This window comes from Mytilus edulis, chromosome 13 (genome assembly GCF_963676685.1).
Source record: "Mytilus edulis chromosome 13, xbMytEdul2.2, whole genome shotgun sequence".
NCBI lineage: Eukaryota > Metazoa > Mollusca > Bivalvia > Mytilida > Mytilidae > Mytilus > Mytilus edulis.
The window spans coordinates 41,113,307-41,226,053 of record NC_092356.1 but is presented as its reverse complement, the minus strand read 5'-3'; the positions used below and the strand labels follow the sequence as shown (position 1 = coordinate 41,226,053).

Here is a 112,747-nt window from a genome sequence, read left to right as displayed (position 1 = left end):
CCCCCCTTTGCCAATGGTGATACACACTGCCTCTTTTCAGCCTCCCTGCCAACGCTTGATATTGTATGACTTATATAACGTCCCAATTCAAGTTTGGATACACCCGAAGGATTCAGCGGCCGAATAGAACATAAGGCAGTGTTGGTTATATATTTAAACAAAGACAGGTTTGGGAAAACCGTGACTAACCACAGTTTATTAAGTATGCATGTAATTATTTCAATTATACAATAATACAAATACAAATACAAATATTTTATTGGCACAAACACAATTACAATTAAAAACCAATTGTTCAGAGAACAATTGAAGGTCTTTCCATTGAAAACAATGTATTTTAATATGAAAGTTGTAAAATTAAGTTTAAAATGTCATTTCAATCGTCAACTGATAGGTTATTGTACGCTGATTCCAGAAATATATGGATTCTATACAATATTTTTTTAAATAAGGGAGATAATTTGTTACTTCCGGTTTGAAAAATGTTACTTCCGATAATATTTGAATATTTAATTGACACTGATTCCAAAATGATCTGGTTCTATATACTTTTTTATTAATAAAGTACAACAAAAAATAGTTACTTCCGGTTTACACAAGGTCACTTCCGGTTGTTTTTTTCAAGGTTAAATGGTTTGATACCTTTTGCCAAAAGTCTCATGGCTATATGAGCTGAAAGCAAAGGTGAAAAACTAGAACGTCAAATTAATCTATGACCTTGAGATCAATTTCAAGGTCATAAACCAAGGACCTCAAATCAAAAGACCATAGGTCTTAATAATATTTGGTTAATCAGTTATATCACCAAACGCGTATTTTTAAATACAAGAGGGGAGAAAACTCACTTTTACGTTTAACGTACTCTTGCAATCAAAATGTATGTGTTACGACATGTCGCAACTAACAATTTAGAAAAAATAATATGTCGATATCTTATACGGTTTCTGGAAATTAGTGGAAATAAGCCAAATTCAAAAATTAGAATATGACCTTGACCTTTGACCTTGACCTAATTTTTATTTTTTTGGACCAAGGACCTCAAATCAAAAGATCCTTGGTCTCTAGCACTTATGGTTTACAAGATAGAAATGCATATCACTTATATCAAATGCATAAGGGGAAATAACTCTCATATGGAGCGTTCATATCACTTCGGTCAAAATAGGACAAATCATGCGAAGGATATAACGAGCAATTTTGTAAAATAAATTTGTCATAATATTTTACGGTTGCGAAGGAGATGCGCTAACAAGGAAAACAGTGTTTGGGGAGATAACTCCTACAAAGAAAAGTATTTGTTTACGCAGGGTAAATTTCAAAAGCGCATAAACTGTTCGATATCATATACCAAATATCTAAGCGACATATTGCAAAACAAATGTTTATCGCAAGAAGAAAATTAGGCGGAAGAAAAAAAAAAAAAAAAAAAAATAATCAGAAGAAAAACAATAGGTCTTTCCACAGAAAAGTGGAAAGACCTAATAATTGGCAATGGCCCATACAACTGGTATACAAATAGTAATAATGCATAGAATAGCAATAGGCATATTTAGAACAATATCATCGAACGATATCAATTGAACATAATGCTAAATGAATTAAGGCAAATACAAAATGTAAGTAATGCATGAATACAAAAGATAAATGATGTGCAATAAAAACTGTGGTTCTCAAACATCAAGACTAAACTACACATGAAAATACAATGAATACAATATACATGGTAAACAATATAAAAAAAATAATAAAATAAACCAAACATGACAATACGAACTTAAAAGACAGTTCATGAACTGATTTTCATGACATATATATACATGAATGAGGGTCGGGAGGGTGGGAATAAAAATCTTTAGCCTTAGTTTAAACAAGGTGTTCGCTGCTGCAAGTTATTATTTTGAATGCTGAAACTGCCGATGATGCCAGACGATGATAATTTACTTAAATTTGATTGGCTAATTAATGAGGCGGGAAATATGAATACTAGCTCTTGATTGGTTGATATGAAATGCCAGACATATCAAGGGTACCTATGCTGCATCCTGATTGGTCAATATGAATAACGTTATGATATAGAGGCACAGGAGATATAAACAATGTACCTAGTTACCAGATAAGATTGCAATGCAATCTCTGCCCTGCGATTTCAACCATGATTAATAATATATTTAAATAAAATATTCACATTAATCTTATGTTATGAAAATAGAGACACACCCTTTCCCCCTTTGCCAATGGTGATAAACACTGCCTCTTTTCAGCCTCCCTGCCAACGCTTGATATGGTATGACTTATATAACGTCCCAAATCAAGTTTGGATACACCCGAAGGATTCAGCGGCCGAATAGAACATAAGGCAGTGTTGGTTATATATTTAAACAAAGACAGGTTTGGGAAAACTAACCACAGTTTATTAAGTATGCATGTAATTATTTCAATTATACAATAATTGAACATAATGCTAAATGAATTAAGGCAAATACAAAATGTAAGTAATGCATGAATACAAAAGATAAATGATGTGCAATAAAAACTGTGGTTCTCCAAAAAAAATCCAAACCTGTATTTAGAGGTAGGGGAATAGTGTATAAATATTTGTACTCAGAAAAATAAAACTAAGATTACAATGATATTGAAAATTTTATGATTAGAAAACCATTTTATACCATTTTTGGAAGTGCTTGTAAGATTTCCATCGTACTGTATAGAACGTTCACTTTCGATTGTTAAACTTATAATTAATAAGTATGAGAATAAAAATCTTTAGCCTTAGTTTAAACAAGGTGTTCGCTGCTGCAAGTTATTATTTTGAATGCTGAAACTGCCGATGATGCCAGACGACGATAATTTACTTAAATTTGATTGGCTAATTAATGAGGCGGGAAATATGAATACTAGCTCTTGATTGGTTGATATGAAATGCCAGACATATCAAGGGTACCTATGCTGCATCCTGATTGGTCAATATGAATAACGTTATGATATAGAGGCACAGGAGATATAAACAATGTACCTAGTTACCAGATAAGATTGCAATGCAATCTCTGCCCTGCGATTTCAACCATGATTAATAATATATTTAAATAAATTATTCACAATAATGACTGCGCGATACATTCTCCGAAATTTTGCAACCCTTGGTCATAAACCACACCCTTTCGTAGTAAGACAAAAAAATTCTATATATAAAGGTGTCGTCCTAAAGTTTAACAACAAACTGACTAGTGTAACTTAAGAAAATAAAGTTAAAACTTTATAAAGTTTAGACTTAAAGGTCTCCACACTAAAATTGTGATGGACACAAAGACCTTTAAACACAGGCCCTCTATTACTGATGCTGTACCCTTCCTACCTTTCTTTTAAATCTTCTAACACTTCTTAGTCATATACTTGTTTGAATCAAGTACAAACTGATATTATAATTTATGTTTCTCAATAAATCAATCAATACTACAAGGCATTGATGAACACATTTTATTAGATGTAGCTGCTTCATGTCCAGCGACAAATATATCAGTCACATTTCAAAAAGATAGTAACATATATGTGTTGCAAAACATTACTTTAGTTAATTAAAAACTCCAGTTAATAGATCATACAAAGCATTCAAGAAGAACTTTTAATCATCGATGAATCTGCTTCATGTCCAGCGACAAATATATCAGTCATAATACAAGAAGATAGTATATGTATGTGTTGCAAAATATTGTTTTGGTCAATTTAAAAACCCTTCAACGGATTCTTGTTTACCAAACCAAATACGGTGTACGAAAGGTCTTAATAAACCCTGATTTATTTTATTGCTTTTTTGGTGTTTAATGCCACTTTCATCACTACTGGCTTTGTCATTGCAGACAGTTTTTTTTATCAGCAAAAAGAAAACAGCTTAAAAAAAACCCAAACAAATGGTAGCATCAGCAAAGTGATTATGTCATTCATATATATGTGTAGTCGTTGTTGGGATGCTGTCTCATTGGGGGAATCTCGCATCACCTTTTCTCCGTTCAGCGTGCACATGTCGTTTGCATAATTTTGTCGCTAGGTTGCTGTCTCATTGACGTTTACCCCATAATCTGTTTGTTGCACACTATATATTTGCAAACATGCAGTTAAAGATGTTATTTCATATAACTAGAAAACACTTTCCCCCTACTTTCAAGAAACTTTGTTGAAATGTTTATATCTATTGACATTAGCTCCACATCGATTTTATAAATTTTAGAATTTTCATTCCCATGTTATGAAGAGAGATTTATCCTTAAAAAAGAGAGAATTTTCCAATTTTGAACAAAAATGCATCCATCACCTTTAATTAAACTTTGGTGAATTGTTTACACTATTGACCTAAGGTCCCTTTTGAATTAAATAAATTTCAGATTATACATTTCTGTGTTATGAATTTTTATATATGCTAAAAAAAAGAAGGGATTTTATAGTTTTGGACACCTATAAGTGCGGGAGTTTCTGGCTACATTGAAAACCCATTGGAGGCCTTCAGCTGTTGTCTACTCTATGGTTGGGTTGTTGTCACTTTGACACTTTCCTTATTTCCCATCTCAATTATTCACATAAACACTTCCACATCATTTTATAAAACTTGGGTGAATTGTCTATGTCTGTTGACTTCAGCTACATTCCAAAATTTAAAACAAGATTAACAACTACAGGTGCCAAAATAGCCTTCAACAATGACAAAAGCTCATACAGCACAGTCAGCTATAAAAGACCTTAAAATGACAAATATAAAACAAATGAAATGAGAAAACAAATAGACTAATAATTGTACAAAACAAAATAGTTCAACCTTTAAGCAAGCTTAAAAGGAATCAAGACATATCATGCGCTTACAGTGCAGCTATTTATTAACAAACTCCATATTCAAACACTCAAACAACTAATTCATAGAGAGGGGTGGAAGTTGAAGCCCCCTTTTTTTATCAGTCAATGCATTTGAATGAAGACATGTACACATCAACTCAATTTGTTAATACACATTTCCAGTCTAGCTTTAAATACATTTGTAACGACCTTTAACCCCACTGACAATTTGCGTCTGTGTCCATACTTGTTTCATATATAATAAAGTGAGAAAATGCAGAAGAGAAGACCAAAGGACTTAATAGAAGAAAAAAAAAGGATATTTTTCTTTCTTCAAAAACGACCTGTTTGGTCACTCGTATATTGGTTGTCTATAAATATAGTTCCTGACAGTTTTATGAATGTAAACTATAAGTACTGTGTCTTTTAGGGGAACATGTAAAGTTAATTAACATTATAAGTTATGTTATTTGTTTGATAGTGATATACATGTATCATTATTTCTTGAAATTTGAACTTTTTCGGATTGCATTGTGGGATGAAGTGTCAAAAATGTATGAAAGGCAACTCTGTCTACTTAATCAGCGTAAAAATCGTTGTTTTAAAAGTGCGACTTTTCCCATGTGTCTAATGACTTTATATTTCATGTCATTAAACAGTTCATAATAAGTAAGCACACGAGTTTGTGTTAAGATGTACTACAGATTTCAACTTTTGTTTTATTGAGTAACCGTAAATCTTAAAAAAATGTGTGTTTGCCAAAAAAAAAAAAAAAAAATATGTCTTCACTGGGAACTCCAGAGCTGAAACGTACAGACTTCAGTTTAGCAGGGACGTAACTCTATTGCCATTTTGCGCATAGAATCTTTACAGACACAGTCAGTGTAGCACAATTGTGCTTCCCAACGACATGTCTACTTAGTTACCGAATGATGCATCCAAATAATGACTGCGCGATACATTCTCCGAAATTTTGCAATCCTTGGTCATAAACCACACCCTTTCGTAGTAAGACAAAAAATTCTATATATAAAGGTGTCGTCTTAAAGTTTAACAACAAACTGACTAGTTTAACGTAAGAAAATAAAGTTAAAACTTTATAAAGTTTAGACTTAAAGGTCTCCACACTAAAATTGTGATGGACACAAAGACCTTTAAACACAGGCCCTCTATTACTGATGCTGTACCCTTCCTACCTTTCTTTTAAATCTTCTGACACTTCTTAGTCATATACTTGTTTGTATCAAGTACAAACTGATATTATAATTTATGTTTCTCAATAAATCAATCAATACTACAAGGCATTGATGAACACATTTTATTAGATGTAGCTGCTTCATGTCCAGCGACAAATATATCAGTCACATTTCAAAAAGATAGTAACATATATGTGTTGCAAAACATTACTTTAGTTAATTAAAAACTCCAGTTAATAGATCATACAAAGCATTCAAGAAGAACTTTTAATCATCGATGAATCTGCTTCATGTCCAGCGACAAATATATCAGTCATAATACAAGAAGATAGTATATGTATGTGTTGCAAAATATTGTTTTAGTCAATTTAAAAACCCTTCAACGGATTCTTGTTTACCAAACCAAATACGGTGTACGAAAGGTCATAATAAACCCTGATTTATTTTATTGCTTTTTTAGTGTTTAATGCCACTTTCATCACCACTGGCTTCGTCATTGCGGACAGTTTTTTTTATCAGCAAAAAAAAAAGAAAACAGCTTGAAAAAAAACCCAAACAAATGGTAGCATCAGCAAAGTGAATATGTCATTCATATATATCTGTAGTCGTTGGGATGCTGTCTCATTGAGGGAAACTCGCATCTACTTTTCTTCGTTTGACAGCGTGCACATGTCGTTTGCATATTTTTGTCGCTAGGTTGCTGTCTCATTGACGTTTACCCCACAATCTGTTTGTTGCACACTATATATTTGCAATTATGCAGTTAAAAATGTTATTGCATATGAATAATAAAGTGAGAAAATGCAGAAGAGAAGACCAAAGGACTTAATAGAAAAAAAGCAAGGATATTTTTCTTTCTTCAAAAACGACCTGTTTGGTCACTCGTATATTGGTTGTCTATAAATAAAGTTCCTGACAGTTTTATGAATGTAAACTATAAGTACTGTGTCTTTTATGTGAAAATGTATAGCTTAACATTATAAGTTATTTGTTTGATAGTGTTATGTATCATCATTTCTTGAAATTTGAACTTTTTCAGATGGCATTGTGAAATTTAGTGTCAGAGTTTAAAAAAATCAAGATGTGCTACACATTTTCAACTTTTGTTATATCAAGGATTTGTATGGATTGTCTTATTATACAAATCCTTGGTTTTATAAGAGACATATATACACATGATTTAAGGGTGGGAATTGCAATAACTGTTTATTTATGTAAATCTGTTGTTATTAAACGGAATAAAGCAAAGTAGTCTAAAGGTTTTCTGACTTCTTCCCCATTCACGGGTAGAACACCAGTCTCATAGTATATAGTTACTAGTTTATATCAAAATCAAGAAAATGTGTACACGGTCACCAGGCCACACAAATCTGTGTCCACACTTGTTATATTGTAACAATTTTTAAAATATTTAATCATTTTAATTTAAAGTATTTAATCATTTTTATTTGAAGTTTTTAATCATTTTTATCTTAAATATAATTTCTAAATGGCTACTAGTACTCTCTTCTCCCTTTTCACAGCTAACACAAATCCTGTCTGATTCACTATTTACATGCAAGAGCGGACTTGGCTCATCGGGTTTTAGCATACTCTATGATCAAATCACGTATTAAACGTGACGTGAAACGAGATTGTTGTTGCTACAGATGGCGGATAGTTTGTAAACAGTTTTAGAAAAAGGTTAAAAATGCCCTTAATTACTCGTAGTGATCTTTAGAAACGTCTCCTTGAATCTACCCTAGCTAATCCACCAATAAACCAAAACGTTTGTTACTAAATTTGACGCACTTGTGCAAATATTCTCACTGTAGTCCGTAGAAATCATCTTATTATTTATATTTTTTTCATACAGTGATAGTGATACACCGGCATTATAATTTATATGCATTTTATTGGTTAACTGCATTGTTTGTATGTGTTCATTTTGATATAACTGAACTAGGCTTGTATCCTTGTCATTGCCCTGTGATAGAATAAATATCGTAAAGTGGTTTTACTAAAACTGCATGTAATATAACAAAGACGTCTAAACTGTATGAATTTGTATTGATGACTAAAGTACAAGATAACGTCATAAGTACACAACGTTGGATATACAATAATGCCGTGTTACGTTAACGTTCTCTTCTGTGCGTGATTTCCAACAATAAACAAGACACAAAAATGCATTGACCCATACATCTTATACATGCCTTATCGCTATTTGTCCGCCATTAGTCATTACTGGAGAGGACATCACAAAAGTTCCCATAAAATTTTGACATCAAAATGTCTTTTGCCAGTATATTCAGAAAGTTGAATGTGGGCGGAATATGGAAGAAGGGTCTTTGGCTGCAATGGAAAAGTGATAGTTCAATGTTGTATGACGTCAACAGTTCAAGCGGGATAGATTCTCAGGTCAAGCGGGACAGATTTCCAAATAGCATTAAGATGTATTGTATCTTCTGATTATGTCAGTATATGGTCAGTCTCACTAATTGGCGAGAAGAAATAAAAATTAGCATCATGAAGACAAATTTTAGCAGCAAGAAAGCTTAGACATACTAGTAAAACAATGAATGAATAGAAAAAGTCAACTAACCCTTTCAACGTTATACACGGCATATGCCACAATGACATACACTGTCTGCCACTGCTGTTTGCAGCATATGCCGTGATGACAATAGATTTTTCATCCAGACTCTTAAACTATTCGGTTTTCCTTTGGGTCCTCCCTAACTTTTCCTCTAGGAATCAAGAATATATATACAAGGTCTCATTTGTGCTTGAAATCCCAGGAATTTTTATGGTAAAATCATGCAGTTAAAGGAAAATAGAAGAAAAATGAAAACAAACATTTTGACAAATGCAAATGGCGGAAATTAAAAACGACGCTGTAAATATGGAAATATTTAAGCATTTTTATTGCAAAACTGACAATGAGGATAAGTGAAAAGGTTTCCTGTTTATATCTCAATGCGTTTATTACATTCAATTCATGTAAGAAATATGATTTGATCGATCTTTACGAGACATACATTGTAGAAAAAGGGGGAAAATGGAGGTTGACTGAAAATTTTAAAGACTGAGCCACTTATTTGAGCCACGATTACATTATACATTGCGTATGGGGCAATACACTATGGAATCAAGCAACTGGTGTTTTCTTTACTATATGACAGATAAAACAACAAAATGAATAAAGATTGAAAGTTATTTTTATTAAAAATTCAACACAAATACTATAATTTACACCTTTTACCTGTTAATTACATTTTTTTGTACCTTAAACTGCAGGTAGTCTAATTTTTTGTGTAGCGTTGAAAGGGTTAAGTATATGTTGTTCAAAAATTTAAAGGTTCAAATTTTGTAGCACTACATTAATGTAATGCATTTTTAAGCATATGGCAATTTCTTTAAACATACTGAGGAGCCAATCCTTCAGTCATCTTATACTAGATGTAAAAAAAATGACTAAACAAATTATTGGAATAAAAAAAATACCCCCCCCCCCCCCCCCAAAATAAAAAATGAAAAATTTGTCTTGTATATCATTAACAAAATATGTTCATGAAACGACTCTATGTTTTTCGCTATTTGTTTTGAATAAGAGCTGTATGTATATATTACAATATTGTCATATTTTGAATTATTTAGAGGGCATCAGGGTAGATTAGTATACTAACTGATTTTACCCTCTTTGAATAAAGTATTTAATATTATCAAATATCCAACAAAGGACTATTAGAACTTCTTAAACTAGTCCTTCACTGCAACAATTTCACTTTTAACAATAGAACTTATCTACAAGTCGGTGGCACAGCCATGGGCACCAAAGTGGCTCCGTCTTTTGCTAATATCTTCATGGGACATCTAGAGGAGAAACTACTAAATGGATTCCCTCTTAAGCCATTCTTATACCTTAGGTTCATTGATGATATTTTTATTATTTGGACGCATGGTAAAGAATGGCTTAATAAATTCATACAACACATGAATTCTCAGCATAGAACAATCAAATTCACTGCTGAAATATCTGAAGAACAAGTTGTATTCTTAGACACTATCGTGAAATTCCGTAAAACGTTAGGCACAGTAGAGGTTGAACTATATACCAAACCCACTGATACCCATTCGTACCTCCACTACGATTCGGAACATCCAATACCATGCAAAAAAGCTGGACCCTATGGGCAGTTCCTTCGGGTGAAAAGAAACTGCACAAATGATGCAGATTTTCGTAAACACTCGGCAACTTTGTTGAAATATTACAAATTCCGAGGCTACAATGAAACTCTTCTCAATACTAGCCTTATTAAAGCAGAAGCAAAAGACCAGAAAGCATTATTAAATCCAGTCAAAAAAAGAAACCAAAAAAATGACAAGAATTCCACTAGTGTTGAGCTATACAAAAGCCAGTCCTAATCTAAGACAGATTATTGACACTACTTGGACACTGTTGCATATCAAAGAAACAACCAAACAGATTTTTAGTGAACAACCTCTCTTTGCCTACAAAAGAAATAAAAACCTCAAAGATATTCTAGTTAGAGCGGCATTCCAATATCCGCCCATCACACCGGGGACATCAGGTATTATTAGTACACTAAATAAGTTGACCAAATGCAGCAACGACGAATGTAGCTATTGCCCTTGGATTAATTTCCGAAGGTCTTTCACAAGCACATTCACAGAACACAAATATAGAAAAAATTATATTGGGGACTGCAACACACCTTAAATATTATTTACATGATTACATGCAAGTCTTGTAAACAACAATATGTTGGCAAAAGCAAACGTCCATTCAAAGCTTGACTCGGCGAACGTCTTCGATATGTTAAAAATAAGTCATTGGAGCCCACTGGTAAACATTTCAACCAGACAGGGCACAACATCCACCATATGTCTTTTGAAATCACCGAAGTCCTCTGGAACGATCCTAATGACCACACGTCGGACGTCCTTAGGAGTAAAAGAGAGGATTATTGGATCCTCCAACTCAGAGCGCTAAAACCCATTGGAATCAACAGTTTAGAGACTTCCAAATTTCAGTACACCACTCACTCTATTCTCTATAAAGTATTTAATATTAATATGACCTAATAATACCTTATAGTTTTTTTATCTTTTACTAATAATAAAAATATTTGTTCATGTTTAGACAGAATAATTTGTGTCCTGCATATATAGATTGTTCTTTTGGTCTGAAATAAAAAAAGATTAGATTATCTTATAATTTGGGCTTAAACCCTGTCAACTCTGCATGTACATAAGTTACAAAAATCCACTTGTATTAATTTTTTTTATAGAGCACTTATTAAGTCTCTGTTCCAGTCTGCTCTCTAAATAAATCAAATCATTAATACAATGATGAGCCAATCATTATATATAAGTGGATATTACTTGTAATCAGATTTCTTATAAATTTGTGTAGATAAAAAAAACATTTCAGAAAATGTCATCAAATAAATATGAATTGTTAAAATTCAGATTATTTTTATTGTTGTTTACAGGTGACATGGATGAAGATTATGGTCATATGTTTGGTGGTGAGGAATATTTAGATGATGATGGTTTTGATGATGACATCATTGATTATGACGATGGGGATGCAGGAGGAGATGACCTTGACCTCGGTTCTGAAGAAGATGCAGAGTCTCAAATGTAAGTAACATACTGTGGATTCATTAATACAGTTAAAAAAACCCAATGTGAACTCGTGATAAAAAGCTGAGATAGATACACACAGAAACGTAAACAAAATAAAGTGGCCTGCCCTCCACTGGTACCCTGTCCCTTTCAATTTCTAGCTGAAGCACTGATTATTATTCATGAGTACACTGTACATGATGTTTAAATTTGTTCTTGGATAAAGATAAACCACTAATTAAAATACTCAACAAAATACAAATTTCATATAGGCTGGTATGTAGAATATTCCACACCACGAAAATCAAGTATCAACTCTAATACAGTATTTACCAGGTTTCAGAAGGATATATGGAATTTGGGTGGCTGCCAACCAGTTCCTGTGACTAAATGAAGGCAAAGCTAGATTTTCATGATTTAAGCTTTTATAAATTGTTAAGTTGTAGACCTTTGAGTAGTGAAAAGAGGTACTTGGAGCATTGTCCATACAATAACTGAAAACACTTTGACAAAGTCTTTTCAAATTTATTATGTTGTTTGCCGTGACTAAGTGAAGATCAAGTTTGATTTTACTTTTATCGTAGTTGTGTTACGTTGTAGACCTTTAAGTAGTGAAAAGTGATACTTAGATCGGTTTTTGCCTAGCCATTTCTGAACCCAGTACAAAAAGTCATTTTTATGCCCCACCTACAATAGTAGAGGGGCATTATGTTTTCTGGTCTGTGCCTTCGTTCGTCCGTCTGTGCATCTGTTCGCTTCAGGTTAAAGTCGAGGTAGTTTTTGATGAAGCTGAAGTCCAATCAAATTGAAACTTGATACACATGTTCCCCATGATATGATCTTTCTAATTTTAATACCAAATTATAGTTTTGATCCCAATTTCATGGTTCACTGAACATAGAAAATGATAGTGCAAAGTTCAGGTTAAAGTTTTTGGTCAAGGTAGTTTTTGATGAAGTTAAAAGTTACATCAACTTGAAACTTAGTACACATGTTCCCTATGATATGATCTTTCTAATTTTAATTCCAAATTAAAGTTTTGACCCCAATTTCATGGTCCACTGAACATAGAAAATGATAGTGCGAGTGGGGCATCCGTGTACTATGGACACATTCTTGTTTTCCCTTGATCCTGTTCGAGGTCTGTCAATCTTACAGTCTCGATTTACGTAGATTGGTATCTGAAAAAGAAAAGCTTGATAATTCACTCTGAAAATATTTCAATACAAAAATATCAGGAAATAAAGCATACATTTCTGTTATCTTACAGCATTGAATTAAACAAGTACAGGTAATATAGCCTGTACACCAAACATCATACATGTAGGAAAATTGAATATTATGTGCGCTACAAATTAATACATATATTTAAGTACTGTAAATTCAGAAATTATTGCAGGCATTTATTATTGCGATTTTTCCCATTTTAGACAAAAATGTGAGTTTAAATGTTTGTGATTATAACCCTGTCACAACTTTTTCGCAATAATAAAAACTTATTATTTCTGAATTTTCAGTATTCTTTGTGTTGAGGGTAAAATTTGTTCATTTTTTCAGTGAGGAGCCAACACCTGAGTTACTTGAAGAAAAGATCTCCAAAAAAGAACAGCTACATATGATCCACCTGCGTGCCTTACTGAATGAAATGACAGAGAAAGTAAAACACCATCAATATCTGACAGAAAAAACTAGGTATGGGGATCTTTGATATAACAAGTTCATTAATTTAACAAGTAAAAAATAACAATCAATAACATATTTATAAATTACATTTACATGCTACAAAAAAGAAGTAATGAAAAGACAAGGTGTTATCACTTATATTGATAGCATAAAAGTACTAAAATTTGAAATGGTAACAGATTTTGTTTCTATTTTTGCGTTTTATCAAGATAATAACTAAATATTGCTTATTTTTCATTTATTTGTCATTTGCAATGTCTAAAATTACAAACCAATGCAATGGAATGACAACGATTGGAACCCACTAGTAAAAATATTTTTGAAGTTGTTTCTGTCCAAGAATTGAACAATAGATAACCAACAGGTTTAATAGTTCCCAAAATGACAAAATCAAGTAGCAAATGGGACTATATTTTTTATGGAATTCTGGAAAATTTTATGAAAATCTTTCAAATGGTTACTTTTAAAAGTAGTTTACTAATATTTTTCAAAGCACAAAAATACTACTGAAAGAAAATTGATTAAAAACTTTTGTACAAGAAATAGAAAATAATATGTTAAGAAAACAAATATTGAACATATGGGAATATGGAAAAGTGGAAATGTATCCAATTAATATTACTGCTCAGACAAAAGATAGTGAAATTTAACCACAAAAAAAAAAAAAAATTCTTGCTAATTTTTTTAAAATACATCTGCACATAAGGGACATATGTATTTATAGATAAATTTTTTATTAAAGAGAAGAAATGAAGCAATGTCGATCAAGAATGAGTCAGTTAGAAACAGAAAGAGACCAAGTGTTCGGTCACATACAGTCTGCAGATTCAGATGGCAACACGTTAGTATATACAATAAAATCACTCTATTGTTTGAAGTAAAAAAAAATATGTTCATGAGTTGATGAGTATACTTCCAAGTACCATGTGTTATAAATTGTTGAACTGAGAGAAATAAACTTCATTTCAGTATTTTATGCAATAACTTAGAAAGCGTATATATGTTAAAAATTTGAAGAGAACATTTGAGAATGGAACCTGTAAGTTATATAAATTGTACATAGCCATAGAACAATACTGTTTAGCAAAAAATGAGGATTGATAAGTATGCCACTAGATGATATTTCACCACTCACTCTGACCACTGATTATTTGTGTATAAATATAACATGCTATTATTTGAACTTGGAATTATTTTTAATTATGGAATTTGCATAATTTCTTGTGCTTGAAATTTTTAATAAATTTCATGTTTATTTGGTATTATGATGTTTTGAGCAGTTCATAACACTTTCCATAAAATGTATTTTGTATTGACATGATAGATAGTGTTGTGCACGTCACAGTACATTTTATTGAAAATGTGCTATCTTCTTTGTAATAGAAAGTGTTGTGCGCAGCACAGAACATTAAAGTAAAGAATAAACATGGAATTTATTAAAAATCTCAAGTACAAGAAATTGTGCAAATTCTGTAATTAAAAATAATTCCAAGTTCAAATAATAGCCTGTTATATTCAATTATTTAAAGCTCTCAAGCCTCACATTTTAAATTTGAAAATTTAACTGTCTCTAGCTGAGAAATATGGCATCACACAAGATGCAGTGGTAGAATCAATATTCAAATTGACAGAACTGGGAAAAAAATCTTTAATTAGACATACATGTTTTAGTTATCTGCACATTTATTAAAACCACTAAGGGAGACAATCATTGATTTTATTAAAATAATTTCATTTACCAGTAAAAGGACAGCAAATTATTTAAAATCAGACATCCTCATGAAGTTTATGGATTAACATTTTTTTTAATCGACCATTTTGTTTGCTTTTTATCTTAATGTTTCTTTAAATATTTTTAGGTCAGCTTTATATAGATTGAGAGATCAGCATGCTAAACTGTGTCAGGAATTAGAAGATGAAAGGACGTTAGAAAAAATGATTCAAGACAGGCTAGAAAATGAAGAGTAGGTTATTTTAACACTTGTATATTTTTTTTTGTGTATATCAAGTGATAGAATTAAGTTACATATGTATCTGAGTCAGATAAAATGTCAAAATGTTTTGAAAATGCTATTCAGATTTACTGATATATTGCTACTAAACTGAATAGGTTTTAGTTCTTTGAATTGCATGGGATATTGAAAATATTTTCAGTTTTCTAAATTTGTCATATAATTCTAAGGGTTTACTGTGTATTTTCTTTTACCTCTATTTCAATGAACAAATATGTGACCATTTTTGCACAACATAATTTGATGATTATTGAAATTTTTTTTTTTTCAACAGATATGAACTAGCCAAAGTTGAGGTAGAGAGAGGTAAATTTTTACTGGCTGAGGATGAACTTGTAAAGAAAGAACATCAGTTAGCAACAGAAAAAACAGACATGGCTCTTGACAGGCTTAAGAAAGAGGAATGGAAAGTTAGGAAAGCTATACATCACAGGAAAAGTAAAGAAAGGTAATAAACAAATTTGCACATGCATTTTGCTATATCAGCCCATTACCAAATGAAAAGGAATATTACAAAAATGAAACAAAAAGTTGTATTGATCATAAGTCCTTATGTACTTTTATTAAACTATTAATGCATAAATTATTGTAATGTTTTTAGTATTGAAAAAGTTGTGATCTTCACAAAAAAAGTTTTTATTTATAATTGTATTGTTTGTGTTACACAAGAAGCCTTTCAAGACACCCCAATAACTAATCTCACCTTAATTTCCATTGTTCAACAAATAATTATTGCTAGCAGTAGTTTCTGAATCAACATTAGACAGATCTGCATAAAATTTAAAAAAAATTATTTTACCTTTGAATTAAAATCTTTTTTTTTCAGATTCATTTTTAATTAAACAAATTAAGAATTGACAAAAAATGCATTACAACCTGTTGTATCCTCTGTACTAAAATAAAAATACTGTTAACTAAAATCTATTTATATCACATCTATAAAAAAAATATAATTATATCACATCTCTTATTATAAAAATTGTGCAAACATTTGATATTATAGAACCTTCCCAGATGTATTTATCTTCTTATTTCAGACAACAATTTGAAGCTTTAGAAGACCACAGACAGAGACAACAGATGCACATTGAAGATTCAAAGCAAAGTCATGAAAAACACCAAAAATATCTCAGTGCTACCATGGAAAAGTAAGTCAACATAAAACATAAGAAATTATATTCACAATTCAGCAATAAGACATGAATCAATCAGAAGTTTTTGAAACGCTGTCCTAAACAAGCATGCAGTGTTCCTAAATATATATAAAAATAAGAAGATTTTGTAAGATTGCCAATGAAACACCTCTCCACCAGGGATCAAATGACACATTTATTGGATGTATCGGCAGCGAACATAGAAATTGATAAGTCTTTCTACTATTCTTGTCGTCAATAAACCTGATTTAGATACAGGTTCTGTGTTTAATCTTTAATTAGATTACAGAGATCTAAATACTGTTTTCTTTCAATGTTCAAAGGTTTTGATGTAATGACACACACTTTCAAAAATTTAAATACATATATTTCATTCGTTAATGTTATTATTCTCAGAAAAGATAGTAGAATAAAACTGAACTCTTTCAGGAGAACTTCATAAGGCCCTGTTGTCTATGCAGTAATCCCCAAAGTAAAAATATTGTTTAAAGAATTATTTCCATTTTTTTCAGAATGAAGAAAAGACAAGATGAAGAAAATATTAGATACAAAGAAAATATGCATAAAAAGATGGACATGTTACTGAAGCTGAAATCAGATATCACCTCAAACAGGGTAATGATATTTTAACATAGGTGAAAAATTGCTTGCTGAAAAAAAATCTGGAACATTTTACCACATTTTGCCAACTTGTTTCTACAAAAGAGTGAAAAAAATCTTTTTATTGAAAGTCCAGAATCCTCTTTAAACATAAATTTTATAAACTTTATAAATTAACAAAATGTTAAATTTTAAGGCAGATACTTATTCTTTTATTTTGAGAGTAACTTAAATAACAATTTATTTATGAAAGACTCATAGGTGATATGTAGTAATTAAACACAAAGTTTTGTAAATATTAGAAGAAGAAAAATAAAAAAAAAATATGTTTATCTAAATAATTATTTTGTTACAGGAAAATTTAAAAGCCTTGCATGCAAGAGATAAGGCTTTAGATAAAGAAAAAAAGCAACAAGAAGAAGAAGAAAGACAGAGAATTCTTAGTGAAGGAGGAAATCCTGACCAGGAATTTCTAATCAGGAAAAGGATTGAAACATTTGAAAGACATAAATCGTAAATAAATTCTTAATATTGTGACTTTTCAGAAATGTTTTGTTGTTTTCAATGTATTGACTACTTCTCAATTGTCAGAATTTAAACTGTACTATCACACTTTCATGCAGTCTATGTCTAATATAGTTTTTGGTGCTCCCTTCTGGAAGTAGAATATTGTTTCATTTTTCATCAATTTTAAGAGTTGTCTCCCATATAGTAAAACATTATGATGTCTTATTTTCACATTTACTTTAAAAAACAAAGCTCACCTTTTTTTTATTCCAGCTTGAATCTCTGTGAAAATTTCAATTTATAAAACTACCATTTTACATTGAAATAGGCTTATATTAAACCACAAAATTAAAGAGATTAGCAATAAAAAGGAATTGTTAAAAAGAGTCAAAACACAATTGAAGATATGTTTTTCTATAATGTGTTTTATTTTGTCTACAGAGACTTTGAAGTTCAAAAAAGAAGCAGAGAATCCACAATAATGGGTAAAATCTTACTTGAAGAAGAACGAATGAGGAAAAGGAAAAAACAACAACCACAGCTATTTTCAGATCCCAAAAGGGAAAAATCATTGGTAAGAAGATTGTAATATTTGTTGTAATTTTTTTTAATTTTTTTTTAATTGTAATATTAACTGACCTATTTACAAAAACACAATATAAGTTAAGATATCAAAAAGGAAATGCAAAGTTGTCATGCAACAACTATGTGAAAGATTTTTTTTCTTACATATGGTCCATTTGAATTCTACAATTTATTGATTTATTATTGTATGTGTAATATGTAGTTAGAAATTAGAAATTGTGGTATGATCGTCAATGAGAAAACTATCCACCAAAGTTCAAATTTAGAAGATTTAAGCAATTATAGGCAATCATACAGCCTTCAACAATGATAAAAACCCATACTGTATAGTTGGCAATAAAAGTTTCACTTACTTTATGCATATTCATGAGGATTTGAATTGAGTGCAATTAATTCAGTCCAATGAACACTGTTTGTTTCTATAACAGATTATAATGTGAATCACTAAAATCAATTAGTTGCAATTTCTCTTTAATTCAATAGAAGAGCAAATTTATTTTAAAAGTTTGATATTTTATAGGTTGTTAGTGCTCAGAAGAAGAAACCACTGAAGATTATGAGAGATATGTCTGGGTCGTCTGTGTTTGATGAGACAGAGCTAAGGGACAGTAAAGTAGACTTCTTAATGGATGAGGTAACTAACCATATAATAATAACTAATAAAGGGAAATAAACTTTTATGTCTATAATTATGATATTAAAAATATTTATTTTATTTCATTGCTGAATGAAAGCTTACAAAATTTGTTTCAATCTCTGTTTTGATTTTTATGATAGAATTTGTAGCATTCATCCTAATCATAAATATGTATATATGATTTAAAGAGATGAATATAATAAACAAAAGTGCTACTCCTTTATGAATTAATTATGAGAAGCAAACTCATAACCACACACTGACATGCAACTGCATCTATGTATAGAAAGAGCAACAAACACAAAAAAAAATACGACCACAAACAACTCTTTTTTCAAAGCAATACAAATGAGTTTTTTTTTTATTTCATATTCCCCCCAAAATATTCGATGTACAATTATGATATCATGAAGGGAAGGAGTAAATAATTTTGAAGGATATATCTTGTACTTACACATATTTGTAATAGATTGTATAAAGCCTTGTTTGTGATGATAACAATATTTGTATGTAGAATTTTATTTATGACTGTATTGGCACTATACAATAAATGACGTTTCAATTTATTTTCCCAACTAACAGTTCGAAAAACAAGATGATTCTGACAGTGAACGAAGACAAACAGAATCAGTCAGACCATCTAGTTCTGATGAGAAGAAAATACCTGACTCTAGTGATTCTGAGGATGGAGAAAGCGATGGTAGGTAATCTGTAGAACAATGAACCAGCATATCCAGTTTTCTAAAAATTATGAAATACTTTGAATATCTGTATAAAATTGCATTTACTTGTGTGTTGCTTGTGTAAAATATTGAATAGTTTTATCCATGATTCACACTTTTTATCAGTTGATACTAGACTGTGTTAGTGATCAGAAGGACTATATAAATTTAAGGAGATGTGGTATGATTGCCAATGATACAACTATCAGAGACAACTTTCCATTAAAATATGTATTGAAATTGTACATGTATATATAGGATGCTATATCTCAGAAGAAAGATTTGTGTTTATGGTATTATCTCCCTTTTGTAGATGAAAGAAAGGTAGATCTTGCTCAGCCAGAATTTCAGGGTTTGTGGAGTGAACACAAACCTTACAAAGTACCAAGTGAAACTCATACAGTGAAACTACCAGGAGCTAGTAAGATGGAAAAGGTATGTTTAAATATTTGTCCATTAATGCCCTCTAGTATCAAAATTGTAATTTTAATAGATTGTCTTCCTTTTCATGCTGAATAATCTATATGTCTCAAATGAGATTTATAGCAGAACAATATTACATCATCATAAAAAATGAAATGTAGGATATGATAAAGAAAATATTTGATAGTCAAAAGGCTGATTGAAATCAAATCAACACATAACTTCCTAAAACCTGATTTCCAAGTAATATGTATTTTCTTTAATTTGTGATATTGATTTTTGCATGCTACAAAAAAAATAAAGTACCATTACTTTTACAGGAAATTTTAAACAAAGTATTGGACAAGCACAGATCTGGTATAATTGTAAAACAGGTAGCTGCTGGCAGAGAGTTTCAAGGATGTCCATTTTATAGCAAGCCTGATGTTATCCATTTCAAGGTAATGTGTTATTAGAATCTATTATTTGTGCTAACAGTTTAGTTCAGTGATCTTTCCTTTTATAACTGTAATGAAAGATTTAAAATGGTTAACAGTTTTCGTTTCAGCTATTACTAAACCACAACTAGGTTAAATTGCTGAAATTAACTGCAAAAAACACAAATGTCATCTGATGAAGAACAATTTCCAATATTTTGAAAAAGATTTTGTTTAAATATTTAAGAAAGGCTAAAAAAAAAATTCTCTTCACAATTTTTTTCCCAGATTGGAGAAGTTTACAAACACTGTTCTTTGATCCGGATGCTGTCTCTTTGACAAATTTCCCATTTCCATTTTCAGTTTACAAAACTATTATTATTTTTATTAATTCTGTGAATATTTTGATTGTAGGACTTTGATGTAGGGAAGTCTTACAAAAAGAAAGTAACCCTGACTAATGTATCCTACACTGTAAACTACTGTAAATATATCAACATTACAGAACATCTTAAAGACTTTATAGAAATACAGTAAGTTGTTAAAGGTCACATCACTATAGAACATGTTAATTAACATCACATAACATCTTAAAGACTTCATAGAAATACAGTAAGTTATGATTGGTTACAGAGCTATACAATATGTCTTGTAGCTGTGTTACCTCAGCAGTTCAATTACATGAATTGTATATCTTATCTGTGATATGTATGTTAATACTACTTCTTTAACTTTATTTGTTTGACTTCAGCAGTTAGAATGTATGTTTTATCCAGCTTTTTTATGTTTAGCATTTTGGCAGTATTTATTCCCAGCCTTTGTTAAAGACAGGCTATATATACCAAAGGGACAATTCAAACTCATCAGACAAAAATAAACTGACAACAGCATTGCTAAAAAATAAATAAAAACTAACAGACAAATAACCGATACAAAACACAACATAAAAAACTAAAGACTGACCAATACTGTTGGTGATATCAGGTGCTATGAAGATTGAGCAAATTATTGCCATTTATTCTGCAAGATGTAATATATGGAATACAGGTAATTCAACAAATACTGCTATAAAATATGAAATATAAAATTTAATACAATATACCTTTATTTATAGGTTTGACCCTCCAGGTCAGATGTCTGCTGGTTTGACTTGTGAGATGATGGTTACTTTTAAACCAATGGTAAATATTCTAGTTCAAATGATTTTTATGGTCTTTGCATTGTATAATATATGACATATCTTAATGTATATGTGAAAGCAGTTAGATTGAATTTTAGTTGCTGATCACAAAGTTTGAAACATAAAATTCTAAAAAAAACAACTAGCAAAAATTCTACAAAATGTTAATGTAAGCATCCATGAGTGAAAATTTCATTTTCAGAAATTTGCCTTTATTAATACATGTATCATGATTTTGAAATGTTTGCCACTCTTTAATCCTGCATTAAGAGATTTCCATTATTTCTTTATTTTTAGATGCATTGATACTTTCACCTATATTAAAATCATCTAATAATTTATGGTATTTTTCAATTAATTTTATTCCAGATAAATGAAGATTTGGTTGGTGAAGTAAATTTCCTGTCGCAGACTGGGCCTTTCTCTATAGTTCTCAAATGTACAACTAAAAAATGTGATGTAAGTATTATATATTCATACAAAATGTTCATAATGTTTTTCTATGCAATTTTTTCATTTAATAACAAAATTTAGCAATCCTCAAGTAAAGTGCAGCTCTAAGACAGAACCTTTTATAACTATCTACTATTATATGTATATAGACGCAATGCAAAGGTTTTTGATAAATTAATGTGATAACAAATTACCAGATTATAAATGAAACAATACTGTGATGTTTCATTTATAATTTAAGAATTTATTTGAAACCCTATAAAAACCACATGAATTGATATTAAAGTAATAATACAGATAAATTCCTATTTTAGCTGTCAGTAGATACAAACAAAGTAGAGTTTGGCACCACAGTTATAGGAGAGACTCTGAAGAGGACTTTTACTTTGACTAATAATGGAGCTCTTGGAACCAAATATGAGTTCTTTAAACTGACAGGGTCCAAACTGAGGACTGTGACTACTGCTGAAACATCTTTAGGACGATTAGTAAGATATTTTACCTCTAGAAGTTATTTAATTTTTCAGAAAATTGTTATTTTTTTACAATTTTTAATTGACACTGGACTTTTAAATGTTACTTAGTACGTAGAGATTTATACAAGAGAACAATTTTTATGCCCTACCAACGATAGTAGAGGGCATTATGTTTTCTGGTCTGTGCGTCCGTTCGTTCAGGTTAAAGTTTTTGGTCAAGGTAGTTTTTGATGAAGTTGAAGTCCAATCAACTTCAAACTTAGTACACATGTTCCCTATGATATGATCTTTCTAATTTAATTGCCAAATTAGACTTTTGACCCCAATTTCACGGTCCACTGAACATACAAAATAATAGTGCAAGTTTCAGGTTAAAGTTTTTGGTCAAGGTAGTTTTTGATGAAGTTGAAGTCCAATCAACTTCAAACTAAGTACACATGTTCCCTATGATATGATCTTTCTAATTTAATTGCCAAATTAGACTTTTGACCCCAATTTCACGGTCGACTGAACATAGAAAATGATAATGCAAGTGGGGCATCCGTGTACTATGGACACATTCTTGTTCTTCTATGTATTCTCAATTGATTTTGATGCAACATCAACACCAATGTCTTGAAAACACCCATTATTGAATGACATCGAAGGAGTGAAATTATCTGATTTATTTCACATCTGAAATTATTATTATTTATTTTATTGGGAAATAATTGTGTTTCAATTTCCAGTGTAATAACTATTATTTTTTTTCTCAACAATCCATACCCTCCAAGAGAATTGGCGGTTCAGAAATATTTTTGCAATGTAATTGAATATTCTATTTTTAGACTACAGCTGACACATTGAGAGGAGGGACACCTGATTCCCTATCAATGATGAAAAAAGAGCCAGTTCCACCTGGTGACAAGAAACCTGACCAAGGTTAGTTATCCGCATCGAAAACTCTCTATCTGATATTGAAAAAAATCTAAATTTTGTGCCATTTACCAGAACTTAGTTGACATCTGTTTTTCATTTTGATTTATATGACAAATTTTTTTTATATTGAAGGGAAAAGAATATCAAAATTAAATGAATACATACATATATATACATTTTAATACAAATAGTTTTGAAAACTATTTGTTCTGTTTGCAGCTGTATGATATATTTTGATCAGATTTTTAACTACATAATATACTGTATATACACACACACATTTGACTTCGTTAATATTTGTATTGAAAAATGCATTTTTTTAAAGATATAATACATATCCCTGAGTTGGAATTGTTATTTTTGTATATTTTGTTAAGTTACTTTTCAACTTGTTATGAAATTTGAATCAAGATTTTCCATTTAGTTTTTAATCACATGATTTATTCTAACCAATAGAAATTGTTGACAAAGCTAGCCAGGAAGGAGGAGGCACATCTATTGACCACCAGGGAACACAGGCTGAAGCTGATGCTATGAGTGGTACTATGGGAGATGTTGAAGGTAAATTTAATGTTGAATAATACAGAAGAAATGGAAAATATTCTTGTACCTTTCAGCAGAGGGGATATTGCAATAAAACCTTGTCAGACCGTTAGTCCAACAAATATTTTCTTTTCTCTTTTTTCAAGTGCTAATGGAAGACTTCATATTCCATCAGCAGCTTAGCATTTATGATTTGTAACATTGTGAAGTGTGAGTGCTTTTCAAATCTGTCAGAAACCTTCTGCATACTTGCAGATTTCATTCGAACAAAACTGAAGGACAGATTTCCAAAGTTTATTAAAAATATTAAAATCCAAAAACTGGTAATATACAGAAATTGCATAAAAAAAACAATATTATAAAACAATGAAAACATTTCTAACCAGAAGCAAGCATTGTTCAAAGATATTGGATAGTTAGACCATGGTCTACAGCTGTTCTTTTAAAAACTTTAAAAACTTTTATTGGTAGACAAAACATAGAATCTTAAGTCAGCAATGAGAAGTTCATGTGTAAGAATTTTTTTTTAATTTTCTAAATTGCATTTTCACTCAATTTATTATGTTTGTAGATGGAGAACAGTCCCCAGATCTTGCCATCAGTGAAATAGAGGACTATGGATCTCTGGATGGAATGAAAGTTGGCCCCATGTCTACTGGTGAAGTGGGTCCATTTTCCTCTGTCAAGTTGGAGATTATCTGGCAACCACACATCCCTGGAAAAGTTTTTACAGAATTCTTGATATCCTTTAGTGATCCTCTCTCAGAAAGTGTAAGTTGCTTACTTAACATGACTTTTTATATTTATTGTCACCAATGAGAAGATATATCATAGATCTCTTTCTGTATTTACCAAAATGTGTAGATGCTTTATACTTAATACGAAAAAAATATTTTGATATTAATTTGTTTAGGATTCTCAATCTTTTTATAGATTTTAGTTCTAGTAATAAAGAGAAAATGGATTATTCAGAAGAATGCACATTTATACAAATTTACAAATTTACAACACAAAATGTGTGGAAATTAAGGTTTAGAGAGATGACTTAAATCAGTTAGAATCCATTGAGCTTATTTCTTTTATAAATGACAGTCTTATTCATTTCAGTAGTTTTAAACAAAATAATGGCTTATGATTTCAGATTTCCATACACTCCCTAGCTAATGCCATTGATGTTCCAGTTTGGGTTGAGAGACAGACTGTCGATCTGAAGATCTGTATGTACGACAGGCTGTATCAAGACACCATCATTGTTAACAATAGGTAATATCATATACATTTAAGTACCTTATCAATAGCTAGCTATTTATTTCTTGACATGAGTGAGTGGGAAAAAGTCATGAACATAATCTATAAATATGTCAAACTGGATATTTCTAAAATCATGAAATAGACTAGAATTGACAAAACCCCAAAAAGAATCTGTGATGATGTGCAGGTTTTCAATAGGTAAATGTTAATATTTGGCTTTCTTGTCAATTATTTTATACTTAAAAAAAAATAATTGTCTATTTTATTGGTTATTTGATACATTTTTCCTGTGATGACTAATTTTTTTTTTTTTTTTTTTTTTTTAATCATCTGTATTAAGGTGGTATGGGAGTCTAAAATAAAAATGATAGAATTTGTTCATACTTTGACAAAACGTTGTATCTATTGATACATGTTGAAAAATATAATAAAAATGAGAGGTCACCGCGCATTTTCTCAAGCTACAGGACGGGACAAAATGACACATTTTGTATGGATTATACAGGAAAAAACAACATTTTGTGATTAGAAACTAAACAAAATGATAGAATTGTTAAATACTTCAGGAAAAGATAGCTTTCAGACACTGCTTTGAGAATATCAAAAGAAAAGATAGGGTAACTTTACGTTTTTTCCGGCTAAAATACAAAATAGGAAAATTCCATACAGAATCCTTCAGAAAATGCACTTTTTTAGAGTTACCTCCCCTTAAAATGCCAATTTAAAAAAAAAAATAAAAACAACCAAAAATAATTAACATTTGCAAAAATATCAATATTTAGAAGTTAAATTCTTATAAATTGGTACTTTTAAATGAAAATGTACATTAAACATCTGCATTCCTGCATCAAATTTTGCTAACTTGATGGAAAATCTGGACCTTTGATTCTCTGTTTTTTACAATCCAAGATGGAGGAAGACATGGTGGTATACCTTAATTTGATTTAATTTTGTGTCTTGTAGGGCAACAACAGCATTGAGGTTAAAGTTTGAAGTTTGTAAAGAACTGAAGAATCATCTTGAACTGCTACCTAAAACTGGATACATCCAAGCTCAGTCACAATTCTCTGCTCAGCTCAAGTTTCTACCGAGGTAATAGAAACTGGCTACATCCATGTTCAGTCACAATTCACTGGGAAGGTCAAGTTTCAACAAAATAATACAAAACCTCTCAATGTACTAAAATATGGGATTAATTACCGATGTAGTTTTCACACTTCTCAAAGTTTCAACTGAGAAGAAAAATTCTACCAAATACCAACTGTATATCAGTTCAACTCTACCAATGTTATACAGTAATGCAGAAAATTAATGAAAATTGCATTTAAAATTTTGATTGGACAATTTGTCATCAGCAGTTCTTGAAATCACTTGAATTATTCTTCACTTTTGAATTATGACATTAATGAAAGCATTCAATATCTTATTGCTTAAAAGTAAATTCTCATAAATCAAAATAGTTAGATGGTATTTAAAGGCTCTTATAAGCTCCAGGACTAACAACTATATTGATAGTGCAGATATTTTAACCATGTCAATTTGATAAAACACTTTTACTTTCAATAGTTTTAATATTAAAATTGACAACAACACTTCAAATGGTCTGCAATTTTATTATCTAGACGCCTGCTCACAGGTGAAACATGTAGACCTTAGATAATAAAATTGCAGACCATTTGAAGTGTTGTTGTCAATTTTAATATTATTTAAGTATTGCATTCGTTTGCATGATTTGACAACCCGGCATACCAAGGTATCCACTTCAGGGACTCTACCAAAACGATTTATAAGGCATTGGTTCACCACACGGAGTTTCAATAGTTTTTTTGTAATTGTAGGAAAAGTCTGTTTCAAGAAGCTGGTAAATATTTTGACAAAGAAACAGGTGTGTTAGAAGCTCCAATGATCATCAGAGTCGCTGATCAGGTAAATATTTTGACAAAGAAACAGGTGTGTTAGAAGCTCCAATGATCATCAGAGTCGCTGATCAGGTAAATATTTTGACAAAGAAACAGGTGTGTTAGAAGCTCCAATGATCATCAGAGTCGCTGATCAGGTAAATATTTTGACAAAGAAACAGGTGTGTTAGAAGCTCCAATGATCATCAGAGTGGCTGATCAGGTAAATATTTTGACAAAGAAACGGGTGTGTTAGAAGCTCCAATGATCATCAGAGTCGCTGATCAGGTAAATATTTTGACAAAGAAACAGGTGTGTTAGAAGCTCCAATGATCATCAGAGTGGCTGATCAGGTAAATATTTTGACAAAGAAACAGGTGTGTTAGAAGCTCCAATGATCATCAGAGTGGCTGATCAGGTAAATATTTTGACAAAGAAACAGGTGTGTTAGAAGCTCCAATGATCATCAGAGTGGCTGATCAGGTAAATATTTTGACAAAGAAACAGGTGTGTTAGAAGCTCCAATGATCATCAGAGTGGCTGATCAGGTAAACAAAAATGAACTTCCATAAAAAAAAATGATTCATAGTTATAAATAATAGTTTCACAATCAATGGTAAAAAGATTTCCATAGCAGCAATTTCACTTCAACCAACATCAAAGACAAAATTGCTGATTCTGGTAAACACTTTAAACCATCATATTTTTTTACGTTTAACTCTTTCTAGCTGACTTATCATGATCTCAATGTTCAAATATTATTATCCAAGAAAGTTCCAAAATTGGCAAATTGGAAACAGTTATATAAGCATTTTTGTTCTCATTCATATGGAATCTGAAAATGAATTTATATTTTTTCCAGACTCAACCAGTACCATTCACTGTCCAAGCTGTGGTGACAACCTCTGATATGGAGTTTGACATTACTAACATAAACTTTGGTTGTTGTACCATCCATGAGTCAACGAAGACAAGAATACGTCTTAGTAACAAATCCATCTTACCACAGGAATATGGCTTTGTTGGCCTACCAGATGTATGTACTATCTGTTATACTTGACAGCTAATTTCCTAATGCATGTAAATAAGACTTGGGTTAGCTTCCTTGCTTTGTTTGTATATTGTACAATTGTAATTGGGATAACGTCCAATCAAATTTAAATATAATATATACTGGTTAAAATATGCCTTTATATATTGTTTGAAGATATCAATGTTGATTACAAAGCTTATGTAAATGTTTACAAAGTTATTCTCTACAAGCATTAGGAAATTAGCTGTAAGGATAATTAATGTATATATGTTTCTTAGTCATGAAACTGCAAAAAGAATTATTTTACTAATGCGTCAAAATATTGATCTTATATTATATTGTATATTTATATAACTAAAGCTACTATAATTGAAGACCAATTGGTCTGTAACTTCAAACTGTATTATTTTCTGTTTATAGCACTAGTTTTATCTATATTAAGTGTGCATTTATCTAATGTCATTAAAAGGCAATTGAGACAAATATGATTAAAAACCACATACATTTATCTATGTTCCAGTATGTTGAAGTACAACCAGATGATGGCTTTGGAACACTGTTGCCATTAGAAAGTATTGACCTTGATGTGATCTTTAGTCCAAAGAAAGCGAGGGAATATAAATTTGAATTGAATTGTAAATCAATAATAAACAGGTAAGTGAAATCATTATTCATATGAATAATATAAAACAAGCAGTGCTACTGGCATTTAAGTGTGACTTTTCCTTCTATGACTAACAGCAATACAAACGCTATCTCTTGCTTAGGATATTTCATAGGCATGTGATTTTGTTTCATAAAGTAATATGCCTATATTTAAATTTACACATATATCTTTTGTGTCACAACGTACATTTAAAAAAGGAAGATTAATTTTATGAAACATTATAAGTTAATACACTTGAAATGTAGAAAATATAAAAATATTATTAGCATCTTTAATTGACTAAATCAGTTGATTATTTTGTCAAAAGTTTGTGTGTTTAAAAACACTTGCTTCTAATTTTATATAGCATATGTATACCTGTATAACTATTTCAGGGAGTTTAAGATTCAGTGTGAAGGTGTAGGTGTACATCCACCATTGGATCTATCTCATCAAGTGATACACTTTGCTGCTACTGCCTTGTATGATGTATCAACAGCTACAGTCCATGTTAACAACTCACACATCAGTACTAATGAATTCACACATCCTGTGCCAAGGATTGGTAAAGGTAGGCAACAGCTATAGTCCATGTTAACAACTCACACATCAGTACTAATGAATTCACACATCCTGTGTAAAGGTAGGCAACAGACACAGTTCTTGTAAACAATTTTATTCATAAGTATCTATGAATTAATGATTGGTTTATGACCCATACCAGCAAATAAATCTGCACTATAGTATAAATGAATTCTCATATCCTGTTGTCAACGATTAATGGAGAGAGTATATGTACCACAAGAAGTAACTCTTTGATCAGAAAATTGTCATGGCATCACTTGAAATTGTTTTTATTCACTTTTGCTTCAATATATTATAGAAGTCAAAAGGCATTTTAAAGTTTTCAATATGTTGAAATACTAGACTTTGTTTGTCCTTTCATGTCTTAACTGTTTTTATGCCCACCTACGATAGTAGAGGAGCATTATGTTTTCTGGTCTGTGCCTCTGTTCGTCTGTCTGTGCGTCCGTCCGTTCGCTCCAGGTTAAAGTTTTTGGTCAAGGGAGTTTTTGTTTATAGTTTTGACCCCAATTTCATGGTCCACTGAACATAGAAAATGAAAGTGCGAAGTTCAGGTTAAAGTTTTTGGTCATGGTAGTTTTTGAAACTTAGTACACATGTTCCCTATGATATGATCTTTCTAATTATAATTCCAAATTATAATTTTGACCCCAATTTCACGGTCCACTGAACATAGAAAATGATAGTGCGAGTGGGGCATCCGTGTACTATGGACACATTCTTGTTCTTTATTGTTCTTTTTTGAAGATAAGTAATGAATGACTATTTTCTATTTTTGATCAATCTTTTCAGGAGAAATAGTTCCAGTCGGACCAACATCATTTGAGTTTAAGATACCTGAGGGAGCTCCTCTGACTATTTCGCCCTCTGTTGGAACAATAGAACCAGGAAAGGTAAGCTGTTGTCAGTTAACTAAAGAAACTTTGGAACTATCAAGTATTTATAGAATAGGAAATTGAGATCTATCATAGAAAATCCTGGAAAAGTTGATGTTGAGGACACCTAAAAATATTTGAAACAAATTTATTCACACAACATTTCTAATGAAGATCATATAATTTTGTTTTATTGGTGCTTTAGGTAAAAGGAATTAATTTAACATTACAAACTTTCATCAATTAATTTTTTTTCTACATCACAATCACAAAAAAACACTGGTGTTGTTAAATTATCTCAAAGTTACCCTAAACTTTAAAAAGAAAGTATAAAATATTGTATACAGCTTCTACTCGTGAAAGCTTCATTTGGAGCCAATGTTTTGAGAGACCTTTAATGTCGGGCATCATTACTATATTACCTATATGAAAAGAAATTACTATTAGCCTAAAGAGGGTTAGCTATAATATTGTATATTATAACTCAGTACAAATGATGTTTTTACAGAAATGTAGGGTACAGGTGAGGTTTGCTCCACAGTTGGAGGAGATGGATGTTAGGAAGGAAGGAGTGAGAATGGCCTCCAAAGCCATGGAGGCAAAGGCACAGAAAGAATATCAAGAGTCTCTTCAGAGAGAGAAAGAAAAGGCAGATGAAGCTTTGGTTAGTATTCAGTCTGTTTTATGTACATTTTTTAAATCTTGCTTTTTATGTATTTGATTATTTAAGTTATAGGCATGAGTCATAAATACTATGCTAGATATACTGTAGAGTGGTCAATTTTTCATTTCTTTAATTCCCTGTCTACCACAGTATTACTGCCTTATATTTTTTGTCTGTGGTTATGTCTATCCATCCTTTCTGCATCATCTTTGAATATTTGTAATATGATACGTTTACAATTGAGTTTTGGTCACACCAAATTGAAATTTATCATTGTTCATTTTGGGTTGAACTTGTACTTTCGACTCAACTTAATCATACCAGTTAATGTCATCTTTTATATTTTGGATAATTGTATAATATTCTCCTGCACAAAACCATTTTTTATTCATCTTATATTAAAAAATTCTGTTATCTGCATCATATAAGCCTAACAAGTGGCCTATCAATTGCATAGAAAAAAATGGTCAGCTATAAATGCTTAGTTACAACTGACAAGTTTTTTAGACTGGAAATGGACGTTTGGTAAGTATATTTTTCCTGAACACATTTTATTTTAGTTATTATTTTCTATTCATTTTGTTTCATTTTTTTAAATAAAGTTTAAAACAGTTTCATTCATGTTTATATGATGATATATCGAATTAATTTCACTCAATGTGTACACAGGTAAAATTATTTCCTTTGCTCTATTTTAAGCTGTGATGTTATAAAAATGTCAAAATGGCATAAGTTGTCTGACAAATTCTGTAAACCAACCTTTATCGTGAGTGATTTATTTTTGTAACTTTCACGAGTAGAAAAAATAACGTGAATATTAATCGTCACAAACTTGGAGATCTTTTCTCATTAAACTTCATCAAGAATTTCAGAAAATTGTGAAATTAAATAGTTGCAAAGTGATCAGAAAAAGTATCTGCGAAAATAAGTTGGTTAACAGAAAACTATGCAAAAAAACAAAATCCACTGTAAATAGCTGCATAAAAGCCAAATTAGGATTTTGACCTAGCTTTACAAGGTCCTTCTGCTCCAACTATGACAGATCACCAGAAAACTGAAGGGGAAACATTCAGGAAAAATATAATTATATCATGTTTTGAATATTATAATCTGTACAGGCTGATGGAGAAGAAGATGAGGTAAAGAAAGTGTTAATTGTTGCTTAATGTAACACCAATGACAAAATGTAGGTTACGGGAAATTGTCATCACACAATGTCAAATGTCATTTATTATATGTTATATTATAGGTGGTCAGAATAATTGTTGCTTATATAACACTACATAATTATATGTTTATAGGTGTCATTACACAATGAATATTTTATCACTAGGCCAGGTTTTTAAAATGTTTCTGTTTGTCTCAATTTTACCAATCTTTTAGAATTGGATTCATCTATTTTAACATGTTTATTTGCAATGGAAAAGGAAAGGAAAGATAACTGTTGGGATACATGCAAAAAATATATTATTTTTTTTAAATTTTAAGAGTATTCTGTTTATTGGAAGCCAGCAGTAAAATTTTATTTTGGTCTTATCTGTACAGTTGTTTGTTTTTAACCGGAGTATATTTTGCTTGAATAACACCTGAAATAGGCACTAAAGGGGTTACACGAGATGTAAAAAATGTCTAAATAAGTATTTTTTGTACAACAGGAGGATGAGGTAACAGTTTTATTAAATACGAGTTTTGTAACATTGACAGAATGTTGGTTTGGCGATTGCTTTAATTAATATGTTTTGTTTTGATAATGCGAAAAATTGCAGTAACAATGGTGATAAGATTGATATTATGCTCAATATGACAGAAAAATAATTCTTTATGGCTGTACTGAAAAATTAACAAAATGTATTAAACATTTGAGACTTCGATAGGTTATGTAGTATCTGTTGGTCAACATCAGAACACATATGACCATGTCTCTAGTCACCTTAGCACATAGGATAAAGTTTTGAAGTTGCAATTATACACTGTAAATTCTGAAAGGATTGCAATATTTTTTATTTATTTGAAAAATGCAACAGTATCAGGTTTGCTTTGTGGTTTGAATTGCCATTTTCTAAATGTTAGGAGAGATATGAATGTGAGTGAAATATAATCTAACAAAAATAATCAACAGTAAGCCATTAGATAATGTGATATAATCTCTATATGGATTGTTTGTATTTTACAACTGCTACATTTTTGTTAACTGCATGATGACTGTTATGAAACTTATATATCTAACGTATTGAATTGTAATTTGTGTAATAAGTAACAACCTGAAATTTTAAAATTTAAGTTTGTAAAAGCTATACCCTTGTCATTGTTATTTCAAATCATGCCAATCTTTGTACATCGATTTGTAAACAATGTAATGAAAAAATATATGATAGCAAAAAATTGGAGTGGAACTCACCCTGAGTCTGTGAAATAAAAAGTGTATTTTACCATCTTTTTTTAAAGTGTCAAAGTATGCACGTTTCTGGACTTCATTATAAGTGGATTGAAAAATTACGATAAATCTAAACTGGATTAGTTTTGAAAAAGAGAAATTTGAACAACCTCCCATTCTTTGATATGGCTTCAAACTGAAATCATTGTTTTTATTTGTCTAAAGTTTACCGTTTTATTGGTGTAAAGTGTCAGTATTTAAAATAAATGTATAATTCAACTTTAGATTTTATTTTATTTTAGAAATCAGGAAATAAAGGTAAAGGAAAAGAGGGAAAATCTCCAGCTAAAGGGAAAGGGAGACAATCACCAGGTGTACCTACTCTTACTGTGGCTGGACCTAAACCTTTTACACCGCCAACACTAGAGAATATCACAAAGGAGTGAGTATAAATATTCAAACATGTCATTTTGATAACAGTAAAAAAAACAACCGTGCAAGGGCTGTACAGCCAGTCATGGTGGTTAAACACTTCCATCGTTCAGTTTAACACTTCCATCGTTCGTAGATACAAACTGTTTGTTTTCTCAAGTGTAATAAAACTAATAATATGCAGAGTGCTTTATTTTTGATACATAATTTTATTGTCAAATTGAGTCAATGAAGATAATGATCATACCAGTGCAGCACTGCATAATTGATATAATTGGTTTGTAACATCTTTCAAATATATTATTAAATTACCAGAAACCTTCTTAGCTAAAATGACTTTTGGGTTGGCTTATTTTCAAAATGTACCAAAGTTATAATGTACGAAGCAGAGAATTGCTATACAGAATTTGAAATTCAAAATAATAAAAAAACTATTTTCTCTGTATTATTGTTTTAATGTTCTTAGAACATTTATTTTTGTCTTCTTTTTAATACTTTAATTTTCTGTAATTCTTTTAAATATGATGTTTATTTAACCTTTCCAGTACCCCAGCTTATGCAGCAGCCTTGGGATCCTTGTTGAGACAGTACAGGAGCTGTTTTAGAACCTATGTTATACCATGTTATGTAGCATCAGGGAAGTGTGGTAATCCAGGCGAACTACCTTACACGTATGTATTATTTGAAGATAAGATGTAGGATTAAACTTAAGATTGTTGTTTTCTTCCATTTGATTATTAAAACCAAGAATTTTGGGGTAAGTACTAATGCATTAAGATGAACAATACAAGAGGGCACTCATACCAGCTTCTGATAGCTATACATGTAGTAAGTTTGCTAACAGTGTATACCGTAAATTGTTCATCATATGCATTGATATCTTTTTTTCCTTAAGTTTAGGGATCCACATAAAACCAACTGAATGGTTTATTTTCAAATATGACACTGGTTTTGGAAACTCTTTTTTTTCAAATCGGTCTTTCAATACTTGTTCGGAAAATAACATTTATCAATATGACATAGCATTGAATTCTCTGAAATTATTTGCAATTGAAATACAACATTTTATTTCCATATCTTCTTTGATATCCAAAGTTGTACCTTGAAACTTGACATATTAGTCTCAAAATCAATAACACTATCTTTATTTAAAAAAATATCTTTGTTCATCACAACTTTAACAACAATTTCTACATTTGTTTTACAGAAATAAGAACACACTATACATGGAGGTCCATTGTCCTGTCGTTAAACCTACCTTAGTGGCGATATCAGACCATGGGAAGACAACTCTAGATTTTGGCGAAGTTTCGCTAGGACAAACAATTATCAAATCTGTCACCATACAGAATATATCTAAGAAAACCATAGAAGTATCCTTTGACTTGTATTTTCTTATATCAAAGATACCATGTGTAAATATTTATTCTAATTATTTCAGTACAAATGTACTATAAAATGACTAATGCTTAGACTATCAAGATATTTTAAATTTTGAGTAGCAAGCAAAGAATAAATATCAATGCTTTATAATAATTACTTCAACTATGTGCTATTTTTCATAGAGAAAACATTTGTCCTTAATTTTCAGCTTTCATATTACTCTAAGAGTTTATAGTAAACTAACTAAAAGTAATGAACTGAGCTTGTAGAAAAGTACATTCTGAATGTTTTTGTTTATTATATTGCCATTTGAAGATTTTCCTTAACTCTGACAGTTAACATCATCACTTCTGGACACATCAGGACCTTTCCTCATGTTGAATGCACTGAGAATTTTACCACCAGATGGCACTCATACAATACTGATTTCATTTACACCTGAAGCTGGTCGTGTGGTATGTTAATAATAAGCATCTCAAAATAGCTCAGCTGTTTTGATGTCTTTACTTAAAAACATACACATTTTGTTTTTTGATAACTAGTAGTAATTTTAATAACTTTTTATTTGAACTGTGTCATTTGAACGCTCATGAAACAGCAATTGAGAAGACTGAGGGATTTGCCTCTTATGTAAGGGGACTAAAATAGGGAATTGCTGTAACAAAATGTACACTTCAGCATCGAAGTATCCCACCTTCAAAGTCTGCACTTTCTATTCTGTTGTATACTTCTGCAATGGACAGATTTGGAGCATGGACAGATAAACTTTACCATTTGTTTATTGTTGTTTATCACTTAAAATCAGCTTAACGATGTTTCAAAATATTTTTACCAGTTAATCTATTGAGTTTCATTTATACTTTGATTAATTTTGTTTATAGTACTGTACTTTTAAAGGTTAAAAGAGTTTAGAAAGTATTATTTTATTAACTTTTGAACGTTTACCATTTCTGTTTTAGTTCCACGAAGTGCTACAAATTAACAGTGGAACCTCAGTTTTACATGTGACAGTGATGGGAGAGGGTGTCAACCCAATTATTAACCTTGATATGCCCACAGAAAATGGTGTGTTTGATATTGGTGCTGTTTTAGCTGGAGAATACTTAGAAAGAACATTTAAGGTATTCTTATATAGACAAGGAAGATGTGGTATAAGTGCAAATGAGACAACTCACCATCCAAGTCATAATTTATAAAAGCAAACCACTAAAGGTCAAAGTACGGTCTTCAACACGGAGTCTTGGCTCACACCAAACAGCAAGCTATACAGGGCCCCAAAAATGACTCATGTTAAACCATTTGAACAGGAAAACCATTGATAAAAATAATTTATAAATGTTTCATATTATAATTGTGAAAATATAAGTATAAGAGTTTCATGCTTTAGATTAGATAATGCATTGCTTTTTATTATAAAATCAATAAAAAAAATTGTAATCATAAAATTTAAATGAAAGGAAATATTTAAATGTAGATCCAAGTACGTGTATTTTCAGCACTAATTGATTTATATTTGCAATTATGGAACCCAATGAAATGATTTAAAAAAATTCCTCATGAAAATAAACAGTCTATTGACAATAACATCAAATATGACGAAAGAGTTATGTATGAGGAATCAGCTAAAAAATAACTGATTGCAAAAGAATATTTGTCTACTTTTAGATGCAGAATTCCTCATCGCTGTCAATAGATTATTCTATAAAATTAGAAAGTTTGTCTTTATTGCGGCATGCTAAAAGTCAAGAATTGCCGTCATTTATAAAACCAGATGAAAAGATGAAAAGTTTGGTTGGTATGTATTTCAAAGAAACAACAATTTAATAGTCACATACCAATGGGATCATTCAGGTTCAGAGTGTGTGATTTTAAAGACCAGAAACAATTAATAATATTACTCTACTAATCTGATTTGTGAAATGTTATATTTTTTTCTGTAGTGTGCAGTATAAAAAGCAAATTAAGGGGAGATAATTTGCAATATATTACCAATGAACTATTATTCTATGGAAGAATTGTCCACTTGGGTGCAGATCTTGATGATCCCATGTTTTATTTATTGTTTTTGAGAGGAAGGATTTGTTAATTAGTTGTATACACTATATAAGCTTAGTTAGTTTTAAGTAGACCATAGACACTATTGACTTTTGAAAGAAAGATACTGCTTATTTCTCTTATGAAAATTTACATCTACTGCTTTTATAGAATATCATATTTTTCATGATTTTGTTATCCCATATATAATATTTTCTAGGCACACAAAACAACAATGGTCAAAATATATTTGACTTGGTACCGTCTGAAGGTCGAATAGCACCAGGGGCAACACAAGAAGTTACAGTGACCTTTGCCCCAGATCATCCTAGTGACCATTATTCTGATTTTGTTAAAATAGAATTATTTGGAAAGGTATGGGCAATGATATATTTTTAAGCTAAAACACAGTGCTCTAAACAAAGAATGGAAAAGAAAGGATATTTTAGATTTCTTTTAAAAGCAGCTATTACAATATGTTCTGTTTCATAAATATCAATAATTCTTTTATTAGTACAGTACATTCCGGTTATTTGCATAGCCTATTTGTCAGACGAAATTATGCAATAAAGCGGAGTATGCTTATATCCGAAATGCCAAAATACGGAGTCAAATAACATCGATAGTGCAGATCAGTAAAAGAAATCCTGAAGAAAGATGAACGTCCATAATCCACTTACAACATATTGAATGATTATTTATTCTAATAAAAGTTATTTGTCTAGTGTCATGCATTTTATTCTTTCAATAAAGTTTATAAACACATTTAGTTTTAGTTTATTTATGTACCGACTTTTCCTTTACCTGAGATACGAAAATAAAAATGTTCTAAAAATAGATTTGTTTCTTTGACCATGTTGACCCGGATGTACAAATTATATTGTTACGCTTTGATTAAAACAAACTGTTGAACAATGCTACACAGTTCATAATCATTTGATACAATAAATGTGTAATGAACTGCCTTTAATATGCAGTATTTACCGATTGCACAGTGATGTAACACTGTTACTTTAACCTCGTTAGTTTCGTATAATTATATGCAAAGCAGTTAACAGGTAATGGGGCCCTGCACGGGTTATTTGCTGGTCACGAGTGTTGAAAGTGAGAAAATATGATAATTTTAAGTTTATGTTCTTTTCAAAAAATATTAAAAATGAATAATTGATGTATGAAATTCTTCAACCATATATAAATGCCCTGTAATATTTAACATAAATGTAGATCACCCCTAGCCAAATTACGAGATTGCACATTGGATAATGATCGATAATTAGCAGGCGTTATTGTTTTAAAAATACACCCAAAGTGTAATCTATGAACAATGTTTGAAATGCAATCAATAATTAACACCTTTGAGATAGAAGATCATAGAATGGTTGTGTTTTTACAACAATCAGCTGATTGACATTTTTATGACCTCGAGGCTTAAAATAGAATATGGGAAACTTTAGCTGTGTACACATCGAGGCCTTTTTTATAACCATATAAACACGAAAGAAACTGTTTTAAAACTTTATTTAAATAACACAGAAGTAAATGTGAAATAATATTAAAAAAATTATGATGCATTCAAGAAAAATATACTTACCAAATTGCTGTTTCCGGTCAAAAATCTCGCCAGTTTTAACTAAGCATATCTAGCTAGCGATTATTTTCTATGCAATTAACCGAAATGTCACTTGTGGGGCTATGCATATAACCGTACAATTTAACATTAGATGAATGGGAAATGGTTTTGTGCAGGAGAAAAGTATGCAATTAACCGAATTATGCTATTAAGCGGTATGCAATTAAGTGGAATCGACTGTAGTTGTATTTGAAATCACTTTCAGATTAGCCTATTATCACACATAATTGTTTGGTTAGATCTTCTAACATCTCCAAAAACAAAAAACATTTCTGTACAGTGCAAAATTTCAAAGTAAAAGAATCATCATTTAAAAGAATATTAGATATTTGAACAAAGTAAACACCACCATCTAGATATTTTATATGACTAAGTAAACTTTTATTTTACAGAAAGAATCTCACTCCTTCCAAATAAAAGGCATGGCCAAGAAAAATGTTATGTTTGTCCATGGTGTGGATGAAACTACAGTTAATGTGGAGTCATTATCAGAGCACCCACCCTCAACATTAGAAGAAGAAGGTTTGTAAAAAAAATAAGAGCAGCATTTTTACCTAGTTTGACCTGTAAAATTTAAATAATGAGATCTATACAGATGAAAGGAAGAAACAGTGTTCAACCACACAGGAACATTTTATTCTTTGTAATAATGTTTTTTGTGAAATGTGTCTATTTAAATTTAATTAAAACCAGATTTTAATCAATCCTTTGACTAGATGACTAGCTTAGTTTTTATTATATTTCATTTTGACAGAATTCATCTGTTTTCAAAAGGCTACAAAATCATGTGCGTATTTAAGAAAATTAGAAGGGCAATTTTACAATTTGTGGACATTTAAATGGTCATCTTTGCATAATTACGTGGAATCAAACCAAGCTTTGACAATTGTGATTTTTTTTAGCAAATTTAATATCATCATAATGAATATGGTTTATATTTTTTAGAATTAAAGGGCATATTACCATCAGTATTATTTAGTGTTAAGAGCATAGCCAAAGAATCAGAATTTGTACCAGGATCCAGGGAGATATATGTGGGCTGTGTCAGGACAATGGCAGTCAGTCAGAAAAAGGTATGATAAGAGTGTGTGTATATATCTCCAGAAAAAACTTTCCCTTATCTGTGTGTTAAGATTGTTCCATTTCAACATACATGGTATATTACAGCTTTTACATTAATGCTAGCAAGACAAATCTTTGTTTGGCTTGCTTGCTTTCTTTGTACCAGTGTTTGCTCAAGCATGGTAATTAAGATAGGCGGGGCTTCAGCTTGTATACATCATACTTATATTTTATTGGACGTTATGTCTGAGGTTAAGGACACTTAATTTTAAAACATCACATGACAAATATTCTCACATGTTTTCTCTCCTGTAAAAATACAATAATTTGTCAATGAAAGAAAAATATAAACTTTTTTCTTGTATGAGGCTGAGAAACTGGCCTTCAACATTAATTGACCTAATATTGTTTTTATAACATATCAATCTATTAGTTCAGTCAGTTATTTCCATGTCTGTCCTTCGATTATGCAACTCAAGAAAATATTCCAAAAAATGGGAAACAATTGTATCGAAAAGAGAAAATCGAGTGCACCTTTTTTTTATGTTAGGGTGTGTTTGAGATGAATATTTTGTCTTGAAAATGTACAAAACAAGAGTATTTGATACATCATCTCGCTTCAACTCTATCACTTTATATAGCAAAGCTACAGGTTGACTTTTTAACATTAAAAAAATCACAGTACTAAAAGATGAAATATAGGGGTCAAGTGAAATACCTATCCAATGGATCACAAAATCAGAGTAGGTGTGTTCGAATAGCTATTTTACTAAAAGTGCTTGACGACAGTCTTTAAGTTGGATCTCTGAAAACAAATTGTCTTCCGTTTCTACGATTGTGAAAATGAACTGGCGTAATAGGAAGATAATTTCGACGAAGTAGAATCCTGTCTGTATTGTATATTTACAGGTAAGCAAACATGTGAGAATATGTGTCATGTGATGTTTTAAAATTTAGTGTCCTTAACCTCCAACATAACGTCCAATAAAATTTAAGTATGATGTATTCAAGCTGAAGCCCCACCTATCTTAATTACCATGCTTGAGCAAACATTGATACAAACAAAGCAAGCAAGCCAAACAAAGATTTGTCTTGCTAGCATTAATGTAAAAGCTGTAAAGGAAATTATCAGCAAGCCAAAAAGCAAGTCATTTTCTATTATGGGAAAAAGAATATGAGAGTTCAATAATTAGTCTGTAAATCTTTCTATATAGATCATTCATTTCTATCTGGAAACTAGTTAATCAGACGGTTAATTAAAAATTACCTATTGGGTAAAGGAAATTGAATATATCTGCTAAAATACCACTATTGTACATCAGTTAAAGGGGAATTATACTTGCAAAAATTGTTTGGAAATCATTTTGTTGTGCCATGTATATACCTGGAACCTGGATCAGTGTTAGTTTCTACTTTCACATGTATAATATCTGTTTTTTATTAACATTATTGCATGAACTTCACATTATGACCTGAAACAGAAACCGTGTTCTGATTTGACCAGGTATCAAAATAATGATGCATGCTTTCCTAAACAAATCCATGACTATCTGTTTGTGACTCTAATCTTGTTTTAATTTGGATAATTTTCTAGTTTAAACCTCAATAATCTGATATATGCAACACATATGTAAGAAGAAGGTTGAAAAAATTAACCTCCTGTAGTTTTTCTGAAACTCAAACTATGTATATTTTGTTCTATACATGTATCTTCATAATATTTGAAATTGTAATTTATATTCATGTGAAAAAAGTTTTATCAATATTAATATAATCACTCCAACTCCTGAGTTATCAGTTAATAATTACATTAGATGTATGTTTCATTATAATATTTTATTCTGATTGGCTAACTGCACAGGACGTGTTATTCCGTAAGCAGTTGCATTCCTCAATACAACTTTTCATTCATGATAACACGTGCTCCAACAATAAAGTGCACAGGTGAATTAAATAATAAAATATATAAAATTCGTGTTTTCATGATCATAGCTAAAAAATGTAATTATCAGTATTTTTGTTACTTTATAGGGTTGTAAAAGCGTTAACCGTGCGTACATTTTTAGAATGAAGCGCTTCCGCGCTTCATACAAAATGTACTTTGGGTCAACGCTTTTACACCCCAATAAATTTACAAAAAGAAGCATTCAATTCTTAATTATTAACATTATCCATAAACTTTGCATGCTATTACCATATTGTAATACTGAACTCATTAATACAATTTTCAAAGATCACACAAAATAAGGTATTGGTTCTCAAGCAACGTAATAATAATATAATCCTGCTAAAAAATAGCTTCATTGAATGTTTTGATAATAGAAAATTGCAAAAATTAATTGGTGAATTTACCAGTTTAATATAAAAGTTTATTTTAAAACCATATTGGTATTCTCTTGTGCTTCAACCAAGAGATCTTTTAAAAAGACTGTGATTTTCTATATTCTATACAGTTATCTGTTTATATTTTGTCACTTTTATGAAAAGTGAGAGTGTACAAGATGTGTCCAATATTTTCAAAACAGCTTGAGAAGCTAAAACTGATTGATGTTTGGCTTTGTTATATATAACAGTGTGATTGTTCTTACTAATATGTAATGAAATCTTGTGTTATCTAACAGGAAGTCAAAGGAAAGGTAAGCTATCTCCCCTGAACATAGATTTTTCTCTGTTTTACATCTATTTTATTGCAAAAACTTCATAATGGTTAGGGAACATGACAACTGTTTTATTTTTTTAAGTAATTTATTTACTGGATGGGCTCTTTTTGTTTACTTTTTTATATTAATATATATATTAATTGTTATAATTTTTTCATTTTGTATTTAAAAATTAATTTTTATGCCCACTTGCAATTTGTCTGAGTCTCTGAGATATGCAGTTTTATCCTTAGCTATCTTTACCATGAATATCCATTATTTTTAAATTCTTTGTTAATTTTTGTATGCCTTATTTTTTATTGTTCAATGATTTATTTTCTTAAAAAACAAAAACTTTAAACTGGTTTGCAAGTTCACATAGATTGACTCATGCTTTGTTGATTCACTTTAGGGACATAGAAAGGTGACAACTTTGTTATCATTGGTGTAGATTCGCTTCTTGCTATATATTTTATATTTATTTTCATGACTCGTTAGTTTATCATAAGCCACAATCATTATAATTTTATAATTTGAATATTTATTTTTTTTTGAATGTTTTTGCAACCTTGGTAAAGAAACCTTTGTAACTCTTAGTCATTGATGAGTAAATTTATAATATTATTTTTTCTTTGTATACTTTTTTCTTTTTATTGATTTGAAATTAGAGACTACTATAAGAATGTTGTAACTTGAATTAAAAAAGTTAATATTTTTTTTTCATCTAAATTCATTAAGCATTTGCCATTATACTATTTTTACCTTGCTATTATAATTTAGTTTCAGTTGCTATTGTAGAAATATTTTAGGAGAAAAAAAATATTCCATACTTATGTATTTGCACTATAACATAGTATTATAATTTTATAACAGAAGTTTAACGGGGTAAGATTCTGCTTTGTTTAGAGTAGTTCTATATACAATGGAATTTTCAGTTATTTGTTTTTGTATGTTTGAATGCAAATATTGTTTCTAGTTCTTCGAGCGATTATATTTTTTTCTATTCTGTAAAAGTCATTTATTCCAAGGATCCTCTCATGAAATTATCACATTTCAACATTTGGGTTATTATAACCTATATTTTACGCATGAGTAGTTCTGATAAAATTTGCAATTACATTTACTTCTAATCTTACTTTTGACATATATCAATGTGATATATCAATGTGATATTTTGCAAGCTAAATGCTATTAAGTTCTTCAATATTTTGGTCATAATTACTTTAAAAATCATTGGGAAACTGGTCAGTTTTGAAATGATAATTGTTTTTAGAAATTGTCTCATACTTTGTTTAAACGTTTTTAGAAAGAAGCCACATGTTTTGAATATGTTCATTTAAAACTTTTTAACAACTCTGGCAACATATATTTGTTCCACCTAACAGAAGTTCCACTGGAAACTTTGTTATAAACAATGTCATAATATCTGTTCCTGTCAGAACAAATATTCTATACCATTTATTCCGTTAGGAACATTTACTGTAATATTTATTCCAGTGGAAATAATATTCCAGAATATTGTTTCCATTTGGAACTTATATTATGAAAGAACTTCTATTCCGTGACAATTCAACAAAGTCTTTTTAAAAAGTGTTTCTTCTCTCTTTAGCTGACATGTACAGAAGAACTTTACAAATCTTAAAGTGATCTTTTATTGTATCATTGAATGTCTCTTTCTTTTGACTTTGAAGTCAGAATGTTGTTTTCTTTAAAAAAAAAAAATTGTCACAATTCAACTTTTTAATGTCAGGAACAGCACAATTGCATGAGTTCAATATTTGGGGGATAAGCAATATGAAACACTAAAAAGAGGCTCATGTTACACATGTGTTTTGGGCTAAGGGTGCAATTTGAAGTTAAATGAAAGTTAGCATGATAAAGGGTTATTTATATTGTCTTAATTTTATTTATTTTAAAAAATCATCGTATTATTTCAGCTTGAGCCAAATTTGCTATTTATATATCAGTTCTTTTGCAAAAATAAACAGCAGTTTAACATGTGTTAGTCTTATTAGAATAATCAACTTTAATGGAAATATGTACAAAATAATTGGTTGAAATGTTTTACAGCAAAAAAGCATGATTGAATTGGAAATAAAGGTAGATTTTATTTTGTCTATTTATAGAATGGTGAATTCCAGTTTGAGAATGTGCAAGCTATAACATCAAAAGGTTTTAATATAGATCCACAAAGGGTAAGTAGAAAGTTAATGCCATATTATTTTTCCAATGTCGCATACAAAACAGAATTGAAGTCTGTATCACCAAGTGGAAGCATAGAATAGGCAACATCCAAAATATAAACTGAAATCTTGCTATCAATTTCATGACAAGTGAGAATATGTAACTTCATGATAGATTTATCTCTGGAAATGTGTTTTGTTTTTATGCCTAGTCTTAAATAGGAGAGGGTATGGCAACAAGGTTCCGGAAATGATCATATTTGCCAGTCTTGTCCTACACTAAAAGCTATATATCCTAAACGAGTAATTGGGATTTAGGACAAAACTTATTTTTAACAGAAATAATTTTGGTCATTTCATTGACTCAATGTTTGAAATTGGAATTCTTAATCGCCATTTCAGTTGCACTTGTGATCACTTGTTTATAATCCCTTTCCTGTAATAAAACTGCCACTTCAGTGGCACTATGTTTCTCATTTCGGTATTCCTGTGTCATTCCATCTGTTTATTGGTTCCTTATCAGATTAAAGTTTTGCTTTATGATAATTTACAATGCAGTTGTAATCACATCAACTTGAAAGTTACTTCACTAGTTCATTATGATGTGAACTTTAAAAAAACATGTGACACCTTAGGGTTCAGACCCTTATTTTGTGATTCATAGAACATGGTAATGGGAAAACCATATAGACAAATATTCTTGTTTTATTCAGATATTCATTTAAACAGAATTTTTTAAGTTGCTTTGAACGGCTTTTCACTTGTTTTGTGGATAACGTATCATCATTTATTAATTTGATGATGAATATTTATTTAATGCATCAGATTATATCATAGGTTTACGAGTATACCAGGACTAAGAATGTTAAGGTAGCTGATTTTATTTAGTTTTTATTGGGTTTCACGAAAAATGTCACTGGATACTAGTATTTAAAAGGCATTGCACCCACTTCATAGCAGTCTTATTTTATTTTTAAGCTGTATCAGGATTAAAAGTACACAATTATATTACAAATTTGTTTTGTAGAATTCAAGACTGGTTTTTTTGATGCACATGATATTTTGAAAATAGTGACTGTGTTATATATATTGATGTTTGTCTAAAAATAATGAAAGATATATAAGTTCATAGATACAAAATACAAAAGTTTATTAAATTACATGAAAGAATGTAAACACAATTTTGTTGGTACATGTGCACATGGGTACACGTTGGTTGAGTTTTTAGAAGATTAGTTCTATCAAGTATAGTACAAAAAAACGATTGATTGGCTTTGCACATGGTAATGCTTATATTTTGAGATTTCACATGTCTTTTTATTTTCACCATGGATTTGATGTGTATCGGGGATATTTTTTAGATTAGACAACTATCGACAGTTAAGAATACGTGTAAAAAATGATTCTGTTAGCAAAATCCCATGTATCTTTTGAATATTCCTTAGAAATAAAATAAAAAATGCATTTAACTTTTATGGAACTGAACTTATAAGTATACTTATTTCTTTCACAGAAAAAAACATCTCTCATACCATCATTTTTTTAATAGAAATACATTTTGTTGTTTATTTTAACAGGGTATGGTAGAGGCAGGAAACCTGAAACCAGTCACTGTCACCTGGTCTCCACCTCCAGGTCATGATGTATGTATACAAATACTTCAGATAGTCACTGTGATTGTATTATATTAGGGTCATTAAGGCAACAAACCCTCTTGATAATAGTTTGTAAATCAACTGCTTGCCTTTTGAAAACAATAAAGAATGGCCTTTGAATAATTGTAATTTAAAATTAATGTAAAAGTTTTTCTGTATAAACATTTCAGCTGAACTGTAATTTTGTGTTCTGGTTAGACTCGCCATTAATTTTTAACTGGTAAATCTTGTGGATTCATAATCATTTGTTTGATGCCAAATTTTCGTGGATTTTGTTTGTAAATACAAATTGTTTAAGGAAAAATGAATTTCCAATAGATTTTAATGAAAATTTTTTCTTCAATCCACAAAAATTGTTACAATGTATCAATGAAAAAAAATTGATCCACAGTGGTTAACATTATTGTTTGTGCATATCTATATTGTGATGCTGTAAGTTTGTATTTAGGTTCAGTTTGATGATAAGGTAAGGTACCAGTAGAGCTGGACCGGTATACAGGCTACCTTAGTCTCATGTAGTTATATATAGATCTGGGTTTTATAAAGAGCATGTTTAATGATATTATACATGTATATAATAATGGAATATTGTTGCTTTTTATTTGCTCATAAATTAATTGGTGGGAATACAATTAATTTGGAAAGGACTTTTTGATAATGTTCTATAATTAAAGTATTTGATTAAAAGGCTAGACTAGAGAATAATTTTTACAATATTTAGAAAATCATAAAACTTTTGGTAACTGAAATTCTGTTGGTCCCAAAAACTATATGTTTTTGTAAGTACGTTATTATGATGTATAAACAACATTTTTTACATTTGATGAGCTGATATCTTAATTTATGTGTACATGCATGTATCCATATGAAAATCGTAAAAGAATCCTGCATGAATGCTTTACAACCCCTTAAATGAATTCACAGCAAAATATACTATGAATGTTCACGTAATTTAGTTCACATTAACGTTTATTACTAAATTTGACATGTGAATAATCCAAAGAAGAGTAAAGACAATACTGTACAGCACACCTTTATATTATTTGTCTGCTATTTGAGGATGTATCAAACATTGATGAATGTTTTGACTTCACATGAGAAAATGTCAGACGCCACAAAATATAAAAAAAATAAAGACTTCAATAGGTCCAGTTCAGCAAGAACTTGGGTCAAGGGTTGCAAACTTGAAAGTAGCTAATAGGTCTACACATATAATTATACGAAATGCTGAGACAGCTCTCAGATGTTACTTTATATCGTAATACTGAAAACTGAAGCTTGCTTGCTTTATATGAATTATAGTTCAAGATTATATGATTTTTGCATAAGGCAGGTATATGTTTAATTAGCAAAAACAAAATTTTTGAGCTAACATGAAAAATTTATACTAGAAATATTTAAATGCAAAGGAAAAACTTAAGGATATAGAATATGGTGGTTGGGTATCATTCTTAGAATATTTCTTTATCTCTATCATGATTCTTTTATATAGTCACCGTCAGCTGAAATTCGTAACGGTTATCAGTAAAAATAATCTTAACTATCAACCATGTTCACTCATGATATAGTTTTTCACATTCCATTCACAACTCGCCAAAAGAAAAACCACTACTGACCTACCTTTTAAGTGATTGCACTGTGATAATCCTGACCTTCACATTTTCCAAGACGATTTTGAATGGTGGAATCCGCCATTGTTTTTACCGGAAGTGTTTCCGTGGAGTTCAATTTCATAAAATTTGCATAAAGCGCGGGAAACCTTATCACATCAATGAAAAGAACATTTCAGGAAACTGCGTAAGTGACGAATGTCATATGTAAACAAATGATCCTCATAGAAACGAAGATGGCGGAATTACAAAGAAAAACATTCTGGAAAATGTGAAGGTCAGGATTATTACAGTGCGATCACTTAAAAGGTAGGTCAGTAGTGGTTTTTCTTTTTGTGATTTATGAATGGAATGTGAAAAACTATATCTCAATGAACGCGATTGATAGTTTAGATTATTTTTACCGATAACCGCTACAAATTTCAGCTGACGGCGACTATAGAGGGATGTTACCAGATTAATTTTTATTAAACTAATTTTATCTGCTTTTCAATTTTCTACATTTTTCATTTGGATTATGAAAAAGAATCCAAATTCATATGTGTATATGCCTATTAAGAAATTTGCCAGTGTTTGTACTGTAGGAATAAACAAATATTTATAAGCAATGTCTGGTTTGGGTTTGGTTTTTTTTTTTTTTTTGGGGGGGGGGGGGGTTTAGGCATGCCCAAAAATTTGAGGAATACAATGAACAAATTTTCATGGGAACATTGAAATTAAACTTTATAAATCTTAATCCCATGTACTATTATAAATAGATATTACATCTTTTCTAGCATTTTTTTCTGAAAATTCTGCACAGTATAAAATTTACAAAATATTTCACACTTTATTTGCAGCCAAATGAGCCAGTTGAAGCCAGTATTATCTTAACTTTGAAAGGAGACATTACAGAACAAGTCAAGGTCATGTTGAGGGCATATGTTGTTTCAGATGTGGAGGATAAAACTGAAAAAACAGAATCAACAGAAAATACACAGACATAAATTATATAGACACATAAATTTTAAAATTCTAAAATATGAAACCTAGCCCTAATTTAAAAGAGAATTATGGTTGCATTCTGTTGATTGGAAATTGTATAAACATAACTTATCCAGGGTTTTAATTTGATTCCAACGCTACACTTTATACAATCAAAAGTTATATCAACAAAATAGACAATTATAGCACTTATTCTCTCCAAACACCATAAGAATAAAAAATAACCTGAAAGAATATTTTGAAAGTCTGCTCAAAACTGATATTGCTTGTCAGAAGTAAAACAAGTTTTCATTTCCTTTGAGACATTTATTAAAATTCTAAAAAATCTGGTGAAATAAAAGTAAAATAAAGAAGATAATTGGTTTTTTTACAAAATCAGATGTTCTTGAAACTATATTGCTTTGATTTAGATGGAATTATGCAAAAATATCAAATGTTCCAATTTTATTGTTTACTTAAAATTAAATCCACTTTTGAATTCCTAAATTAAGAAATCAGTAGATATTGTACATTTCTTTTGTAGTTTTGAATATTTGCTTATTATGAAGAGAATTATTTATTTATTTATTATGTAAGTTTTATAAATATCACAATATTTTAAAAACGAAGAAAACGAACTTAGATATGCATATTTATATTTGTTAAAGACTACTTTTACATTCTTTTTATTTGGATTGACTGTGATATTAATGACTGTCCATTTTTTAATAAATTGTTACGATCTTACACTTGTGTTATTTTTCTTTTATGCAATATATTTTCTTCCTCAGAACTCATAGATGTGAACTTTTGAATTATATGCAAATCATGATTTTCACTTGATTTCATGTTTCACAGAACATGGAAATGTTTTAAAATTGTGTGCCAAATTATGATGTGAACTTTATGCCCAAAAAGCTGGGGTAAAATCAGTTATAAAAATGGCAGTGATTACACCACAAATTTTGCTCTGAGTACACTCCTTTAAAATGCTGTAATGACTTACTGTGGATTACTTATTATTCATGAGATACCAAATTTTTTGGATTTCATAAGGATAGGAGAACCACAAAACTATTTGCAAATTAGGAATTTTAGTTGATAAATAGTCAATTGATTTTGGACAAGACTTGGAAGGTATTTTGAATTCATAATACTCCAAATCCATTTAAATCAAACTATTTTAATGAAAATTATGTTGAAAAACATAACACATCTTAAATACTAATTCTTCCAAGTCTTGCCTAATCAGTAAAGACTCTATTTATCTTCTAATAATTCCTAGTTTCTGTACATATTTTAGACTTTTTAGCTCACCTGGCCCAAAGGGCCAAATGAGCTTTTCCATCACTTGGCGTCTGTCGTCGTCCGTCGTCGTTAACTTTTACAAAAATCTTCTCCTCTGAAACTACTGGACCAAATTAAACCAAACTTGGCCACAATCATCATTAGGGTATCTAGTTTTGAAAATGTGTCTGGCAACCAGTCCTTCAGTCCAACCAACCAAGATGGCCACCATGGCTAAAAATAGAACATAGGGGTAAAATGCAGTTTTTGGCTTATAACTCAAAAACCAAAGCATTAAGAGCAAATCTGACGGGGGTAAATTTGTTTATCAGGTCAAGATCTATCACCCCTGAAATTTTCAGATGATTTGGACAACCTGTTGTTGGGTTGCTGCCCCTGAATTGGTAATTTTAAGGAAATGTTGCTGTTTTTGGTTATTATCTTGAATATTATTATAGATAGAGATAAACTGTAAACAGCAATATTATTCAGCAAAGTAAGATTTACAAATAAGTCAACATGACCAAAATGGTCAGTTGACCCCTTTAGGAGTTATTGCCCTTTATAGTCAATTTTTAACCATTTTTCGTAAATCTTAGTAATTAATCCTTTACAAAAATCTTCTCCTCTGAAACTACTGGTCCAAATTAATCCAAACTTGGCCACAATCATCCTTGGGGTATCTAGTTTAAAAAATGTGTGGCGTGACCCTGCCTCTAACCGAGATGGCCGCCACAGCTAAAAATAGAACATAGGGTAAAATGTAGTTTTAGGCTTATTTCTCAAAAACCAAAGCATTTAGAGCAAATCTGAAGAGGTAAAAATTGTTTATCAGGTCAAGATCTATCAGCCCTGTAATTTTCAGATGAATCGGACAACCTGTTGTTGGGTTGCTGCACCTGAATTGGTAATTTTAAGGAAATTTTGCTGTTTTTGGTTATTATCTTGAATATTATTATAGATAGAGATAAACTGTAAACAGCAATAATGTTCAGTAAAGTAAGATTTACAAATAAGTAAACATGACCGAAATGGTCAGTTGACCCCTTTAGGAGTTATTGCCCTTTATAGTCAATTTTCAACCATTTTTCGTAAATCTTAGTAATCCTTTACAAAAATCTTCTCCTCTGAAACTACTGGGCCAAATTAATCCAAACTTGGCAACTATCAGCTTTGGGGTATCTTCTTTAAAAAAAATTGTCCGGTGACCCGGCCATCCAACCAAGATGGCTGCCATGGCTAAAAATAGAACATAGGGGTAAAATGCAGTTTTTGGCTTATAACTCAAAAACCAAAGCATTAAGAGCAAATCTGACATGGTTAAAATTGTTTATCAGGTCAAGATCTATCTGCCCTGAAATTTTCAGATGAATCAGACAACCCGTTGTTAAGTTGCTGCCCCTGAATTGGTAATTTTAAGGAAATTTTACTGTTTTTGGTTATTATCTTGAATATTATTATAGATAGAGATAAACTGTCAACAGCAATAATGTTCAGCAAAGTAAGATTTACAAATAAGTCAACATGAACGAAATTGTCAATTGACCCCCTAAGGAGTTATTGTCCTTTATAGTCAATTTTTAACAATTTTCATAAAATTTGTAAATTTTTACTTACATTTTCCACTGAAACTTCTGGGCCAAGTTCATTATAAATAGAGATAATTGTAAGCAGCAAGAATGTTCAGTAAAGTAAGATGTACAAACACATCAGCATCACCAAAACATAATTTTGTCATGAATCCATCTGCTTCCTTTGTTTAAAAGAGGGACGAAAGATACCAAAGGGACAGTCAAACTCATAAATCTAAAACAAACTGACAACTCCATGGCTAAAAATGAAAAAGACAAACAGAAAAACAATAGTACACACGACACAACATAGAAAACTAAAGAATAAACAACACGAACCCCACCAAAAACTAGGGGTGATCTCAGGTGCTCCGGAAGGGTAACCAGATCCTGCTCCACATGTGGCACCCGTCGTGTTGCTTATGTGATTACAAATCCGGTAAATAGTCTAATTCGGTAGGTCATATTCATGAAAGGGAAGGGGATTGTAGTTACGACGTAAGGAACATATCCGATATCATTTGTGAAACGATTATTCCATAACGGTCAACCAACTCGTGATGGCGTCCGTAAAATTTACGAAGGGATGATTTCAACTTCACTATTTGGAACTCTTGGTTTAATAGCTTCCTTGTGAGCAGCAAACCTCTATCAAGAAAATCATGATAGGAAATGCAAGCACGGGAATATCGTATCAATTGGGAGATATATACCCCGTATGCAGGTGCTGCTGGAATGTTGCTACTTAGAAATGGAAAGTTCACAATTGGAAAGCTGAAATCATCTCTTTTGTCGTAAAGTTTTGTTTTCAACCGACCCTCATTGTCAATTTCTAGATGTAAGTCAAGATATGAAGCCGACTTAATTGTATCTGTAGTATCCTTTATCTCTAGTTCGATTGGATAGATGCGTTCCACATAGTCACCAAATTTTGAATTGTTTAGTGAAAGAACATAATCTATATAGCGGAAAGTAGAGTTAAAGGATATTGCTAACTTCTTGTCTTTCTTCCTAAGAAGTTCCTGCATGAAGTCAGCCTCATAATAATAAAGAAACAAGTCGGCGAGTAGAGGGGCACAGTTTGTTCCCATTGGAATCTTCCTAAGAAGTTCCTGCATGAAGTCAGCCTCATAATAATAAAGAAACAAGTCGGCGAATAGAGGGGCACAGTTTGTTCCCATTGGAATCTTCCTAAGAAGTTCCTGCATGAAGTCAGCCTCATAATAATAAAGAAACAAGTCGGCGAGTAGAGGGGCACAGTTTGTTCCCATTGGAATCTTCCTAAGAAGTTCCTGCATGAAGTCAGCCTCATAATAATAAAGAAACAAGTCGGCGAGTAGAGGGGCACAGTTTGTTCCCATTTAATATTCACATAGACCAAGGTGAGCGACACAGGCTCTTTAGAGCCTCTAGTTATGATTTCCCTAAATTTCACAGTGTTGTCCTCAAAATTAGAAATTTTTCTTGCATTTACAGTATGATGGTATAAATCCTAAGACTGGTTCAGTTGATATTAAGGACCCCCTTTTCTGCACAAATCCCAGTCTTGTTTTAGAATCTTTGACATTGACCTTTTAAGATCCAATTTGGATATTTCTTAACATGTGACTTTATATCATATTGTGGTCTTATCCTGAATACATGTCTTGGACAAACACCAAAATTTATATAACATTAAGATTATAATGCACTTACCGGGGTAATTCAGTTACACACCAAGATATTAAAAGTTGTTTGTTTGTCTCATTTGTTGTGACCTGATGCAAGCAAACAACTTAGAATTGAGTAGTTCTAATGATAATTCTCTACACAATAATTGTTCATTCTATTTTGTATAAACCACTCTTTTTGAATTATTTCACATCTCGTCATACTGGAACCTTTAATAGCAACTCTACGATATGGGTTTTGTTCATTGTGTAAAACAATATGGTGACTTGCAATTGGTAACATACTCATTTTGAAATCATACAATTTCTCTTATTTTATATTAATTCAAATTCAGTTTGTTTCAAAATAATCTTTTAGTATTTATGACCTATTTCATTCCTATGTTGACTCTCACAAGCTAACAATTAAAATCAGGCCAGAAATGCTTCTTTTTCCAATATGTCATAGTTTAATGTCTCAACAAATAACATTTCATGTAAGCAAAGTCATTTTACTGTTCCATTTGCCATGAATTGGCAATTGTCTAACACAAAAAAAACTTTCCATTAACTCCAACTTAACTTTAAATAAGTCAGGATTAATGTAACAATAAATACCTTCTCCTTTTGTACATTTAACCTTATGTTGTGCTGTTACACCACTGTCCCAGTTTAATCTGGACACTATCTTTATATACTGATACCCAGTCAGAAACCTGGGATTCAGAGGCTGTCATTGATTCATTTCTCATATTTATTTTTCCTAAATTGTATTTTTGTAAATTATGCTGTTACTTTTCTTGTTTGATTGTTTCACATTTTTCATATCTAGGCCATTAAAGCTGAAAATACAATGTTTTGTTTGTCCAATCATCAATGCAGGCTCAACAATGACATGTAATTGATTATATCCAAATCATTAGAACTCTGGTTGAAAATTGGCTCATTGGCAATTATACCACAGCTCCTTATTAAGATAAACCAATCCCATTCCTTATAATAGAGACACCATCAGCAGATATCCATAAATACTGCAGATACAGATGTGTTCTTAAAATGTTCTACTAATATTAAATATCTAAACTGTATTGATTTGCAATATCTGGATCATTAAATAAGATAAATTTAAGATGTTACAATGATCAACCTTTAATGAAAATGTACAAAATGCAATCAATCCTAACATGTATAATTTGTTCAAAATGTATATAGAAACCCTCGATTACAAAAGCCTACAAATACAAATACAAAATCCTAGGTATACAATAGGCAAAAGTAAGGGATGTTTAATTTTAATTTCTAACTTAACAATTGTTATTAACAAACAAGGCTAGCTATAAGCCAATATAATTCTTCTTGAAAACAGTAAAAAACAATAAAATCTCACATTTTTGTGATTGTTACATGTACAATGTATAACAATATTAGCACACACCTGTACTGTGAGGGTACCCAGTTTGCACCTATTTTTGTACCAAAATTGCCTTCAACAGCCATATGTCACACTGAACAACATTCTGATTTATACAAACATGTAAAATGGTTTAAAAGACATTTCAAACTAATTTCATTAAAATTTGAGATAGTATTAATAACCTTCAGGTTATGATCCTCCAAGTTAAACACATCTGTTTGTAAAATTGCAGAAGTGCCCATGCATAGGCAGGTTGTGATATTTATGAATTGGTTAAACAAGAAAATAATTTCTCACATCAAGTTTATAAAGACTATAAAGTCCGTTGATAATGTATGAATAGATTTTCCAAAATTTTCGTCTGCATATTATTTCTGTAACCTTGATTCAAGACTCTATTACCTAGGATTTGTCCAACAGACATTTTCCAGATAATTTTATCGAAAGTCGAAATTACAGTTCATTAGACAACATTCGAACAAAAAAATGTCTTTCCCATTTTAGTCTTTAACGATATTGCTACGAGATGGGCCTTTGACAAAAAAAAAGATAATTGATGTTTTGTTATTTTATGGGGCATTATCAAAGTAAAGTTCGAATATATAGTTAAAAATGTAACGCATAGAAACCATCTTCACAATATCTGCTGTGAAATTGTTCAATCATGTTCTTGGACCTACTGATCCCCTAAATCTATAAGGAACTCCGTCATCCCATGCGTCATTATCCCAACAAATTTGGTTAAATTTGAAAGAAAAATATGAAGAAAAATATGGACATTCCAAGGTAAATTTAAAAAGGAATGTCCATAAAAAAAAACCTGAAAAAAAATCAAATATAGGACTGTCAAACAACGGAAAGAATGGAAAACATATTTCTGACTTGGTACAGGCGTTTCCCGACGGAAATAGTTGGTTTAACCAGGTTTTGTAGCTAGACAAACCCCTCACATGTATGAATATTATTTATAGTTCCGTTATATAAACAAAACGGATGAATATGACAATAATTGGGATCTAGCAGCAAAAACATACACCACAGTCACCAACACTACTGAATAAAGAATACAAATAACAAACAAATAAATTTAACAAAGAAGCCAACAAAAATGTTGTCGTAGTTTATAAATGTGACAAAAAGCCAACACCAAAAAACTTGTTTTCTATCAAGTACATTATATGTAAAATATAAATACAATTTAGTAAAAAAAAGTAAATAAGGTTATGATAACTACTTATGTCCTAATCTGACTTCGGGACCCACCTACACATGGAACGCACAAAGCGCCAAATACTCAAAGCTGGATGCATAAATACCGAGTCTCGTCAAGAGTCATACAAGCAAAAGGAAAGGAAGACTAAAGTAAATAAAAAACACAACTTTTGGACAAAGAATGTAAAACTTAAGACCATCTTGTAATATTTGTGAAGTACACAGCTACTTTTGCATAGGTACTATTTCTGTACTAAAAATATGTAGTACTGGAAATTTACTTTTAATATTTAGTACTATTTCTTTACTTTAAAATTATTGTGATATTTAGGTACCTGTATTTTACAGTACTTGATTTCTACTAAATATTTTGGTACAGAAATAATACAATATTCCATGTTTGAAAATCATAATTTTAAGATATTTGAAATAGAAAAACAATCAAAATGCTGAAAATGTAACGGTAGTAACCAAAAATCGGTAGTACCTAAATTTCAAGTACAAATTAAGTACTGTAAAATACAGGTACCTAAATATTACAATAATTTTAAAGTAACAAAACAGTACTGAATATTAAAAGTTTTCCAGTACTTCAGATTTTTAGTACAGAAATAGTACCTATGCAAAAGTAGCTGTGTAGTCATTGAATATTAATCTATGTCATTGTGGTCTGGTCTTACTATTTTCTGGTGATTTTTTTTTTAATAAAAAAGACGCAAAACATTGGCATCATTTTTGTTTCTCAGTCACAGATGATGTTTCATATAATTATACTTTGAGTTCTTGGTAAAAGCTGCTAGCGCTTGAATATAGTTTTATTTGAGAAATGTATTATCCATACGTGGATCAATTCGGTATATTGCTTCTAAATGTCTAATGAGGGAAATCGTCTTGGGTAACATATCGAAAACCAAATTTTCTCAAATTTTCAGTTCGTTTAATCTAATCCTTTTACTAATTGAACCAAAATTATTTGGTACTTCCTCGTCTACTATGAAATAAATTTGATTTGGCAATGCTTGGGCTTCACATTTTTTTTAACAAAATTTATACACCCGAACAACCCAGCGTCCAAAAACTACGACAAATTTCACAGGTATTCCTTTAGTATGTTGACAAACTGTTGTAACCTCATCTTACTAACATATTACCAAATAGTTAAAATAAACAATGCGGTATAAAATACTATTGCTACGACGAACAATTAAAAACCTTAGCTAATGTTTGAACGTACATGTTCTTATATTACAAATTTAACTTCATTATATAATATTTATGCATTTACAAACAATGTGTCTCTTATGTATAATGTATATTTAAATGTATAAGAAATTAACATGTGTATTAAAAGTAGTATTCTATACATATGTAAAGCTATGCCTATCATTATTGAAAACTATTATCGCAAGTGCTTTTAACTGGTTTGCATCTGCCAATGATATGAAATCCATTTAAAGTGTTATTTTGACAGCATTGATCTTCTGCAAAAACGGATAAATCATAACTTTAACCCGTAATGCAATTGAGTATTTTGGTATATATATATACGAAAGATTGGTATACTTGTTAAATGATTGTCCAATCATTGTGCGGTCATGTCATTCCGTGGTTTTACAACTCAACTCAGTTTGTCGTTTCATGGATAGCGGTTTTAATTATTTTACACCGGCTTAATGTTGTGACTTATGAGTAAAGTCTTCAACAAGGGATATAGATCTCAAAGCTATTCTCCGAGGTGGTGTATACATAATGAAACTACCAGTGAATTTCCAGTACCTCTAGTCCTTTAGATTTTAAATTTGTAAAAAATAAACTTAAATTCTGACAAATAAAGGGTGTTATCTGTCACTTTAACTCAGATTAACTGCTTACTATACTTTATTTGGCCGATTCTCGTATGTATGGCCCTAAGCAATCACTGAAAATTATTTGTTTGTTGAAATGTACGCTGAGGGTTGGTTTTATATCTTTTGGTGAAATTTACTATGCAGTAAAATCATAATTAACAAGGTTATATTTTAGACATTGGTTATTCTCAATACGTATCCTTCGACAGATGGACGGGAAGACTAACAAATTGACATATGAAAAGCAGTATACCTCTCTGTCAGAGCGAAGGCGATAGGAACATGCAAAAAAAAATCATGTGTTACAGTAAAGCAAATATATTACACGTCTTTGTATTGTGAAAAGTTAATTCATCTAGTAATTATGCTTTGTGTTCAATTTCTATCAAACAGGAATGCCTTTCCGTTAGAAAAGTTACAAACAAGTAAGCATTGCCCCTGTTTGTCGTAATGAACTCCAGTTGGTAAAACCAGACCGTTTGAATTTGTCAAAAGATTTTCTGCACTTTTTCCATCATAACGCACTATCATGTTGGTTCCAGCATCTGCAACGAAGACATTTCCGTCCTCATCTGTCGTTATTTGTTTCGGAATCTTCATTTTGTAAATCCATTGAAATACACCGTTTATATCATAGCAGAATACTGAATCATCGGATGAAAATAGTAACTTTTCTCTGTTGGCGGTCAGGTAGTAAACTTCCAACGCTGGCAAATCACAGAAGATAGAATAGCTGTTAAGATCGGAGTTTCCTGTTTTGTCTAGACTTATCTTCTCAATGTAGTTTTCACTAATAGCAAACAACATTCCATCAACACTTGATATACCATAGCATGGAGCTGAAACTTTGATCTCTTGGCATGTGGCACCATTTTCTATATCAATTATGTGAATGACTTTTTCGAAAGGATAAGAAACGCCGACTGTATAATTCTCAATCTTAGTTATCCCCCATGGGAAACCCGACAAGCTCTGGAATCGAGTTGAATCATCTTCTATGTTCTTTATTATCAATCGATTATTCAAGTTATCGACAAGAACAATTAGTTTTCCAATCATAACACAATCCTGTATATTTACCGACAAATGTTTGAAACGAAGCACTTCCTTCCGAATGGTGAAAGAACAAGAAGCACTGGAGTCAATTGCTTAAAAATCAAATGTATGAGATTATTGTTTTTAAAATATCATTGCACTAAGTGATTGAAAGGTTAAAAAATACAACTAAAACAGGATGATTCATAAAAACCTTTACGTAATTGTTGGGATTTAACATTAGAATTGAATGAAATGCCAATATTGCAATTTTGTCAGTTCTTTTAGAATGAAGAATGTATTCAAACATTACTGTTTTATATTTTTGCATTTTCTGTAAATTGTTATTTGCTTGCGATTAAGGCTTATAGGGATAGTTTTTTTCTCTAGTCAACGTAGCTAATTACACACTATCAGAAATTGTTTTTGGATGTTACAATTACCTTTTGTGCTAATTGGCAATTTCAGGTGGATATCAGATTCATGATAATCTTCTTCCGAGGATGTTTTCTTTGTAATGAAATTAACAGTTGCTGTACAAATTTCATTTTCTTCAGTAATTCTGGACGTGAACAACTTAAGACTTAATTTCAATTCTCCAGTGTTGTTACTGCCATGTTCACCATCTAGAAGAAATCAATGGGAAGTAAACGTATCCTGTCTTGCAGTCAGACTATGTCTTACAAAATTACATAATTGTTAAGAAATACGAAAAAGACATGTAAAAGGAGGTTCTTAACTGACGAAACAATACATGAACATAAGGCTCGTTAGCTACCAGCACCAGCCTTTAAGTTTTCTATGATGTGCTTTGTATACTGTTATTTGTCTTTTAATCGTTCCTAGTTGTTATTTCTTGCTCTCTCTCTCTGAGATATAAGAAGCTTTAAAATGTTGTTTCTTGTGTACTATTATTTGTCTGTTTGCCTTTTTCTTTTTAGCCATGGCGTTTTCAGTTTATTTTCTATCTATGATTTTGAATGTCCCTCTGGGGTCTTTCGCCCCTCTTTTAAAAAGTATGCAAAACATATTTAAAACAGATGGAAATAAATAAGTCAAGACATGGAATAATTTCTATAAGACTGCTTTCTCAAAGGGAATACAGAGAATACAATTTTTATGGTAACCCACCGTATTCAATTAATTTTGAATTTTGTCAGACCCCCAAGACGTCAACAAAGAACTATGTAGTTAAACAACATAAAAAGTTTACTATTTTCATTTTTCGAAGTAATTGGTAGAACATAATATATATTTTTCACGAGTAGAACATTTGCTAATGATATTTGCTATATCGTTGAATATTAATACCTTTTTGGGTACACTCAGGAAAGACTAACACATCTACACATGTTGTTTTCACAGTTGAACACTGCAAATGAGACCTGTATGCAAGTAAAAGCCGCTTTAAAAGCATCTTAATTGCTGCTAAAACCAAATCTTCCATTCCATTTGTATGCTGTTCAACAGCAAATACAATGCATCCATCCTTTTTTCCTTTAAGGAATGCACCATTTATTTCACTGCATGTACTCTTAAGGTAATTGGCGATTTCCTCTGTTTCTGAATTATCTATTCCTACTATCTTGGCTTTCAGGTTTAGGTTCATTGATTCAAAATCTTCAATGGGAAATTTATACATTTGATAAATAATTCGATTTTGTTTTATTATTCAACCATGATAAACTGGACCATAAAATTGTTTTCCAATAGCGGCATTTCAAGTCTCAAAGGAGTAGGTTCATTAAGACCCCTTTTTGGCCCCAAAATATAGCAGTTTTAGAAAATTGTGAATATGTAATCGTTAAGATATTTATTGAAAAGTAGAATGCTTCTGCTACATGAATATGGACTGGTTTTTTTTAAAATAAAATGCACATATATCGAGTACTAGCATCATTAAGTCATACTAAATTACTGAAATCTTCACAATTTTAGCATTTTTGTTAAATTTAAGACGGTTTCCATCTTAAATGAAAGTGACCGCATTCGTGTTCATCCATAATATTGAAATGTAAGTTGTATTTGATGATAATACATAATATATATAAAGGTTGAGTATGAACACGGATCCGGCCACTTTCATTTTTGACAAAAACCATCTGAAAAGTGACGGTTTTTGGCATATTTAATAGATTTTTCATATTTAAGCTTGAATCGGAGCGTTTTTAATGACTTAATCAGTTAAAATCTTTCACATAAACTAATTGAATCAATTGAAATAGACACTTTTAAAAGTGTTTAGAAAGTGTCTAAAATCTTTCATTAGATGAACTTGAAAATTGAGGCCGAAATCAGCCCTTAACGGACCTACTCCTTTGTATGAAAGAAACATCAAAGCTTTATAATTTACCAAGAACATAATACATATACATTTTTACCATTAGATACTGATAAATAGTTTTATTAATATGCAGAAAAAAATCAAAACAAATGTTATTATTATGTAATATGAAACGAAACAACTTAAGGATGTTATAGAATACTTTTAGAAAGAAAAACTATATGAAAGCTTAGTTTGGACAATTTTATAGCAATTAAAAATAAACAGTTCCTCTTCAGCATGGAAATGACTATAATATAACTATACAAACTGATAAACTAATTTTGTCACAACATCATTAAAGTGGAGTTAAAGTCTTATAGGATTGTAAGTATATTTTATTTTATCACCTTGCACTTTCACATTTTGACTGAACAATTTGTTCAATATTCTGACCAGTTGAACAATTTGGTTTAATAAAACAAATTGCAATTTGGTCAAAATTTTGAATGAGTTGCAATTGGTGGAGAGCAACACTAACAGTCAAGTCACTGTAATATAAGAAAGTTTTATCATATTTTGATGCTTTTTTGTGTAAAATTTACCATGCTGTCAATTTTGTATTTTTGTGATTTTTCTCAGTTTTAGGAACAAAATGTATATTATTTCAACTTTTTTGTTATAAATGATTGAAAAAATACTTATCTAAGAAATTTGAAAAGACCAAAATGATATGGGATGTACATGATTCTTGTAAAATCATTTGTTTGTATCCCTAACCCATTTTCTCAAAATACTGACTTGATTGGTCGTAAAATTTGAAAACTGGATTACTCCAAAACCAATCATTGTAAATACACAATTTTTATGTTTAAGTTATGTTTGATTAAAATATTTTTAAAATTCATCGATATTTTCCACTTGTATCACATACAATATATTGTACACATATTTTGGAAATAATTGAAGAACGAGATTTCAACGAGACTGAACGAGACTGAAAAGTCAGAAGAATATATCATTAATAAAGAAAGTTTAACAATGCAGATCAAAATGAGTTAACTATAGTACATCATGCAATTCATTTGTCGTCGATCATGTGATTATTTTGCGCCTCTGTTTGCGTTAATATCAGACGTGACGTAAACACTAACACAACAAGTTGTGTCGTACCTTATTCAAGTAGATAGATCTTAAAATATTTTTATCCCTTTTTAAGAAAAAAGCGTGTGGTTATAACTTACCTGCTAGTATAACCTTGGCATAAAACTGTTTACCACAGTAAAACCTGATGTTCACGTTGGTGGTCTTTATAATCATTTTACCTGCAGAGATATAGTTATACAGTACATTAAAAACATACAAAATTGTCTAACTGAATATGAATAACGAATTGGTGATTATAATGCTACTCATATTTAATCATACGCTTTTCATAAAATTAAATCTTGTATTATAAGGAAGCCTATAATTAATAGCATGTAAGGCATACCTTATGAACTAATGAAGTAAAGCTTACAAAACAACAATATCTCTATTTGGTTACTCGACCAATTTTTAAAATATAACGGATTGGAATACGGAGGTTGAGCAAACTATTAACCAGGTTTGACCCATCATTTTTCTTCAGAAAATGCCTGCAAAAAGACAGGAATAATACATTTGTTTTCAATAGTTCAATTGGTTGATAAAGTTTTATCTTGTCAGTTTTTACGGACTGCAGCTTTTTGAATTTGAATTCGAGTTTATTAGTTTGTAATTATTTAAACTTAATGTTTCCTCTATGAACGTACCTTATTTAGTTTTATTAAATGACTTTGAACATTGGAATATTCATATGCGTAAGAAATACACACAAATTGAACAAAAGACAATGATAAGAAAGTATCAAATAATTCGGTGACTGAAGTAATTTGTAAAAAACATATCTAAAAATATGAAATCATTTGGGGGGGGGGGGGGGGTGTTAACTACTCCTTTTTTTATTTTTTTCACATTTATTGCATATAAACTTATTATTGTGTACCAAAAGACGATTTGAGGTTAAATTTATTGTATATATAATTGTTTCAGAGATGGGTCATTAATTTATTCGAAAAAAGTCTAGAATGTAAAAAGTGATCTTTTATGGCTTTATTCTATGTTAAATAAAAAAAGCTGGACGATTCCATGGGGTTTTATAACGGATGAAATAAGATTCAGTTCTAATGAGTAAAGAACACCAGAGACAGTAGAGGCCAAAACGAATTTAAACATTTTGTCAAGACACAAATTTATAATATATAAATCAAATACCTACACTGTAAAGCCTCAATTTCTAGTCCTCTCTTCACGTATTCATCCTCTAAATCTTGAGTCAAGTATTTCTGTGATAGCTGAACAATTTTCTTCTTATGGGAATTTTGTGGACTGGTTTGAAAAGCATTGTCAAAACGTTCAACAACTTTCAATATTTGCAGCATTAGGTAATTTTCTTCTAATTCTGCTGTCTCTGCTTCTCTTCGTTGAATAATGTGATTTGTGATCAATCTTATGACCTGGATGTCAGAGGTCAATTGCATTTGGGCAGCATGTTCCATTATATTTGTGAATAATTCGATAGCAATATACGACATTCTTGCATAACGTTTCCTGTTCAGCGTTTTCAACGTGTCCGATGCTGTAATTGGCAGCTTGACGCAGATGTTCATTCTATTTGATGTTTCATTTCTTTCCACAAATTTTAGAGTTGCCTCCAAAACATTTCTATCAACTAAAATTCCAACCATGTTCAGTTCAAGATTAAACTTGAATGAATTGTCATTTTGGTCATCTACAAAATATGTTTAAAACTGACAATAAATTAATACCTTTGTTTGCGTTCAAATGGTGGATTTACAAAAGGATCAGAACAATACTTTGATTCCACGATAGCTTTAAAAGCATTGATAGATAATTGAATTTGAAATTCTAAGACTATTTTGATTTTGTAACATGGACTCAAGTAAAGTATATAATAACTAGGAAGCTACTTTTCATGTGTATGTTGCAAACTTGAAAAAACATTACAAAGATTTTCAGATGAGAAATGGTTAGTTTTTAGTAACACATATGGTTTTGTACGTGTTTATCAACGGAATAGCATCGAATTCTAAAAGAGAATAGAAAACACTATATGAAATGCTTCTGAACTTTAATTGCATGATTATCATTAGAAAAAGGTTACTGGTAAGGTATACCTGTATTTGTACTGGACAGGTAAAGTAAGACATCTATATTTGTGGGATTATCTGTTGGCAACGGCAAATGAGATCTGTATGAAAATGTGTTGAAAAATTGACTAATGAACATTTTGACAGCTTGTAACTGCAAATCTTCTCTTGTAACATAATTCAGTTGTGCGGTGTATGCTTCTTCTTTACCCTTCAAGAATGGTTCATTCATCTTATGGCAATTTTCCTTAATGTACTGGGCTAATGCCTTAGCTTTTGCCTCTTCTAATCCTACTATCTTTCCGGTTATGTTGATATTTTCCGATTGCATCCCTACACGACAAAATAGATTAAGTTAATAAAAATTATAGGTTCAACATCTATAATAACATCTATCAAGCATTGATTTAATTGTAAAAAAAAAGTGATTAAATCGATTTTTCCCTCGCAATAAGCCTTTTTTCAGGGGATGGATCTTTAAGAGCATTTTAACTGTAGTCATACAGAAACCCCGGAGAAGTCATATACCAATAGGACACACACACACAAAAAACCAGAAGGTGAATAGTAATGGTTGAGAAGATGAACAACAGTTCACAAGACATCACGCAGAAAACTAGAGATTGATGGCCCTTCTCACTGGTGACATCAATCGATCGATCAACATATAGACAGTAAGATGTATTTTGTATTTTGTATGGTTGTATGTATGTAACTATGAGTTTATTTATCTAAAAGAGTATTGAAAAGCCAAAGAAAAGTAGAGTATGTGGACAATGCATATTTTTTGTGTATATAAATGTACCTGGAAGTTGTTGGTAAATCGAAAACTGGCTGCCACAATATAGCCGTATATTAACATTATTTCCATGTTGTGACGTTTTACCTGTAAAATAAAATTAAAGACTAAATCAAAGTAAAACAATAATGGATTTAACTGTCTTAGACTCTGTAGGGGACGAATTAAAAAGAAAAACTATGGCTCTCGAAAGATATTTTCAAAGATTTTTTTTTTGGTGTAAGTAAACATAATGTTGAATTAAATACATATCAATCGGTATAAAGAGACTATAAAAAGCTGGTGGGAATTAGGGAAAATATAAATCAAATTCTTAAATCTTCATTTACAATAATATAAGTACCATAAAGCATATGGGTTTATATAAGAATGAATGCATGCTAAATTTAGTTGGTAGTTTAACTTAATCATCGACAAATAGTTGAAAATTCACGCTATATATTAAAAGCAGAATAAACACTTGAAACAAAAAGTATCTTTCTATCCCACATGCAATAGCATTAACAGATGAGGAACCATACATTTAGTATAATGAATATTAACCAAAAGTTTTGAAAGCACAGTAAATATTTTGCAGTAAACTATAACTAAGCTGAATGATTTATCACGGAAAATTTTCTAACGGCAAATCAGGCTTTCTCACTTCTACTCATATGATAAGTTTCAAGACAATAATATTGCAAAATACCTAATAATAACAGACAACAAAAGAATTCTATTCTTTTATCCCATTTCTGTTTTTAGAATTTTAATTTGTCGTTGCAGTTGCAGTTCAATGTGAATCGAACCTGTGTTTGAATTCCTTACCTTTACTGTATTGGTGGACATATATATTGTCTTACACTGAATATACAATAGAAAATCATTTTTGTTTCATATCTAAATGCAACTAAACACGCCAAAGAATCAAAACAAACAGCTATGTCTTAGATGATATAGATTTCCATATATAGAATATCTTTGAGCAAAATAATTCGATACAAATAAAAGTAATAAAACCTTAAAAAAAAACGTTTTAAGGTTATGCGTTTGTAAATATGACTTTTAGAAATGGTGTTCGAAACCGAGCATTGAATCAAAGTTTGACAAAAATATCTTAAAAAAACAGAAAAGAACTGTAATATATATATTTACATTGTAGGTCTTCTACTTTTAACCCAGCCATAACATAATTATCTTCTAAGACCTTGTTCATAATCTTTCCAGAAAATCGAATGACCATCCTATTATAACTGCTCTTCTTGTCTTTTTTGAAAGTCACATCCATGCGCCTCACAACTTCTAATACTTCTTCTAGGATAACTTTTTCCTCTTCTTCTGAAATCTCAGGATTAATTCTTTGAAATATGCGATCCCTGATCAATCTTATACGTTCAACATCATCACTGACTGAAACATCAGATGTGTGTGGTAATAGCTCCCAACCTTGCTTTGCAGGAGGAAGAATTTCTCTTAAAATCTTAATAAGAAGTTCATGACCACATTTTCTATATCCTTCCGTATTTAAGGTTTCTGACGTTTTCTTCTCTTCGGGGGACAGATGAAGCTTGGAATGTGTTAGAATTCTGTATGCCGCCGCTGGTTCAACGTGTGTTCTATCTGCAATAGTTTTCAAAATATCTGTGAATGTTTCGATAGCAATGCGTGTCATCCTAGCATAACGTTTCCTGTTCATCGATTCCCGCAGATCAAAAACTTTAACTGGGAAATGTAGGCATATTGAGATGCGTTGTTCGTCGTCTAACTTTTTGAACAATAAAGTTGCCTCAAAAACATCACTATCCTCTATTATTCCCGTTGTATTGAGTTCTACATTTAACTTTAATGCAGTGACCTGTTCACTAGTAACAGTCTCTGAAAAGATGAAAAAATTATGAGATTTGAAATATGTACTAGGTGTTATTACAGGAAATAGAATCTATATAAGGCAAACAATACCAGTGGAACATTAAAAACATTTTGAAAATAAACTGACAATGCAAGGGCAAACAAACAATTGGTGTAGTAAATTCGAAAAATACAAGGATTCGTATAGAAATATTATTGAAATGGAATGGACTGGAAATGGAATGACGATGGATATTGAAATAGAAACGAAATGAAATGCGATAGAACTATCAGTGTTCATCTTCTATAGACCAATCACAGGATAAAAGTCTTCAATTCAGTTAACACTTGACCAGTATGCTTAACTTTAATCTACTATTAGAATTTTGAATGCGTGCGGACAATTACGATTTTGTCCTGGAATGTATGTAATAAAATTGAGAATGGAAATGGGGAATGTGTCAAAGAGACAACAACCCGACCAAATAAAAAACAACAGCAGAGGGTCACCAACAGGTCTTCAATGTAGCGAGAAATTCTCGCACCCGGAGGCGTCCTTCAGCTGGCCCCTAAACAAATATATACTAGTCCAGTGATAATGAACGCCATACTAATTTCCAAATTGTACACAAGAAACTAAAATTAAAATAATACAAGACTAACAAAGGCCAGAGGCTCCTGACTTGGGACAGGCGCAAAAATGCGGCGGGGTTAAACATGTTTGTGAGATCTCAACCCTCCCCCTATACCTCTAACCAATGTAGTAAAGTAAACGTTTTAAAAATGATATCTGTTAATTGGGGAATACCAGGAGTATGCCAAAGAACGTCTCGTCCTTTGTCTAAATATTCTTCATCGGAAGGTACCAAGACCTTCTTGATAAATTTCTGTATTAACCTCACAAATGATACACGATGGTCATGAAATATATATTCTGGGTACTGAAGTTGTTTCTCATTTAAATAACGTGTTAAAGTATTATTTTTTTGTCTTTAAGTATTTTAATTTTACTGTTAAGTATCTTTTTGGTTATATCCAGTTGACATGGCTATGTACTTAAACACCCCGTCAGTCATTGAATAATTGTTCTATGGTACAATTTATGTATTCTAGTCTTTCATTTTTGATAAATGTGCTTTGGATTCGAGCGTTACTTATGAGTCTTTTGTAGACGATACGCGCGTCTGGCGTAAATGCAAAACTTAATCCTGGTATCTATGATAAGTTTATTGTTTATACGACTTTTTGTGTTACTTTGTTACATGTGGCGTAGCTCTGTACTTATACATCCCGTCATTGTGTTATTGTGCGCTGGTAAATTTATATATTCTTGTACTTCATTTTAGCTAATGTGCTTTGTTACAAATTTGTATGTTTTAATAGGGATCTAGATTATAACAAGAAATTGACAGCTTTCACACTATTATTGACATTTTTACCTATCAACTCTGTTTTATTGTTCACGCATTGTTGTCAATATAAAAGAATTTGACGCGAGTGTCATACAAGTGAGAGGTTTAGCTAGCTATAAAACCAGATTCAATCCACCATTGGCTACATAAAAAAATGCCTGTACCAAGTCAGGAGTATGTCGGTTGTTATCCATTCATTTGATGTGTTTGAGCTTTTGATTTTGCCATTTGATTTAGGACTTTCCATTTTGAATTGTCCTCGGAGCTCAGTATTTTTGTGATTTTTACATTTTCATTAGCATTACACAATTGTTCAATCAACTAAGATACCTTCAGAGTTACTAGCAGGAAAGAGAAGAACGTCTACTATTAAGCGCCGTTCCGTTGACAACTTTAGATGTGTTCTGTAGTTGAAATTAGAAAAGAACTTCTTGAATGCTAAACTGATCGCTCTGCAAAATAAACGTTCTGTTTCATCACTGGTTTCATTGGAAAGTACCATGTCACTCTGTCTGAATTCATCATTCATTTGACGACATGTTTCATTTAGGAATTTCTCAATTTCTTTTGCAGTTGTCTGTTCTATTCCTACTATCTTTGCTGTTATATTTATGGTCTTTGGTCTCCAATCTACATTAGAAAAAAAGTAAACGCAGACAGAAATAATACCAATAGTAAGCTTGAGGGTAGTTGTCTTCAATTTTTTAGTTTGGTTTCCAAATCTTGATGGAACTAAAAAATCTTTTATTGTGTTTAGTTAACATTTTGTGTACGTTTCTTTACGAGTAGCATTTAAATTGTGATGAAAGTTATGCCAGTATCTGCTTACAACTTTTCCATTCAAAGTTATTTATAGAAATTAGTAATTTGTCATCTGTAGTACGCTCTATAAAACATTTTGAATTAGAAATGCGTGATATTCCGGACTTCCGGGTCTGAAAAAGCTGGTTGTTTAGTTTTGTTATCCATAAGTTTTTCTGTTTATTTATCTTTTTGCTCCTTTTTTGTATTGTTTTAGGTTTAACTTGATTCTTTTGCTTTGTTTTTTTTCAGAGAAAAAGCAACTGTTACTTTGGTCCCTTTTTTCAAAACACTTCTTGTGATTAAAATATACCTCCATGTAAAACTTCTGAAAAGTATTCATTGATCTGTTTGCCATAATAAAGCCGGATAAAAACGCCATTCGTCTCACACTTTGAGAGCATTTCATCTGCAAAATGAAATTATTATCATTATTAGTCAAATTACAAGTGTATATTTATAATATAGTTTCATTGCCTTCATAATAAGGGGAAAATGTCAAGAATGAACTTAATATTCCACCATGAATAATACCCAGTTATGTTTGAATTATTTAATACATAATGAGACTTTTAACAGATAACAGTCAAAATGTTTCTATTAAATTTAGAAAAGAGTTAAATTGCAAAAGTTCTACAATTGTAAATCAAAAAAGTTCAAAACAATTAAACGATATGGCTTTACTGATTGAGGTACAAATGATATCACAAATCAGTACATATTTTTCTGCAACGTTGCTGATACCAACCAAAGTCTAACACGTTGAGCTGAGGTCTTTCGTAATATTCCATCTATACACTCAATATTTGTTATACAGTGTTTTAGATATTTAAAGTGTAAAAATCAAAAAGTTTAGTATATATTTGTTACTGCTATGAAGTCACTTACATTTCAGTTCTTCTATTTTCATTCCCTCCGTTGAATATCTTTCCTCTAATAACTTGCTCATTTTCATTTCCAGAAGTTTATTAATTCTCTGGGTATAAACTTTTCCTTCTTTTTTATTCAAAAAATCATCTAACCGATCTATTACGTCTAAAATTTCTTTTCTAATATCTGAGTCTTCCTCTTCAGATATTTGCGCATTAGTGCGATGAAATACATGATTCCGAATCAACATCAAGCGTTCAACGTCCCCTCGAACTGATATGTTGGCTGCATTTCCTTGACATGGTTTTCCGGGATGTAAAAATTCCTGAAGAATTTTGCAAAGAAGTCCAAAACCGCATTTTCTGTATCCATCAGTCAATAAAGTTTCTTTTTCTACCTTATCGTTGGCGAGATGAATTGTCAATTTTTCTATTATCGCATATGCTTCATTTGGGTGGATTTGAATTTCAGTCACGACACTCTTCAAAATATCTTTGAAAACATCAATTGCAACGAACGACATTCTGGCATAACGTTTTCTGTTCATAATTTCAATCGTATCAAATACTTGAATTGCGGAAATAAGACTTACGTCAACCAAGTCATTTTCTGTAGTCTCATCAACAACATGTTCGTTCATTTCAACAGACAAAGCACATATATTACTATCGTCTGTTATACTCCCAGATGTGTTCAGCTCCAGATTCAGCTTCATCGTAAGACCATTTTGTTCACAGGAAGGCTCTTTGAAAAAAAGAAGTGTTAAAAAGTGTTAGTATACTATCAAATTGAATTATTATATAAGTTATCTAGATTTTTTAAGCTGTAGCTATGTATACAAAAAATAATAAAGGAAAATCCAAGGGAATAAAGAAAATCGTACGTTGGAGAAGTGTGGACATGACCATGAACAAGAGAAAGAAAAACTAGAACATGCAGATACCTCACAAAATACACACGCACAGAGACCTTGTGACATTCATTTTCCGTATATGTTGCATCCTTACATTTCTCAATGATTTCGATTTTAACGTTACTATTATAAGCCGTTAGTTCTATGGCTTACTTGTAGAGAGGAATCCGCTGTCAACTAAATCCTAGTATAGGAAACATGAGCTTAGTAATGATCGTTTTAATTAGGGCAGATTTATTACATATGCAAGAGCTGTTGGAATGATGCTTAATACGAGAACAATTTTTGAAGGAAAATGAAATCAATGAATGAGCTGCAAACTAACCGTTCTAATAAGTCTTGTTTGATTTGAGTCGACATATTTCGATGTAGAAACTAGATTTCAAAATAAGACAATAAAGGATAAAGGACATCTTTTATTTCATTTTTAAACCAGCAGTATGTTTTAAGGGACTACACTCCAGTTTTTTTTTTATATTCTTGTGAACTGTCGATTTTTAAAGATAAGATAAGTAGGGACCACACACATCCATCTACCAGGCAAAACAGTACTGTGTACTTGCTTTTATCAATTTTTCCTAGGGGTCGAAAATCTTTAGTATTTCGTATTGATAATTCAAAAATAGAAAAGATGATACCACAGCTAAAGGCAGAATAAGCATGAGAGAGAAAGAAGTTAAAACAATAATGTTGTATACTTACTTTTGAACAAATTACTGTAATGTCAAGTTAAATGAGTCTCATGTAGACGAAACGCACATCTGGCGTACTAAATTATAGTCCTGGTACATTAGATAACTATTGACAACATCAAACGTTAAAAACAGATAAAAATTAGGTGCGAGGACGTGAATTGAAAATAGTTCTCTGCAAACGTTCTTTCAAATTAAATTTAGTTTTGTAATTATTAGAAACAGATATTATTAACGTATATAAGGAGTGTGAAATACCTTCAAAATTATCGTCCGGGAAAATTAGAACATCTACATATGCCATACGCTTGCTTTCTTTTGTTGCCAAATTCCAGTTATCTATGAATTTAACCAAAAGGCGTTTTAAAATCATCTCTATTGAATTGACAATGAAATTTTCCTTTTGAACATCACCAATGCGCAGAGTGAGATCCCTTTTTATTGCTTCCTTGTATTCATCGTTGATATCATGGCAAATATTTTGAATATCGTCGGACATTTTTTGAACTTTTTCTTTTTTCAAGCCAATTAGTTTCGCTGCTAAGCTGCTGTTCCTCGGCCTGAAATCTGTAATTGAAAATGCAATAAACATGTATATGTTATGGTAAAATTAAAAATTAGCATGAATAGAATATAAATCTGACTTTCTACTTGAGATTATTTCAATAATTTGAAAGGTACGGCTTTTTTATCTAGATTTGTCATATCAGTAATTCTTTCGCCCCTCTATCAGTGTGTTCATTGTGTTGTGCAAGTAACAAGAAGTATACGAATGCTTCAGTAGTCGAGTGAATCAATCTGGCCATTTCATGTTGCATGTGCAGGATAAAACTTCAAAAGATGTTAAGAGATTGTAGAAATCTATAAAATAAATATATATAGTACTAAAGTAAAAAAATACAGGAAAAACAAACAAAGTAAACAATATGAAACACAAACAAAATTTAATGTATTGAATGCATGCATATCGCATGTGATTAGAAATATTACGTAGTCCAAAGGAAGACCCGTTATGTTACTGGTGAATTAGTCCTGAAACAATGAAAGCACCTGTACAACTATCGAATAAGAAGAAAAACATACATCTACAAGTAAAATAACAAAAATACCGAACCACGATTCAAAATTCCATCACAGAATGACAAAACCAATGGCTTAACACATAACAAACGAATGGATAACAACTGACATATTACTGACTTGGTCCAGGTATTTTTCTTATTTAGAAAATGCTGGATTAAACCTGTTTTTTTAACCAGCTAAATCTCTCACTTATATGACAGTTGCATAAAATTTCTTTATATAAACAACAATGTGTAAAAAAAACCACAAAAGGTAAAAATGTCAAAAATAATGGTACAGCAGTCAACATTGTAATTTATACTTATGACCTCGCAAAAAAACAAATGTAGGAACAAAGTAAAGCAAAAGGCATATAGACAAAGCACATTAGTAATTATGAAAGACAAGAATACACAAAATTACCATATCACAATAATACAATGTCGGGATGCATAAGTACCGAACAATAGAAAATGGATATTGCCAAACATAGACTGTAAAACTAATACTTTACAATGACAAAGTAAAAATAATATAACACATAATTAAGATTGAAAACAACGTCAGTACTTAGAAACTAAACTTTAAGATCATCGTGCAGTATTTGTGAAGTTGATACGGAATATTTATCAAAAAGGTCTTCGTATCTTTCGATGAACGTTTTTTTTTTTTTTAAAGTTATGATAAATAGAGTTTGTTTAGACTGGAATATATGGAAATGATTTCACTCATTACGGACTGCTGGTTTGGTAGCTCCCAAGTTCGAAACAACCTACTTTATTTACTCTGCTAGCACACCTTTAGGGTACAGGACGTTTGCTGTAACGAGATAGGACATTTGCGCTCCAACCACGATAGGACACTTGTGCTCTAAACATTAGTGACATTCGCGCTTTAAATTTTGATACACCTGTATTAAATTAACGGGACATTTGTGCTTTTTAACTTAAATAGTCTACCTGTAATTTTAATGACTTTTGAACACTAAATAATCATAATAAATTCAATTTATATCCGTGGATAATAAGTTCACATTGTCACAGTCTTGAACATGGAGTTTAAGGTTATATATGGATCAAAGGGAAAACAATGTATGTGTCTCGATCGAAATAGTCGGTTAATTACACTAAAGTTTGTTATATTGATGGACAGGGAACTCAGTCAAGAGATTTGAAAGATATATAGAAAATTTATTTGAAAGGCTTACGAACGAAAACTGACTTTAGCATGTGATGACTACATACCGCGTTTTTAAGTCTTTAGAATGTTTACATTTAGCGATTTATATAACGACATCAAGGTGCTATGAAATAACTTTTAAACACGAATGTGCTATAAAATGACTATTAATCTATTAACAATAATAAAAGTTATGATTTTAACTCTGTCAGGTCAAACATTCTCGTCCTAAGCCCGGATGAAATAAGAAGCAACTATTGTAAATGCGGAAATGTCCTATATCAAAAGCGCTAGTGTTTTACATGAAAAGCGCAAAGGTCTTACATTTAAAGCGCAAATGTCATATATAAAAAGCAAAAATGTACTATAAATTGACGCGCAAATGTTCTATAAATTGAAGTGCAAATGCCAATTTTAAAAAGCGCTAAGTTCTATGAGAAGCACAAACGTCCCGCGTCGCACCTTTAGCATATTAATTACAAAAAAAAAGATTGTTATATAATTTTTTATAAACATTTTCATGATATCGATGAAGTGCAATTTAAATCTTGTAGGATTGAAATTGCTTTTTAATACCTTATAATTCAACACCTAATTCTGAACTTCAGTTTTCTACAGCAGATTGCTAAGATTTCTGACCAATTACTCAGTTTGGTTCAATAATGAATTTTGAATTAACTGCGATGGAGAAGATCACATGCAGTCAATTCATAGAAAGAGTTAGTATACCTGCATGATAATCTTTGTCAATGTAAGCGCTAAGCTTATTTCCACCATAAATTCGAATTGTAACGTTATCTTGTACCATTGACTGCAATACTACAAACACAAAGAAATACCACAGAAGTTTTACAACATTCAATTACATTACTGTATGCCTGTATTAACAAATTTTACAGTTGCTTACACGGACAAATAACGGGATTAAAAATTGCAGACCGGTTATATTGTAAATAGCCAACTTTAATGTTCATAAAATGAGATCGAGGGAAAAAACATTTTTGAAAAATAGTGGTTTGTAGTTATTTTCGTTTGTTTAATTTTATTTCAAAAGTAGAATCAGGTTTAAACTTTTAACTATCCCCGTTTTAAATAAGCATATTGAAAATAAACGGTAGAAATCTTGCTTTTATTGATTTCAGATGTATCTGCGACATTAATACCTGTAAGATACCTGTACGATCGTTGTGGGGCTCATATGGAAGGATCCTATCCTTTTTAGCCCACCCTATTTTGGTACACTTTCAAAACTGATACAATCATCAATCCTGCATGATTTGGTGCAATATTTCACACAATTAAAAAGTTATATAGAAAACTATTTGTGTCCTCATCAATTTCTTAACTGATACATGACTGACTCCCAATGACGGTCTATACTAATTTTAAAGGCTTCCACAGTTTTTGATGAAATAACTTCAACTGGTAGGTTATTCCAATCATTAATAATTCGTTGTGAGAAATGTCTTAATCGAAAAGAAGTGTTACATCTAGGTTTTGCTAATTTCCAATTATGCCCACGGGTATTTGTACTGATGACAGTAAAAAATCTTTCATAAGATATATCTTCGAATCCTTTTAATATTTTGAAAGCTTGTATCATATCACCTCTTCGCCTTCTGTGAGTTAGGGAAGGTAGTTTAAGTACTTTTAATCTGTCTTCATAGCTTAAATGTCGTATATCAGGAATTAATTTAGTTGCTCTCATCTGCACTTTTTCTACAGCATTAATATCTTTCTTTAAATGCGGATACCATATTGTATTTCCATATTCCACGTGTGGTCGTACCAACGCAACGTATAGTCTTAAAAATGTATATTGATCTTTAAAGATAAAAGTTCGGTTAATTAGCCCAAGTATACTATTGGCTTTATTTATTTTACTTGATATATGTTGAGAAAATTTAAGATCATTTTGAAAAATAATTCCAAGATCCTTTTCTTGTTCATCTTTAATGATATCAATATTGTTCATGGTATAAACATTTTCAGGATTATTTCTTCCATAATGGATTTGTTTACATTTGTTCACATTAAATTTCATGTCCCATAACTTGGACCAATCGTAGAGGGCATCTAGATCATTCTGTAAGACATCAGATTTAGAAGTAGGAGCATAAATTTTAGTATCGTCTGCGAAAATTTTTACTATAGACTCCACAACATCTGGTAAATCATTTATGAATATAATGAAAAGAACAGGTCCAAGTACACTGCCTTGGGGCACTCCACTAATTACATTTTGCCATTCAGATTTTTCCCCTTTCACTGCAACTTGTTGTCGACGTCCAGTTAAAAAGTCAGTTATCCATTCTAATATAGATCCACGAATACCGTATGAATACAGTTTCTTAAGTAATCTTTTATGTGGCACTTTATCGAAAGCTTTGGCAAAATCGAGATATAATGTGTCCCAGGATATATTATTATCCATATATAATGACCAGTCTTCCATGACATCAAGTAATTGTAATATACATTATCTTCCAGAGCGAAAACCAAACTGTGAGTCTGATAACAAATTATTGGTTATTAAATGATCAATCATTTCCTTCCGTATAACCTTTTCCAAAGTTTTACAAACAATTGAAGTTAGACTGACCGGTCTGTAATTTCCCGCATCCAGTTTACTACCTTTATTCTTAAAAAGTGGGGTAACTCTAGCATCTTTCCATTCTTTTGGAATTTTTCCAGTGTCAATGGACTTTTGAAATATCAAAGTCAAAGGTTTTGAAAATGTATTTGCCATACTCTTTACTATTAACGGATGAATATTATCTGGACCCATAGACTTGCTTCCATTTAATAAAAGTAGATATTTTTCAACTGTATCTTGATTGATCACAAAGTGGTCTAAAGATGATTCAAAATTTCTCTCTTCAATATTAGGTATATTATTTGGATTTTCAGCAGTAAATACACTGGTAAAAAAGTCATTTAATACAGTCGCTTTTTCCTTGTCGGAAGTAGTTAAGTTCCCATTTGGTTTCATGAGGTTTGATACTGCTGATTTTGATTTCACTTTACTTTTGACATATGTCCAAAAATGTTTTGGCTCAGTTTTAGCTTTTGATGCCACTAACTTCTCATATTCCTTTTTTGCTTTTCGAACGTTCTCATTTGCCCTGTTTCTAGCAACTTTATAAAAATCAAAATCTACTGCTCGTCTAGTAGCCAAGTATCTTGACCAGGCCTTTTGTTTGCGTTTTATATTGCTCAGACAATCAAATGTTAGCCATAATGGTTTAGGTTGACAACCCGGTTTAGGATTAGTTTTCGGTATATACGTTTCGACACATTTTTTATATTTTTCATAAAATATTTTCCACATCTCGCTTATGTCTTTATCTTCAAAAGAACTATCCCAATCAAAATTGCTAAAGTCTTCAGAAAATTTTTCGAAGTCACATTTGGAATATTTATATTTCGATTTACCAGTTTCATATTCATTGAAAGAGTACAAAAAGTCAAATGTAATGGTAGCATGATCACTAAGTCCCAGTGGAGCATCAATATTAATATTGTCAATATTGCTTTCATCTTTTGTAATAACTAAATCTAGAGTTCTACACATCTGATTTTCCCTAAATCTTGTAGGTTTATCTATATTTTGATATAGAAAATTGTCGCGTAAAGCTTCAATAAAAGTATGTTCGTAATGGTCCTCAGAGTGAGGCGTAGTCCAAAAGTTCCAATCAATATCACGCATATTAAAGTCTCCCGTTATTAAAATATTGTTATACAATCGAGCTGCTTCATTCAAAAGTCCAATAATATTTAAACATGAGTTTTGATTTGATGGGCTTCTGTATATTGAGCCTATCAATACAGTCTTATTGTCTTTTACCCAATTACACCATGAGGCATCATCATAAAGCGAATTCATATATTCATTTGGTGAGACACAGAAATTACTTTTTGCATAAATAATAACTCCCCGTCCTGTATTTTTACTCGGATAAGCTATATAGCCTTCAATGTTAAATAATGGAGAAATGCAATCTATATCAATATTTGTTTTTGGCAAAACTTCTGTTATAATGCTCATCAGTGCATCTGTATACACATAAAGGCAGTAATTTACCAATGTTCAAATCTCGGAAATCGATTTGGAAGAGATAAATTAAAATAATAAACAATAACCGAGGGAATATCTTGAATTTCAAAAGAGCGGCATCTGTTGCGTTGATGGGATAATGTCCCCTGCAATGTAGGCATCTCTTATACGGAAGTACTTATTCATACTCAGTAAAAATGTCACATTCTGGAATAGGACATAATCGGTAAAAACATAGATCGACGAGTAAGCTGATGTAAAAAGATAAAAAAACAAAACAAAACAAAAAACAAAAAAAAAACAACATGTCAGTAGTTAGTTGAGACACCGACAAATATGGGCCAACCAATTTGTGATGTTCACCACATCACTTAGGTAATATTCCAGTAGTTCGTCATCAAAATCCTATTAGATCCGTTTATATGTAAAGGGCACAAACATTCAATGTTTCTGTAAAGTATGAACATTGACGAGCGTAGCGTATAAATTGATACATTGGAGAGCGGTATTATTGAGCACTAGTTGTTTTACTGCTGAGAAGTTAACAATTGGAATGTTGGAATCGTCACGCTTATCATAAATATTTATTTTAAGTCGTCAATTTATTTCAATAGCGAGGAAAAGACCATCATATGAAGCAGAACTTCTATTTTTGTAGGACCCATATAATCGAAAGAAAAAACAAAAAAGCAGCTCTTAAAATCTAACGATAATAAAAGAACAAGAAGTCATTCACGAAATAAATATTAGTCTTCCGAATTTCTAATTGATCAATTTGTTATTCACCAATGGCAATGTTTTCCATATCAAAATTTAAAATTTGCCTCTTTCATTTGTAATTTTTCAATGATTTATAAATGCATTTTACAATTTTCTAGAAATTGTCTGTAATCTACGGTTTAACATTATGATATCATTTTGCTAACATCTTAATTCCTCTACTTTCTCTCCTGCCTTGGCATATTCATTTTGTTCTTTTTCACTCATGTTTGCTTCTGAAAGTCTTTTAATTTTCATATCAAAGCTATTTTGTTGTTTCCTGTTCAAAAAGACATCTATATGTTCTACCACTTGTTGTATTTCCTTTAAGATTTTCCTGTATTCATCTTCTGAAAGTTCTTCTTTTATTCTTTGAAATATGTGATTCCTAATCGAATTCATATGCTCAATGTCGTTGATAACCGCGACACCCAATGCATCTTGACTAAGGACACAATCTGTCTTTTTAGAATGCAGAACTAGTCTCAGTATCTTAAAAAGAAGATCAGTGTCACATTTCTTGTATCCATCTGTCAATTATGTTTTAGACATTTCCCTTTGTCTATCTGTCAGATCAGGTTCGATATTGGCAAGTATTTCATAAGCTAATGTTGAAGGAATATGTGCCTTGTCTACAATATATTTCAATATTTCTTTGAAGACGTTGGCTGAAATTTTTGACATTTTAGCAAATCGTTTTCTTTTCTCTGATGCTTTCGAATCCTTGTTTGGATCCTTTAATGCCGTATCTTTGACAGAATCTTTTGATGCTGGATCCTTTTTTGGGTCGGTTAACACCAGATCCATGTTTGGATCTTTTGATGCCATGTTTCTGAAGAAGAAGAAAACATTTCACATATTTTTAAATGATAATAAAAGTAATTTTCGGAATGCGCACACATATAAACTATAGGAAAACAATATGGAAGCGCTGCAGATTCTCGATTATTGAGAAGAATGTATATAAAGTTAGTAGAGTATTAATGTACAAAAAGGCTCGAACTAACATATATATAAGCTCATATCGTATGTTGGCTGTTATATAGGAAGATTAAAATTTCGATTCGTGGATATTTGGCGTTAAGATCTCTACAAATATTTAGATTGAATAATTGCACACATTAAACAGTCAATACGTCATGGTTAAAAAAACAAATACGAACAGACAAACAACAGTACACAAAAACAAAATAGAAATCCAAAGACTACTGAGCAACATAAACCCCTGAAAAAATGTGGTTGATATCAGATGATTCGGAATGGTAAGCAGATCATGCTCCACATAAGTAATATAAATAAAAGAATCCTATTCAGCAAAACTACAATAAGAAAGTCCATACACGTCTTTGTCCGTTTTTAAGAAGCATTTGTTTAAGTTGCACTTAAAACATTTCACAAAAACAATTTGTGAACAATGACGTAAGGTTGCACACATGCATCTTTTAAAAAAGGTAGCAATACTGATTTAAAAATGTTTTTCGTCGAAGATGTATTCCAATAAATTCTATATTCCATTTGTATTAAATTGTACGGAAAGATGACAAGGTCCTTTCAGATATACGCATCTGTATTTTGAAGTCGGAAAGAGTATCTTGAAAAAAGTTACAGTATTATGGTTATAAAAAAGAAGTTATTAGTTTACGCCTTTTACATTCTGGCGTGTTTGAAACTCTTCTTTTCACATCATAACTTCATCTCGCCTCAGATTTCATTATTTTTTTTAATTTCACACTTAATTTTTGATAAATTTTAATCGGGAATGGTCCTGTCAAGGACGGCAGTAAAAATCGTGAATGTGTGACCCCAGCTTAAAGGAATAAAATTTGAGGTGGGCACTGCGCCATTCAGAATTTAAACTTGTGTTTGATCTCTTGCGTTCAGTTAAGGCTAATGTTGAAGTTAACATAATTACATGTGCTCAATTATGCACACATATGTTCAAAATAGATTGAAATTTTTAGCACATACATACTTTACGTTTTTTGAGAAAGGGGCACAATCAAATTGACCATTAATGTTTATTAGCTGAATTTTACAATACTTGATGCCAAAAGCGAATTATTATCTAACTATTTCACTTTCATTAATTACTAACAAAAACAATCGTACTATATATTGTTTATATATTCGGAGCTAGTGCTCATTTAAAAAAGTGTATTACAACATGCCTACTATTATTTTTTTCTAATATCAATTATAATACAAATTAATTCAACATATACTGTAAAATGTTTCTATATGGCTCAATACAATAACTGGTTGCATGCAACAGTAGTTTCATAAAGTTATAACTTTAATCAACATTACTTTACCAAAACTATTTATTAAGTTGGCATGAACTCAAAAAAATATTTTTGAAGTAATATATGGGCTATTATATTAAACACACATTAAAATGCCCATCATTTTTTTTTTTATCTTTTACAACTCTTTCATCGTAATTTTTACAGGGATATATATAAATGAACATATATTGTATATACTTTGAAATATTTACTTTAAAATAAATAACTTTAAATATTTTTTCAAGATGTTGAAGAAATCAATGCCATACAATTTTAAAACTAGATGAACTACAACTGGCTGCTGATTGGTTTTCTAAACTTGTAAATCTGTTTGAAAAAAAAGAAACCCGTTTATTAGTGTTTTAGTAAGCAACAGGGAAATAAAACGAAATATAGAATACTTAAGAATAAACATTACATTATGCATTTTAAGATTACGGTATCATTATAAACATATTATATGCACATGTACATAAGAAAAAAAAATATTGTATTATATATAGAAATACGATAAAAACAATCATGTACATGATAACAAAAGACCAAAGTACACGAAAGTAAACATCTTTAGGTCAACGTGCAGTGGCAAACTTCACATCGTAAAGTTAATTATTTGAGGCCCCTGGACACAAAAGTAAAACAATTCAAATGGAAAAGCAATTGTCTACTGTGGATTCATTATCATTCTTTGGATACCAAGTTTCGTGGATTTTGTGGGTATAGGTGACCAACCAAATTCAATGTTCAGCGAAAGACAAAATTCGTTGAAACTTGAATGCAGACTTCTACAAAACCACGAAATCAAATATCCACGAACATGTATCTTTCCCTTAATCGACGACTATTGGTACCCACGAAATTAAAAGAATATACAGTAATTTAATATGATAACAATAGAAGAAAAACTAGTATCATGTTAACTAATGACAACAGCTGGACTCAAGAAAGCTCCTGCTTTTATATAGACAAATGTAGAGTTCTAACATGAAAAGACAGTGGTGCGACAGAACAACATAAGAACAAATTACATGGGCCATTCTTTTTTTAAAACTCGCAGAATATTTGGTGTGCGATTATTTTTTGGTATTAGGAGGATATCTGTTAGTTCCATAGGTATGTTCTTATTTTCTGTTAATAATGCTTTCTTTGTTTCTTGTTGTTTGTTTTTAATTGTATGTATTGATGTGTTTTGCGTGGCAATATTTATTATATTTTTGAACAAACATGAGAAAAACTTCATTTTGACAAATTATCAAAAAAGTCTATCAATTTTACTAAGACGCCACAGCCACCTGAAATTTACTTTCTAATAATATAAGCAACCGGATTTAACTGAAAATTTACTTTTTTTTGATTTCTTAGAGACATTCCGGATCTTTCTGAGTTAAAGTTGACTTATAAACTGTTATTTAAATCAGTTGTGGCAAACAGAAATACAAAAATAACTGTTTAAATATTCAAACTACCAGATATGAATGCCGAATTTGTGTATCAAATTTATAATTATTTAATTTATTACGCATTCTGGACATTTTTTCATGTTCTTAGGGCATAACAGTAAAATTTCTGATTGCAAATTGAAAAATAATCAATTTCTCATCGATGTGACTATCTATTGAAATTTGTCTTTTTCATTTTTATCGATCTGAAATAATTCTGTGTCGCGCAGAAGAAAGTATATTGCTTCTAAAAATACCTATATAGCCTTGAGGATTGAAATGTCAGCTCAACCCAATCGTACAATAGAACAACTTTATTTGGCGTTACATGCCATTAACTTTGTGAAAAACATATTATTGTCATTGTGACAAATATAGGTAAAAAGGTATTTAAATTAAATCCTGTATTCTAACTTAAACTAGATCATTTGTAAAAATCTGTGACTGTTTTAAAAAATTCTCATTAAAGATATCAGGCTTATAGTTTTGTAAGCCAAACGTGCGATTCGTCCACAAAAGACTCATCAGTTATGCCTGAAAAAAACAAGGGGAAGGCCAAATAAATGCACAAATTATAGAGCGTTAGAAACACAAAATTATGTAAAATTTACACACAGAAGTCCCCCCTGAAATTATTTCCATTTTTTCTCGTTCAATTTGCAAAAGAGTGGAAAATCCCTTTGTATTATGGTAGAAGGTGGATAATGTTGTTATGGACAAAATGCCTATTAACAGAAACAGCAGCCAAGCGGTCATTTTGCAAATACGGATATAGGAATTCAATTAAATAGTGGATTTCCCTCTGAGAAATTAGAACGAGTGTACACACAAATATAAAAATAAGAAGATGTGGTATAATTGCCAAAGAAACAACTCTCCACCAAAGATCAAATTATATAGAAGTTAACAACTATAGGTCACCGAACAATTAGCATAAGCTTCCTCTCTTTGTTCTTGTTTAAACACGACTTGGAATTGCTAGATTTTTTCCAGTTGTAGCTGTTGTTTCTGTAATTGCATATAAAATACCTTAGCTTATTGTTAGTAATTGTGTGAATAATTAAATGAAATATTATTTTAATTTAGTATTGTGTTACCGGCAGAGTTGTCTTTATAAGTTAATCATTTGTTTGTTCGGAGTGAAATATAGTTATTAACGTATTTAACACGTGTGATTAGACTTTCAAATGAATTGTTAACAAATTATGTAAACAATTTGTTTAATGTTAACTTGTCATTTTTATAGTCGTTGTGATATTGTCCTTTAGATTTAAATCCCACATAAATTTATTATTTTCATCGGTTCTATAAAAAAAACTTCATTGAAAATTGCCCTATAATGTATATTGCATTAGAGATAACAATGCGGATTCATAGCAACATTGTAAACAAAATGTATTGCTTGCTTAATCCCACTATTTGCCTTTATTTATAATAAAAAGAATAATCATCAATTTGGCATAAACTCAAAACTAATATTCCCTAGCGTAATATGGTCTTATTTATCTAATTACACATTCCGCATTTGAATGCATATAATTTGTGTTTTACTAGTAACAAATATCATATTTGAATTTCTTCATACAGAAGCGATAGCAAAATTGTCATAATTATATTTACATTGAATTTTTACAGCTTTCACAAATCTGTTATCGTTATTCTGTCATTTATATATATACACATGTATGTAAATGTTGTACATGGAAATAGTTTGAAATCTCAATCTTTACTTTTTATGTATTTAAAACAAAAAACAAAACAAAAAACACGTTTACATGTGTAGGTTTTAAAAATTGAATTATACATTTTATGATTCAGGTATCATTATACATTTTACATGCTTTCTTATGCATAAGAAAAAGAAGTATTGCATTATATTCACAGATAAGTTGATTATTTGTATGATTACGAATAAAACAGATATTCATCAAAGACCGAAGGAAACAAATGTAAACAACTTTATAAAAAAGAAGATGTGGTATAATTACCGATGAGACAACTATGCACAAAAGACCAAAATGACACAGACATTAACAACTATAGGTCACCGTACGGCCTTCAACAATGAGCAAAGCCCATACCGCATAGTCAGCTATAAAAGGCCCCGATAAGACAATGTAAAACAATTCAAACGAGAAAACTAACGGCCTTATTTATGTAAAAAAAAAATGAACGAAAAACAAATATGTAACACATAAACAAACGACAACCACTGAATTACAGGCTCCTGACTTGGGACAGGCACATACATGAATAATGTGGCGGGGTTAAACATGTTAGCGGGATCCCAACCCTGCTCCTAACCTGGGACAGTGGTATAACAGTACAACATAAGAACGAACTATAAAAATCAGTTGAAAAGGCTTAACTCATCAGATGGACACAAATACAAGTGGATGTGGCCCGGTACTTATACATCCCGACACAAAAAGACACAATGAACAGATCTGAGAGCACTCGCAGTTATCTGACAGCTAGTTCAATCCACTAACAACTAATAAAAAGAATCATGCAACTAAGACTAAACTATCAATCCGTACACACCCAACAGCCAATGGATTTAGCGTAAAGACGTCATAAACAGCCAGATTAGTTTTGCAGCCTGCCGAAATGAACAAAATTCAAATAGGAAAGTAAACTAATTAAGGCTCCTGTACACATAATGTAAATCAATTCAAAAGGGAAAACTTAACGGGCTGAATTAAGCTATTGATCATTTAAACGAAAAACAAGTATCACGTAAGCCAATGAAAACAGCTAGACTACAAGATCATGGCTTTGAATGGACAAAAAAAAAGAGTTCTCAAATGAAGACAGTGTTGTGACAGAACAACACATATGCCATTCTTTTTTAAAAACGCGAAGACTTTTTGTTGTACGAATATTGTTTGTTGTTTGGTTTTTGTTTTGTTTTTTTTTTTTCGGGGGGGGGGGGTAATTTTGGTCTATAAGTCCCTCAGGCATGGTGATGACTGCCATTTGGTTTTTGAAAAATACACACATTCCCCCACCCACTCCACCCTTTGTGATATCTTCTTATATTCAGTTAAGAAGTCGTTTTAATGCTTTCTTTGTTTCTTTTTGTTTGACTGTCTTAAATTTTATTGTATTTTATTTCTGCGGAGTCTGGTGTTGGCTGTTGATTTTGGATTTGCAAATTTAACAGTGCAGTATCAATGATGGATTTCCCCGTAGTAATTAGAACTGTGTTGATTTGGTTTGCATTGTAATATAAAAAGTATTTGATTTGTTTGATTTTAACAATGATAATGATAATATACTTTTAGTATTTGGGAACACTCAGACACATATTTATGTGTGCAAAAAGAGGCAAAATGCATAGTCATAATTATGGTTACTTCAAAACAATTCTAACATATAACAATAGTACACCAATACTGTATTAAAGTATCTTGTCATCATATATGGGTATTTTTGATTATGTCGATTCAAAATGCAATTATTTGATGCATTGTAATGTACTTTTGCTCCTCTCTAATAATTTCTTGGTGACTGATAATTGATTAGCTCACCAATATTTAACTGATCAGTCCGTTTTAAATCATCTGGTGCAATACAGAAATACAAATAAAACATTTACTAAATAGTTAAATGTATTTTCTAATGATATCTGCAACCGGATATAATTGTATATCTGTTTTTCAAAATATTTACTTAATATAATTTCTTTGAGGCATTACGGATCTCTCTGAGTTATAGTTGACTGATTAATTTTTATTAAAACCAGTTGTGCCAAACAAATTTGCATGTTTAATTTTAATGCTGGAGATATTTCACCTTAAATATTCAAACTATATACCGGATATGAATGTTGAATTTGTGTGTCAAATATAGACTGATTTAATTACGCATTCTATGCCCTTTTTAATGTTTTTTTTTGGTATGACAATGTAATTACCGATTTCAAATTGAAAAAATAATAAAATTCTTCATCAATGTGACTATTGATTAATATTTAAGAGATAACTGTATTGTATTTGAGGCTTTAAGGACGTCCATCGGTAGTTTTACTATCGCAAATTTAGTTAACCTGGCGACACGTAGCGGAGACAGGTAAACGGGTATTTGCGACAGTAAAACTACCGATGGACGTCCTTAAAGCTTCAAATACAATACAGTTATTTCTATTATAATGCAAAACAAGTTCATAATTAAATTTCAATCATTATTTCAGTGTAAAATCTTCATTAAAGAAAATTCCGCGAAAAGATGATATCTTCTTTGGTCCCTACACAAGGTGACGTCATATGTATGCTTCCGGTGTCAAACAGAAACACCGGACATTTTCTGGATTTTGTGCAGCTTCAGAATGTAATAAAATTTGATAAAAAGAAGATTTTTAGGTGCAACATGTGAGTTTTTTGGCTTATTATTGTAGCAATTACATGTCAATATATTCAGCAATTCAAAATGTCGGCTTCTTTAGTTACAGACAAGGAGATAGAGAATTCTAATGCAATTTGTATGTAACAATTTTTTTCATTGGCTAAAAGTTGCCGTCAAATCCACAATTGACCAGGCGTAACTAAGTAGGGACCCGCCATTTTGAATTGATGAATCAACAAATGTTCGACTACTACTATATAATCGAAAATAAAACAACACCTACCTCGAATTCGCCGTTTAAATGTAATTTTATCCGAATTTGAAGCGCACAAGTAACGTAAAAACCTCCAGTTTGTACGTTTTCATGTGTATGACGTCACGTTTAGCCATGACGTCTTTGTGCCAAAATCATTCATGAAGTTTTGCGGATTTTTTTTTTATTTGACCAATTTAGACATTTTTTCAAGTTTTATCGTATTTGTTCTTTTTGTAATGCATAAGAATCGCAATAACAGTACTGTAGTTGAAGAGTTGCCACCGTCAATTTTGATTTGACGGTCGCAAATCTCCGTTTTACTGTCTCCGCTACGCATCGCCAGTAAAACTGCATTTGCGACCGTCAAATCTACAATTGACGGTGGCAACTCTTCAACTACAGTACTGTTATTCCTTAATTTTACGCAAACTGTCATCCAATCAGAACCATTGATACAAAATAATTGCATTACAATTGTCTATTTCATTTTTAGTGCTCTGATATAATCCTGTTTCGCACAGATTATACTTCTGTGTTGACATTTAAGTATGTATATTGCTTCTAAATATATCTATATAGTCTTGAGGGTTGAAATGTCAGCTCGACCAATGCGTTCAATAGAAGTACTTTATTTGACGCCATGCCATTAACATTGTGAAAATATGGACACACAATTGTCCTTGTGACAAATATAAGTACAAGGGTTTTTACATTAAATCCTGTATTCTGACCTAAACCGATCTTATAAAAATCTGTGACAGATTTAAAATTTGTAAGCCAAACGCGCATTTGGTCTGCAAAAGAAACACCAGTGACACACGAATAAAACAAGAAAAAGGTCAATTAAAAAAAATACCGTTAGTTATTTCCCCATTTCCATTCTCAATTTCATTAGTGATCCAAAACTTTGAAAAATTACATCATATAAAAATGTCACTGTAATATTTGATGTGTTTTCTAGATTCATCATAATCAAGAAGATAGAATCCATTGTAGTGATGACTCACTAGAGGTTGAAGCAATCCTAAATAACACATGCAAAAAATGTTCTTGTTTTAACTCGACTTGGAAATAAACTGGTTTTAAATACTAATTTTTTTCCCAGCCTTTGTTTCTGTAAATGCAGATAAAGTACCTTAGCTTACTTTTAGTAACTATGTGAATTATTTAATGAAATAATATGAAGATTTAGTATTGAGCTACATGCAGAGTAGTTGGCATTAGTAATTAGGTATAGGAAGAGGTGGTATGAGTGCCAATGAGACAACTCTCCATCCAAATGACAATTGATAAAAGGAAACAATTATAGGTCAATGTAAGGCCTTCAACAATGCCTTTTTGTGAAGGGAAATATGGTTACGAACGTATTTAAAACTTGTGATTAGACTTTCAAATAAATTCTTGACAAATCATGTAGATAATTTGCTTATTGTTACAAAAGAGTGTTAAACGTGTCATTCTTTTAGTCGTCGTGGTGTTGTCCTAAAGCTTTAAACCCCACCTTAATATTTTATTTTCATCGGTTCTATAAAAAGCTTCATTGGAAATCCACAAGTTCTAGTGTATAAGAGATAACAATGCGGATTCATTACAACATTGTAAACAAAATGTATTGATTGCAAATTTTTTTCAATTTATTTGGCATGAACTCAAAAATGCGTTATATGGTCTTAATTTTCTTTGCACACATTCTGCATTTGAATGCGTGTTTTATTGTGTTCTACTAGTAATAAAAGGTCATATTTTAGTTTTTTCATACAGAAGCGATAGTGGACAGAAGGTGCAAAATTGTCAAAATTATATTTACATTGTACTTTTACAGCTTTTACAAATCTGTTATGGGTATTTTGTCATTGATGTATATGTTCCAGACAACATGAGTATTTGGACCGTAGTTGTCTTTGTCTTAATTGTTTTTCAAAACTTTTAAAATATTTAAAACACAAATAGTCAAAACCCAAAACAACTGAACAAGTTAATAGAGAATAAAATTCAAATTATACATTATACGGTTCAGGTACCATGATAAACATAAAAAAAATACGTACTTATCCATCAGAAAAAGAATCAAGATAAGAAGATCACGTGTATGGTTACAACTCCCCAAGGGTGATTGGGGAAACGAAATATGGTCACTTTGTCTTCTTCCGACTGGCAGGCAGTAAGAAGCTTGCCGAAGTGTGTCGTTCGTTTGGCTGTGCGGAATGTATCAAGTTCGCAGTCACGTCTGGTCAGAATAGTGACGTTAAATCCGATTCCTCGTGTAAAGAGAGTGTCACTATCTTTGAACGTAAAGAACCCTTGCAACAACTCTTTGAGGGTCCGTAGGTGGCCTGTTGCAAGGCAAAATTTCTGTCCCTATCCAATATATCCTCATTTTCCAGTGACAGTCCAAATTTTCCCGACCATCATCCAGAATAGCCTCTATTATGACAAGACCTACCTATTATATTTATTGTTAACTTGTTCTCATCCTTAACATGCATGAAATATTTGCCACTGGACGTTAAGTAACCAACAATCAATAAATCAATGTATGGTTACAAATAAAACAGAAATTAATCACAGGCCTAAGGAATTGAGACTAAACATTTTTAGGTTTGCAGCCTGTCAAAATGAACAAAATCAAAATAGGAAAGTAAACTTTTATAAGCTCCTGGACACAAAATGTAAATCAATTCAAAAGGGAAATCTAATGGCTTGATTTAAACTATTAACAACAAACACAAAAAAAATACCACGTGAACCAATAATAACAGCTGGACTATAAACTCATGGCTTTAAATAGGCGAATGAAAAGTTCTCAAATGAAGTCATTGGTGAGACAAAACAACATTAAAACATGTTACATAGGCCATTCTCTGTAAAAACTTGATGACTTTTTGTTTACGGATATTGTTACTAGTAGTTTTTTTTTTTTAGGCGAGAGTATATTTAGGTTGTTTGTCCTCAGGTATGGTGATGACTACCATTCAGTTTTAACACCCACCCCCCCCCCCCCTTTTCACCCTCCTTGTGATATCTGCTTATTTTCCAGTCTTATGTAGACGAAACGCACGTCTGACGTACTAAATTAAAATCCTGGTACCTTTGATAACTATTGTTTGCTACCGGACATTTACGGCACCAATGTACAAAATTAACGTATATATCAAATAAAAGTCAGGCTTTCACATTTTTTCCAGAGTTAGACTTTAAATTTGATGCTTGTAAAACATTTTAAACCAATTCAGCGGCGTACTTATATTCAGACTTTTACGATTATTGTTTTAGAGTTTATTCGGAAATTATTTTAAAAACAAATTCTAATCATTTCTGTCTTAAGTTTCATATTTCTTGTTCTTTATATAACTAGAATTTAAAACAAAATAGAATATATTTAAGTGAAATGAATACTAAGAGTAGCCAAACAATGACTGGTAGTATACCCGTTTAATGAATAAACGGGGTTGTTTTCTTGATAAACATAAAATTACCTTCTTTTTATATATGTTATGTTACTTACCACCAGAAAATAATATTATAATACTAGTATATCAGAGTTCTGGTATTTAACGTTCTACATAATTGTAGTATATCACTTCACCTATCCGCAGAAACAATAACTATGCCAGCTAAATTTTAAGTGCGCAATAAAATTTAAAACGAAACTCAATCAGGACTTTCCAAAAAACTTATCTTCATACAAAATTAAATTGACAAAATTTATCGTAAAAAATGTCACGCTACTGTAAACAGAAAAAATAACACAAATACTCCAAGAAAAATTCAAAACAGAATTAATAACTTTAAAATGTTAACCAAAGAGTGAATGTAATGTTAAGTGTCAGAAAAACTAAGTCAACTTGTAAGTAAAATATGGATAAAAAAGATTTTTTTACAAAATTTACCTCTGGGTACTTAAACAAGATTCTGTCTAATTTTGGTTGAAATACATGATAGTTTAGGTAAGAAAGTTATTAAAATTGCAAAACCTTTATCCACTGATTGAATATCTGTAAAAGTCGCCGACGACGATGACGACGACGACGACGCATATAGGATCGCTATGTCTCGCTTTTGCGACAAAAGTCGCAGGCTCGACAAAAATGTTGAAAATAGGGGTACAACAGTCAATATTGTGAAAATCAACTCACATTCTAAAACTTATCAAATAAGAAAGTTCTAGGTTTTTTTTTCATGCATCAGTATTTTGAGAATTACATACGTTAATAATGTGTATTTTGGTTATATAGCTCAACACGTGTTCTGGCTTTTATACATCCTTGGCTCCAAATTTTTGGTTTGGGCGTTCCGATGAAGGCATATCTAGTGCTAAAGTCATGAAGTGTTCTTTTTATGTTTCAACTGCAAAGTTTTTTGACGACAGAAAAGGAGTTAATATAAATAGAGACTACTTACTCGTTCAATTCAAAACTTTTTATTGGGACATGAAAGGCAACAGTAGTATACCGATGTTCGAAATTCATAAATCAATAGAGAAAAAAAACTGAGGAAAACGTATCAAATATAAGAGAACAGAACACAACATTAATACACACACAGAAATGAACTAAAATAAAACAATGGCTATTTTCCTGACTTGGTAAGGTTACATGAAGAAGTTATTATTATTTTTTTAACGATATGAAGGGTGGATAGAAATACAAAGGATATATTAAACAAAATCAAAGTCATCGTTGGATATTGCAGAGCTAAATCATTCACGTTCGTAACCTTAGATATGTTTGAGGTAAAGAAATATTCTCCCCCACCCCAACCCCTGAGGTAATATATTTCCTACTCTCAATAAGTCATTTCTCGTTTTGATTTTACAGAAATCATTATAACTAAGATTTGTGGTCAAATAGAAACAACTAAAGCAGAGCAGAACAAAGGTTTGGCCAGGCTAAATATATATTAAACTTTTTGCAAAAGCATTTGTTTACTTCTTTTTAAATATCTTATGCTACATATCACTAGAAAATAGTTTTTAAAAAATCAGATTTCTAGCTGATAATATATGTTCTAATAATTTCTATCACGTCATCAATCGATAATAACATTGACGATATCAGTTACAGTTGATTATAACAAATAAAATCAGAAACGAAACACAAACTTAGCTTCCTAAAAATATTTTCTTTTTATAAGTTTAAATTAACCAAATGTTATGAACGTAAATATAGACTCTTTTAAAAATAAAACTTGGCAATCCCCATCATTCTTCTTTAATAATAATAATCGATTCTTGTTCAATTGTTTATCTATGTGGTATTATTTCGTTTTCGTTTTTATCGATCGGAAATAATCCTGTATCGTGCAGATCAAAATTATATGTTGCAATCTAGTTAAGGTATGTAGGTATATTAGGACGGAAAATACCGATATAACCTTGAGAATTGACATGTCAGTTCGTCCCATACATACTATACAAAAGAAGTAAATCATTTGGCTCTATGCCTTTCACTATGTCAAAATTCAGGACACACAATTGTTTTTGTGACAAATTAACGTACAACAGTATACTTATATTAAACCTTATATTCTGACATATACCCATACCCATGTAGCAGACCGAATAAAAAAATTAATTCTCAATTTCTTGTCCATAGATATTTCTTCAAAATAAAAGATATGTCGTTGCCAAATTCTTTTTTTTTTCGTTATAATTATGTAAAATGCATAAACAAGAGAAAAGAGGGACGAAATATACCAAAGGAGCAGTCAAACTCATAAATCTAAAACAAACTGACAACGCCATGGCTAAAAATGAAAAAGACAAACAGAAAAACAATAGTACACATGACACAACATAGAAAACTAAAGAATAAACAACACGAACCCCACCAAAAACTAGGGGTGATCTCAGGTGCTCCGGAAGGGTAAGCAGATCCTGCTCCACATGTGGCACCCGTCGTGTTGCTTATGTGATTACAAATCCGGTAAATAGTCTAATTCGGTAGGTCACATGCATGAAAGGGAAGGGGATTGTAGTTACGACGTAAGGAACATATCCGATATCATTTGTGAAACGGTTATTCCATAACGGTCAACCAACTCATGATGGCGTCCGTAAAATTTACGAAGGGATGATTTCAACTTCACCATTTCGAACTCTTGGTTTAATAGCTTCCTTGTGAGCAGCAACCCTCTATGAAGAAAATCATGATAGGAAATGCAAGCACGGGAATATCGTATCAATTGGGAGATATATACCCCGTATACAGGTGCTGCTGGAATGTTGCTACTTAGAAATGGAAAGTTCACAATTTGAAAGCTGAAATCATCTCTTTTGTCGTAAAGTTTTGTTTTCAACCGACCCTCATTGTCAATTTCGAGATGTAAGTCAAGATATGAAGCCGACTTAACTGCATCTGTAGTATTCTTTATCTCCAATTCGATGGGATAAATGCGTTCCACATAGTCACCAAATTTTGAATTGTTTAGTGAAAGAACGTCATCTAAATAGCGGAAAGTAGAGTTAAAGGATATTGCTAACTTCTTATCTTTCTTCCTAAGAAGTTCCTGCATGAAGTCAGCCTCATAATAATAAAGAAACAAGTCGGCAAGTAGAGGGGCACAGTTTGTTCCCATTGGGATGACGACAGTCTGTTGAAAAACACGTCCTCCGAACGTTACAAATATGTTGTCAATCAAGAAATCAAGCATCTTGATAATATCGGTTTCAGAGATTTTTTTGTTTGAATCAGAGTGATTTTTTACAAAGTTTGAGTTATCCCTCCCTAAGACAAGATACTTGTATCTACGTTGGCCATTCTTTTTTATGAAGCAAAGTAATACCAACTCTTTCAATTTGTCTTTTAGTTTGGAATGTAGAATACATGTGTAAAGAGTAGAAAAGTCAAATGTTTTAATACTGTTACAAGATGAAAGAGAGTTTGATTGTATGTACTCTAAAAGATCTTTGGAATTTTTAAGTATCCACATCTGATTCACGCCACCTCTAGAATAGGCAGTTTCACAATAACTTTGAAGCCCGTCTTTGATTGCTGATAAAATAGATGTTAATAATTTAGAAAGAGGTTTCGTGGAGCACTTGGAAGACCCAGCAATATACCGTTGTTTGTAATATAAGGACACTTATGTAGTTTAGGTATCCAATACAGTGATGGAAGATCCAGTTCTTCATCTTTGGTTGAAATACCAAAGGAACAAAGAACAGACCTATGATTATCCAGGATTTCCTCTTTGGTAAGTGTCGTGAGAGTATATGTTGAGTTTCCAAGTGAATTGTCTATACCTAATTCGTTTATCAAGCAATTAATGTAGTGACTTTTACAGACAAAAATACTTTGTTTTTTCTGAGTATTCATCAGCCAAAGATGTGCGTTTGGTGATAAAAGTGCCACAAAGAGTCAAAACAAGCACAATGAAGTTCCAGTAATTCATTATTAACAAATAGGACCCAGAAGCAAAAACATTGCTTATTTTAATCCGTCTCCAAACAATGATCTTTTATAGTTCAATCAAAAAGAGATAATTGATGCAAAAACAGCATATTAATTTTTAGAGAAAAGCTGTTGATTGGTTATAAAGATTTTATTAATTTAATCTGGAATCCTCGTTGAGATTCTAAAACAATTTTTTATACAAATGCATACATTTTTTTTAGAAGTTATTCAATTATGTTTCAGAAAATGAACGTGAAAAAGATAAGATGTTGTACAAATTTGTGACTGCTCAATATAAGGTCTTCAAAGATACCAAGCTTATAATTTTGTACACCTGACGCGCTACAAAATATTCACCAGTGGCAAACGAATAAAAAAAAGTAAAAGGTTGAATAAAGTTCGAAGTTAAATTGCATAAGTGACTTTAAATTACATTCCGTTACATTAAATAAAAAAATACATGTTATATACTTAACGCATGAAGTATATCTCGGTACTTATACATACTTATAGCATTGTGTTATTGTGCGCTGGTGGATATTTGTATTCTTCTTTTTCGTGTTTCGTTTTTTCTAATGTGCTTTGTCTATATACCTTTTTGTTTGTCTTTGTTGACATATTTGTTTGTTTTAGTTTATACCAAAATATTGGCCGCGGAACCGCTATATATGACATGTCTACCTATCATGTCTGTTTGTTTTGTTAATACATCGTTGTTAACACAATGGTATTTTAAGCAAATGTTATACAAGTAAGATTTTATTACTCTTAAATACCGAATGAGTTTGGAAAGGTATATCCCATATGCAGGTGAAGTTGGTATATTGCAGCTTAAGTGGGTGAAATTTATAATTTCGAAATTAAAATCGTCTCGTTTATCATAGAATCTGGTACTGAAATGAACCTTTAGGTAAAAATGAGACGAGTGCATTTGTGTATTGTTTCTTTAGTTTCTAGTTCTCGAGTATACGTCAATAGAACACAGTCAGAAAAATTTGGATCAGTTATAGAGAGAACATCATCAATATATCTAAATGTGAAATTAAATGACCTGGCTTCTTTGATATTTTTAAACTCCTACGTATATGAAAATAAGAAGCGATCGGAAAGGAAAGGCGCACAGTTCGTTCACATAGGAATACCGACAATTTGTTGAAAAAGTATACCTCCTAATTCAACAAATATGTTGTCAATTAGAAAATCCTACATACTGATCACTTGTTCCTGTATGTAGCATATTTTACCTTAGTTAGTTTTTGTTCCCTTACAAATAAATATGGCGTATGGTGTTTCAAAGCAGTGTTTTATAGCGCGTATGCTACCATTATATATTGAAAAGCATTGTGGATCATTTCTTTCAGACGATTTCATATAGGTAGTATACAGGGTCGAAAATCAAAAGTTTTGATATAATCAATTTTACAAAAGGATCGAGATTTGAAATGATCCCTAAGTTCGTTAGAGGTTTTTAGAATCAACATACGATACATACCACTGCGCGAGTAAACAATTTCACAGTAATACTGAAGACCCTATTTTACTACGGACATATATTTTTTGGCAATCGAATAGACTATGTCCTTGTTGAACATGCCAATGAGCTGGAAATGCACCATTGTCTGTAATTAATTTTGTTAAACTTTGATATCCAATGCTAAAAAGGTTAGTTCGTAGATTTGCTGTTCAATGTAATGTTCATTGATTCCATAATACTTAAATCGCATCCATGTCAAAGGATATGTTTTTGTTTGTAAGATTACCTGAGTGTTCATTTATTCCACTTTTTTTTAACACATTCGTAGTAGTACGATGTACATACAAAGACAATATCATTAAAAACTTTATCCACAGGAACAACAGAATATTTATCGGAAAGAGATGATAGACGTTTCACAGCTTCTTTGTCTCATAAAATTGACGTTGGTCGATCATTCACAAAGTTTTTCAACTGATGAATTCGACGTTTTATCAGAAACCTTGTTTTGATCAATTCTGACAGAGTGTCCAGATCAACCTCTTCTCGGTAAGCCCATGCTATTGGAAGAACAGTTCGTTTGAAATAATGATTGCAAATAATGAATTTGTGTGTGTTCTCTAATCTGAGGGCCATGACATGTGTCATATCACTGCAACATGTTTGTTACTTTGATGTTTTCTTCATAAGACAATGCATGTTCTAAATCAGGAATATGGCAGTTGTTACCCATTCGTTTGATGCGTTTGAGATTTTGATTTTGGCATTTGATTAGGGTCTTTCCTGTTTTAATTTTGCTTAGAGTTCAGTATTTTTGTGATTTTATTTTCTTCATGATTTTCATTTTAAATGATACAACGAAACGTGTAATCGACAGACCAACTTGTAAGTCTAGTATCGTTAACGAAGTTCATAAAACTGTTGGTGGACATTCCGTTTCCGCTTGTTTTAATAGCCTAGTACTCAGCACTTTTGTGTTGACGGACAATATCATGCATGCGTTGATTGTTTTGTAAAAATACTGTTATTGTAAAAAATATGTGTTGTATTATTTGAAACGCTATAATTTTCGAACACCAGGCGTACATTGCCATGGTCGTTTTTGTATAACCAATTGGAAATGTTTGGTTTTCATTGCTCCTTAACTTCGTGTTTGATTTGACATACCAACTGTTTAGATAAAACTCATATAAGAAACTCATGTCTAGACCACTAATTTATAAACAATTATAATCCTGATATATAAAGGCAACAGTAGTTTACACAGCTGTTCGAAAGTCATAAATCGATTGAGAGAAAACAAATCCGCAAACTAAAACTGAAGGAAACACATCAAGTATTAGAGGAAAAAAACAAACAACAGAAACACTAAAGTGCAACAAAAAAGACGACAATGCAACAGACACAGAAACGAACTACAAGATAACAATTGTTATTTTCCTGACTTGGTACTCTGATGGTTTTCTTAGAAAAACAAACAATCTGTTCTTTTCGTGTTTTTTTTATATATATACTAAAATCGAAGAATATAGTTAGCTTTTAAATCATTATACCTTATATTAAAGAAAATATTATTGTTTGTTTGTTAAGAAAACCATTTCGATACTTTTAAGAATGTGTATCTAAAAAAAACAGCAATCAATCAATTACATGGAGAAAGTGAACTGTTTTAAAAATTTGAATTTGGCAATTTTGATCTACCTTTGCGGAATCCAACGTTGCGGTGCGTTTCCTTCTTGGATTTTCTGGTGTAATGGTTTTTATTTTGTTTGTTTTTTATACCTTACATATTGGCTATATCAAGAACCCCAAGTCAAGCACAAGATAACAAGAATCTACAACTAACTGTTTCGTCATCTCTTTTCTTTACAAGATCCTAACATTGCAAGTCAAGAAAGAAAGAAAGACTGTTATTTCAAACGGAAGGCATAGTTTACTACTTTACATTTTACACTGCTATATATACAAAACAAGTGAAACTGCGAGCTACTAATCACTGATAATTTCCCCCGCCAAATATTTCGGTATACAGGAAGTTGTTGAGTGATGAATGAATCAGAAAACGCAGCACACGGTATAGTTGACTTATATAAACCTTGACTTTACAAGTAATGCACAATTTTTTACGCAAATGGAAACCATACCTCAAAATGTTTACCTCAGTTAGTATATTACTGGTAGACTTCTAATTTGATATTTGAAGAACTCCGAAGTAATATTTATGTTCAAACTTTCGCTGCTGTTTGTTTTTCAAAATTCGAAGCGATTTTTTTTCAATTTTATAACAAACATTTTGTTTAATGACTTAAATGTTACATTTCACGATCTGTTTCTACGGAAATGCATATAAAAATAGATTTAAAAAAATGTAAAATAGCTATTGTAGATCAAACAAAAACATATTGAGTAATGCCGAATATTATTTTCGCTTGAATAACAAGGTGTTTTTTTCAAAATGAATCAATGAACTTTTTTGGTATGTTATGTCCAACATAATTTCAGTCTTTCACTTCATAGATGCGCAATGACATTGACTATTTCAGTAATAATTATAACTGAAAATGAGCAATAAAATTAGAAACGAAACAGGACTTCCCAAAATGTATTCTTCATATAAATTTAAATGGACTAAATGTGTTATAAATTATTATAGTATCGTTTAAAGTTTCACGCTTATCCAAACTAACTCAAATGCTAAAATTTTGCAAAGTGTTTCAAAAGTATCTTGAAAACCATTGGAAATACGTTTATTCATTTCATTGATATATTCAACAACACTTACCGTTATCTGTATAATTTTTTTTTTAAATATTCAAGAATTCTCTTACTATTTAGCTGAAATTACACATAAAGAACTTAATTCAAATAAATCAAATAGTATTAGCAATAACTGTCCTTTCCTAGATTTTGACATTACAGCATTACACCTGAAACTCAAAATGTACGACAAAAGGGGGTGATTTTGCTTTCATGTTAATCATTTTCCCTTTTTCGACGGTTATCTTACGTTGTTTATAAGTGATGCCCGTGTCGTTTTGTATTCAAATGAGCGAATTCGTTGTTTTACTAGTAAATAATAAGCCAATAATTTCGTTACCACACATGACCTGAACCCTTTACTAAACTCTTCCATAAATATATAAATACAAAGATGTGGTCTACCAGTGAGGCCAAACCTGTAGAAACATATTTTAAACGGAATAGCACATCCTAAATTCTACGGTGATATTGTAAACCTAGTCCGGGTAAACTTATTCTGAGTAACCTATTCAACACTGTAATTAAATCTTTGAATATTGTTTTAATTGATATAAGTATTAGTTTTTATCAGTAAATCAAAACGATACTTAATATTACACATATGTTTTTTTCACTTTCTACAATCTGTAATATTTTTTCTGTCTTTTCGAAATAACCTAAAATATTTGGTGCACACTTAAAAAATACACCACATTTTTTTCTATTTCTTCATAGGCAAAAAAAATATTACAGTCATTCCTCATAATATAATTCTAAAAAAGGAGTAAATCATGATACACATGACATAATTATGTCTATGAGCTGATAGATAAAACACTTTAAGCCAATCAGAAGATGTGCTACATCCAACATCAAATTATATATAAATACTATCGATTTGCCATATAGAAGGTTTCGAAAATCCAATAACACCGTATTTACACTGTAAAAGAGAATGTGTGTATTTCTTGGAGGTGCGATAAGGACGCTGAGGTACGATGGTCGCTGAAGTATACGACGAAGTGTGATGATCGGTGCGCTAACACTTTCCAGTCATAGAAATAAGCACTCTTTTTAACGTAAATAAAATATTTGTATGTAGCGGCTGGAACGATTGCACGAGTTGAACTGAGTAAACTTAAACGTTACAATTATGACTGAAAATATTCTCCAGTGGAGGATCAAGAAATTTTCGTAAGTGGGCCGACTGACTGCCTAAGAGACCCCCACCCTAAATCCGCCTCTGTTCTCCATTATTTACTGAATAAACAAGAAGGTTCTTCTAGCAAAAATATTTAGTTCTTCATCCTCACGTGTACAATAAAAACACTAACGACATAGTTTATGTATTACCGACGTCAAACATCCTCGTATATAGCACAAACGTACGGCGGGCGTGGTCAAAAACCATGTACGCTGCCAATACGGTACTCATTTTGGACGCATTCAATTTGTCAATCATATCTGTATCGTGTGCACAACGAGTTTAAAGCGTATATAAGGCGAACGAGAAACGTACATAAGCGTTTATCGGGCGTTCAAAAAATGTATGTTGACGTATGTTTGGCGTTTGTTAACGTAGATGAAATGCACGCTACGAAGGAAAACGTCCCTTGAACGTATTTGAGACGCGTCTGGTCGTATCTCGGACGATTATCCGTGCCTTTGTCGTGTATAATGTTGGGGTGTTTCACTGAACTAGTACTTATTTTATTTAGGGCCCAAAATCGGGTGCGTGATTATTACGCTATATTGTAGACCCATTGGTGGCCTCTGACTGCTATCTGCTCTTCGGTCGGGTTGTTGTCTCTCAACTTTCTAGTCTCAATTTTATTGATTGTACTACTTCTGGTCGTCTTGTAAATTTACGGACATATGCCACTATATAAATGTCAGAGCAAGTTTCGTTGAATGTCAGAATACGTTTTTGATACGCTACGGGTGCGTTTAATACGTTCACGGAGTGCTAAAAGTACGTCAGACGTATGTTACACACACGCACGGCATACGTCAAAGTAAAAGTCCAAGTAAAAGTCGAACGATCTTGAGACGTATACAACGTGCCATAAACGTGTCTCAAACTTATTTGTAGCGTTTTCCAACGCATTTGAGCGCAAGGAGATCTCTATTTGTTAATCGGTTTATTAACCCCTTTGAACCCAGGGTCGAAGTTCAAGATGTTAACATATTAACGGAAATTTTTTGCGTTGCGTTTACATCATCTATTTTTATTGCGGGGTTTCACATATTTAATTCGGAATTATAGAAAAAATGGAATGTTGTTAGCAGAATCAAAACAGAAAATGATGAACACTTGATTATTGTCAGCAATACATAAATTGGATTGAGGGTCTATGTATTCACATTATTTGTAAAACTCTCCATTTCCGGTGAAGCGTGTGCTTTACACCGAGACTTGCTATGCTTTACGACGCCATTGACTTTGGTATAATTTTACCCCCTTATTGATAGGATTTCAAACTCCTGTGGCCCGACCTATTCGTGTCAAAAGTGAAAATCTAATCTATTTGATGAACTAATTTCTTTTAAAACTGTACATGCATTATTTCTGTATTATTTGATAACCAATCACATTTACGTTGCATGTTAGCATGCTAGTTGGTTCTGTATGAGTGAACTGTGTAGTGTATTGCAAGATCGATGCAAATTGTGACGTCAGTGCGCGAGCACGTGACATTATTATTTGTAAACAAACCGGCTCATGTAACACGTGTCTGTAGTATATATTCAAAGTGCAATCAATCTTTCAATAACTATTTTATGATATTTTTGTGTCTGTTTTTAGGTCTGCATATCAGTAGTCGTAGTAAATTAGACATAGTTTCATATTGTACATGTTCTGAGTTGTGATTTTTATATAGAATTAGAAGGTAAGTCTAAATTCGTCATTATTTAAGAGGGGATCGGAGGGGTCCTGATCCCGAAATCCCCGACTTAAAAACATGAAATCTTGAGGTCCCAAATTAAAAAAATATCAAATCCTGACATCCCGAAATTCGAACAAAGTGATCCCTGACCCCGAAAGTGTCAATTCCCAAATCCCGAATTTAAAAACACCTGATCCCGACGTCCCGAAAAAAGGTTCTGCCCCCTCTCATTTTACCTGCGTCTAAAAAGATGACTCAACTTTAAAATTTCCCTCTAATTTGCTCCCCTTGAACTCTATTTGGTGCCTTTCCCGTCATTTTTCTCCACATTTGTTTAAAAGTCATATACTCTTTAGTCCATTTACAGTAACAGCTGTTTTGTGATTTTGATTCGGTTTCCATGTATTTGTGTCTTATATATGAAGGAGGTTTTAGGTCATGTTTTCCTAAACATCTTATTTCTATTTGTCTGCCATGACTGGACATCACCCAGGTTCCTGTAAAATTTTGACTTCACAATACAAAATAACTGATACCACAATGGAAACGGGATTGTTGTATACATCAATAGTTAAAGTGGGACATATTATCTGGTCAGCCGACAAAAGTAAGTGATATTAGGTGACTTGAATATAAGGGTCATTTGCTTAAATTAGTTCCAATAATGCATTGGACATACACAAAATGTAAGGTTTTTCTGTTGGTCAAGTGACAATTTTTATACGACAGCATTATGCGTTGTATAATGGAGTGATGTTGTCGTCGTCTCTTCGTCCGAAGACACATTTAGTTTCCAGACAATAACTTTAGTTTTGGTGAATGGATTTTTATAAATTTTAAACAGAAGGTTCAATACCACTAAAGGAAGGTTGGAATTGATTTTGGGGGCTGGGTCCCAATAGTTTAGGAATTACAGGAAAAAGAAGGGCTCGAATGAGCTTTTTTTTGGTTTTCGCACAATTACTTAAGTATAAGTGAATAGAAATCAATGAAATTTCAACACAAGGTCAATGACCACAATAGGAAGGTTATGATTGTTTTTTGGAGTTTTAGTCCGAACAGTTAAGGAATTAACGGTCCTAAAACTAAAAAGGCCCAAATAAGCATTTTTCTTGATTTTCCCACAATAACAATACTATAAGTGAATAGAAACCAATGACATTTAAACGCAAGGTTAATAACCTCAAAAGGACGGTTGGGATTGATTTTGCGGGGAGTTTTGGTCCCAACTGTTTAGGTAATAAAGGCCAAAAGGGTTCAAAATTAAACTGTGCTTGATTTCATAAAAAAAATAATTATTGGAGTTCCTTTAAATGCTGAATCTAACCATGTTTTCAGAATCTTGATATTATTTTTTTGAAATTGGTCTACGTCATTAAGGTCTTAAGGGTTCAAAACTGAACTTTATTAGATTTCTTCAAAAAATTAATTCTTGGGGTTCCCCAACTGTTCCAGGTTTGACCTCTGCAGTCGTATAAAGCTGCACCCTGTGGAGCATCTGGTTGTAATATGTACAACAATCAAACATTAACCCACACCAAACTGAATGCAATTGAAAGACATCTAGAGGTCAATATACAGTCTCTAACAGAAGACTAAAAAAGAAAAATATAGCGAATTTTGGAGAATTTATATTATTATATGTACATGCATTTGAAATATTTGAGATATATTTTTTCAAATTTTTTAGTTTTAGGTTCCACCTAGCTACCATTTTAGAAGACTGGGATTTCAATGCTAGTCTATAAGGGGTATTTGATTTTCATTGGCTGTGTAGAATATGGAATCTTATTTTATCATGAAGTCAGATTTGAAAATGACTTGTGGAATGAAGTTGTCAGTAAAGACCGAATGTCAGTTTTAGTCCTATATATGTACTTTATCATACCACATCTTCTTTTTTATATTTAAAATTTTAGTCTTACATGTATATAATTATGTGTACATAGCATTATATCACTGATTCAGTGGCAATGGTAAATAGACACTGACAAGTCTTAGATAACATTTTATAGTTTTGAATGTTTGTTCATCAGTTGACTAAAATAAGGTGGAGGTGTGTTCTTATTTCCAACAGAGGGGCACTCAACCTATATCAATTTGTGCATGAGGCAGATTGATAGTTGCTGCATGTAGATACAGAATGATTATACCAAAAGAAAGTTTTAACTTGTGCATATATACTTAAAATACGATAAAAAAATCATGTCTTTTTTCAGGACTTCTGATCCAACCGTGTAGTATGGCATGTTATTGAGATATGGTTTTGGTCGATGGATGTTCATGAAGGACCTGTAGTACAAAGTATATCACTGGATTTAGCTCTTTGTCTAAGTGTATTATTAAAGTACTTTGCTTTGAGCTCAGTTCATTGTTATGCAATTCATTCTTTGTGAAATAAAGATTTGACAGACAACTCTCATGTACAAGGATTTGTCAAAGAAGTATCACCTCTATGTACAATGTAAGTAATAGGGAGATAAAAGCATTTTATTTCGATTTGAACCAAACATTATATGTCTATTGACCAAATTTAAAAAAAGACCAAAGTTACCCGACAATGCTACTCCCGCTACTAGCTATATGATGCTAGGGTTGTTTTAATACATCTGTACTGCCTACTGATGACTCGGTCCTGAGTGTAAATGGTCCTTCAATTATGTTTAAAAAAAATTATAAGGCCTATCTAGACTAATCGATTCCTAAAACTATATTTCATTGTACATGTTCAACATTTTTCATTCATTTGTTAATTTCTTAATTTGTGTGAATTAACATTGTTACAGTAAATGATAATTACCACACTTTCATACCACAACAAATACTGCATTGGTACATGTATCACTTATATTTGTATCCATATAACAAAAAAAAATGAAAAGAGAATAATTTTGAATAACCTTTTGAATACTATTTCTTTTTAGATATTTAGACATATTAAGACTAATAACGTAGCTGTTGATAATATCCCCTTGACATGCTTGAAATTCTATCAGATTACTTTTGGAGCAGTTATGAGTCTTTGAAGCATGATTCTTTTGGTAAAATCATTGTCATATAGGTCAAAAATTTTCTTTGCTTCGACCAGATTTGGAGGAGATATTATCAAAGAATTGATAAAAATCAGCACAAAGGTTTACTTCCTAGATCATCTAGCCCCAAGCATCATGTCAGGCATTGTCATTACTAAAAATCAATAAATGTATTCTAATCTGAGGAACATTTTAACAAAAAAAATTTCTAATGATATTGATGATCCACCACAAAATAATATAAATAGAACCATACAAATAGTAAGGAAATACATATAAAAAAAGATGTGGTATGATTGCCAATGACACAATTTTCCACTAGAGACCAAAATGACACAGAAATTAACAACTACAGGTCACTCACTATATGGCCATCAACAATGAGCAAACCGAGAGGTGCCCGGGAACAGAAAAAGCGCCCGGGAGAAGAAAATAATTATATTTCATAGCAATAAATGTTTTACTGAATAAAAAATGAAAGAAAAAAAGATCATTGCTTGTTTTGTCTAAAGTGTGTAGATAGTGTTGTTGCACTTTTACATTTAAGATTTCAAAATTGTATACAAGTAAGTCAGCCGTAAATATAAACAAGAGGACAAATAGAAGAATTATGAACATTATTGTCCTCGATCAAAACGTATATATTTCGTTAATAAAAAAAATCAGTGCCCGAGGTCTAATATTCGCAACTGCATAGAGTTTTGTATTTATTAAACACACTTGAATTGACATTGGAAGACCGTGGAATGGTTTCGAAATGCCTTTCACTAAGAAAAGTTAACCCCACTGCTTAAGCAAATATGATATTCTGGCCTTGTGGAATATGCCTAAAAAAATTGTAAAATTTATTATATTTTTTTTTTATAAAACCAAAACTGTTTCAACCGCGGTTGCTTATCGGTAATTCAATGTTGTTTGTTTTCATAACAAACACCTGCTTTTAATATGTATAGTATACGGTTTCTTTATTTGCTGATGTTGATATACATGTGCGTGTCATTTTATCGTTCTTAAATAATGTGTAACTCTTTTAATTTTATAAAATTAATATCATGTCTTTTGATGTCTAACATTTTATAAATCTTCAGCATAAGCTGTGATCTATTATTATCTATCTTTCGAAATAGTATTTATATATTATTGTTTAAATTGAAACATTCATACTTGTTTTTGTGCTTTATTTTCAAATGTCTACTCTATTATCTGAATTTGCAAAATACTTGTCTAAAATTTAAAAAAATCAATGTGCATAACTTATTTCATCGACACAAAGTTGTCTCATGCCAATACAATTTCTATATATTTTTCCGGGCGCTTTTTCTTCACTCAAGCACCTTTCTTTTTCACCGGCACTTTTTGTTCACCCGGGCGCTTTTTAGTAGGACCCGTTCCTTATGATATATATGATCTTTCTAATTTTACTGCCAAATTAAAGATTTTACCTAATTTTCACGGTCCATTGAACCATGGAAGTAATATTACTTCCATGATTGAACATAGAAAATGATTGTACGGATGGGAAATCCATGTACTTTTGACACATTCTTGTTTGAAGAAAAAATATACGTCATTACGAGAATGGAACAAAGCAGACTGGGTTATTGGGGCTGCTTTTATGGTAATTCAAGTAACCTTTTATTCACCTTCTTCCACCTCAGAGCTATCAGCTCTTTGATTTTTACGTAGTTTGTAAATTAATACTATTCTAAGTTAAAGATAAAAACAGATTCAAAATTAAAACAATAAAACCGTACTTTTGACTCATTTTTTCAATGATTGAACAAGATTGCATTGTTAGTTTTTAAACAGCAACAAAAAGTTACACGCGATGTCGTGTAAAGTACATCCCCACTCGTCATTTGACATTGAACAACATTAAAAAATATTGTCACAGTGGGAAAATGGACAAAAATTGATTTTGAGACTTTTTGGACATTTTGTTAAAGATTTTGTAAAACTAATGTTTTTGTTATATTTGCAATATTTCACTAGGGATTTTGATATTTTTATTGTGCAAGATTTAAGTCAAGTTTAGAAGATTAAGCTAATCTAATTTCATGTTTTAATTTGTTTTTTTAATTAGCGACATTTTACTTCAAAATTATCTATTATTCGTATTTGTCAATCCAAGACTTTAATGCCATAAATAAGTCTGTATGTTCTATTGTTAATTATTATCTATGTGTTAATTTTTCTGTAATCCCTTAATTGACTTTTCTCACTCATTTAGAGAAATATTTGTCAAGTCTATTCAAGTAGTTTTTGGTTTGTTATATAAACTATGTTATTATTTTGATGGGGCAGATTGGATTTAGTATATTACACTGAGCAGTTTCAACTCTGTACAATTGTATTCCATGCTGAACTTATTAAATTATACATCGCGCTAACCAGAGTCGTCTTTTGTTACAAGAGCTAGTCCCAGAGTTAAGGTCCGTGCAGACTTGTCATACTGTTTATTGTGTGTGTGTGGTTCCAGGCCAACACATTTCCCAGTCACAGATACACCCAGTTTCTATTTGTGACAATATCATCAAACAGGAATTTTTAATGAAGACCTCAAGAAAATAGTTTACATGGTACAACTTATCCGCAATGGTGGTTCCAGGGGGTGTTCCTACGGGGCGCAGAATGGGACTATTGTGGTTTTGTACTCGAAATTCAATTTTGTACGGACAAAAGTGACTTTTGTTCAACAAAAATGAGTTCAGTTTAACAAAATTTGTATCATACTACAAATTTAAAATTTTGTCATACAAAATTATCTATCAGCGGACAAAAGACACTTTTGTCATGACAAAATTCATTTTTGTTACACAGACTTGACTTTTGTTACCTAATTTGAAAATTGGGCGACAAAAGTCAATTTTGTATTCAAATTTGTTTAGTTTTGATTCTGTGAACTAATTTGCATACAAAATCGACTTTTGTTACACAAAATTGACTTTTGTGAGACAACATTGACTTTTGTGAGACAAAATTGACTTTTGTGAGACAAAATTGACTTTTGTGAGACAAAATTGACCAATGTGAGACAAAATTGACCAATGTGAGACAAAATTGACCAATGTGAGACAAAATTGACCAATGTGAGACAAAATTGACTTTTGTCTCAACAAAATTGACAAAATTGACTTTTGTGAGACAAAATTGACCAATGTAATCAACAAAATTGACAAAATTGACTTTTGTGAGACAAAATTGACCAATGTAAACAAAATTGACTTTTGTCTCAACAAAATTGACAAAATTGAATTTTGTCTCAACAAAATTGACAAAATTGAATTTTGTCACACAAAATTGAATTTTGTCTCACAAAAGATAATTTTGTCTCACAAAAGTCAATTTTGTCTCACTTAAGTTAATTTTGTCTCACAAAAGTCAATTTTGTCTCACTAAAGTTAATTTTGTCTCTTGTCTCACTAAAGTTAATTTTGTCTCTTATCTCACACAATTGACTTTTGTGATTTAATTTCCATATCAGGTAACAAAAGTCAATTGTGTATGCAAATATGTTTATATTTGCATACCTTTTAGACAAAATTGACTTTTGTCATGACAAAAATGAGTTTTGTCTACAAAAATGAATTTTGTCTACACAAATGAATTTTGTCTACACAAATGAATTTTGTCTACACAAATGAATTTTGTCATCACAAAATTGAAGTTCTCATAAAACAAGTCTGTAGCACATAGTTTTGTATGACAAAAATGATTTTGTTATGACAGAATTGAATTTTGTACAAAACCACAAGAGTCCCATTCGGCGCCCCGTAGTTCCGGGGGGTTAAAAATACCTCCTTTTTTTCGATTGATTTTTAATTATGGGAACACATCGTGGTGTTCCAGGGATTGGAACCCTTTTAAAAATGGATGGATCAGCGCCCGATATATATACTGACTTAGTGTAAAAGAGGGACGAAAGATACCAGAGGGACAGTCAAACTCATATATCGAAAATAAACTGACAACACCATGGCTAAAAATAAAAAAGACAAATAATAGTACACATGACACAACATAAAAAACTAAAGAATAAGCAACACGAACCCCAAATAGCTTACATGGTAAAACTAAATTAATCCTCATTGGCGGATCCTGTGGGTTGCAAGCCCCCTCATTTCTCCTGTTTTTCTTAATCATGTGAACATCTCATGGTGTTTAATAGACTGAAACCCCCTCCCCTCCCCCTGTAGAATGGCTAGATCCGCGCTCGATCCTGATAAAATTTAAAACCAATTATTATTATCAATTAATTCAATTCTACATAAGCTGAGTGATACATTACGGACGAACGTACAAAAGTACGGATTATGGTAATTTCGTTATAACAGAATAGTGAAAGTATATTAACACACGCACTGACCTGTAATTCAGAAGGTAGTATATCTAACAAGATATAAACACTCTACTGAGGTAAAAGACAACTGATTATAGATAGATAACTATAAGTCAAAGTTAACCATGCACTACTAGGTAGTTATACATTCTGTATACAGGAAGTAAAACATATCTTAATAGCTAAACAAGTGTGGACACAGATGAGTGTGGATAGTATGTTTGGATGTTTGACAGTATCTTATGATTAAAGGAGCTCTATGTTTTTCCTATATGGTGTTATTAACTGTGTTGCACGATGACAACCAATCTGAGCATTAGGAGTGTTATTTATTTAATTTGTTTGTATGTTAAAGACCGTCATGGAGGACACAGTAATTGCATTAGTTACCAAATGATTATGATAGAATATGTTCTAAATCTTTGATTTTGGATACATTTGGTAGCTAGGAGAGCAACACATAATAGGTTCATTTTTTCACGTTTTTTTTCTAAATGGGAGATGATATCTAGATTTGAGAACATGATATAAGGAGCCTGTAATTCAGTGGTTGTCGTTTGTTTATGTGTTGCATATTAGTTTTTCGTTTATTTTTTTAACATAAATAAGGCCATTAGTTTTCTCGTTTGAATTGTTTTACATTGTCATTTTGGGGCCTGTTATAGCTGATTATGCGGTATTGGCTTTGCTCATTATTGATGGCCATACGGTGACCTGTAGTTGTTAATTTCTGTGTCGATTTGGTCTCTTGTGGAAAACTGTCTTATTGGCAATAATACCAAATTGTTTTTATATGTATTTGCTTACTATTTGTATGGTTCTATTTATATTACTTTGTGGTGGATCGTCAGTATCATAAGATTTTTTTTTTTTTGTTAAAATGTCAAATTGTTCTTCAGATTAGAATACATTTAATGGGTTTTAGTAATGAGAATGCCGACATGATGCTTGGGGCTAGATGAGCTAGGAAGAAACGTCTGTGCTGATTTTTATTAATTCTTTGATTATATGTCCTCCAAAGCTCGTCGAAGCAAAGAACAATTTTGACCAATATGAAAATGATTTCACCAAAAGAACCTTTGTGAGCATGCTTCAAAGACTCACGACTGCTCCATAAGTAATCTGATAGAATTTCAAGCATGTCAAGTGGATATTTATAATATCAACATCTACTTAATTAGTCTTAATATGTCTAAATATGTAAAAAAAGTTAAAGTATTCAAAAGTATTGCCAAATTATTCCTTTTCATTTTTTTGTTGTTATATGGATACAAATATAACTGATGCATGTACCAATACAGTATTTGTTTTGGTATGAAACTGTAGTAATTAACATTTACTGTATCAATGTTAATTCACACAAATTAAGAAATAAACAAATGAATGAAAAATGTTGTGAAGATGTACAATGAAAGATAGTTTTAGAAATCGATTTCGATTTTTTTAACATAATTGAAGGACCATTTATACTCAGGAACGAGTCATCAGTAGGTAGTACAGATGTATTAAAACAACCTAGCATATAATATTGTCGACTAAATTTGTTAATTTTTTTTTAATTTGGTCAATGGACATATTGACAAATACTTGTACATGAGAGTTGTCTGTCAAATCTTTATTTCACAAAGAATGAATTGCATATCAATGAACTGAGCTCAAAGCAACGTACTTTAATAATACACTTAGACAAAGAGCTAAATCCAGTGATATACTTTGTACTACAGGTTCTTCATGAACGTCCATCGACCAAAACCATATCTCAATAACATTCCATACGACATGGTTGGATTCAGAAGTCCTGAAAAAGACATGATTTTTTTCCCGTATTTTAAGTATATATGCACAGCTAGGTTAAAAATTTTGTTGTGGTATAATCATTCAGTATCTAGCAACTATCAATTTGCGAAATGCACATATTGATATAGGTTGAGTGCCCCTCTGTTGGAAATAAGAACACACCTCCATCTAATTTCAGTCAACTGATGAAGAAACATTCAAAACTATAAAATGGTATCTAAGACTTGTCAGTGTCTATTTACCATTGCCACTGAATCAATGATATATGTACACATAATTATATACATGTAAGACTAAAACTGACATTCGGTCTTTACTACATCTTCGTTCCACAAGTCATTTTCAAATCTGACTTCATGATAAAATAAGATTCCATATCTACACAACCAATGAAAATCAAATACCCCTTATAGACTAGCATTGCAATCCCAGTTTTCTAAAATGGTAGCTAGGTGGAACCTAAAACTAAAAAATTTGAAAAAATATATCTCAAATATTTCAAATGCATGTACATGTAATGATATAAATTCTCCAAAAATCGCTATATTTTTCTTTTTTAGTCTTCTGTTAGAGACTGTATATTGACCTCTAGATGTCTTTCAATTGCATTCAGTTTGGTGTGGGTTGATGTTTGATTGTTGTACATATTACAACCAGATGCTCCACAGGGTGCAGCTTTATACGACCACAGAGGTCAAACCTGGAACAGTTGGGGAACCCCAAGAATTCATTTTTTGAAGAAATCTAATAAAGTTCAGTTTTGAACCCTTAATTATAAGACCTTAATGACGTAGACCAATTAAAAAAAATAAATATAAAGATTCTGAATACACGGTTAGATTCAGCATTTCAAGGAACTCCAATAATTAATTTTTTTTATGAAATCAATCATAACCTTCCTTTTGTGGACATTGAACTTGTGTTGAAATTTCATTGATTTCTATTCACTTATACTTAAGTAATTGTGCGAAAACCAAGAAAAATGCTTATTCGAGCCCTTTTTTTGCCTATAATTCCTGAACTATTGGGACCCAGCCCCCAAAATCAATCCCAACCTTCCTTTAGTGGTATTGAACCTTCTGTTTAAAATTTATAAAAATCCATTCACCAAAACTAAAGTTATTGTCTGGAAACTAAATGTGTCTTCGGACGAAGAGAAATCATAAGACCATAGTAAGTATTTTAAAAAGGTCGGGCCCATCTGTCCACCCATGGTTCTATGGATATTTTTTGTCCCATCTTTCTCAGGGGCTACATTACAATGATTTCTGAAATTTAGATTCAAGTTTTATGAGTCGGCTATACCCTGTGATGCGTTTTCAGATTCATCAATCAACAACTTCCTGTTTACCAAACAATAACATCTTTTTATACTATTGATATAATGCCGTCACAGCAGGGGTATCATCAGACTGAGTGAGCAGTAGCTCATAGTTTTACTTGTTTATTCTTTGTCATGAATATCAAAATTATAAGTGAACAAAAACCAAAGAAATAGCAAAACAGATGCCACACTTGCACTATCGTGGTAATAAGTTTCAAGTTGATTGGACTTTAACTTCGTCAAACACTACCTTGACCAAAAACTTAAACCTAAAGTGGGACAGACTGGCGGATGAACGAACTAACGGACGCACAGTCCGGAAATCATAAAAACAGTTATTTCTGAAGAAAATTCTTCTAAAAAGGAAAACGATCAGAATAAGATCTACAAATATGTCAACATGACTGAGATTGCAGTTACCTCATAAATACAAATACTTGGTGTGCAAGTTTTACTGGTCCTGTAGAAAACTTATTTCAAATAAAATAGAACATCTTAAATTTTACATTGATGTTGTTAATTAAGCCTGGAAATTTAAATACAATTTGAATAAAAAAAATCTAAAAGGTTTACCTATTCAAAACAGTAGTTAAATCTTTGGATAATGATTTTGTTGGTATAAGTATTGATTTTTTATGCCCCACCTACGATAGTAGAGGGGCATTATGTTTTCTGGTCTGTGCGTCCGTTCGTCTGTTCGTCCGTCTGTCCGTTCGTCC

The 112,747-nt window shown here is 31.3% G+C and overlaps 2 protein-coding genes across 7 annotated transcripts; one reads left to right on the top strand and one right to left on the bottom strand.

The window, feature by feature from the left end:
* The first annotated feature begins 7,593 nt into the window (after positions 1–7,593).
* Positions 7,594–49,621, top strand: LOC139501264 (cilia- and flagella-associated protein 74-like). Of its 6 annotated transcripts, XM_071290286.1 has the most exons (45): positions 7,611–7,697; positions 11,513–11,663; positions 13,206–13,340; positions 14,074–14,172; positions 15,191–15,295; positions 15,618–15,791; positions 16,381–16,491; positions 17,010–17,112; positions 17,453–17,610; positions 18,046–18,178; positions 18,710–18,823; positions 19,409–19,526; positions 19,862–19,983; positions 20,292–20,411; positions 20,802–20,920; positions 21,502–21,568; positions 21,937–22,026; positions 22,335–22,508; positions 23,324–23,417; positions 23,871–23,975; positions 24,529–24,728; positions 25,099–25,220; positions 26,172–26,300; positions 27,047–27,093; positions 27,614–27,654; positions 27,969–28,142; positions 28,660–28,793; positions 29,181–29,356; positions 30,163–30,263; positions 30,754–30,909; positions 32,028–32,048; positions 33,586–33,725; positions 34,261–34,386; positions 34,923–35,088; positions 35,434–35,553; positions 36,058–36,219; positions 36,764–36,893; positions 37,353–37,507; positions 39,155–39,284; positions 39,708–39,835; positions 42,446–42,460; positions 43,337–43,348; positions 44,590–44,658; positions 46,224–46,289; positions 48,751–49,621. In XM_071290286.1, the coding sequence occupies exons 2-45, from the start codon at positions 11,518–11,520 to the stop codon at positions 48,895–48,897; spliced, it is 5,154 nt and encodes a 1,717-aa protein (XP_071146387.1). In that variant the 5' UTR covers positions 7,611–7,697; positions 11,513–11,517; the 3' UTR covers positions 48,898–49,621. The 6 variants fall into 6 exon arrangements, with proteins under 6 accessions (XP_071146392.1, XP_071146387.1, XP_071146388.1 ...); XM_071290287.1 differs by lacking the exons at positions 27,614–27,654; positions 32,028–32,048 and adding an exon at positions 31,417–31,434 and having other exon boundaries at positions 27,047–27,134; XM_071290289.1 differs by lacking the exons at positions 27,614–27,654; positions 32,028–32,048 and having other exon boundaries at positions 27,047–27,134.
* An 8,537-nt stretch (positions 49,622–58,158) lies between these two features.
* LOC139501267 (uncharacterized) lies at positions 58,159–90,680 on the bottom strand. Its single transcript, XM_071290296.1, has 15 exons — positions 90,547–90,680; positions 78,882–79,546; positions 74,628–74,717; positions 71,916–72,224; positions 70,071–70,796; positions 69,496–69,591; positions 68,712–69,011; positions 66,277–66,996; positions 65,149–65,229; positions 64,371–64,676; positions 63,452–63,964; positions 62,397–62,477; positions 60,201–60,509; positions 59,333–59,515; positions 58,159–59,002 (listed from the first exon to the last, which is right to left on the bottom strand). The coding sequence occupies exons 2-15, from the start codon at positions 79,114–79,116 to the stop codon at positions 58,230–58,232; spliced, it is 4,722 nt and encodes a 1,573-aa protein (XP_071146397.1). The 5' UTR covers positions 79,117–79,546; positions 90,547–90,680; the 3' UTR covers positions 58,159–58,229.
* Positions 90,681–112,747: the final 22,067 nt, after the last annotated feature.

Coding starts and splice junctions, on each gene's coding strand:
- LOC139501264 (XM_071290286.1), top strand. CDS start 11,518: ATGGATGAAGATTATGGTCATATGTTTGGTGGTGAGGAATATTTAGAT. Junction 21,569..21,936: donor TGGTTACTTTTAAACCAATG/GTAAATATTCTA, acceptor ATTTTATTCCAG/ATAAATGAAGATTTGGTTGG. Junction 25,221..26,171: donor ACCATCATTGTTAACAATAG/GTAATATCATAT, acceptor TGTGTCTTGTAG/GGCAACAACAGCATTGAGGT.
- LOC139501267 (XM_071290296.1), bottom strand. CDS start 79,116: ATGAATTCGATTAGGAATCACATATTTCAAAGAATAAAAGAAGAACTT. Junction 66,997..68,711: donor TCCTGCTAGTAACTCTGAAG/GTATCTTAGTTG, acceptor TCATCTTTTCAG/AGACTGTTACTAGTGAACAG. Junction 60,510..62,396: donor TGCCAAGGTTATACTAGCAG/GTAAGTTATAAC, acceptor TTCCCATTGAAG/ATTTTGAATCAATGAACCTA.